The 144,179-nt window shown below is 38.2% G+C and overlaps 3 protein-coding genes across 6 annotated transcripts in view; all 3 read right to left on the bottom strand.

Moving 5' to 3' along the window:
• Smox (Smad on X) overlaps positions 1-327 on the bottom strand; it is a 12,788-nt gene extending 12,461 nt beyond the window's left edge. For all 4 annotated transcript variants that reach the window (XR_010952370.1, XR_010952372.1, XR_010952371.1 and 1 more), the window contains exon 1: positions 1-327. This exon is cut by the window's left edge and continues 403 nt beyond it. The gene's annotated coding sequence lies outside the window, so the exon portion shown is untranslated.
• Positions 328-64,661: 64,334 nt separating this feature from the next.
• On the bottom strand, positions 64,662-66,326 carry LOC137249433 (pharyngeal muscle protein 2-like; the record flags this gene model as incomplete). The annotated part of the gene is made up of 1 exon (XM_067780918.1): positions 64,662-66,326. A coding segment is annotated over exon 1 (909 nt), but the record flags the coding sequence as incomplete, so codon positions are not given.
• An 11,509-nt stretch (positions 66,327-77,835) lies between these two features.
• On the bottom strand, positions 77,836-116,445 carry LOC137249420 (uncharacterized). Its single transcript, XM_067780903.1, has 2 exons — positions 115,708-116,445; positions 77,836-92,484 (listed from the first exon to the last, which is right to left on the bottom strand). Exons 1-2 carry the CDS (start codon positions 116,269-116,271, stop codon positions 90,841-90,843), a joined length of 2,208 nt encoding a protein of 735 aa, XP_067637004.1. The 5' UTR covers positions 116,272-116,445; the 3' UTR covers positions 77,836-90,840.
• Between the last annotated feature and the right edge of the window lie 27,734 nt (positions 116,446-144,179).

Below are 144,179 nucleotides of genomic sequence, written 5' to 3'. Positions count from 1 at the left end.
TGGCCGTCTGATCCAAATGTACACGTAAATGTTCTTATTGTTCCATTACTTTGATTGCATTTATTTTCACTGAGCCGCCCTCTGTCTCCTTCAAAACCACTTTTCAATCGCTTTTGCTTTTGACCAGACAACCAGTGATAGCAATTTAGCGATGGCTTATCCAATTTTGACGGGCAAATACAATTCTTTATTGTTTTACTTCACATGCACTTACTAAAGTCAACTTTAATTTGCAATTTAAAAAGCACAAAAAATTGTTAAAATATGGAAAATGAAAAGGAAAATAAACTCGACTTCACACAAAGCAAAATTGACATTGTTCCATGCATTGTTCATTCATTTCGTAGTCTTTCGGAAAAAGTGCTACCAGATCTAATGATTATCGTTGTTTTTTTTTTTTAAAGAGGATAAATTAGCTTGGTTTTTTTCATCTATAGATGTTTACGCTTAAACTTTATATGGGCTGCTCCTGTTTCGTAGCGAAAGGGCTAATTAAACTTCCTTAACCCTAACGCCATAATCGTAACCACACCCATATCCATAACTATCAATGTTATAAATTAATGGTGCCTTACCCTAAAAAGGACGTGTGGCACTCGGGGACTGCCGCGGTAAAGCTATTGCTTATTATCAACTTATGCAATTATAATATTTATGCAACATTTTGTTTTCTTTGATATTAATTCAAGTTTTGTCTTTGATATTAATTCAAGTTAACCTTTTTAAGCGTGGTGACCGATTAGTAAACAAATTTTTTACTTTTATTGAATAAATGAGAAGTTAATATTTAACTTTAACTTTCACTTTAAGTTTAACATTCATTTTAACTTTAACTTTATTTTTAACTTTAACTTTAACTTTAACATTCACTTTAACTTTAACTTTAACTGTAACTTTAACTTTAACTATAACCTTAACTTTAACTTTAACTTTAACTATAATTTTAACTTTAACTTTAACTTTACCTCTATCCTTAACTTTAACTTTAAGTTTAACTTTAAATTTAACCTTAACTTTAAATTTGACTTTAACTTTAACTTTAACATTATTTTTAACTTTAACTTTCGCTTTAACTTTAACATTCACTTTAACTTTAACCTTAACTTTAACTTTAACCTTAACTTTAACTTTAACTTTAATTTTAACTTTAACTTTAACTTCAACTCTAACTTTAACCTTAACTTTAACTTTAAGTTTAACTTTAACCTTAACTTTAACTTTGACTTTGGCTTTAACTTTAACTCGCGCGCGCGGCAGGCCTGAGGCTCTAGAAAAGTCGGAAGCGTACAAAGGAGCGAAGAAAGCTCTTAGTGCTGCCATTAAGCAAAGCAAGCTTAAGTGCTGGAAAGCGCTTTGCGAGGAAGTGGATCGAGACCCATGGGGGCAGGGATATAAGATAGTAATGAAGAAGTTCCGTCCGCCAAACCAGCTGATGGACGAGAACCAAATAAGGAACATTGTGGATGGCCTGTTTCCCACCCAACTGCCTAGGGAGGGCGGGTACGTTACCCATGAAGATCGCAACGTGGAACCATTCCAAGAAGAAGAGCTTAAAACTGCCGTGCGAACTATGAAACCTAGGAAAGCATCTGGGCCCGACGGAATACCCGCAGAGGCAATTAGACTAGCTGCAAACGACTGCCCAGAACTTATGTTGCACATGTACAACAAATGTCTCGAAGAAAGAATTTTCCCCACCATATGGAAGACAGCACGACTGGTTCTCATTCCAAAAGGGAAAGGAGATCCCAGCTCTCCATCATCCTACCGTCCCCTATGTATGTTGGACACAGCAGGAAAATTGATGGAGAGTCTCCTGAAGCAACGCCTCACCAGAGCGTTACAGGACGCCGGAGGACTGTCGCCCAGACAGCATGGTTTTCGGAGGGGGCACTCTACAATAGATGCCATAGCAGAAGTTATAGACGCAGTCAAGAAAGCCGAGACAGCGTGCCACAGAGCAAGACCTATAGTGTTGCTGGTCACGCTGGACGTCAAAAACGCTTTTAACTCAGCTAGGTGGGAGGACATGCTTGAGGCACTAGAAAGCACTTTCAAAGTACCGCAATATTTGTTAGAAATTTTAAGGGACTACCTAAGAGAGAGGTATCTAATATATGAAAGTACTCACGGTCAAAAAAAGGTAAAAATAACAGGTGGAGCAGCCCAGGGTTCGGTACTAGGTCCCGATCTCTGGAATATAACTTACGACAGTCTTCTTCGATTAGACATGCCAGAAAGCACCTTCCTCGTTGCATTTGCAGACGACGTGGCAGCTGTGATAACAGCACCAAGCTGCGAGCTGGCACAGCTAAAATTAAACCAGGTCATGCGTAATGTAAATAGGTGGATGGCTGAGCACGGTCTTCAGTTAGCAACAGCCAAAACGGAGATCGTCATCCTCACAAAGAGACGTATTCCCACTACCAGGAACATGATGGTTGGGGACCAGCCAATAGAAACACTCGCTTCAACGAAATATCTGGGAGTGAGGTTAGACAGCAAACTCAACTTCTCGGATCACATACGAGGGACCTGCGAAAGAGCTGCGCGCATAATAGCGCAGTTGAGTAGATTAATGGCAAACACAGGTGGCCCAAAGCCATGCACAAGGAAGTTGCTTGCATCAGCCTCGGATTCTATACTCTTATATGGTGCAGAAATCTGGGCGGACGCAATGAAATACCGGAAGAACCGAGTCGCCCTCACCTCGGTCCAACGCAGAGGGGCGCTGCGAATATCTTCGGCTTACCGCACGGTATCAGCTGAAGCTGTCCTGGTCGTTGCGGGAACCATACCGATATATCTTCTCGTTGAGGAAAGAAAAACAATATATGACAACGGATCGCAAGCAAGTACAGCTGCTGTTGCAATGCAGGCGCGAGAAGAATCGATCCGACGTTGGCAAGATCAGTGGAGCAACAGCATCGTAGGAAAGTGGACTAGGGAACTAATCCCTGAACTTGATCCATGGTTGAAGCGACCGCACGGAGAGGTAGACTTTTACCTGACCCAGTTTCTAACGGGACATGGTTACTTCCGCAAATACCTACACAGAATGGGTAAGGTTGATAGCCCGAGCTGTCTGTACTGTGGGGAAATAGACGATGTACGCCACACCTTCTTCGAATGCAGGCACTTCTCCCATCAGCGAAGGAGGGTAGAAGAGGTACTTGGCGACCTATCCCCGGGCAGTGTCATCAATAACATGACCTGTCGAAGAGACAGATGGGATACGGTCAGCACATATGTGAGGCATATACTTACCAGTAAACGAGAAGACGGATGCCTAGCCCATTAGCGTGAGAGTAGCCATAGAGCTCACGTAGCGCGCACCCGTACCCGAAGTAATGCTAAACGCGGTCCCAGGTACGGGGATTTGCGCGGGCCGTGGGAGGTTAGGTTTTAGTGGGTAGGCCTTCATGGAAGAAGGGAGTCCTACACTCGGAGAGTCTCGCAGTGAGGCTTAAATATCCCGGTCAGTGCATAAAGCATTTCCTCCTTCCACGAAACACAAAAAAAAAAAAAAAACTTTAACTTTAACTTCAACTTTAACTTTAATTTTAACTTTAACTTTGACTTTAACTTTAACTTTAACCGTAACTTTAACTTTGACTTTGACTTTAACTTAAACTTTGATTTTAACTTTAACTTTAGCTTTAACTTTATTTTTAACTTTAACTTTAACTTTCGCTTTAACTTTAACATTCACTTAACTTTAACTTTAACTTTAACTTTAACTTTAACTTTGACTTAAACTTTAACTTTAACCTTAACTTTAACTTTCACTTTAACTTTAACTTTATTTTTAACTTTAACTTTCGCTTTAACTTTAACATTCACTTTAACTTTAACTTCAAGTTTAACTTTAACTTTAACCTTAACTTTCACTTTAACTTTATTTTTAACTTTAACTTTCGCTTTAACTTTAACTTTAACTTCAAGTTTAACTTTAACTTTAACTTTAACCTTAACTTTAACTTTCACTTTAACTTTAACTTTATTTTTAACTTTAACTTTCGCTTTAACTTTAACATTCACTTTAACTTTAACTTTAACCTTAACTTTAACTTTAACCTTAATTTTAACTTCAAGTTTAACTTTAATTTTAACTTTAACTTTAACCTTAACTTTAACTTTAACTTTCACTTTCACTTTAACTTTATTTTTAACTTTAACTTTCGCTTTAACTTTAACATTCACTTTAACTTTAACTTTAACTTCAAGTTTAACTTTAACTTTAACCTTAACTTTCACTTTAACTTTATTTTTAACTTTAACTTTCGCTTTAACTTTAACTTTAACTTTAACTTCAAGTTTAACTTTAACTTTAACTTTAACCTTAACTTTAACTTTCACTTTAACTTTAACTTTATTTTTAACTTTAACTTTCGCTTTAACTTTAACATTCACTTTAACTTTAACTTTAATTTTAACTTTAACTTTATGATCCGGGGTGGGCGTGAGCTTAGCACCTGCTAACAAGCCAACCTAAAGCCCCCATTACTGATACTTAGCATAGACTTGACTTGACTTGGCGTAAACTTGGCAACTTAGCCACGATTATACTCCACTTGGCGCATAAAATCTGGCATCATAATCAGTGTTGAAATTTATTTTTAAATAAATGTCAATTTGTATGACAAAATGTCAAAATGAAATGGAAACAAACAAATGGCATCTCAAATTTAAACGTCACTTAGAACTTACATAGAAAATCAAAATTCAACAGACTTCTAAAGGCTCCATTACTGATACTTAGCATAGACTTGACTTGACTTGACTTGAGAACTGTCACTTACAGTTCTGTTAAATGAACAGTGCATGTTACTGATTACTCAAAACTTGGCAACACTTAACTTGACTTAGAAGTCTCTTGAATTTTGATTTTCTATGTAAGTTCTAAGTGACGTTTACATTTTGAGATGCCATTTGTTTGTTTCCATTTCATTTTGACATTTTGTCATACAAATTGACATTTATTTAAAAGAAAATCTCAAACCTGATTATGATGCCAGATTGTATGCGCTAAGTGGAGTATAATCGTGGCTAAGTTGCCAAGTTTACACCAAGTCAAGTCAAGTCTATGCTAAGTATCAGTAATGGAGCCTTTAGTCAGGTTAAGTTTTGAGTAATCAGTAACATGCAATGTTCATTTAACAGAACTGTAAGTGACAGTTCGCAAGCCAAGTCAAGTCTATGCTATGTATCAGTAATGGAGCCTTAATATAAACGCACGCAAGTCATTTTCTGTCAAAAATGTCATATGCACATACAACTTGTATGAGAGCAACTAAAATTGAATTTGCTGCGTGGAAACCTAACCCGATTTCTAATTTTTGTTCTGCGTGACATTTAGATTTGACGTTTGCACACATGCCAAAGATTATCGAAAATAAAGATGTTGCAGGCGCAAACTTCGGTGGAAAGCAGCGGAGCGTAACAAAATTCTAGTAGGTCACTTTCACCACACCAAAAACTTTAACACAATTTTTAACATAATTTAAGCACAGAAATACGCTGATTGGAGTTTTAGAGAGTAAAAGTTAAAATTCTGAACACATTACCTGAATAAAAAGTGTACAAATAATTATTAAATAACAAATACAGACAGTGGTAGTTAACAAATTCTGCTGTGGTAAGTGGTGAATGTGACCTACTAGAAGTTTTGTGAAGCTTGCTTCACACGATTTTTCGTCGTGTAACATCTTTATTTTCGATAATCTTTGCACATGCTTTACATTGTCGCAACGCATGCTTATTTGGGTTTGGGCAAAAAACGCCGGTTGTTTGCGTGCGCTAAAAAAACGCAGTGGGGTTTTATTAGGTTGGGTTGTAAGCGACCATATATGTATACGATAAGCGATAACACAATGGCTACTTCGTGAAAATCAACGACAGCTCTTTTAGTTTGATTTCGATGGTCGTACGGTGAGGAAGTGTCGCACGCACGCTTAAAACAGAGTACCAAAGAGTGCGCGTGACACGTGTTTACTGTTCAAGCATTGAAATCATTGTAAATCATTGTAAATTTTACCAAGTAGCGCAACTAACAGCTGATCGGTGAAAATTCGCACATTCACACGAACAGTTCTCGACTCAGTTTCAAAACAAAACTTTAGATTATTTAACTCAAATTTTAAAGTGAGATAATCTTTACGAGTTGATGTACATAGAATATAAAAGGCGTTTTTGTTGTTATTAAAACAGTAGTTTTATTTTTATTAAAGCTTTCATCAATTTTTTTTTTTAATTTTGAAAAAACTCCGAACACCATTCCTTCATTTTATGACATTCGACTGCCTAGTCCACTGCCTTCCACTCTATTCGCAACAAAACCTCTGTTTAAGTTGCCAAACTATATAGTAAACAATGTTGTAAATTTTACCAAGTAGCGCAACTAACAGCTGATCGGTGAAAATTCGCACATTCACACGCACAGTTCTCGACTCAGTTTCAAAAAAAAACTTTAGATTATTTAACTCAAATTTTAAAGTGAGATAATCCTTACGAATTTATGTATATAGAATATATAAGGCGTTTTTGTTGTTATTAAAACAATAGTTTTATTTTTATTAAAGCTTTTATCATTTTTTTTTTAGTTTTGAAAAAACTCCGAACACCATTCCTTCATTATAGCCGTGTTTTTTAACACGCGCGTATACGTTTCGTTTGCGCGTGTTAAAAAACTCCTATCTTCGCTTAGATAATGCTTAGGAGACCCATCTAGCGGCTGTGGTAAAACAACTAGCTACAGCAACAGGGTGTACCGAAAAGCGGAGACGCAACGCTCTGATGGCCATAGGGTATAACATATAGCTGAATCAGTTGCGATGAATTGTGGACACACATATATACATAGAATTAGTGTACAGGGTGAAACAAAGACACATATTTCAGTTACATCTGAGTATAATGCGTATTGAAATTTAGTAGGACAAAATTTATGCGCAGCAATTTCAGAGGTGTATTTATAGTTTGTCTCTTAGCAGTCAATATAAAGTTTAAGCGTAAACGGATATACGCGTGTTAAAAAACACGGCTTATATGACATTCGACTGCCTAGTCCACTGCCTTCCACTCAATTCGCAACATAACCTCTATTTAAGTTGCCAAACTATATAGTAAACAATGGTTCAAGCTTTGAAATCAAACTAAATAAATAATTGAGTTTGCTTTCGTGCTCGCTACGCGTTCGTGTTTACTAACACATTCTCAATTTGGTAACCGTGTAAATGTAGTGGTGCCCACCGCTGTTTATGATAGAGATCCAATTTTATGTATTTGGCCTGTTGCTAACACCGAACCTTTACGAATCTTTTCGAACCTTTTCGGATCTTTTTTGACAAATATCCGTTACGGTTTTTTTTTGATTTAGTCGCCAAGCCCGCGATAAAATCTATGCAATAGCTTAAAAATCGTGAAAATTTCATAAAAATGAGGAAAACTCAAAAAATTACAAACATATTTCACAAACAATAAGTCTCTTAGTGATAACGTATCCAAAACAATGAATAAAATCTACAAAAAGTTATTAAATTCACCAACTCAAATATTTTTGGGTTATGGATATGGCGAGAAACCAAAAACCAATGGGTTGGTTATGGTGTGGTTATGGCGTAAGCGTTATGGTATGGCACCATTAATCGATTACATTGATTTCCATAAGGTAGGTTCGGCCAGCTGTTTTATCTGGTTATGGTTTTATGGTTATAAGTCACTATGAATTGGCCCTTATGGTGTGGTTATGGCGTTAGCGTTATGGTATAGCAGCATTAATCGATTACATTGATGTCCATAAGGTAGGTTCGATCAGCTGTTTTAGCTGGTTATGGTTTTATGGTTATAAGTCACCATTAATTGGCCCTTAAGCATTATCTAAGCGAGGATAAGCGTTTTTTTTACGCGCAAACGTAAACGTTTACGCATGTAAAAAAGAACAAGGCTATTATTACTCAATGTAAGTATGGTTGTTAATAAAATCGCTTAACAAAATTTTTTATTTTACTCAGATTTGGCCATAAAAACCTTAACTTGGAAATCTTCAACATCTGTCATACATGAATTTAAAAACTGCTCCTACCTTCTAATATTTTCCTATAAAAAAATTACACATATGAATTGTAGGTTGCCATACCTGAAATATTTGTAATGATTGAAGAAATGATTGAAATTTAACTTAAATCTTCTGGCGCATATAGTCAAAATAAAATAGGTGTTAAATTTAGTTGCAGCTTTTTGACACAACTTTCTATGATCTATCTGCAAAAGGTGCAACTAAATATAAAACCTATTTTACTTTGACTATGACTATGCGCCTCTGCGTTTTGAGATTTTAAAATTGATGCCTTATGTTTTCTAAGAGGAACATTTTTACATTGTCTCGCATTTATCCATCCAGGCACCTTATGCAAATGTGATTTTTGGAAACAGAATTAATTAATTAATTAATACAGTCGGAAAAATAAACACAAATACCCCACGAAAATGTATAGAAGACATTTATGCACATCTCGCCCAAAAAAAAAACCTACGACTTGCGTTACGAATGCGTTTATTTTTCCGACTGTATTTAAATAACTAATTATTTCTTTCCAAAAATCACAGTTGCACAAGGTGCCTACACCGCATGGATGCGAGACAATTCAAAAATGTCCCTCTTAGAAAACATTCGACATCAATTTTTTGATTTCCAGCGAGTTATTCGCCACTCGCAGCAGACTGGTGGCTCTTATTATATTTATCCTGTTTGGATTAACAAGTTTAGAATTTTATTGTCAAACGTGTGTAAAATAAAAAAAATGTTTTTGCTTTGTAGAACATTTGAAAATGTATGTTTGTATGTGCTTAATTCGAAAATGTAAATTTTTTGTGTGACTGAAAAAATGCTTACCTTCTGAGAGTTTTTTTTCGTGTTTTTTTTTTTCATACTAGGCACATTGCTAGACATAACCGCTAGCATGGTGGATAAGTTTTATCCACAATGACCGCTAGTGCTTAAACGTATTTCGCGTACTTGTGGCTTATACTAGGGGGACTCATGTAACCTTATAAATGCCTTATAAAGTGTGTAAACGTATAAATTTATCTAGTGCGTAAACGAGCTGTCAAATTTTGTATGAAAAACCATTTACACAATTTGTGGAAATTTACGCGCACATTTCATTGTGTAAACGCGGTAAACTCAAAGGAATGCAACCTTGCAGACATTACAGCAGGCATTTTCATCACAAATCTGCAACATCAGTAAGTCATTTACAAAATATCTTAGTAAAGGCGTTTTAGTTTTGATTTTTCACTTACTTTTGGCATTTTTAAATTTGTATAACATTCGAAAAAATTATTTTTGGCAATAATACAGGTGATAAAGGATTAAGTTTATCAAGAATATTACTAGGTGCGTTCATATAACAGCGTGTGTAAATGGATATAATTTTACACCTTATAAATTTATATGCTTTCATGAGTCCCCCTACTATGTACAAACACACACCAAATTGGCAATTTATACCATTTGGGCTATTTATTACGTAATTTATCATACAATAAATTGTAATAATAAACTGCCAATAAAAAAAATTGCGTAATAAATTGCTTCAAACCGCAAATGCAACCTTGTAAAGTTTATTGAGTAGATTTAAACGTCAGTTACGTATGGCTCAACTAATGGTTGGCTTATCTCATCAGTTGATTTTACATTTTTCATTTCACTGGAGTCGGGATTGTCAAAAGAACATGGCAAACCCAAAATGAAACCAAAACATTGAACACATTTTCGTACAACAAACAAAAATTTCAAAGTTTTATGTTTTCATTTCATTCCATTCGCCTAATACCAACACGCACATTTTGACAGCTTGAACAAAGGTATGTTGTTGCTGTAGAGATGAGCCAACCAGCTATCAAATTACTATTGTGTAAGGTAAATTAAGTTGTATGAACACCACTCAATTTAAATCGAAATCGCCTCAATTTATTTCTCTGTTTGAACATAGTATTAGAAGTACGGTTTTTTTTTTTTTCAATTTTCTCTTTATTAATTTTCAATGGTGCAGGGAGGAAGAATTTAAAATTAGTATCATCTTAAGAAAAAAACAAGTTAAAAAAATGTTATAGTTATTTTTTAGTTTTTCTAAATTTGAAAAATATTATTTTGTTTTTGGAAAAAAATTTGCCAGTCAAACAAACCACCGCTGTATAACTAAATGGTTAGCGCAGCATGCCTAACGCGTACTGATGATGAAGGCTTAACACCCTTCGAAATGGATCTATCTGCGCAGCTATGGCAGGTTGTCTGAAAAATTTTCTACTTACTATTCCAAAAACAAAATAAAATTTTTCAAATTTAGAAAAATTGAAAAATAACAATAATTATCATTAGAAAAAAGTTATTGTTCTGGCCTTGAGCTCGAATCGAACCTTGAATCATTTATCAATAGGTCGATAAAAACAAAAACAATTGTTAATAAACCATAAGGACTTGGGAATGTCAAACAAAGTAATTGACAATAAACAAAAATCCAGCATTATCAGTGATTTGCACCAGATGGCGCAAGACTGAATAAATATAGTTGGTAACAAGTAAGAACGGGACTGTCTTCGGCTGTGCCGAAGACTTCATACCTTTCATGAATGGGGCTGAACAATAATCTTATCCCGTTCGTAATCTCCAAATAATCGGATGTATAAGATAAGAAATATATAGTGAACAGATCTGCATACCTTAACGATTTTTAAGATAAATATAAAATAAAAAACAGGTAGGCACTTTGTGTGAGGATGCAAAGTTTCTGGTTTTTTGTGGTCTGCGTGTAAAAACTATGACTACGAATCACGTATTTCAACAATATATGACGTAAACGTAACTATTTGATTAAATTTGATGAATTTTGAAGCTTCTAGCCGTAAAAAGGGGGCAATAATTAGAGTTTATATGGGGTATATAATATATATACCACCGATCTCTATGATTTTTTCAGACAACAATATATGCTATATACGTAAGCATATGGTGAAATTTGAAGCGTCTAGCTGTTAAAAAGGGGCAGAAATTGCGCAAAGTTTCTTAACTGAACAATCGGTTGTATGAGATATATACTATATATACCACCGGTATCTATGATTTTCTCAGACAACAATATATGCTATACACGTAAGCATTTAGTGAAATTTGAACATATCTAAACGATTTTTAAGATAAATATAAAATAAAAAATAGGTAGGTAATCTGTGTGAGGATGCAAAGCTTCACGTTTTTTGTGGTCTGCATGTAAAAACTATGACTACGAATCACGTATTTCAAAAATATATGACGTAAACGTAACTATTTGATGAAATTTGATGAATTTTGAAGCTTCTAGCCGTAAAAAAGGGGCAAAAATGACAGTTTATATGAAGTATATAATATATATACCACCGATCTCTATGATTTTTTCAGACAACAATATATGCTATATATGTAAGCATATGGTGAAATTGAAGCGTCTAGCTGTTAAAAAGGGGCAGAAATTGCGCAAAGTTTCTTAACTGAACAATCGGTTGTATGAGATATATACTATATATACCATCGATCTCAATGATTTTTTTCAGACAACAATATAATCTATACACGTAAGCATTTAGTGAAAGTTGAAGCTTCTAGCTGTTAAAACGGGGAAGAAATTGCGCAAAGTTTCTTATCTGAACAATCGGTTGTATGGGATATATACTATATATACCACCGGTATCTATGATTTTCTCAGACAACAATATATGCTATACACGTAAGCATTTAGTGAAATTTGAACATATCTAAACGATTTTTAAGATAAATATAAAATAAAAAATAGGTAGGTAATCTGTGTGAGGATGCAAAGCTTCACGTTTTTTGTGGTCTGCATGTAAAAACTATGACTACGAATCACGTATTTCAAAATATATGACGTAAACGTAACTATTTGATGAAATTAGATGAATTTTGAAGCTTCTAGCCGTAAAAAGGGGCAAAAATGACAGTTTGTATGAAGTGTATAATATATATACCACCGATCTCTATAATTTTTTCAGACAACAATATATGCTATATCCGTAAGCATTTTGTGAAATTTGAAGCTTCTAGCTGTTAAAACGGGGCAGAAATTGCGCAAAGTTTCTTATCTGAACAATCGGTTGTATGAGATATATACTATATATACCACCGATCTCTATGATTTTTTCAGACAACAATTTATGCAATATACGTAAGCATTTGGTGAAATTTGAAGCTTCTAGCTGTTAAAATGGGGTAGAAATTGCGAAAAGTTTCTTATCTGAACAATCGGTTGTATGAGATATATACTATATATACAACCGATCTCTATGATTTTTTCAGACAACAATATATGCTATATACGTAAGCAATCGGTGAAATTTGAAGCTTATAGCTGTTAAAATAGGGTAGAAATTGCGAAAAGTTTCTTATCTGAACAATCGGTTGTATGAGATATATACTATATATACAATCGATCTCTATGATTTTTTCAGACAACAATATATGCTATATACGTAAGCAATCGGTGAAATTTGAAGCTTATAGCTGTTAAAATGGGGTAGAAATTGCGAAAAGTTTCTTATCTGAACAATCGGTTGTATGAGATATATACTATATATACAACCAATCTCTATGATTTTTTCAGACAACAATATATGCTATATACGTAAGTATTCGGTGAAATTTGAAGCTTCTAGCTGTTAAAATGGGGGCTAAAATTTTCCAAAAATATATATATATATATACTATATATATATACTATATATACCACCATATATATACTATATATACCACCGATTTTTTATGATTTTTTCAGACAACAATATATGCTATATACCTAAGCATTCGTTGAAATTTGAAGCCTCTAGCTCTTAAAATGGGGCAGTAATTACGAAAAGTTCCTTATCTGAACAATCGGTTGTGGGGGATATATACTATATATACGACCGATCTCATCAATTTTTTCAGGCAAAAATATGTGCAATATACGAAAGTATATGGTGAAGTTTGAAGCTTCAATCTGTTAAATTGGGTAAGATATTACAAAAATCCTCTTTTTCTGAAAAATCGGTTGTATGGAGGATATATGCTATAGTGGTCCGATCCGGTCGGTTCCGACAAATGTCTAATCGGACACCCAAATACACCCGCTCACCAAATTTTATCAAGATATCTCAAAAATTGAGGGACTAGTTTGCATACAAACAGACAGACGTACAGACGGACAGACGGACATGGCTAAATCAACTCAGCTCTTCAACCTGATTATTTCGGTATACTTAATGGTGGGTCTATCTATTTTCCTTTAAGGACTTAAAATTTTCGGTTTCGTGACGAAATTAATATACCATTTCATTTTCATGAAAGGTATAAAAATAGGTAGGTAATCTGTGTGAGGATGCAAAGCTTCACGTTTTTTGTGGTCTGCATGTAAAAACTATGACTACGAATCACGTATTTCAAAAATATATGACGTAAGCGTAACTATTTGATGAAATTTGATGAATTTTGAAGCTTCTAGCCGTAAAAAAGGGGCAAAAATGACAGTTTGTATGAAGTGTATAATATATATACCACCGGTCTCTATAATTTTTTCAGACAACAATATATGCTATATCCGTAAGCATTTTGTGAAATTTGAAGCTTCTAGCTGTTAAAACGGGGCAGAAATTGCGCAAAGTTTCTTATCTGAACAATCGGTTGTATGAGATATATACTATATATACCACCGATCTCTATGATTTTTTCAGACAACAATATATGCTATATACGTAAGCATTTGGTGAAATTTGAAGCTTCTAGCTGTTAAAATGGGGTAGAAATTGCGAAAAGTTTCTTATCTGAACAATCGGTTGTATGAGATATATACTATATATACAACCGATCTCTATGATTTTTTCAGACAACAATATATGCTATATATGTAAGCAATCGGTGAAATTTGAAGCTTATAGCTGTTAAAATGGGGTAGAAATTGCGAAAAGTTTCTTATCTGAACAATCGGTTGTATGAGATATATACTATATATACAACCGATCTCTATGATTTTTTCAGACAACAATATATGCTATATACGCAAGCAATCGGTGAAATTTGAAGCTTATAGCTGTTAAAATGGGGTAGAAATTGAGAAAAGTTTCTTATCTGAACAATCGGTTGTATGAGATATATACTATATATACAACCGATCTCTATGATTTTTTCAGACAACAATATATGCTATATACGTAAGTATTCGGTGAAATTTGAAGCTTCTAGCTGTTAAAATGGGGCTAAAATTTGCCAAATATATATATATATATACTATATATACCACCGATCTTTATGATTTTTTCAGACAACAATATATGCTATATACCTAAGCATTCGTTGAAATTTGAAGCCTCTAGCTCTTAAAATGGGGCAGTAATTACGAAAAGTTCCTTATCTGAACAATCGGTTGTGGGGGATATATACTATATATACGACCGATCTCATCAATTTTTTTCAGGCAACAATATGTGCAATATACGAAAGTATATGGTGAAGTTTGAAGCTTCAATCTGTTAAATTGGGTAAGATATTACAAAAATCCTCTTTTTCTGAAAAATCGGTTGTATGGAGGATATATGCTATAGTGGTCCGATCCGGTCGGTTCCCACAAATGTCTAATCGGACACCCAAATACACCCGCTCACCAAATTTTATCAAGATATCTCAAAAATTGAGGGACTAGTTTGCATACAAACAGACAGACGGACAGACGGACATGGCTAAATCAACTCAGCTCTTCAACCTGATTATTTCGGTATACTTAATGGTGGGTCTATCTATTTTCCTTTAAGGACTTACAATTTTCGGTTTCGTGACGAAATTAATATACCATTTCATTTTCATGAAAGGTATAAAAAGGAATAGAAATAGCAAATTTGCCAGTCAAACAAACCACCGCTGTATAGCTAAATGGTTAGCGCAGCATGCCTAACGCGTACTGATGATGAAGGCTTAGCATCCTTCGAAATGCATCTATCTGCGCAGCTATGGCAGCTTGTCTGAAAAATTTTCTACTTACTATTCCAAAAACAAAATACAATTTTTCAAATTTAGAAAAATTAAAAAATAACAATAAATATCATTAGAAAAAAATTATTGTTCTGGCCTTGAACCCGGAAAAAAAACTACAAAATTAAAAACTGTATCCCCTTTTTCCACAATTTTTTCAAAACTTCTCGAAGTTATATTCATAATATTCGCCAAATTTAAATTTAATTACCTTTCCAATGTTGTTTATAACGTTTTCATCGTTTACCTAGTTCTGAAAAAAAAGGTATAGGATTTGAACATAAAACTTCTGACCCTTATATCTATCTTATTCTTCGTTTCCGCAAACAATGTTTAGTGAAGTTGTAATCAAGGAAAAAGGCTCTATCGAACACAATTTTTCGTGTTTTTTTTTACCGAAACGATGCGTGTTCTTTACTTGTTACCTAAATAATTTATTTCGTCTGAAAATGCTTGTACTTTACAGTTGCAGCTGTATTGAGTGACAGCATTTTCTATAGGGCAAGTCACTGATCCGAAAAATGATCGCCGGAGATATCGCCGTTGTTCCTATTAATTTCGATACGATACGAAAGCGAAACAGGATTTAGGAACTACTTTGATACGAATGAAGTACCAAGGCGTTAAGATGTTAAGTGTCGAAGATGATAGATAACTACTATTTTTGCATCGCGAATGTAATTTTTTCGATAAAATATTTTAAGAAGTAGGGTTTTTTTACAGAAGATTCAGACTGATATGAGAAGTTCTTTCCAAAGAGAGGAATAAATAACTATGAAGCCATTTGGGAGGCGGATACAAAAACCGCCGCCAATGTCTTGCAAAAGCTGAGTCGAATGAAAGTGCGAAGTCAAATAGCTCAAAAGTTTAATGAATTCGGCAACTATGGAAGTTGAATGTTTCAATTATTCATTATCTAAATATCTGCTAGGAAAAAAATATTTTTTAAAGTTTTTTTGTTGCCAACTACTTGCAGGGCTCTTACATTTATTCATATTTTTTTGAGCTGCATTGCTAGGGGTGTATATTAGGGTGGGCCAAGATTATTGCTGAAAAGGCACATCCAGTTTCTGAATCTATGGATCATACTGAATAATATTGTCCATGGGACCATAGGTCTGAAATAAATTCCGAGCCTCCCTAATTTTGTTAGAAAATTTTATATCCCAATCCGAATCCGAATTTGATATTTATTTACATGTATTTTATTTGTGAAAGCCGTTATTCGGATTGGGATATAAAATTTTCTAACCAAATTAGGGAGGCTCGAAATTCATTTCAGACCTATGGTCCCATGGACAATATTACTCAGTATGACCCATAGATTCAGAAACTGGATGTGCACCTGAAGTTTTTCCCCCCTTTTTCTCCATAAAATTCGACCCGCCCTAGTGTATATGGTTACAGTTAACTTCGTTGGCAGGTCACTTACCTTTAGATGCCTAATTTTAGTAACTACACCAAACTATAACACCAAATCAACAATTTGAGCCAACAAACATTTACTTTCGTGGGTATTCGTCTAAAAACGCAAACGCCGTGTTATCGTGTAAACCTCACAAGTATACCGACAAACTGTACAAAATTATAAGGTTTGTATGCTTCGCCGGGTTTACCAGGGCAATTATGCATTTCGTTGAATGCCCTAATAAATAGGCAAAGTTTCGTGATGATATTAAGCAAATTATATTCAATCGTTATTACAATAGTTACTAAGAATTTAAACAAACTCTTACATAACCGTTTTTATTATGACAACATTCGCCTAAGCCGAGCAAGTTTAGACATGTAAGCGATTGCAAATTGTAAATATTGCTATATTGATATTCATAAAAAAATAAATTTAAAAAAAAACTAAATAATTTTTTTTGTATTAAAACAAAAACAAATGTAACTAATAATTACGCGGGCGTAGGTATTAGAGGTTTACGCCGATCACTTTATCGGCGGCGGCGGCGTAGGCTCTATTATATACCGGCGGCGGCGGCGTGGGCGGCGCGCCGACATACGCCGGTTTTCTTACTTTAAAAAGTTTGATTTTTCTATTTAAAAAAAAGTATTTAGAAAAGGTTTTATTTGTATGTATTTAAGGAAATCAAAGTTTTGGGCATTTCGGAAAGATCCGGGGTTTTTGCTCGCACTCGTTCAAAAATTCTCAGGAGTAGCTCGTTCCTCGTTCACTTACTCCAGACAGGCTTCGAACCTAACTCCGGTCTTTGGAATTGGTACTGCTGCGTCTGCTGAAAAGAAATAGAGATACATAAAATGGTCACACTTTTGTCTGTATATCTCGTGCAAAGCGTAGTTTCACCTGGGGTTAACTCCTAATAATCGTCGCGAACACAATTTCTTTAAATCATTTGTGGCTCCTTGGCGGTCACGCACAAAGTCGACTTACGGTTGCTATTCATGGTCTATTAATACTCATGACTCTCGTGGTACAGGGCGCATCCAGTTTTTTCGAGCTACAATTCCCGATGATTAGGAGCTACAATTCCCGATGTGCGAACAGTAGCAATCCCGACCACCAGTCGCTACGACGCCTCCTGGCCCTCACAATATGCCAGCACAGAAGCTATAGGACTGCGACTTCGAACTCATATGTACCTTCGTCGACGTCACTTTCCTAGAAGCTCTAGGTGTAGTTCCGAAGACTTTCTAACGGATGTTTTTGTCGCGCTATGCTGCCGAGATATACCAGAGAAACACCTTGAAACGTTAGGGTGTAACTATTCGGCCAAGGATGCCGCCCTCGAAATCATAAGCAGTCTAAGTGGATGTCATTGCGTAACTCATGGGTGAAAGTCGTATAATCCTCGGCGCATCTACATAATTAAAATTTTACAAGGACCCTGGATACAATTTTTAAATTGTAGCTCAAATTTTGCAGACGTCTGTGTTCACAACATTGATTTCAATAGTATTCGTTAATTGAAAACGATATTTTAGAATGGATGACCGCGTATCTTCAGTTTTCAGACTAGTTCGACTGTCCACTACGTTAGGGTAGTAGCACACACGGTCATTGGTCCGACTGTCTTGGGAAAGCTTTTGCTTCACCATTTTGAGTGTTCTTGCGAAGAACAAAGCCTCACCTGGTTAATATATGTGCCTACGTATTCACATTTGTAAAAGGAGCCGTAACGCGTAGGTTGTATTGAAACTTGGTTGGTAGGCTATAAACAATGTTATTCACTCCAAGGGACTAGTTTCGCATAAGGGCCGCCAACTTTAAGAAATATCAAACCGGGAGACTTGGGTATTGAAGGATGAAGTGTGAAAATCAAAATAAACATTTGAGGCGCTATTGTATAGTTTCGCAAATAAACAACAGGCGTTTAAATGTAAGCCCAAGTTATTTTTCAAATCCTTCTCATACGTACATATATCCTCAACTTAAGTATGAGGTAAAAATCATTTCAAAGGAGCGTGTATGCCCCTAGAACCTACTAAAGGACTTTGCATCACTGATTTAGCTTATTCTTTCAACCAGTCGCAATATAATTTTTTTTTTTTAAATCGGCACCTTTTTTGTGGATTTTGGTTTTTTTAACAACTTGAGGACAATTTGAAAAATGTTCGCCTTGAGTCCTTTTATTTGAATTAATTATTAATTTTTTGAAAAAAATATGCAAAGTGAGCATATTAATTTATTATAAAACTTTTCTTTTAGTGTTTTGTTTTAATAACTTGGTGAATTGGGTGATGCAAAGTCCGTGTTAAGCTGACATCGAAAGCGCCTGTTTTTTTTAATAACTTATGAACAGTTAGAAAGAGTTAAATTTCGCAATTAGTCTCTTATAACTGGCAGTGATGCGCATCCGTTGATACCACTTTCGGCCATATCCAACCAATTTTCGACATGAACAATAAATGGCCTAAACAGTCTTAAATGAGTAGAGAATATAGTACCGCGCCGATATTTTTGATATTCGGCTGCAGCGTGCGAAAAACGAATAAAATCGGCGTCGGCGGCGGCGTTTATCGGCAGCGTATATCTCTAGTAGGTATTCACTCGATACTATAAATACCAGCATACTGCAGTAACCTGCTTTGGTCAATAATAATGGTAAAGGTTCCAATGCCGACGCTAATTAGAATTTACCTAGAAAATCAAGAGTCAACAGAGATCTTCGACTTTTGCGTCGTTTTGACGCTTACGTTGCGTCAACAGTTTACTTCATTGTCAATTCATACAAGTGAAAAATCTTTCTATTCCTCCATTGCCATACCTACCTTCAAATAATAGCTGACAGGGAGAACGGCTGTCGCGAATGGCCAAAGAATGGAAGTAAGATTTGTTTTTTGCTCGCGGTTATTAAATTGAAGTGCCATGAATCGCCCATTTGTGTTTCAAATCAGCTTTTCTTTTAAAAGTCCGTGCACACAAGGCGACGCGACACGTACCGACAAAATATTTTTTGCATGTATTCTTATGGAACCATGCACACTTAGCGACAGTCGGGCGACACGACACGACCAAGTTGGCCAATTAAGCGCCAAATACACGACACGAACATTTCCGCGAACATTTCGCAATCGTGTTCGCAGCTTTGGCCATACACCATACGAACTTTTGGCCGAACATTAGTTCTCTTTCAGACAGCGATGAATACGGACAACAATTGTGCTGCAGCAATATTGCTCGCTGTGGCAATTAAGCGTAAAAAAAGAGAGAAGATCGCAAAAAAAGAATATTCTTTTTAATTCTATTACAATAAACTTTGCTTTTTACTTGCCACAATGATGGTAAAGATTTATACATTTCAATAAATTCACTCAGAAATTTTTTATTGTCCATTTTACTTTTCCGCGCACGTCTGTTCCGTTCAGAAATTACTACGATTATGAGCTATTTCGCCATACACGCACGAACAATTCGCGCAAATGTTCGCCAAAAATTAAAATATTTTGATTTTTGGCGAACAGTTGCGCGAACTGGCAAACACCACCATACACGAGAGAAAAGGTCGCAGAAACATGACATAACGGGAATGTTCGCGGAAATGTTCGTGTCGTGTATTTGGCGCTTTAGGCAAAAATGCCGCGAATATTTTGTGGAACGTGTCTGTACGTGTCGCGTCGCCTAGTGTGCACAGACTTTAAATGTGCATTCTATCTTTTTCTCAGTCCCCTTCTCTCTTTTCTCTTCTCTCAAGTTTTTCTCATTCTTCTTCATATGTTATTGCCAGTCCCAGAGGGTGGTATGTATCTTTTTCCAGTCCCATTCCGAGTCTCAGTCCCAGTCACACTCCGAGTCTCAGTCTCAGCCCAGTCCTAGTCCTAATCCCAGTCCGTCTCTGGTCTACTTCCCGGATAACAGCATCGTAAATACTAATATAGGCAAATTTATATACCAAATTTCAGGCAAATCGAATAGGACGTATATAAAAAGGTATGTGGTATTTTTAATTCATGTCTTTATTTCGGCTTCGCATGCATATTTATCAGTTTTCCAGGTTGATGCGACTAAATCGAATATCACAATGAAAATTACTTTAAAGCTCTCAGCAACAGCTTTCATTTGATATTTGTTATTTCGCAATATACATACATACTCATTTTAATTGCTTTTTAAGTGCCATGTAACCCCACACATTAGATTTAATAATTTATGTAGTTATAGCATTCAACACTATTATATCATATTTTACAGAATGGTTTACCTTTTTTTCTTATATTTCAATCTGAATGATGTTAACTTAAGTTACTATGTTACGATGGAGGAAAAAATGAATAAACCATAACCATAATACACACACGTTCTAGGGGTATCCGGATCCATGTTTTGGCCTATATCTCGAGAACCTAGTCACCCAGCGGCATAAAACTTACTCTGTACTAAAGCACACATCAACAGCTTCAATTTCTTCAATTTCATATCCATAATGTAAAAACACATCCTAGTGTTACCTTGATCCACGTTTTGGCCTATATCTCGAGACTCTTAGTCACCAATAGGTATGAAAACTACCCTGTACTAAAGCACTCATCAACAGCTTCAATTTGATACCCATAATGTAAAAACACTATCTAGGCGTTCACGGGCCCACGTTTTGGCCTATATATCGAGACCCTAGTCACCAATAGGTATGAAAACTACCCTGTACTAAAGCACTCATCAACAGCTTAAATTTGATACCAGTAATGTAAAAACACTATTTAGGCGTTCACGGACCCACGTTTTGGCCTATATTTTGAGATCCTAGTCACCCAGGGGTATGAAAATTACCCTCTACTAAAGCACTCATCAACAGCTTTCATTTGATGTCCATATCCTATAAACACATTCTAGGGGTACCCGGGTCCACGTTTTGGCCTATATCTCGAGACCCTAGTCACCCAGGGGTATGAAAATTACCCTCTACTGAAGCACTAATCAACAGCTTTCATTTGATATCCATCTCTATATATATAAAAAGAAGTGTACATTTTGATTGTCACTCCATAACTCGAGAACGGCTCGACAGATTGCCATGAAATTTTTAGGAAAGATACAGGAAGGAGAGATGATGGTTAGTTGATTTTGAAATCCCAAATTTAGCCATATATATATAAAAATCAAATTCTGTGTGTGTGTGTTCGCTATGGAAACGTATTTCCCACACATCAATCATCACCAAATTTTGGTTATGGGTTCTTTCGATCAACGGGAAGGTCTTAGGCTAAAAATAATTTCGATATATAAAAGGGGCGTGGCACCTCCCATACAAATGGAATCTTTGGTACTGCATACCTTTGAAGGTATACATGCCAGAACATTGAAATTCAATGAGGAGTTATATGAGGTCAATCCCTAGCACCACCAAGAAAATGCGGAATTTGGAGAAAGGGGGCGTGGCACCTCCCATACAAATGGAATCTTTAGTAATGCATAACTTTGAAGGTATACATGCCAGAACATTGAAATTCAGTAAGGAGTTATATGAGGTCAATCCCTAACACCACCAAGAAAAGGCGGAATTGGGAAAAAGGGGGCGTGGAACCTCCCATTCAAATGGAATCTTTGATACTGCATAACTTTGAAGGTATACATGCCCGAACATTGAAATTCAGTAAGGAGTTATATGACGTCAATCCCTAACACCACCAAGAAAATGCGGAATTGGTAAAAAGGGGGCCTGGAACCTCCCATTCAAATGGAATCTTTGGTACTGCATAACTTTGAAGGTATACATGCCAGAACATTGAAATTCAGTAAGGAGTTATTTGAGGTCAATCATTAACACCACCAAGAAAATATGGAATTGGGAAAAAGGGTGCGTAGCACCTCCCATACAAAAGGGAATATATTATACTGCATATATCTGGATGTCGTAATGGTAGGATAATTAAAATTGGTAAGGAGCTATGTGACGTTAAGTCCTAAAACCTCCAGTAAAATGTGGAATGGGGAAAAACTATGGCTGCTGTACAAACTCAAGTTATTTTAACACCTAAAGTTTGACTGCATTGTTGAGTTTAGCTGTTATGCCTTTTGGACGTTTAGTAATCTGCCGCTGTTAAAAAAATTGTTTAGCTTCAGTCTATCTACATCTTCTATAAAAATCAAATTCTGTGTGTGTGTTCCCTATGAAAATCGGGAAACTTTGAACGTGCGTTATTTCAAAGAGACGCCATCGCCAAAACCACAAAAGTCGCATGTGTTTGGGCCTTAAGTCAAGTCGACTATTTCTAAAGGCTCCATTACTGATACTTAGCATAGACTTGACTTGGCTTGCGAACTGTCACTTATAGTTCTGTTAAATTAACATTGCATGTTACTGATTACTCAAAACTTAACTTGACTTAGAAGTCTGTTGAATTTTGATTTTCTATGTAAGTTCTAAGTGACGTTTACATTTTGAGATGCCATTTGTTTGTTTCCATTTCATTTTGACATTTTGTCATACAAATTGACATTTATTTAAAAATAAATTTCAACGCTGATTATGATGCCAGATTTTATGCACCAAGTGGAGTATAATCGTGGCTAAGTTGCCAAGTTTACGCCAAGTCAAGTCAAGTCTATGCTAAGTATCAGTAATGGAGCCTTAAGGTCCGGTTTTTCAGCGGGAGTTTAAACTTCAGGGGTGGCTTTCCATAATTCGATAGTCGACACTCGTTAGCTCGATACTTTAATCGATATCGAACGCTGACGACACAGTTTTGGTTTATGTATTTCCATTTGAGTACAGTATATGATAACATTATGCGCCGACAAAAGATATAACAAAAACCTCACAGCAACTTGCAAATGACATTACATTAAAAGATAATTAGCTTGATGAATAAAAAATAAGCAATTGCTAGTAAGCAATTTCTTATTAGCAAACACAATTGCTGAAAAGGGTATTGCTTAAACTAATAAGCAATTGTGGATTATTATATGAATAAGAATTTAAGGCACTACTGCTTTTGCTATAAAGTTTAAGCTTTTACTTGAAGCAACACATATATGTTGAAAAATTTTGGTAGATATCATTTACATCAGAAAGTGGCATGGAGCAGGTGTGACCATACGTGAAATCAATCATGTCGGACATTACCGAACTTTCGGAAAATGAGGAAGTCGATAAGCAACTCAATTTTGTAAGAACATTAAAAGAACATAAGGTAATTTTTAATAAGTTACAAGTGCCGCAAAAAAAAAAAAATTAAAAGGAGTCTGCTTTACAAGCGCTAACAGAAAAATATGAAGTAATTTTCCATAACTCATTAACAACAAATGTCAACAATGCCAATTTGTAGGGAAAATCAAGAGGAGCACGACGCAAATTGGAAGAGAAGCTCGGCCTTAGATCTCTTCGGAGGTTATCGCGCCTTACATTTATTTTTTATTTTTATTAACAACAAAGCAAGTAATGAAAAAAATTTCAAACATAAAAACAGAAGTGAAAAAAATTTTATTTATCACGCACTGGTAGCAAAAGAATTTCTTACAAGCCTTGGGAAAAAATGCTCATCTATCTTTTGGATACAGAAAAGAACCCAGTGTTTGCGAAAGTTCCAGGTATTAAACAAAAATTGGGAATTTTGAAATTTTGCTTTTATTAACTTTATGGTTCCGTTTTTAGGTGCAAAATCCGCAGGAATTTGCGAATTGCCATTACCTGAAAATCCTACTACCTCAAGTTCTTTGACGTCAAAAACAATATTGAAGCGTAAATCTTGCTCCTTGCCAGAAACAGATGAGACCATAAATTTGAACCATTCCGAGTTGCAACGTTTAGTACTCCTTGAGCAATTGGAGCTGAAAAAAGAACTAGAAAAGGCTGAAGAACAGAAAATTAAAGAGAAAAAGACTACGAAGAATTTTTTTTAACACTTTAAGTAACAATTGTTTATTTAAATGAATTAATTTTTTGTTTGTACAAAGACTTTACTCGCCTGTATCTAAGAAAGAGATATGAAAAACAAGTAAGGAAGGCTAAGTTCGGGTGTAACCGAACATTACATCACTCAGTTGAGAACTGTGGAGACAAAGTAAGGGAAATCACCATGTTGTAAAAGGAACCTAGGGTAACCCTGGAATGTGTTTGTATGACATGTGTATCAAATGGAAGGTATTAAAGAGTATTTTAAGAGGAAGTGGGCCATAGATCTATAGATGGACGCCATTTAGGGATATCGCCATAAAGGTGGACCAGGTCTGACTCGAGAATTTGTTTTTACGATATGGGTATCAAATTAAATGTGTTAATGATAATTTTAAAACGGAGTGGGCCTAAGTTCTATAGGTGGACGTCTTTTTGAGATATCGCCATAAAGGTGGACCAGGGGTGACTCTAGAATTTATTTTGTACGATATGAGTGTCAAATGAAAGGTGTTAATGAGTATTTTAAGAGGGCGTGGGCCTTAGTTCTATATGTGGACGCCTTTTCGAGATATCGCCATAAACGTGGACCAGGGGTGACTCTAAAATTTGTTTGTACTATATGGGTATCAAATGAAAGGTGTTAATGAGTATTTTAAAAGGGAGTGGGCCTAAGTTCTATAGGTGGACGCATTTCGGAATATCGTTATAAAAGTGGACCTGGGTTGACTCTAGAATGCGTTTGTACGATATGGGTATCAAATGAAAGGTGTTAATGAGTATTTTAAAAGGGCGTGGGCCTTAGTTCTATAGGTGGACGCCTTTTCGGGATATCGCCATAAACGTGGACCAGGGGTGACTCTAGAATGCGTTTGTACAATATGGGTATCAAATGAAAGGTGCTAATGAGTATTTTAAAAGGGTTTGGGCCTTAGTTCTATAGGTGGACGCCTTTTCGAGATATCGCCATAAAGGTGGACCAGGGATTACTCTAGAATTTGTTTGTACGATATGGGTATCAAATGAAAGGTGTTAATGAGTATTTTAAAAGTCGTGGGTCTTAATTCTATAGGTGGACGCCTTTTCGAGATATCTCCATAAAGGTAGACCAGGGGTGACTCTAGAATTTGTTTGTACGATATGGGTATCAAATGAAAGGCGTTAATGAGTATTTTAAAAGGGAGTGGGCCTTAGTTCTATAGGTGGATGCCCTTTCGAGATATCGCCATAAAGGTGGGCCAGGGGTGACTCTAGAATTTTTGTGTACGATATGGGTATCAAATGAAAGGTGTTAATGAGTATTTTAAAAGGGTGTGGGCCTTAGTTCTATAGGTGGACGCCTTTTCTAGATATCGCCATAAAGGTGGACCAGGGGTGACTCTAGAATTTGTTTGTACGATATGGGTATCAAATGAAAGGTGTTAATGAGTATTTTAAAATGGCGTGGGCCTTAGTTCTATAGGTGGACGCCTTTTCGAGATATCGACATAAAAGTGGACCAGGAGTGACTCTAGAATTTGTTTATACGATATGGGTATCAAATGAAAGGCGTTAATGAGTATTTTAAAAGGGAGTGGGCCTTAGTTCTATAGGTGGATGCCTTTTCGAGATATCGCCATAAAGGTGGGCCAGGGGTGACTCTAGAATTTTTTTGTACGATATGGGTATCAAATGAAAAGTGTTAATGAGTATTTTAAAAAGGCGTGGGCCTTAGTTCTATAGGTGGACGCCTTTTCGAGATATCGAAAGGTAGACCAGGGGTGACTCTAGAATTTGTTTGTACGATATGGGTATCAAATGAAAGGTGTTAATGAGTATTTTAAAAAGGAGTGGGCCTTAGTTCTATATGTGGACGCCTTTTCGAGATATCGCCATAAACGTGGACCAGGGGTGACTCTAGAAAGTGTTTGTACGATATGGGTATCAAATTAAAGGTATTAATGAGGGTTTTAAAAGGGAGTGGCCCTTAGTTGTATATGTGAAGGCGTTTTCGAGATATCTACCAAAATGTGGACCAGGGTGATCCAGAACATCATCTGTCGGGTACCGCTTATTTATTTATATATGTAATACCACGTACAGTATTCCTTCCAAGATTCCAAGGGCTTTTGATTTCGCCTTGCAAAACTTTTTCATTTCGTCTACTTAATATGGTAGGTGTCACACCCATTTTACCAAGTTTTTTTCTAAAGTTATATTTTGCGTCAATAGACCAATACAATTACCATGTTTCATTCCTTTTTTCGTATTTGGTATATAATTATGGCATTTTTTTCATTTTTCGTAATTTTCGATATCGAAAAAGTGGGAGTGGTCATAGTCGGATTTCGGCCATTTTTTACACCAATACAAAGTGAGTTGAGATAAGTACGTGAACTGTGTTTAGTAAAGATATATCGATTTTTGCTCAAGTTATCGTGTTAACGGCCGAGCGGAAGGACAGACGGTCGACTGTGTATAAAAACTGGGCGTGGCTTCAACCGATTTTGCCCTTTTTCACAGAAAACAGTTATCGTCCTAGGAGCTAAGCCTCTACCAAATTTCACAAGGATTGGTTAATTTTTGTTCGACTTATGGCATTAAAAGCATCCTAGACAAATTAAATGAAAAAGGGCGGAGCCACGCCCATTTCGAAATTTTCTTTTATTTTTGTATTTTGTTGTACCATATCCTTACTGGAGTTGAATGTTGGCATAATTTACTTATATGCGTAAAGATATTAACTTTTCTTTTAAAATTTGAATTAAAAAAAAAAAAATTTAAAAAGTGGGCGTGGTCGTTCTCCGATTTTGCTAATTTTTATTAAGCAGACATAAAGTAATAAGAGTAACGTTCCTGCCAAATTTCATCATGATATCTTCAACGACTGCCAAATTACAGCTTGCAAAACTTCTAAATTACCTTCATTTAAAAGTGGGCGGTGCCACGCCCATTGTCCAAAATTTTACTAGTTTTCTATTCTGCGTCATAAGCTCAACTCACCTACCAAGTTTCATCGCTTAATGCGTATTTGGTAATGAATTATCGCACTTTTTCGATTTTTCGAAATTTTCGATATCGAAAAAGTGGGTGTGGTTATTTTCCGATATCGTTCATTTTAAATAGCGATCTGAGATGAGTGCCCAGGAACCTACATACCAAATTTCATCAAGATACCTCAAAATTTACTCAAGTTATCGTGTTAACGGACAAACGGACGGACATGGCTGAATCGAATTTTTTTCGATACTGATGATTTTGATATATGGAAGTCTATATCTATCTCGATTCCTTTATACCTGTACAACCAACCGTTATGCAATCAAAGTTAATATACTCTGTGAGCTCTGCTCAACTGAGTATAATGAATAAAAGTTTATTTAGTTATAAATATTAAATTATTTATTTAATATATTTATATTAATTTTCATTTAACATTTTTGGTATACAGTTTTGTAGCCCAAGCAATAATTAAATATTAGTAAATATTTCAAATTCGATCACAAACAAAAAAATGTAAGGCGCCATAACCTCCAAAGAGATTTTAGGCCGAGCTTCTCTTCCAATTTGCGTCGTGCTCCTCTTGATTTTCCCTACAAATTGGCCGGACGGGACCTACATGTTTTATGCCAACTCCGAACGGTATCTGCAAGGCAGATGAGTTTTCACTGAGAGCTTTTCACGGCAGAAATACACTCGGAGCGCTTGCCAAAGACTGCCGAGGGGCGACCCCACTTAGAAAATTTTTCTTCTAATTGAAAAACCTTATTTCTAAAATTTTGATGTTGCTTGGTGTGAACCCAGGGCATACGGTGTGGTAGGCGGAGCACGCTACCATCACACCACGGTGGCCACCGTTCGATCACAAAGCTGATACGTTAAAAGTTCTCGCTTTTGCAGGCCCAATTGCCTCATCGCGTTGTTATTCATAGGTTCGGCTGGAGCCTGTTCGAAGTAGTGGAGCTCTTCCGGCAGTTCAAAGGGTTCATCTTTTAAAAACTTTGCAATAATGTGAAAAACATAGCAACAAATTATTATTGAAGGGATTTTTTCAATCTTACTGCGAACTTTGTATTGTAAAATCCGAAACCCTCCTTTCAATTGTCCAAAACATCGTTCAATTACAACTCGTTCTCTGCAAAATAATTTATTGTAGTGCCGCTGTTGAAGAGTTATTGGATTCCTCCAAAGTGTCATCAAAAAGGTAGATATACCATAACCATCATCTCCAAGAAGTAGCACGTTTTCTGATGAGTTTTGAAGTACATCATAAATGTCCGAACTTTTAAAAATCCTGCTGTCATGTACGGAGCCTGGCCACTGGCAATCTGCACTTGTAAATATTTCTTTTTCATTACAAGTTGCCTGCACATTTATGCTCGTAAAGCCCTTTCTGTTGACGTACTCGTTACCGAATGCTTGTGATTTCGGAACTCGAACATGTGTGCAGTCTATCACTTGTACACAATTTGGAAAATAGTACACTTCCCTGCATCCATTTTTAGCAGCAATCATTTCCCCGCCAGACTTTGGAAATTTAATCCACACATGTGCCTTTTTTAAAACTTCACTCATTACCAAATTTAAAGTTTTGGAAACTGTAGTTTGATGAGCTCCAACCTCTTCTGGCTAATTTGATAGCCCGAAATTGTGCGCAGAAATATTTTCATCTTTTCAAATGCTGATAACACACCTCCTCGTTTTTCGCAAGTTTCGTCCAAAAAATATGTGCTCAACCACTCTACGTTCTCACGATTGAACCGATATAGCTTCCGAAAGTCTTCATTTTTACATTCCCTTCGCACATCAATACAAGTTATTGATAAAATTATTAAATATATACAAAAATTTAATTAATTTTTCTAAATTATAGTTTCATTAAGTACATTTTAATTATGTACACTCCTTCTCCAGTTTAAGTATTTATTATCTTCCACATAAGAAATTTTACAACAAATACATACAAACTCCACAATACGAATAAATTCATATTTAAGTAGCCTCATTTTCAATTCGAAAATAACACAAAACACTAGAAAAAAAAAGAAATAACTTTGAGTTTTAAAAATAAAATCAAACAAATTTGTGCAATTTTAAAAATTCTCTAAAGATTTTTTTTTTATAAATTTTAATGAAATATTTTCCTAATTTTCAATATTTCACATTGAAATGTAAATCATATTAAAAACTCAACAATATACCTATTAACATGACGCAATCAATGATAAATTCATACCACCCTCAAACGAATAAAAGATTAAAATTTTCATTCTCTATCAACAACTTGGACATACATTATGCAGAGTACAATTATATATTGAACATATATTCAGCATAATACAAGTTTTTAATTTTTGAGTAATTGTGCACACAAAGTTGCCATCTACTATTATTCAACCTCATTCTAGATTCTTCAATCACATCATGATAAATAACAATATTTATGCACCAAGTGGAGTATAATCGTGGCTAAGTTGCCAAGTTTACGCCAAGTCAAGTCAAGTCTATGCTAAGTATCAGTAATGGAGCCTTAAGGTCCGGTTTTTCAGCGGGAGTTTAAACTTCAGGGGTGGCTTTCCATAATTCGATAGTCGACACTCGTTAGCTCGATACTTTAATCGATATCGAACGCTGACGACACAGTTTTGGTTTATGTATTTCCATTTGAGTACAGTATATGATAACATTATGCGCCGACAAAAGATATAACAAAAACCTCACAGCAACTTGCAAATGACATTACATTAAAAGATAATTAGCTTGATGAATAAAAAATAAGCAATTGCTAGTAAGCAATTTCTTATTAGCAAACACAATTGCTGAAAAGGGTATTGCTTAAACTAATAAGCAATTGTGGATTATTATATGAATAAGAATTTAAGGCACTACTGCTTTTGCTATAAAGTTTAAGCTTTTACTTGAAGCAACACATATATGTTGAAAAATTTTGGTAGATATCATTTACATCAGAAAGTGGCATGGAGCAGGTGTGACCATACGTGAAATCAATCATGTCGGACATTACCGAACTTTCGGAAAATGAGGAAGTCGATAAGCAACTCAATTTTGTAAGAACATTAAAAGAACATAAGGTAATTTTTAATAAGTTACAAGTGCCGCAAAAAAAAAAAATTAAAAGGAGTCTGCTTTACAAGCGCTAACAGAAAAATATGAAGTAATTTTCCATAACTCATTAACAACAAATGTCAACAATGCCAATTTGTAGGGAAAATCAAGAGGAGCACGACGCAAATTGGAAGAGAAGCTCGGCCTTAGATCTCTTCGGAGGTTATCGCGCCTTACATTTATTTTTTATTTTTATTAACAACAAAGCAAGTAATGAAAAAAATTTCAAACATAAAAACAGAAGTGAAAAAAATTTTATTTATCACGCACTGGTAGCAAAAGAATTTCTTACAAGCCTTGGGAAAAAATGCTCATCTATCTTTTGGATACAGAAAAGAACCCAGTGTTTGCGAAAGTTCCAGGTATTAAACAAAAATTGGGAATTTTGAAATTTTGCTTTTATTAACTTTATGGTTCCGTTTTTAGGTGCAAAATCCGCAGGAATTTGCGAATTGCCATTACCTGAAAATCCTACTACCTCAAGTTCTTTGACGTCAAAAACAATATTGAAGCGTAAATCTTGCTCCTTGCCAGAAACAGATGAGACCATAAATTTGAACCATTCCGAGTTGCAACATTTAGTACTCCTTGAGCAATTGGAGCTGAAAAAAGAACTAGAAAAGGCTGAAGAACAGAAAATTAAAGAGAAAAAGACTACGAAGAATTTTTTTTAACACTTTAAGTAACAATTGTTTATTTAAATGAATTAATTTTTTGTTTGTACAAAGACTTTACTCGCCTGTATCTAAGAAAGAGATATGAAAAACAAGTAAGGAAGGCTAAGTTCGGGTGTAACCGAACATTACATCACTCAGTTGAGAACTGTGGAGACAAAGTAAGGGAAATCACCATGTTGTAAAAGGAACCTAGGGTAACCCTGGAATGTGTTTGTATGACATGTGTATCAAATGGAAGGTATTAAAGAGTATTTTAAGAGGAAGTGGGCCATAGATCTATAGATGGACGCCATTTAGGGATATCGCCATAAAGGTGGACCAGGTCTGACTCGAGAATTTGTTTTTACGATATGGGTATCAAATTAAATGTGTTAATGATAATTTTAAAACGGAGTGGGCCTAAGTTCTATAGGTGGACGTCTTTTTGAGATATCGCCATAAAGGTGGACCAGGGGTGACTCTAGAATTTATTTTGTACGATATGAGTGTCAAATGAAAGGTGTTAATGAGTATTTTAAGAGGGCGTGGGCCTTAGTTCTATATGTGGACGCCTTTTCGAGATATCGCCATAAACGTGGACCAGGGGTGACTCTAAAATTTGTTTGTACTATATGGGTATCAAATGAAAGGTGTTAATGAGTATTTTAAAAGGGAGTGGGCCTAAGTTCTATAGGTGGACGCATTTCGGAATATCGTTATAAAAGTGGACCTGGGTTGACTCTAGAATGCGTTTGTACGATATGGGTATCAAATGAAAGGTGTTAATGAGTATTTTAAAAGGGCGTGGGCCTTAGTTCTATAGGTGGACGCCTTTTCGGGATATCGCCATAAACGTGGACCAGGGGTGACTCTAGAATGCGTTTGTACAATATGGGTATCAAATGAAAGGTGCTAATGAGTATCTTAAAAGGGTTTGGGCCTTAGTTCTATAGGTGGACGCCTTTTCGAGATATCGCCATAAAGGTGGACCAGGGATTACTCTAGAATTTGTTTGTACGATATGGGTATCAAATGAAAGGTGTTAATGAGTATTTTAAAAGTCGTGGGTCTTAATTCTATAGGTGGACGCCTTTTCGAGATATCTCCATAAAGGTAGACCAGGGGTGACTCTAGAATTTGTTTGTACGATATGGGTATCAAATGAAAGGCGTTAATGAGTATTTTAAAAGGGAGTGGGCCTTAGTTCTATAGGTGGATGCCCTTTCGAGATATCGCCATAAAGGTGGGCCAGGGGTGACTCTAGAATTTTTGTGTACGATATGGGTATCAAATGAAAGGTGTTAATGAGTATTTTAAAAGGGTGTGGGCCTTAGTTCTATAGGTGGACGCCTTTTCTAGATATCGCCATAAAGGTGGACCAGGGGTGACTCTAGAATTTGTTTGTACGATATGGGTATCAAATGAAAGGTGTTAATGAGTATTTTAAAATGGCGTGGGCCTTAGTTCTATAGGTGGACGCCTTTTCGAGATATCGACATAAAAGTGGACCAGGAGTGACTCTAGAATTTGTTAATACGATATGGGTATCAAATGAAAGGTGTTAATGAGTATTTTAAAAGGGAGTGGGCCTTAGTTCTATAGGTGGATGCCTTTTCGAGATATCGCCATAAAGGTGGGCCAGGGGTGACTCTAGAATTTTTTTGTACGATATGGGTATCAAATGAAAAGTGTTAATGAGTATTTTAAAAAGGCGTGGGCCTTAGTTCTATAGGTGGACGCCTTTTCGAGATATCGAAAGGTAGACCAGGGGTGACTCTAGAATTTGTTTGTACGATATGGGTATCAAATGAAAGGTGTTAATGAGTATTTTAAAAAGGAGTGGGCCTTAGTTCTATATGTGGACGCCTTTTCGAGATATCGCCATAAACGTGGACCAGGGGTGACTCTAGAAAGTGTTTGTACGATATGGGTATCAAATTAAAGGTATTAATGAGGGTTTTAAAAGGGAGTGGCCCTTAGTTGTATATGTGAAGGCGTTTTCGAGATATCTACCAAAATGTGGACCAGGGTGATCCAGAACATCATCTGTCGGGTACCGCTTATTTATTTATATATGTAATACCACGTACAGTATTCCTTCCAAGATTCCAAGGGCTTTTGATTTCGCCTTGCAAAACTTTTTCATTTCGTCTACTTAATATGGTAGGTGTCACACCCATTTTACCAAGTTTTTTTCTAAAGTTATATTTTGCGTCAATAGACCAATACAATTACCATGTTTCATTCCTTTTTTCGTATTTGGTATATAATTATGGCATTTTTTTCATTTTTCGTAATTTTCGATATCGAAAAAGTGGGAGTGGTCATAGTCGGATTTCGGCCATTTTTTACACCAATACAAAGTGAGTTGAGATAAGTACGTGAACTGTGTTTAGTAAAGATATATCGATTTTTGCTCAAGTTATCGTGTTAACGGCCGAGCGGAAGGACAGACGGTCGACTGTGTATAAAAACTGGGCGTGGCTTCAACCGATTTTGCCCTTTTTCACAGAAAACAGTTATCGTCCTAGGAGCTAAGCCTCTACCATTTCACAAGGATTGGTTAATTTTTGTTCGACTTATGGCATTAAAAGCATCCTAGACAAATTAAATGAAAAAGGGCGGAGCCACGCCCATTTCGAAATTTTCTTTTATTTTTGTATTTTGTTGTACCATATCCTTACTGGAGTTGAATGTTGGCATAATTTACTTATATGCTGTAAAGATATTAACTTTTCTTTTAAAATTTGAATTAAAAAAAAAAAAATTTAAAAAGTGGGCGTGGTCGTTCTCCGATTTTGCTAATTTTTATTAAGCAGACATAAAGTAATAAGAGTAACGTTCCTGCCAAATTTCATCATGATATCTTCAACGACTGCCAAATTACAGCTTGCAAAACTTCTAAATTACCTTCATTTAAAAGTGGGCGGTGCCACGCCCATTGTCCAAAATTTTACTAGTTTTCTATTCTGCGTCATAAGCTCAACTCACCTACCAAGTTTCATCGCTTAATGCGTATTTGGTAATGAATTATCGCACTTTTTCGATTTTTCGAAATTTTCGATATCGAAAAAGTGGGTGTGGTTATTTTCCGATATCGTTCATTTTAAATAGCGATCTGAGATGAGTGCCCAGGAACCTACATACCAAATTTCATCAAGATACCTCAAAATTTACTCAAGTTATCGTGTTAACGGACAGACGGACGGACATGGCTGAATCGAATTTTTTTCGATACTGATGATTTTGATATATGGAAGTCTATATCTATCTCGATTCCTTTATACCTGTACAACCAACCGTTATGCAATCAAAGTTAATATACTCTGTGAGCTCTGCTCAACTGAGTATAATGAATAAAAGTTTATTTAGTTATAAATATTAAATTATTTATTTAATATATTTATATTAATTTTCATTTAACATTTTTGGTATACAGTTTTGTAGCCCAAGCAATAATTAAATATTAGTAAATATTTCAAATTCGATCACAAACAAAAAAATGTAAGGCGCCATAACCTCCAAAGAGATTTTAGGCCGAGCTTCTCTTCCAATTTGCGTCGTGCTCCTCTTGATTTTCCCTACAAATTGGCCGGACGGGACCTACATGTTTTATGCCAACTCCGAACGGTATCTGTAAGGCAGATGAGTTTTCACTGAGAGCTTTTCACGGCAGAAATACACTCGGAGCGCTTGCCAAAGACTGCCGAGGGGCGACCCCACTTAGAAAATTTTTCTTCTAATTGAAAAACCTTATTTCTAAAATTTTGATGTTGCTTGGTGTGAACCCAGGGCATACGGTGTGGTAGGCGGAGCACGCTACCATCACACCACGGTGGCCACCGTTCGATCACAAAGCTGATACGTTAAAAGTTCTCGCTTTTGCAGGCCCAATTGCCTCATCGCGTTGTTATTCATAGGTTCGGCTGGAGCCTGTTCGAAGTAGTGGAGCTCTTCCGGCAGTTCAAAGGGTTCATCTTTTAAAAACTTTGCAATAATGTGAAAAACATAGCAACAAATTATTATTGAAGGGATTTTTTCAATCTTACTGCGAACTTTGTATTGTAAAATCCGAAACCCTCCTTTCAATTGTCCAAAACATCGTTCAATTACAACTCGTTCTCTGCAAAATAATTTATTGTAGTGCCGCTGTTGAAGAGTTATTGGATTCCTCCAAGGTGTCATCAAAAAGGTAGATATACCATAACCATCATCTCCAAGAAGTAGCACGTTTTCTGATGAGTTTTGAAGTACATCATAAATGTCCGAACTTTTAAAAATCCTGCTGTCATGTACGGAGCCTGGCCACTGGCAATCTGCACTTGTAAATATTTCTTTTTCATTACAAGTTGCCTGCACATTTATGCTCGTAAAGCCCTTTCTGTTGACGTACTCGTTACCGAATGCTTGTGATTTCGGAACTCGAACATGTGTGCAGTCTATCACTTGTACACAATTTGGAAAATAGTACACTTCCCTGCATCCATTTTTAGCAGCAATCATTTCCCCGCCAGACTTTGGAAATTTAATCCACACATGTGCCTTTTTTAAAACTTCACTCATTACCAAATTTAAAGTTTTGGAAACTGTAGTTTGATGAGCTCCAACCTCTTCTGGCTAATTTGATAGCCCGAAATTGTGCGCAGAAATATTTTCATCTTTTCAAATGCTGATAACACACCTCCTCGTTTTTCGCAAGTTTCGTCCAAAAAATATGTGCTCAACCACTCTACGTTCTCACGATTGAACCGATATAGCTTCCGAAAGTCTTCATTTTTACATTCCCTTCGCACATCAATACAAGTTATTGATAAAATTATTAAATATATACAAAAATTTAATTAATTTTTCTAAATTATAGTTTCATTAAGTACATTTTAATTATGTACACTCCTTCTCCAGTTTAAGTATTTATTATCTTCCACATAAGAAATTTTACAACAAATACATACAAACTCCACAATACGAATAAATTCATATTTAAGTAGCCTCATTTTCAATTCGAAAATAACACAAAACACTAGAAAAAAAAAGAAATAACTTTGAGTTTTAAAAATAAAATCAAACAAATTTGTGCAATTTTAAAAATTCTCTAAAGATTTTTTTTTTATAAATTTTAATGAAATATTTTCCTAATTTTCAATATTTCACATTGAAATGTAAATCATATTAAAAACTCAACAATATACCTATTAACATGACGCAATCAATGATAAATTCATACCACCCTCAAACGAATAAAAGATTAAAATTTTCATTCTCTATCAACAACTTGGACATACATTATGCAGAGTACAATTATATATTGAACATATATTCAGCATAATACAAGTTTTTAATTTTTGAGTAATTGTGCACACAAAGTTGCCATCTACTATTATTCAACCTCATTCTAGATTCTTCAATCACATCATGATAAATAACAATATTTAGCAAACAACATAGCAATAACACAACCAAATATTAATATACATAAAATATTAATACAAAAAGTAAACAATAACACCTAACAAGTAAGGAAGGCTAAGTTCGGGTGTAACCGAACATAACATACTCAGTTGAGAGCTGTGGAGACAAAGTAAGGGAAAATCACCATGTTGTAAAAAGAACCTAGGGTAACCCTGGAATGTGTTTGTATGACATGTGTATCAAATGGAAAGTATTAAAGAGTATTTTAAGAGGAAGTGGGCCATAGTTCTATAGATGGACGCCATTTAGGGATATCGCCATAAAGGTGGACCAGACCTGACTCTAGAATTTGTTTGTACGATATGGGTATCAAATGAAATGTGTTAATGATAATTTTATAAGGGAGTGGGCCTAAGCTCTATAGGTGGACGCCTTTTCGAGATATCGCCATAAAGGTGGACCAGGGGTGACTCTAGAATTTATTTTGTACGATATGGGTATCAAATGAAAGGTATTAATGAGTATTTTAAAAGGGCGTGGGCCTAAGTTCTATAGATGGACGCCGTTTCGAGATATCGCCATAAAGATGGACCAGGGGTGACTCTAGAATTTGTTTGTACTATATGGGCATCAAATGAAAGGTGTTAATGAGTATTTTGAAAGGGAGTTGGCCTTAGTTCTATAGGTGGACGCCTTTTCGGAATATCGTTATAAAAGTGGACCAGGGTTGACTCTAGAATGCGCTTGTACAATATGGGTATCAAACGAAAGGTGTTAATAAGTGGTTTAAAAGGGAGTGGGCCTTAGTTCTATAGGTGGACGCCTTTTCGGAATATCGTTATAAAAGTGGACCAGGGGTGACTCTAGAATGCGTTTGTACAATATGGGTTTCAACTGAAAGGTGTTAATGAGTATTTTAAAAGGGCGTGGGCCTTAGTTCTATAGGCGGACGCCTTTTCGAGATATGGCCATAAAGGTGGACCAGGGGTGACTCTAGAATTTGTTTGTACGATATGGGTATTAAATGAAACGTGTTAATAAGTATTTTAAAAGGGCGTGGGCCTTAGTTCTATAGGCGGACGCCTTTTCGAAATATCGCCATAAAGGTGGACCAGGGGTGACTCTAGAATTTGTTTGTACGATATGGGTATCAAATGAAAGGTGTTAATGAGTATTTTAAAAAGGAGTGGGCCTTGGTTCTATATGTGGACTCCTTTTCGAGATATCGCCATAAACCTGGACCAGGGGTGACTCTAGAATTTGTTTGTACTATATGGGTATCAAATGAAAGGTGTTAATGAGTTTTTTAAAAGGGCGTGGGCCTTATTTCTATAGGTGGATGCCTTTTCGAGATATCGCCATAAACGTGGACCAGGGGTGACTCTAGAATTTGTTTGTACGATACGGGTATCAAATGAAAGGTGTTAGTGAGTATTTTAAAAGCGTGTGGGCCTTAGTTCTATAGGTGGACGCCTTTTCAAAATATCGCCATAAAGGTGGACCAGGGGCGACTCTAGAATTTGTTTGTACGATATGGGTATCAAATGAAAGGTGTTAATGAGTATTTTAAAAAGGAGTGGGCCTTAGTTCTATGTGTGGACGCCTCTTCGAGATATCGCCATAAACGTGGACCAAGGGTGACTCTGGAATTTGTTTGTACTATATGGGTATCAAATGAAAGGTGTTAATGAGTATTTTAAAAGGGAGTGGGCCTTACTTCTATAGGTGGACGCCTTTTCGGAATATCGTTATAAAAGTGGACCAGGGTTGACTTTAGAATGCGTTTGTACAATATGGGTATCAAACGAAAGGTGTTAATAAGTGTTTTAAAAGGGAGTGGGCTTTAGTTCTATAGGTGGACGCCTTTTCGGAATATCGTTATAAAAGTGGACCAGGGGTGACTCTAGAATGCTTTTGTACAATATGGGTATCAAATGAAAGATGTTAATGAGTATTTTAAAAGGGCGTGGGCCTTAGTTCTATAGGTGGACGCCTTTTCGAAATATCGACATAAACGTGGACCACGTGTTTGTACGATATGGGTATCAAATGAAAGGTGTTAATGAGTATTTTAAAAGGGCGTGGGCCTTAGTTCTATAGGTGGACGCCTTTTCGAGATATCGCCATAAACGTGGACCAGGGGTGACTCTAGAATTTGTTTGTACGATATGGGTATCAAAAGAAAGGTGTTGATGAGTATTTTAAAAGGGCGTGGGCCTTAGTTCTATAGGTGGACGCCTTTTCGAAATATCGCCATAAAGGTGGACCAGGGGCGACTCTAGAATTTGTTTGTACGATATGGGTATCAAATGAAAGGTGTTAATGAGTATTTTAAAAAGGAGTGGGCCTTAGTTCTATGTGTGGACGCCTTTTCGAGATATCGCCATAAACGTGGACCAGGGGTGACTCTAGAATTTGTTTGTACTATATGGGTATCAAATGAAAGGTGCTAATGAGTATTTTAAAAGGGCGTGGGCCTTAGTTCTATAGGTGGATGCCTTTTCGAGATATCGCCATAAACGTGGACCAGGGGTGACTCTAGAATTTGTTTGTACGATATGGGTATCAAATGAAAGGTGTTAATGAGTATTTTAAAAAGGAGTGGGCCTTAGTTCTATATGTGGAAGCCTTTTCGAGATATCGCCATAAACGTGGACCAGGGGTGACTCTAGAATTTGTTTGTACTATATGGGTATCAAATTAAAGGTGTTAATGAGTATTTTAAAAGGGCATGGGCCTTAGTTCTATAGGTGGACGCCTTTTCGAAATATCGCCATAAAGGTGGACCAGGGGTGACTCTAGAATTTGTTTGTACGATATGGATATCAAATGAAAGGTGTTAATGAGTATTTTAAAAGGGCGTGGACCTTAGTTCTATATGTGGACGCCTTTTCGAAATATCGCCATAAACGTGGACCAGGGGGACTCTAGAATTTGTTTGTACTATATGGGTATCAAATGAAAGGTGTTAATGAGTATTTTAAAAGGGAGTGGGCCTTAGTTCTATAGGTGGACGCCTTTTCGAAATATCGCCATAAACGTGGACCAGGGGTGACTCTAGAATTTGTTTGTACTATATGGGTATCAAATGAAAGGTGTTAATGGTATTTTAAAAGGGAGTGGGCCTTAGTTTTATAGGTGGATGCCTTTTCGAGATATCGCCATAAACGTGGACCAGGGGTGACTCTAGAATTTGTTTGTACGATATGGGTATCAAATGAAAGGTGTTAATGAGTATTTTAAAAGGGCGTGGGCCTTAGTTCTATAGGTGGACGCCTTTTCGAAATATCGCCATAAACGTGGACCAGGGGTGACTCTAGAATTTGTTTGTACTATATGGGTATCAAATGAAAGGTGTTAATGAGTATTTTAAAAGGGAGTGGGCCTTAGTTCTATAGGTGGATGCCTTTTCGAGATATCGCCATAAACGTGGACCAGGGGTGACTCTAGAATTGTTTGTACGATATGGGTATCAAATGAAAGGTGTTAATGAGTATTTTAAAAGGGCGTGGGCCTTAGTTCTATAGGTGGACGCCTTTTCGAAATATCGCCATAAACGTGGACCAGGGGTGACTCTAGAATTTGTTTGTACTATATGGGTATCAAATGAAAGGTGTTAATGAGTATTTTAAAAGGGAGTGGGCCTTAGTTTTATAGGTGGATGCCTTTTCGAGATATCGCCATAAACGTGGACCAGGGGTGACTCTAGAATTTGTTTGTACGATATGGGTATCAAATGAAAGGTGTTAATGAGTATTTTAAAAGGGCGTGGGCCTTAGTTTTATAGGTGGACGCCTTTTCGAAATATCGCCATAAATGTGGACCAGGGATGACTCTAGAATTTGTTTGTACGATATGGGTATCAAATGAAAGGTTTTAATGAGTATTTTAAAAGGGCGTGGGCCTTAGTTCTATAGGTGGATGCCTTTTCGAGATATCGCCATAAACGTGGACCAGGGGTGACTCTAGAATTGTTTGTACGATATGGGTATCAAATGAAAGGTGTTAATGAGTATTTTAAAAGGGCGTGGGCCTTAGTTCTATAGGTGGACGCCTTTTCGAAATGTCGCCATAAACGTGGACCAGGGGTGACTCTAGAATTTGTTTGTACTATATGGGTATCAAATGAAAGGTGTTAATGAGTATTTTAAAAGGGAGTGGGCCTTAGTTCTATAGGTGGATGCCTTTTCGAGATATCGCCATAAACGTGGACCAGGGGTGACTCTACAATTTGTTTGTACGATATGGGTATCAAATGAAAGGTGTTAATGAGTATTTTAAAAGGGCGTGGGCCTTAGTTCTATAGGTGGACGCCTTTTCGAAATATCGCCATAAAGGTGGGCCAGGGGTGACTCTAGAATTTTTTTGTACGATATAGGTATCAAATGAAAGGTGTTAATGAGTATTTTAAAAAGGAGTGGGCCTTAGTTCTATATGTGGACGCCTTTTCGAGATATCGCCATAAACGTGGACCAGGGTGGCTCTAGAATGTGTTTGTACGATATGGGTATCAAATTAAAGGTATTAATGTGGGTTTTAAAAGGGAGTGGCCCTTAGTTGTATATGTGAAGGCGTTTTCGAGATATCGACCAAAATATGGACCAGGGTGATCCAGAACATCATCTGTCGGGTACCGCTAATTTATTTATATATGTAATACCACGAACAGTATTCCTTCCAAGATTCCAAGGGCTTTTGATTTCGCCCTGCAAAACTTTTTCATTTTCTTCTACTTAATATGGTAGGTGTCACACCCATTTTACCAAGTTTTTTTCTAAAGTTTTATTTTGCGTCAATAGACCAATACAATTACCATGTTTCATCCCTTTATTCGTATTTGGTATATAATTATGGCATTTTTTTCATTTTTCGTAATTTTCGATATTGAAAAAGTGGGCGTGGTCATAGTCGGATTTCGGCCATTTTTTACACCAATACAAAGTGAGTTCAGATAAGTACGTGAACTGAGTTTAGTAAAGATATATCGATTTTTGCTCAAGTTATCGTGTTAACGGCCGAGCGGAAGGACAGACGGTCGACTGTGTATAAAAACTGGGCGTGGCTTCAACCGATTTCGCCCTTTTTCACAGAAAACAGTTATCGTTCTAGAATCTAAGCCTTTACCAAATTTCACAAGGATTGGTAAATTTTTGTTCGACTTATGGCATTAAAAGTATCCTAGACAAATTAAATTAAAAAGGGCGGAGCCACGCCCATTTTGAAATTTTCTTTTATTTTTGTATTTTGTTGCAGCATATCATTACTGGAGTTGAATGTTGACATAATTTACTTATATACTGTAAAGATATTAACTTTCCTTTTAAAATTTGAATTAAAAATTTTTTTTTTTAAAAAGTGGGCGTGGCCGTTCTCCGATTTTGCTAATTTTTATTAAGCAGACATAAAGTAATAAGAGTAACGTTCCTGCCAAATTTCATCATGATATCTTCAACGACTGCCAAATTACAGCTTGCAAAACTTCTAAATTACCTTCTTTTAAAAGTGGGCGGTGTCACGCCCATTGTCCAAAATTTTACTATTTTTCTATTCTGCGTCATAAGTTCAACTCACCTACGAAGTTTCATCGCTTAATACATATTTGATAATGAATTATCGCACTTTTACGATTTTTAGAAATTTTCGATATCGAAAAAGTGGGCGTGGTTATTGTCCGATATCGTTCATTTTAAATAGCGATCTGAGATGAGTGCCCAGGAACCTACATACCAAATTTTATCAAGATACCTCAAAATTTACTCAAGTTATCGTGTTAACGGCAGACGGACGGACGGACGGACATGGCTCAATCGAATTTTTTTTCGATACTGATGATTTTGATATATGGAAGTCTATATCTATCTCGATTCCTTTATACCTGTACAACCAACCGTTATCCAATCAAAGTTAATATACTCTGTGAGCTCTGCTCAACTGAGTATAAAAATAAGCTATCAAGTCCATCGAATCATCAAAAGATTGGGTACTTATATCAATACCAACATACACTTTTAACCCAATTAACACAAAAATTAAAATTTTTTTTTTCAAACTACAACACAAAATTCTTACAGTAATCAATATACACTGTAAATTAAGTTTAAAAAAATAAATTTTTCGCTTCACTGGAGAGGGAGTAAATGTAGGTTATCTTTAAATATACTTTATTTTTGTAAATAATTTTTGAATATATTTTTTTTTTTGTATATTATTTCAAAATGAACATTTTATTGATAGTTAATTTTAAATTTTCAATGTTTATTTTTTTTATTAAATATATAAATAAAATTTTATTTAAAAATATAATTTACACTATAGCAATCAACCGATTTTGTGATTATTGTCTAGGGCAATTCTATTTTGAAAACAGAAGATGGTTATAAATAATATCACAACGTCTTCAACCGTTTTTGAAGTCGATGCAAAGATTTTCAAAGGATTCGAGCGGCCTTAGTAGGCGACGACGTTTTTTTTTTCAAGACAGTCTATACAGTGTTTAAGTCAACCTTTTGAAGTTGATCATATAAAATTTTAGAAGTGTAGCCGTGCAAATTTCTAAAAATTTTATCCAGGGTCCTATAGAGTTTGAGCATAAAGTACAGCGCCCAGTTGTAGAATTGAAATTAAGATATCTACTTAGACAGCTTATGACGGTTTAGAGGACGGCACTTGGCCGAATAGTTACTCCTTAACGTTTCAAGGTGTTCTCTGGTGATTCGAATAGTATATTGAGGGCTATGTAGCTCAGAATGATGGAGCGACAAAAATATCTGCCAGAAAGCATTCGTAGCTACACTTAGATCTTCTAGGATGCGTCGATGAAGATATGAACTCCATGTCGCAGTCCTATAGGTTCTGTTCTGGCACACAGTGTGAGGGCCAGGTGGTGGAGTAGCGACTGGAATTGATACTGTTCGAACTTCGGAAACTGTAGCTCTTAAAACAGCCGAAAAAACTGGAGGCACTCTTTAGCGCGATGAACAACATGCCAGCATGTATGCTAAAAGTTAAAGCTGTGCCACAGGAAACATGACTATCAATAACCATTAACAGCTGCCGTAATTCGCCTTTGAGAGAACAAGGAGACACAAATGATTTAAAGAAATTGCGTCGACGACGAGTACTAGGAGTTAACCCAGAACATCTCCTTCGGTGAAACTACGCTTTGCAGGAGACATGCAGATTATTTTACGTACGTATTTGTATTTTTTTCAGCAGACCCTGGAGTAAGTGAATGAAGGACAGTCCCTATGAAAGGAGCTACTCCTTGGATTAAATATTTGAACGATGTGCGAGAAATCGAGCCGCGTTATATTCAGACCTGTTAAATTTGAATTAGCATTAGTAATCAATTAATTAGATGCCTATTTTAATGGCCAATGATTATTTCAATTGTTTTCCGCAAAAAGCAATTACTAATTGATTACCATTAGAAAAAAATCAAAAAAAAAAATCATGATTTTTTTCGATTATTAAAAAAATCAAAAATAATCAAAGGTAATCAAAAAAGGCGTTTTTGATTACTTTTGATTTTTCGATTATTTTTTATTTTTTATTTATAAAACTCTGGATTTTTCCCTCTCGGTGTATTCCACGGGTGCGTCCGCATTTGCGATATGAGCCAATCTTTCAACATCGGAGGCAAACTCCTGCAAGGTCTCATTCGCTCTTTGGTGACGGGTTTGCAACTCAATTTGGTATATCTGTTTTCTATGCTCGCTTCCGTATCGCCTCTCTAGAGCACTCATCAAAGTTTCGTAGTTGTTTCGTTCTCCCTCTGGAATGGTCTGTAAGATTTCCAAAGCCGTCAAAAGATGGAGTTTTTACCTTCGTATAGCTTGCTGAAACAGCTGGGCGATTTAATTGCAACTCCTGTATACGACCTCTCAAAGCATCCACCTCGGCTTCTTTTTTTTCCTCAAACTGCGTTATTATCTCTTTCATACGCGCTTCGAGTTTTGAAGATATGCGCACCTCTTGTGCTTCTAGTTGTACTGTTATGCGTGCCTCTTGTTCTTTCAGTTGTGTTTCCATTTTTGATGTAATCTGTGTCGACATTTCTGAAATACGTGTTTCTTGTGCTTCAATCTTTGATGTTATTCGTGTCTCTTGGGATTCCATCTTGGATGTTATACGGTTCTCCTGGGATTCTAGTTGAGATGCCATATGGGCAAATCCCAAAAACTTTTACTTTTATGGAGACTCGGGTTTTACACACGGACAAAAAACTTAAGGTCAGAAAAAAGGACAAGGACATTAAGTTTGACCTTTTGACTATCCGATCTGATGATTTTAAAAATCAAGAAAGTGGATAGTAAGTTTTTGCAGAACTTCGAAACGTAAAAAACGTCGATTTTTACACTTTTTCAAGCGATACCCTTGATTTTTTTTTGAATTTTTCGATAAAATTTTGCGGCATCGCTGAAACGCTATGAAATTTAAACTGAATGTTGTTTTTGAGACGGAGATTCTAAAAGTATGAGCAAAATTAATGTGCCCCTCCAATACTCAAAACTATCATCAATCAAAGAAGCGATACTTTTTCTTTTGTCTTTTTCAATATTGACAGTTTTTTGCTTATAGCTTTTTGAGGCAACTGAGTATTGAAATTTGGACTATGCACGATAATAGCCTATCAGAGACTAAAAATACCTGGGACTTCAAATTCGATGTGCCGCTTTCAGTTTTGAAGGTAGAGGCAGAAAAGTGGAGGCGAAAATTTCGTATATTTGCCCCATGTACAAACATCAATAACTTTCCTTGCGTGAATATTCCAAGATGAGGCAATTGATGGTTTACTACTTTGGTGTAGAGAAAAAATTAACAAACCGGTATGAAATATTTGACGGTTACCCGGTTTCATATTTTTGCCGATATCTACAAAACCGGGTCTCGTGTATCAAACAAATTTTACATAGCTAATGGCTGCATATATCTCCATATTTTGTTAAAATTTCTATATAATCGGTACAGAAGTGTTGAAATAAATGTATATTTAACAGTGCGACCTCAATATATATATTTTTTGCTCGGTCTTTTGACTATATCTTTTTGAGGCATTATGTAAGACGAGTAACGGCGATGCACTATAGCTCCAATTTACCCCTCAACGTTCCTAACAAAAAGATATTTGCGTGATACAATGTTTAAAAAAAAATGTGTTTCTCCAAAAAAACCAAAGTTTGGCGGATTTCCCCATATATGTCTTCTGTTCTTCCAGTTGAGATGACATTTGCGACGACATTGATGTTACTGTCGATGTTTGTGCAGATATTGCAGCCAATATCATGTTCAAGTCTGTGCTGGTAACTGTCTGCGATGTTTCGTTTTTCTCTTCAATTTTTGTTGTTGATTCTTCCACATCAGGATAAAAGACATACTCGTCCACATTAATTTTTCCAATTCCATAGCCTCTCGTAGTCGTGCACGAAGTTCGAGTTTATTGCCGCTTGTGTTCAATCCACGGCTCTCCAACTCCTTCTTCAGTTGCTGGATCTTCAATTCACTCTACTTCGCCATGTCCTTGTTGTATTCAACATCTTCGGAATTTATTCAACAATCCCAATTCTGACACCGATTGTAACGAATTTTGGGAAATTCCGCTTATTTGCAACCTTCTGCTAACGTTCGAATCGCTAAACTGTTGAATAAATAACTCCAATATTCAATAATGCAAAATGGTCTTTATTAGACTACTTTCAAAATAAGACTTCTACTTCTCAACAGATAGCGTGCTTAAATCAAACTGATTACTGATTCTCAACTTTACCTCCTTTTATACTCTGTGATTTCCTCGTTCGCATACTTCTAGGCGTTTCTAGAATTTAACTTAGTTACCAGCTATAACTACAGATGCACGTTATAGCTTCTCATATGCGCGTGTATATGTACTTGCACAAATGACTGCCTACTTTTGTGAGCATCTCAGACGATATACGCATGTGTTTGTGCGTTTCTCTCCGCTGTGTGTACCTACATATGTGTAGACATAATGATTGATTCGTTTATGTAGATACAAGTGACTGCTTGCTTTATTGTTGTTGTGGCTTTATTTACTTAGTATTAGATTAGTGATGTGAGTATCACTTAGTGTCACTAATGTTCGTCACAATAGTATCCCTTAGTGTTGCTAATATTCGTCACAATATGAAACCAATATTACTAAAATAAAGCGAACAATATGATACACTTTGATTACAAAACAATCAGTGCATAGCCATAACGTAATCCAAAATAGTGGATATATTAACTTTGTATACAAAACAAAATTGGCTTGACTTAAGGATGAACCATAGAGGATCTTTATTATTTTATATAATGAGTGTAGCAAATTATGCACGTGTATATACTTACCGGAGAATATGTTTAGATCAACGCTCATATACCATTCGCCTTATATGTTGCACGTATATATTTGCCTCGATAAGCGGTTACGATTTAATATTGCATCCTAAAATGTACTTGTATGTAGAAATTATTCCGTGCATGCAACAAACAAGAACTTTTCTTTCAACAAAGCGGAAAAATAGTCAAAAAAAATCAAAAAAAAAAAAATCAAAAAAAAAAAATCAAAAGTAATCAAAAAGGCCTTTTTTCATTACTTTTGATTATTTTAGATTTTTTTTCAATAATCGGAAAAAAACATATTTTTTTTTTGATTAATTTTTTAATTAATTGAAAAGTAATCATTAAAAATAGAAAATAATGGCAAGTAATCATTAAATGGCGTTTAAAGAAAATTATCAATGGAACGGTTAATCATTACCATTAGTAATCATTATTTAACAGGTTTGGTTATATTGAAATATCAGCCACTGGTCCTGTAAAAACCTTCGATTTCTCCAGTATATAGAATGGATGCCGTGGGAGGTTGTCGCTGCCGGTATACTATGGATCCTACGCCGCCGCCGTTGATAAAGTGATGAGAGCAATCAGTACGATCTATAGTGGAACTGGCATGTCAACTAGAAAAATTTGGTGCCACATTTTTGACATTACATGGACGAAATATGTGGCAGAAGGTATCAGATCATCTTAATATTAACGCTATGTCTGAATTAAAGAAATTCATCAAAAACCCACTTATTAGCCGTGTTTTTTATACACGCGTATAAGTGTACGTTTGCGCGTGAAAAAACGCCTATCCTCGCTTAGATAACATATATGTAATACTTCTATATCACTACTACTGAACTGTGGTGCAGTCTGTTAAACATTACAGTACATATATTCAACGAGAGAAGGAGACAAAATCTCAAGGCTGTCGTTAAATTTTTGTAAAAAAAGGGGCTTAAATATATGTATATTTCAACAAGTCGTCTATCACCGATGTACTCAATTGCAAAAATTATTTTTCTACGCATGAATTCAGACGACCTTTGACGGATGAGTCATATTGCAACTTAAAAACGCACGCGCAGGGATTCAAGGATTATATCTCTTCATTACGAGATGCTAATGGCACCCTTCTGGTTCAATCTGGCCGGAAAACAGGATTAGTTGGTATGATCGTTGCTTTGCTAATTTAACAGCAGCTTCCCAGAGCCCACCGAAATACGGCGATTGCGGTGGGATAAAATGAAATTCGAAACCTGTGATGGACGAAAAGTCGGAAATTTCCTTTCGCCTTTGATCGCACAAGTAAAAAAAAAAATAAATGTAAGGCGCGATAACCTCCGAAGAGATCTAAGGCCGAGCTTCTCTTCCAATTTGCGTCGTGCTCCTCTTGATTTTTCCCTACAAATTGGCCGGACGGGACCTACATGTTTTATGCCGACTCCGAACGGCATCTGCAAGGCAGATAAGTTTTCACTGAGAGCTTTTCATGGCAGAAATACAATCGGAGCGCTTGCCAGACACTGCCAAGGGGCGACCCCGCTTAGAAAAATTTTCTTCTAATTGAAAAATCTTATTTCTAAAATTTTGATGTTGCTTTGCCCGGGAGTTGAACCCGGGGAATACGGTGTGATAGGCGGAGCACGCTACCATCACACCACGGTGGCCGCCAAAATCGCACAAGTAGCGCTGGTAAAAATCCTGCAATTTGTTGTGACTCCCACGAAATTTGTTGCTTTAAGAAATATTTTTCCACTATTTGAGAAGCTTAAACATTTTGGCATGACATACCTTTTAACTTATAAGCTTCCACAAGACTTCCTGGAAACCTCTTTTGGTGCAGTTGGGGCAGCGCAGTTCAATTTAAAAGTGCATATAGACGGCTCTTAGTAAGGTACGAGTTAAGTGCGATTGAAAGTGGGAATTGTACCTTCGACGGCGTATCCATTCTAGAGGCGTCATCAGCGTCTACTAGTATCCTTAAAAAAATTATCGTGGTAATAGATTTCGAGTTAGCAAATGTTTATGTTAATACGATGTGGGGATTGTCTATATATGTATGTGGACAATGTTGTTCGTTATATTGCTGGCTATGTTGCTTGGAAGGTACAAAAGAAAATAAAATTTTCCACATGTCAAGGGAAATTGATAGGTGAATAAATGCCTTTACTTTCAGCGCACAAAAATAAAGGTCCGCTTATTATATATGTAACATATATGTAAACGCATGCCCAATTGGAAAGGCAAAATTAAGTTTTGTAAATAAAATTTTTCAAAATACAAGTGATGCATTCTCCAATAGTATCATGGACGATCACATAGCCATCGAAAATTTATTTAGCAATGACACATTTAATAATCACCGGACGCAGCTGTGTAAGGAAGTAATAAGTTTTTATTTGGATATTCGTTTGTTTTTTGAAACGAAAAAAAGCACGGACGAAAAAAGTATGTTAGAAAAAATTTACAAAATTGATATTATTTCAACACCAATATCAGCCAGCCCAGTACTCATATTTTGTTTACTTTATCAAAAATTTACTTCATTAAAAAACTCAAAATAAGTAAAAGTTTGAAAGCGTTTATATATCGTTTGTTCAAGCTAATTCACTTTAAATTATTTTTAAAAACGTTTAAATAAATGCTTGTTGGGATGTATGTATAAGTATATTTTTATTCATGTATATTTTAATTTTTTTTTCATTTCAAAAATATGAATTCTTTGCCTTTTTTTTAAAACGTTTAAATAAATGCTTGTTGGGATGTATGTATAAGTATATTTTTATTCATGTATATTTTAATTTTTTTTTTCATTTAAAAAATATGAATTCTTTGCCTTGTTTTTTTTACTATTTATGTAAATAATGTACTTTGTATGGCTGCAGCCCATGTTTAAATAATGAATACATGAAGCCTTGTATTGTGTTTGTTGGCCTTTTCATTGTTTAATCGACTAAACTGAGATTTTGTAACAATTAGTATGCAGAAGTTGGGTAAGGGGATAGTGACTCGTTGTCTCCCCTTTAATACTTTTTTTACACACGCTACTACAATTCACTAACACTAATAAAGCCCGCGCATGCGCAGAACATACATTTGCACAGTTTCAGCAAATAATGATTGACAGAAAGTTTGCACATTAGGAAGATAGGAAGGTATTGATATAGAAGTATTATATATATGTTAGATAATGCTTAAGAGACCCATCTAGCAGCAGTGGTTTAATAACTAGCTACTACCACAGGGTGTACCGAAAAGCGGATACACAACCCTCTGATGACCATAGGGTATAACATATAGCTAAATCAGTTGCGATGAATTGTGGACACACATAGAATACATAGAATTAGTGGAGGGTGAAACAAAAACACATATTTCAGTTACATCTGAGTATAATACGTATAGAAATTTATTAGTATACATTTTATGCGCAGCAATTTCAGAGGTGTATTTAAACTTTGACGCTTAGCAGTCCATATAAAGTTTAAGCGTGTAGACGTTTACGTGTAAAAAAACACGGCTATTATTAATGGCAGTGTTCGCACCTGGAAAGACGCTAAAAATTTGCATGCACAAACACAGGCTGATGGCGTAATGGCAGCACGAGGTTTACTTTCAAATTCTGCACTTTCTAATGAACACTGCGGGGAAGCCGAAACATCGATGGAATGTGTGCACCAATGGTTGGATATTGCCACACGTGCTGGTGATCACATACATATTCAATGTTTTCATCACCATCATTATGTGGAGCAGTCATATGAAAAGGAAGCTGAGCTTGGTGTTCAACAATTTTACGAGCAAGCAACAAATATTTGAATTTTTTGAGGAACTTTATGGCTTAAGAGCGAATTAATGGTGACTTATAACCATAAAGCCATAACCAGATAAAACAGCTGATCGAGCCTACCTTATGGAAATCAATGTAATCGAGTTAGCGTTATGGTATGGCACCATTTAAAGCCGCGCACAGAATCGTATAGTAGTCCCTTGGATGTATATATCCTCAACTAAAATATGACGGGGTGCATCAATAAATCATCAGATGCGCTCACTTGGAATGAGAATCGGATGGTAAATTTTTCAATGAATTCAAAGATAAGGTGTCGGCACCTAATGACGAAAATGATTTTGAATTAGAAGGCAGCTTTCTCACACTACTATACTGATAATTACATAATGAATTGGGCTAAACTTAAAAGAGGTGCTAAACTTATGTAAATAATAAATATCGAGTAAATAAAGTTTTTTACAGAACCTGTGTTAAATTTAAAGACTCAGCATTACGTTTGGTTTAGCTGATGGTATCAATTGTGTTAAAAACGTTTATTCTAATCTGAAAAATCCCCTTAAAAATTTTGACCTATATTATTGGCACCTAAGGAGTAGAAGGTTCAACGTGGTAGTTGTTGTTGTTGTAGCAGTGCTTCGTGGTATTCTGGGGACGTAGCGGCTCTGAGCGAAGTATTTTGGCAGGCCTGTATTTTCTTCCAGTGAGTAACCTTTAGGCTTGGCGACCATATCGGGGACGCGTAGAATGCAATCTGCCGGCCAATTTCTTTGTAAGTGGTAATGAGCGTTTCTGTGTCTTCACCCGTAGTGCTGCGGGCAAGAGATTAGAGAATTTTATTACGGCTCTGGATTTTAGGTACAATTGCGTGCCGCCTGCAGATTCTGATCGAACGTCACATCCAGTATTTTTGGTTTTAAGACAGTAGCGTAATGCCATCGACTTGGATGTTCAATATCGTCGACATTTGCCGTGTCCATGTTGTAAATAAGGTCGCCGTTGATTTGGTGAGTGACGTTGAAGAGATCAGGGAGTTAGTTGATTATTTTATTACCTAGCTCATTGTTGGGTGGGCCGGGACCGGTGGCCATTATCGTGCAGTCATCGGCGTAGGATACTATGGTGACTCATTCTGATGGTGAAGACATATAATTTGCGGTCCACCCTTTGAGATATGAAGGATGGGAAGACCCTTCCAAATCTTGAAGTAGCGTGCCATGGTTGACTGTATCAAAAGCTTTTCATAAGTCTAGCGCTATGAGTACTGTTCTATGGTGGGGTTTTTGATTCAATCCGCAATTCATCCGCGTGTTGATGGCTTTTATCGCGGTGGTTGTGCTATGTAGTTTTCGAAGACCATGCTGATGATGGGCAAGACGCAAGTTTACAGTTATATGGGGGCGGGGGGCAGAATGGCTTCAAGTGTCTTGGATACCGGCGATAGGAGAGATATCGGACGATTAGAAACTCCTATGTTAGCTGGTTTCCCAGGCCGTATGCCGTCGGGGCCTACTTCTTTAGATGGTGTAGCATGAACGATGGCATCTTCAACCTCTTTGGTTGAGATGGTAATTGGGGACACCCTGGGTTTATGCTTGTGTACGCGTCTGTTGGCTCGCCGTCTGACTTTGTCAACCATAAAATGCATTACTTATTGTCGTCAGAAAGCACTCGCTCATTTTTTCGAAACTAACAGCACTTCATATCCGAATGCGATGGATATTTTGTCGTTGTGCTTAGTTGGGTTCAATAGGGACTTTACGGTAGACCATAGCTCCTCCCATCTCGTCGGCTTGTGTTTATTTGCAAGCTGTCTGATGCCTTGGTTAATATCCCTTATTTGGGGGCCGCCAGAGTCGTGCTATCTTATAAGCCCACGATCTCTCACTAGATTTGCGGCATCCGCTCGATTCTTCCGGCGGGAACGAGTCGACGCGGATTCGATGACCTTGCGGAATGCATGCTCACCTTGATGAGCATCAGTCGGGATTGGGAGGGTAGCGAAGCGATTGTCTGTGAAAGTTTTGTAATCTTCCCATTTTCCCCTTTCCCTTTTTGAAGTAGATGAAAGCATATAATTTATATATAATTTTAATATATATGAAAGAAGTATAATTTTAACAAGTATGAAATGCATTATTTTGCCAAGAGAGGTAAAATGAAAAGATTAAGAAAGTTAATTCAAAAATTACTCCAATGCGCGCAAGGGTTGTAAATATATTTTGTTCTATTCTAAAAAGCAGGTAAGTCTTTACGGGGTATTTCGTTCTTTTGTGAAAATTGTTGCCTGCGAAAATAAACATCAGCTGACTTTTGTTTACAAATACGCCATCTTGCATCATTGATTGTGGCGCTTTTACTGTCACGCATAAGCTTGTGTTAAACGCATCTATATGAAAAATGGCATTGTGTCACGGCCTTAAACCTCATCAATAGAAATAGCGCCTCTAATTTTGGTATGTTTGTATGTATATATGTACATGCTTATACACTAATGTTTGTGCACTAAAAGCCCCGTCACATAAGCAGCTTTCAATCTTATTGCACGTATTTTTATAGAGAACAGCAGATTGAGCGAAACTGGAGCCAACTGATATGAAAAAGTAGCCAACTTCCAACTATGCAAGCAAAGCATAAGAAGAAGAATTAAAAATTTGCTTTTCTTGTACAGTGAGAATGTTTATACCAGTGATTCGCGAAATTGTGTATTTGAATGGGCAAGGCGAAAAAAGCTTCAATTGCGAGGTCTGAAGTTCCTTTATATTCACAAATGCAACATCTTAGTTGATTGTGGCGATGTTACTGGAATGCATAAGATTGCGTTGAACCCATCTATATGGAAAACTTCATTGCGCCGCTGCCTTAAAGAGATTTAATATATCTTATATACATATGTAGATTATTCTTCTGTGCATGTGTTAGTCACTGAACTCCTAAACGACTGGAACGATTTTGGTAAAATTGTGTGTGTTCAAGAGGGTTTGAGGATGATTGAAATTCACAATTTGGTCCGAGAAAGTGACTAAGGCCGACCTATTGCACATAATCTTATTTATGATGCTATTAGCTTGAAATTCGGTACAGGGGTATCTCTTTGACAAAGATAAAATTTGAGAACCTTTCCATTCCGTGAAGTCGACCAAGGGCCGACCTAGAAGGAGAAAGGCAGTAGGAGTGAATAAAAGGATAAAGATGAGGGGGGTGGGAGAACAATAGGTAAAAACTTCTTAAAACTTATTAAAAACTCTTAATGAAGGTAAGAATCAGTAAAAATGTATTTTGTCTGAGGCAGTAAATTGTCATTTTCGCACTACTCGATAAATTTCCAGTTTCTTATATGGAACTCCATTAAGGAACCTCTTTCAATTCTATTTCTAGCATGAATCTAGAAATAGCTCATAAACTGTTAGATTGAAAAACATTATATGGCGAAATGTTAAGGCGCAAGATCTTTAATGGGATGAAAATCGTTTTGGAAAAGCCATACAAAAAACTGGAGATTTTTTGAATAGTACGAAAGTGACGTTTTCTTGTTTTTCCAGAGTCTATAACTTCGCGAAATCTCAGATACAATACACTTATACAGATTTTTACCATTTATGGTTATGGTTTTTTTGTATTTTTATCAGTTCGTCTCAATCTTTGATATATGGGTCACGGTTAGAATTTTGAACCTCAATTTCAAACCGGTTATCGGTTTAAACGATTTTTTAAAGTTTCGACCTAAATGTGAAACCTCTAAAGTTACTACTAAGTTTTGTAGTTTGATTCGGTTTAAATCGATATAAACTTAGCAGAACAATAAGTATAAATTCTCAAAACTGTTTTAAAACAAAACCAAAAATATTGTTTTTTTTTTTTGCGATCAATTGAATTATGTTTCTTAAAATTGGATTTGGTAGGCTAGTCTGATCTTGTTTTTTTTTTTTGTGCAAATAACTTATTTTCCCTTACGCCCCCCGTCTCGCTGAATATTTCAGTATCTTCAAGGGCTTTCCAATGACCTTAGCGCCCGAAGTGGCAGGGTCAAACTCTAGGCAACTTTAACTGGGGTGGCTTTCCGTAATTCGATATCGAACAAAAACGAGTATCAAATAATCGTTTTTGCGTTCCGTAACACAAAACTCGTCGCGTCGTATCGAACGTTCGATACAACCTGCTCGATAGCACCTTAGGTGTCGAATTGCTTTTCGTAAGCTAGAGTTTTTAATGCTTTTGCGATTATTTGAGGAATAATTTTAAGCTAAGGAGTCAGCAAACAAACGATTTTCCCTATTGAAATTATTATGATGATTCCAATATACTTTCGAAACACTTTTTGATGCACGAGAAAAATGTACTCAAATGGAAATACTTAAACCAAAACTATGTTGTCAGCGTTCGATATCGAATTAAAGTATCGAGCTAACGAGTGTCGACTATCGCATTATGGAAACCCACCCCTGATGTTTAAACTCCCGCTGAAAAACCGGACCTTAGAAATAGTCGACTTGACTTAAGGCCCAAACACATGCGACTTTTGTGGTTTTGGCGATGGCGTCTCTTTGAAATAACGCACGTTCAAAGTTTCCCGAGACAATGGACGGAAAATAAATCAAATTTAGATTTTTCGCCATGATGAAAAATTAAAAACAACCATTTTTTTAACAGAATACAAAATTATATCTAATATATAAAATTTTTGAGTCACGGTGCTAGAGGCTTAACTCCTCCGAAACGGCTGAACCGATTCTCATGACATTTTGTGTGCATATTGGGGTAGGTCTGAGAATCGGCCAACGTCTACCTTTTTTTCGCTACGTGCCTAGGGTCTTGAGATCAAAACGTGGACCCGGGTACCCCTAGAATGTGTTTATATAATATGGATATCAAATGAAAGCTGTTGATGAGTGCTATAGTACAGGATAATTTCCATACAACTGGGAGGCTAGGTTCTCGAGATATAGCCCAAAACGTGGACCCGAGTACCCCTAGAATGTGTTTATACAATACTAGCTTTACCAGGCGCACGTTGTAACGCCTGAGATCGAATGGATGTTGCGTTATTTTTTCTGTTTTGTTTGTTGATAATTTAATTTATTGTTCTGTAAATTGAATTGAATTTTGTACGCATATTTGGTGAAATTTTCTGTTAAAACATTTTTTATTCTTGTATGTTATTGTATCTTATTTTATATTATTGTATTGCTTTTACCGCTCATGATTGTTGCTTTGATTACATTCCGAAGAAGCATGACTGGTGAGCCAATTTTCAAAGTTGATATATGCGCAGGCATTCCTTTTGGTTCTAAGGAGTATAGAAATTCATTTGGATAATTCACAATTTTATCTTCATCTGTAACTGTGTCGATCGATTTATATTTCGTCAATTCACCAGGAAATTGATTTTGAAAGCGATCATTGATTTTGTTAACATGATCATTTTTGGGAGCATTTAAATTTAAAATTCTTAATTCTGAAATATGAAAAACTTTCGTCTTGATCGAAGGAACCTCGAGCCAAAACTTGGTGATGATCGAAGTATAGCAAATACGTTTTCATAGGGAACACACACACAGAATTTGATTTTTATAGAATATGTAGATAGACTGAAGCTAAACAATTTTTTTAACAGCGGCAGATTACTAAACGTCCAAAAGGCATAACAGCTAAACTCAACAATGCAGTCAAACTTTAGGTGTTAAAATAACTTGAGTTTGTACGGCAGCCATAGTTTTTCCCCATTCCACATTTTACTGGAGGTTTTAGGACTTAACGTCACATAGCTCCTTACCAATTTTAATTATCCTACCATTACGACATCCAGATATATGCAGTATAATATATTCCCTTTTGTATGGGAGGTGCTACGCCCCCTTTTTCCCAATTTCATATTTTCTTGGTGGTGTTAAGGATTGACCTCAAATAACTCCTTACTGAATTTCAATGTTCTGGCATGTATACCTTCAAAGTTATGCAGTACCAAAGATTCCATTTGAATGGGAGGTTCCAGGCCCCTTTTTTCCCAATTCCGCATTTTCTTGGTGGTGTTAGGGATTGACGTCATATAACTCCTTACTGAATTTCAATGTTCGGGCATGTATACCTTCAAAGTTATGCAGTACCAAAGATTCCATTTGAATGGGAGGTTCCACGCCCCCTTTTTCCCAATTCCGCCTTTTCTTGGTGGTGTTAGGGATTGACCTCATATAACTCCTTACTGAATTTCAATATTCTGGCATGTATACCTTCAAAGTTATGCATTACTAAAGATTCCATTTGTATGGGAGGTGCCACGCCCCCTTTCTCCAAATTCCGCATTTTCTTGGTGGTGTTAGGGATTGACCTCATATAACTCCTCATTGAATTTCAATGTTCTGGCATGTATACCTTCAAAGGTATGCAGTACCAAAGATTCCATTTGTATGGGAGGTGCCACGCCCCTTTTATATATCGAAATTATTTTTAGCCTAAACCTTCCCGTTGATCGAAAGAACCCATAACCAAAATTTTGTGATGATTGATGTGTGGGAAATACGTTTCCATAGCGAACACACACACACACAGAATTTGATTTTTATATATATATGGCTAAATTTGGGATTTCAAAATCAACTAACCATCATCTCTCCTTCCTGTATCTTTCCTAAAAATTTCATGCCAATCTGTCGAGCCGTTCTCGAGTTATGGAGTGACAATCAAAATGTACACTTCTTTTTATATATATAGAGATGGATATCAAATGAAAGCTGTTGATTAGTGCTTCAGTAGAGGGTAATTTTCATACCCCTGGATGACTAGGGTCTCGAGATATAGGCCAAAACGTGGACCCGGGTACCCCTAGAATGTGTTTATAGGATATGGACATCAAATGAAAGCTGTTGATGAGTGCTTTAGTAGAGGGTAATTTTCATACCCCTGGATGAGGAGGATCTCAAGATATAGGCCAAAACGTGGGTCCGTGAACGCCTAGATAGTGTTTTTACATTACTGGTATCAAATTTGAAATTGAAGCTGTTGATGAGTGCTTTAGTACAGGGTAGTTTTCATACCTATTGGTGACTAAGAGTCTCGAGATATAGGCCAAAACGTGGATCAAGGTAACACTAGGATGTGTTTTTACATTATGGATATGAAATTGAAGAAATTGAAGCTGTTGATGTGTGCTTTAGTACAGAGTAAGTTTTATGCCGCTGGGTGACTAGGTTCTCGAGATATAGGCCAAAACATGGATCCGGATACCCCTAGAATGTGTGTGTATTATGGTTATGGTTTATTCATTTTTTCTTCCATCGTAACATAGTAACTTAAGTTAACATCATTCAGATTGAAATATAAGAAAAAAAGGCAAACCATTCTGTAAAATATGATATAATAGTGTTGAATGCTATAACTACATGAATTATTAAATCTTATGTGTGGGGTTACATGGCACTTAAAAAGCAATTAAAATGAGTATGTATGTATATTGCGAAATAACAAATATCAAATGAAAGCTGTTGCTGAGAGCTTTAAAGTAATTTTCATTGTGATATTCGATTTAGTCGCATCAACCTGGAAAACTGCTAAATATGCATGCGAAGCCGAAATAAAGACATGAATTAAAAATACCCACATACCTTTTTACATACGTCCTATTCGATTTGCCTGAAATTTGGTATATAAATTTGCCTATATTAGTATTTACGATGCTGTTTTCCGGGAAGTAGACCAGAGACGGACTGGGATTAGGACTAGGACTGGGCTGAGACTGAGACTCGGAGTGTGACTGGGACTGAGACTCGGAATGGGACTGGAACAAGATACATACCACCCTCTGGGACTGGCAATAACATATGAAGAAGAATGAGAAAAACTTGAGAGAAGAGAAAATAGAGAAGGAGACTGAGAAAGAGATAGAATGCACATTTAAAGTCTGTGCACACTAGGCGACGCGACACGTACAGACACGTTCCACAAAATATTCGCGGCATTTTTGCCTAAAGCGCCAAATACACGACACGAACATTTCCGCGAACATTCCCGTTATGTCATGTTTCTGCGACCTTTTTTGTCGTGTATGGTGGTGTTTGCCAGTTCGCGCAAATGTTCGTGCGTGTATGGCGAAATAGCTCATAATCATAGTAATTTCTGAACGGAACAGACGCAGGCATTCCTTTTGGTTCTAAGGAGTATAGAAATTCATTTGGATAATTCACAATTTTGTCTTCATCTGTAACTGTGTCGATCGATTTATATTTCGTCAATTCACCAGGAAATTGATTTTGAAAGCGATCATTGATTTTGTTAACATGATCTTTTTTGGGAGCATTTAAATTTAAAATTCTTAATTCTGAAATATGAAAAACTTTCGTCTTGATCGAAGGAACCTCGAGCCAAAATTTGGTGATGATCGAAGTTATGCATTACTAAAGACTCCATTTGTATGGGAGGTGCCACGCCCCCTTTCTCCAAATTCCGCATTTTCTTGGTGGTGTTAGGGATTGACCTCATATAACTCCTCATTGAATTTCAATGTTCTGGCATGTATACCTTCAAAGGTATGCAGTACCAAAGATTCCATTTGTATGGGAGGTGCCACGCCCCTTTTATATATCGAAATTATTTTTAGCCTAAAACCTTCCCGTTGATCGAAAGAACCCATAACCAAAATTTGGTGATGATTGATGTGTGGGAAATACGTTTCCATAGCGAACACACACACACAGAATTTGATTTTTATATATATATGGCTAAATTTGGGATTTCAAAATCAACTAACCATCATCTCTCCTTCCTGTATCTTTCCTAAAAATTTCATGGCAATCTGTCGAGCTGTTCTCGAGTTATGGAGTGACAATCAAAATGTACACTTCTTTTTATATATATAGAGATGGATATCAAATGAAAGCTGTTGATTAGTGCTTCAGTAGAGGGTAATTTTCATACCCCTGGGTGAGTAGGGTCTCGAGATATAGGCCAAAACGTGGACCCGGGTACCCCTAGAATGTGTTTATAGGATATGGACATCAAATGAAAGTTGTTGATGAGTGCTTTAGTAGAGGGTAATTTTCATACCCCTGGGTGACTAGGATCTCAAGATATAGGCCAAAACGTGGGTCCGTGAACGCCTAGATAGTGTTTTTACATTACTGGTATCAAATTTAAGCTGTTGATGAGAGCTTTAGTACAGAGTAGTTTTCGTACCTATTGGTGACTAGGGTCTCGAGATATAGGCCAAAACGTGGGCCCGTGAACGCCTAGATAGTGTTTTTACATTATTGGTATTGTAACGAATTTACTTGCAAATCCTCTTATTTGCAATCCTCTGCTAAGTTCGAATCACTAAACTGTTGAATAAATAACTCCAATATTGAATAATGGAAAAATGGCCTTTATTAAAATACTTCACAATAACACTCAAATTGTGCAACGAATAGCTTAATAACCAAACTGATAGCTTAAAGGAAACTGACTTTCAAAATAATAGTGCTATTGCTCGCTAGATATCGTCTTACTCGTAACTGCTTGACAATTCAAATCAAACTGAATTACTTCTTACTCGCCTGCACTGCTTTTATAGTTTACGCTGCATACTTCTAGGCTCTTCGATTTCCAGAAGTTACTAGTTGTTTCGGCTACAAAATCGCCAGCCACAACTACGTGCACAAATTATTGCCCTCTCTTGTGACCACTGAGATAAGATATATGCATGTGTTTGTGCATTGCCGCTCCGCTGCTCGTATACGTACATATGTGTAGATGCAATTATTTATTCGTTTATGTAGATACATAAAGATTGAATTATTGATGTGAATGTTTGTAGTTAACAGTCTCTCGCGCGCACATAGCCGTATAAGTAAATGCATCTGTGTGTGACATCTCTCTGGGCTGCCTTATATATGTGTATACTTGATTTGATTATTAACGTAAATACTGCTTGGCATGGCCTTAGCATCGCCTTAGTGATGGGATAACTTAGGGGTGGTAATATCCGTGACACTGCCCTCCACCTAAGTCTGATCGTCCCGATCAGACAAATCTCTCGATCTAAACGTTGCCAGCCTTTCTAAATGGACCACTTTCATTTTGGTTCGTGGTTTACCGATGGTTTGTATGCGGTACACTACATCGTTGATCCGTTTTACAACTTTGTATGGGCCTTCCCAATTACACTGCAATTTCGGGGACAAACCTTTTTTACGTTGTGGGTTGTATAACAGCACCAAATCTCCTTCCTGAAAACCTTCGGAATTAATTGCTTTATCGTATCTGGCTTTCATCTTGTCACTCATAATCTTTGTTCGTTGCCTTATCAGATCATGTATTTCTCTTAGCTCTTCTTCCAAATCACTAGTGGATTTCCTGATATTTCTCTCCGCATTGGCATCTATCCCAAACTTCAAATCAGCTGGCAGTCTAAGGTCATTGCCAAAAATTACTTTTGCAGGGGTTTGGCCCGTTGTCTCATGCACTGCTGATCGATAAGCCATCAAGAATAATGGTATGCGGGTATCCCATTCTTTATGGTACTTGTCTACTACTTTCCTTAAGTGCTCCTCCAATGTTCTATTGAATCGTTCTACCATACCATCGGATTGAGGATGCAATGCAGTTGTCCGTGTTTTTCGAATGCCCAATGACTTACACATTTCCTGGAACACAGCTGATTCGAAATTCCTGCCTTGGTCAGAATGTAACTCCATTGGTACACCATACCTTGCAACCCATTCGTTTTTAACCACTTCTGCTACTGTTTCTGCTTCTTGGTTTGGGATTGGGTATACCTCTGGCCATTTACTGAAATAATCCATAACCACCAGTACGTATTTGTTTCCGCGGTTACTAGTAGGAAATGGACCTGCGACATCCATGGCGATCCTTTCAAATGGCGCACCTGAGTTATATTGCTTCATCTGGCCATGACTTCGTGTTCTGGGCCCTTTCGCTCTGCTGCAAACCTCGCAGTTCGCAATCCACTCAGTGACCGACTGACGGCAACCAACCCAATAGAATCTCTGTTTAATCTTCTCGAGCGTCTTCGTGATTCCAAGATGACCTCCGCTTGGACCATTATGCAGCTCGCTGAGCACGTCAGGAATCCTCTTTCTGGGAACAACTATCAGTTTATTCTTGTATTTACCATCCTCACTCTCCCATACTCGATGAAGGCAACCGGATATCAATTCTAGACTGTTCCACTGTGCCCAATATGACTTCGCAATGGGACTCTCTGCTGACATCTCTTCTCTGTTTGGTCTTTCATTTCGTTCGAGCCCTTGCATAACACGTGACAGATCTGCATCTTCTAGCTGGCACTTTCTTAGCTGTTCCTTGTCCCATTCATCTGTACATGTTATATTCATTAGCCGGACATCTATAATGTCTTCTTTAGCCTCGGCTTTTGAACAGTGCTTGCATTCCAAACTACATGGTCTTCGTGACATTGCATCAGCATTTCCATGGGTACTACCTTTTCGATGCTCAATGGAAAAGTCGTAGCTTTGTAGTCGCTCGATCCACCGTGCCAATTGTCCTTCCGGATTACGGAACTGCAGAAGCCATTTCAACGCTGCGTGATCTGTCCTGACACGGAATCGCTGGCCGTAGAGGTATTTGTGAAAATGTTTGACGCACTCTACCAATGCCAACAGCTCTCTCCGCGTAACGCAGTAGTTCCTCTCTGGTTTTCCAATCGAACGGCTGTAATATGCAACTACCTTCTCCTGTCCATCGGCCAGTTGTGATAAAACGCCTCCTATAGCATATCCACTCGCATCTGTATCTAGAATAAATGTTGCTCCTGGAATCGGATATGCTAACATTGGGGCAGTGCACAAACGCTCCTTCAATGTTTGGAAAGCCACTTCTTGCTCCTTCTTCCATTCAAAAGCTTTGTTTTTTCTTGTAAGCTCATGGAGGCTATGGGCTACGCTGGAAAAATTTGGTACAAATCGGCGGTAATATGTGCACAGCCCAAGAAAACTTCTCAATTCATGTAGGTTCTGTGGTCTTGGCCAATCCTTTACAGCCTCTATTTTTTCGTTCGCAGTGCAGATGCCCTCTGTCGTTACCTTGTGACCCAAATAATTGACTTCCTTTTTAAACAGCGCACACTTTTTGGGACTTAACTTCAGACCAGCGCCAGCTATTCTCTGGAAAACTTCCTCCAAGTTCTTAAGATGTTCATCAAAGTTCTTGCCCAATACGATGATGTCGTCCAGGTACACCAAGCATGTTTTCCAATGTAGTCCTTTCAGTACCTGGTCCATGAGTCTCTCAAAAGTAGCTGGTGCATTACATAGTCCAAAGGGCATTACTGTAAATTGCCAAAGACCATCTCCGACGCTGAAGGCTGTTTTCTCTTTGTCTTCTTCCTTTACCTCCACTTGCCAGTAGCCGCTTTTCAAGTCCAGTGTGGAAAACCATTTCGTACCAGAGAGCGAGTCCAGAGTGTCGTCAATTCTTGGCAATGGGTAGCTATCCTTTTTCGTAACGTCATTCAACTTCCGGTAGTCCACGCAAAACCTCATTTTTCCATCCTTCTTCTTTACAAGTACTACCGGTGAGCTCCAGGGACTAGCTGATGGTTCGATGACGCCGCTGTCGCTCATTCCTTGTATAATTTGACTCACAACTTGCCGCTTCGCCAGTGGAACACTACGTGGAGCTTGACGGATCGGCCTCGCATCTCCAGTGTCAATTTGATGTTTCACAACGTTGGTGCGGCCTGGTTTAGAACCATCCTGGTCAAATATGTTCGCGTACTTTAGGAGCAGTTGTTTTGCCTTACTCTGATATGCTTCCTCTAGCCCCTGCGTCCATGCCGTGATGTCATTTGAAAGATTAGTATTACTGGCTGAAACGTGTTCCTGGAGCTGTTCACAGTTAATAATTACTTCAGCCTCTTGGCATTTTCCCAAAATAGCTCCTTTAGTCAGTTTGAGTGGTGAATTGAACTCATTGAGTACTCTTACCGGAACACGTCCATCTTGTTTTGTCATAGCCAGGGTTTTTCCTACAAGTATGTTCAGTGTTGATCTGTTTGCTGCTTCGACAACCCACAATTTGTTTGTCCCACAATCTCCATCAACCTTTGCCCAGATGACTGCTTCGGATTTTGGTGGTATTCGCTGACTCTCTTCCACCAGCACTCGTTTACTGCTGAACCCTTTTTCCAAACTGAAGTTAAGTGGCACATCTTGGTTCTCATAATGCATCACCCTTCTCTGCATATCGATCTTGATGTCATGGTCAACCAAGAAATCCACTCCCAATATAACTTCATCAACGATCTCCGCCACAACGAATTTGTGTAGAACCATGACCTTCCCAATTAGGACTTCACATATTACTTCTCCCTGAACTTGGTTATATTCGCCTGTGACCGTACGCAACCTCGCTCCAGGTAATGACTTTATTCCCCTGTAGACCAAATCAGATCGAATCAAGGAATGAGATGCCCCCGTATCTACAGTCAGTACACGCTCTTTACCATCCACATTCCCTCTGATGGTAAGACTGCTTGATTTCCTTCCAATCTGCGACACAGATATCACAGGACATTCAACAGCCGGGGCAAGTTTTCGTTCTTTACTTTCGACACGCTCTTGCTCATTTCCGCCAGCTTTGCGTTTACGGCCACCCACATTGTTGGAACTATTAGGACCAAGATCGCAATGACGTGCAATGTGACCTGGGTTGCCGCACTTGAAACATTTAATAACTCCGGCATTCTTCTGTTGAGATCCCCTTAGTGCTTCCAAAATTGTGTCTACCCACTCCGGCCTTTCTACTTCCACACGATGAGCTTTGTACGCTGGCTTACTCAAAAGTGAGGCTGTTTCCTGAGTCAGTGCATGCGATACCGTTTCAGCAAACGTTAGTTTTGGATTCGCATATGTAGCCCGCTTCGTTTCCACATCTCGTATGCCATTTATGAAGCTCTGGATTTTTACCCTTTCAGTGTATTCCACGGGTGCGTCTGCATTTGCAAGATGAGCCAATCTTTCAATATCTGAAGCAAACTCCTGCAATGTCTCATTTGCTTTTTGGTAGCGGTTTTGCAACTCAATTTGGAATATCTGTTTCCTATGCTCGCTTCCGTAACGTCTCTCTAAAGCGCTCATCAATGTTTCGTAGTGGTTCCGCTCGTACTCTGGGATGGTCTGTAAGATTTCCGCGGCAGGCCCTTTCAGTGCCACGAACAGAGCTGCAACTTTATCTTCAGCATTCCATTGGTTCACTGCTGTGGTCTTCTCAAACTGTAGCTTAAAGACCTGAAAAGGAACAGAACCGTCAAAGGATGGTGTCTTTACCTTTGGATTACTCGCTGAAACAGCTGGGCGGTTTAGTTGTAACTGATCCATACGACCTTTTAACGCTTCTATTTCGGCATCAATTTTGTCCTCGAGTTGTAAAATTTTTGCATCCTGTTCTTCCAGTTTCACAAAGAGCTGTGATGATACCTGTTCCGAAATTTGTGCCGACATTTCAGATATACGTGCCTCTTGCGCTTCCAGTTGAGATGCCAAATGTGTCTTCTGTTCTTCCAATTGTGATGTTATACGGGTTTCCTGCGATTCCAGTTGGGATACCATATACGTCTTCTGTTCTTCTAGTTGAGATGACATATACTTTTTCTGTTCTTCTAGTTGAGATGCCAGTTGAGATGTTATATCTGTCTTTTGCGATTCCAGTTGAGAAGCCACTGTCGATGTTTGAGCAGATATTGCAGCCAAAATCATGTTCAAATCTGTGCTGGTAACCGTCTGCGATGTTTCGTTTTTCTCTTCAATTTTTGTTGTCTCCTCCCCATCAAGGTGAAAGACATACTCTTCCACATCAATTCCTTCTGCTTCCATTGCCTCTCGTAGCCGTGCCTGAAGTTCAAGTTTAACGCCGCTTGTATTCAATCCACGGGTTTCCAACTCCTTCTTTAGTTGCTGGATCTTCAATTCACCGAACTTTGCCATGTCCTTGTTGTCCTTTGGAATTTATTCAACAATTCCTCTTCTGACACCAATTGTAACGAATTTACTTGCAAATCCTCTTATTTGCAATCCTCTGCTAAGTTCGAATCACTAAACTGTTGAATAAATAACTCCAATATTGAATAATGGAAAAATGGCCTTTATTAAAATACTTCACAATAACACTCAAATTGTGCAACGAATAGCTTAATAACCAAACTGATAGCTTAAAGGAAACTGACTTTCAAAATAATAGTGCTATTGCTCGCTAGATATCGTCTTACTCGTAACTGCTTGACAATTCAAATCAAACTGAATTACTTCTTACTCGCCTGCACTGCTTTTATAGTTTACGCTGCATACTTCTAGGCTCTTCGATTTCCAGAAGTTACTAGTTGTTTCGGCTACAAAATCGCCAGCCACAACTACGTGCACAAATTATTGCCCTCTCTTGTGACCACTGAGATAAGATATATGCATGTGTTTGTGCATTGCCGCTCCGCTGCTCGTATACGTACATATGTGTAGATGCAATTATTTATTCGTTTATGTAGATACATAAAGATTGAATTATTGATGTGAATGTTTGTAGTTAACAGTCTCTCGCGCGCACATAGCCGTATAAGTAAATGCATCTGTGTGTGACATCTCTCTGGGCTGCCTTATATATGTGTATACTTGATTTGATTATTAACGTAAATACTGCTTGGCATGGCCTTAGCATCGCCTTAGTGATGGGATAACTTAGGGGTGGTAATATCCGTGACAGTATCAAATTGAAGCTGTTGATGAGTGCTTTAGTACAGGGTAGGTTTCATACCTATTGGTGACTAAGAATCTCGAGATATAGGCCAAAACGTGGATCAAGGTAACACTAGGATGTGTTTTTACATTATGGATATGAAATTGAAGAAATTGAAGCTGTTGATGTGTGCTTTAGTACAGAGTAAGTTTTATGCCGCTGGGTGACTAGGTTCTCGAGATATAGGCCAAAACATGTATCCGGATACCCCTAGAATGTGTGTGTATTATGGTTATGGTTTATTCATTTTTCTTCTTTTTTCGTAAGATAGTAACTTAAGTTAACATCATTCAGATTGAAATATAAGAAAAAAAGGTAAACCATTCTGTAAAATATGATATAATAGTGTTGAATGCTATAACTACATAAATTATTAAATCTAATGTGTGGGGTTACATGGCACTTAAAAAGCAATTAAAATTAGTATGTATGTATATTGCGAAATAACAAATATCAAATGAAAGCTGTTGCTGAGAGCTTTAAAGTAATTTTCATTGTTATATTCGATTTAGTCGCATCAACCTGGAAAACTGATAAATATGCATGCGAAGCCGAAATAAAGACATGAATTAAAAATACCCACATACCTTTTTATATACGTCCTATTCGATTTGCCTATATTAGTATTTACGATGCTGTTTTCCGGGAAGTAGACCAGAGACGGACTGGGATTAGGACTAGGACTGGGCTGAGACTGGGACTCGGAGTGTGACTGGGACTGAGACTCGGAATGGGACTGGAAAAAGATGCATACCACCCTCTGGGGCTGGCAATAACATACGAAGAAGAATGAGAAAAACTTGAGAGAAGAGAAAAGAGAGAAGGAGACTGAGAAAGAGACAGAATGCACATTTAAAGTCTGTGCACACTAGGCGACGCGACACGTACAGACACGTTCCACAAAATATTCGCGGCATTTTTGCCTAAAGCGCCAAATACACGACACGAACATTTCCGCGAACATTCCCGTTATGTCATGTTTCTGCGACCTTTTCTGTCGTGTATGGTGGTGTTTGCAAGTTCGCGCAAATGTTCGCCAAAAATCAAAATATTTTAATTTTTGGCGAACATTTGCGCGAACTGTTCGTGCGTGTATGGCGAAATAGCTCATAATCGTAGTAATTTCTGAACGGAACAGACGTGCGCGGATAAGTAAAATGGACAATAAAAAATTTCTGAGTGAATTTATTGAAATGTATAAATCTTTACCATCATTGTGGCAAGTAAAAAGCAAAGATTATTGTAATAGAATTAAAAAGAATATTCTTTTTTTGCGATCTTCTCTCTTTTTTTACGCTTAATTGCCACAGCGAGGCGAGCAATATTGCTGCAGCACAATTGTTGTCCGTATTCATCGCTGTCTGAAAGAGAACTAATGTTCGGCCAAAAAATCGTATGGTGTATGGCCAAAGCTGTGAACAAGATTGCGGAATGTTCGCGGAAATGTTCGTGTCGTGTATTTGGCGCTTATTTGGCCAACTTGGTCGTGTCGTGTCGCCCGACTGTCGCTAAGTGTGCATGGTTCCATAAGAATACATGCAAAAAATATTTTGTCGGTACGTGTCGCGTCGCCTTGTGTGCACGGACTTTTAAAAGAAAAGCTGATTTGAAACACAAATGGGCGATTCATGGCACTTCAATTTAATAACCGCGAGCAAAAAACAAACCTTCCATTCTCTGGCCATTCGCGACAGCCGTTCTCCCTGTCAGCTATTATTTGAAGGTAGGTATGGCAATGGAGGAATAGAAAGATTTTTCACTTGTATGAATTGTATATGTTTATGTTTATTAAGTCTATGAAAGAATCTTACGGACTAGATACAAATGAATAGAAAGATATAAAAACTATATAGTCAAACTTATATATTAATTACCGTGTAAATAATAAAAAAGAAAAAGGATAACAATGAGATGAATAAATAATAAAAATAAATTACAGCCACAAATCCAGAGAAGACTTGAACGTACTTCTCGACAAAAAGAAATCAAGAAGGAAACTCCCTGAGAGTCTATTAAATACGGTAAGTGCGCGGAAAATCGGGTCAAACATGCAATAGTTAGCTCTACCGACACGCACTAGGTACATTAAAATTAACTTTAACTAGAAGAGCTGAACAATCCAAAGAGCCAGTGATGAGATCATAAACAAACATTAGTAGATGCGCAGCTCTCCGGATTTCAAGAGACTGGAGATTGATAAGCATGCATCGCGAGTAATAGGATGGGGTTGGATCGTCAAAGTTAATAGAAGTTAAGCAAAATGTAATGAATTTCTCTATTCTGGCAGAGTGGCCACTATAGATGGGATTCCAGACATTTGAGGCGTATTCTAATTTTGAGCGAACTAAAGAGATAAAAAGTGCCTTCCTGGTATAGGGATCTTTGAAGTCTTTTGCATATCTGCGAAGGAAGGCAGGGTTTCTGTAAGCCTTCGGAAGGACATAACAGATATGACTAACGAAGGAGAAAGAGGTTTCGAAGACAACACCTAGATCAATAACTTCTCTGACAGAAGCCAGTGGAACACCTGAAATACCGTAGGGCGTGGTATGCAGGGTAGAGGACTTGGAAAAAGACATTTGAAAGCATTTTTTGACATTTAAGTAGAGACTATTGGCATTACACCAAGCAACAAGATTATTTAGATCATTTTGTAGGAGCACTGCATCTGGCGGGCCATTAATTCTACGAAAAATCTTAAGATCGTCTGCATATAAAAGGAAATCAGACGAATTAAAGCAGGAACCAATGTCATTAATAAAGAGCACAAATAAAAAGAGGACCAAGAATGCTACCCTGAGGTACCCCGGATGTTGCCAAGAAGGGTTGGGACTTACAGTCTTCAATTTCGACGCACAAGGACCTATTCGACAAATAATATTTTAACCATGATAGGAAAACAGAGTGAAATCCAATGGATTCCAGTTTAAATAATAAGATTTTATGCGATACTTTATCGAAAGCCTTCGTGAAATCGGTGTATACAGTATCTACCTGGCAACCGTCCTGAAATGCAGAGATGCAGAAATCAGAAAACGACACTAGGTTCGTAACAGTCGAGCGACCGGCCACAAACCCATGTTGGCACGGCTCAATGACGCTTTTGATGACAAAAGTTAGCTTCTCTTTTATAATTTTCTCAAAAAGCTTCGAGCAAACTGTTAGTTTGGCGATAGGCCTATAATTAGAGACGTCATTTTTATTGCCAGCTTTAAAGATTGGACAAATGGAACTTTTTTTCCACCTATCGATAAAAGTTCCGGAAGACAGGGATAAATTGAATATATGCCGAAGAGGTATGCACAAAGATAAACTACAGAACTTCAGGACAAAGGCACAGAGGCCGTCACTGTCACATTTTAACGAGGGTTTAAGGGAGGACATAGCATTGCTGACGTCATCGCCGGAGATCACGAGTGAGCCAAAATCTAGACGATCATAGAGCCCGGATCGCGAATAAGAGTCATTCAGATCTACAGTAGCATCATGAAAGTTTGATTTAAAGAAATCAGCAAACAGCTCAACTGTTTCTGGTAGGGACTGGGAGCGTACACCATTAAAGCTCATGCAGATCTGTATATTCGTCGAACCACGTTTGGATCGGATAAAGTTCCAAAAGGCTTTGGGATTTTCTTTAAGCTCATTTTCGAGCCTACCCATATAGCGATTGTAAAGGAATTTGTCAAGGACATTAAATTGACGCACACTGGTAGTGAACTGTTCTCTGAGAAGGATATTATCTGAATCTGCCTTGAATAAGTTATTGAGTTTGTTACGCTTATTTTTCAACCTCTTAAGAGTTTTATTATACCATGGTAATTTATGAAGCCTGGGCCCAAAACGAGGCACAATACTTTGAAATGTTTCAGTCAAATTCGATAAGAAAATATCATAACAAACACTGACGTCATTAGAGGGAAATATGTTTTCCCAGTTAATTTCAAATAATACATTGTTCAGCTCGCCGAAATCAGTAGATCGAAAGTTGAAAGGGGAATTATCTAAACCAGGTGATGTAGGGATAGCATCAAAGTTATGTAGATGAATAGCTATTGGTATATGATGCCTATCAGATAGACATACAGGAAAAGTACTCTCAGAGAGTTGATATATTAAATTCTCGTCGACGAATATAAGATCAAGTAACCTCGAGAGAGTATTAAATAAATTATTGATTTGAATCAAATTACAACTGAAGGTATTATCTATGAGGCTAATTTCATTAGAACGCGTGACATTGGTAGGTGTCAAAATTCCATTATATTGAAAATCTGACCAGACAATATCTGGTAGATTGAAGTCTCCAAGTATACAGAAGTTGGCATCAGTATGAGTTTCGCATAAATTAACAATGTTCTCCACATGACCATTATATAAGCAATCACCACTATTGGGCGGTATATACGAGCAACAAATGAAAGTAGAGCCAGAACTGGAAACACAGACACACAGCTGATCGAGCAGCGTATCCTGATTATGTAGTTGAAACTTTAATGAATGCAGGCTTCTGTTAACTGCAATTAGGACACCACCACCTTTCCTTTGACCGGTGTTCGCGAAGTCTCTGTCTTTACGGAAAGTTAGGAATAACTTAGGGTCAAAGTACTCATCATCAAAGAAGTCTTCGTTGAGCCACGTTTCAACGATGACATATACGTCGTAGTCCAAACGAGACGTAGCTAAAAGAAAGTCTTTAGATTTGGTGCGCATGCCGCCAACATTTTGAAAGTAGACTCTCAGAGATGCACCCAAGATGAAGTTTGGGATGTCATAAGTGTTGCAATACATATCACTAGGTAATCCTACGACACAATTTGGTTTCCTCCGTTTTTTGGAAAAAAACGAAAAGGCTTTACAGTGACGTTAGAGGGCCACAAAGCAGCGTCGAATAGCTTGTTATAATCAGCTGATAGCACACGCACTTTAAAAGAAACCCTGACCAAGGAGTTGATGTCAGCATCCCGCCTCACCAACTTAAAACAAGCCAAAGCAGAGGCATCGATTTTAATGTGTTCAGATATGTATTTGACAATTTTTTCCTCTGTAACTGAAGGCTTGAATGAAGATAAATGAATCCACTTGTATGGTACAAAGACATCTAACTCAGCATTCTTGTTATTGCCACTAACTACTGATGAATACACGACTTTTTCTTTTGGTGCATTTATGCTAGGCTTCACTGTAATGTGGGCATTTGATGGCAGAGGTGATTTATTAAGAGCGCTGGCAGCAGCATTGGCGTATGATGTAGCGGAAGAAGAAGAGGGCACGGTGCTAGTATTTGATAACTCACTGTTAGTGGCAATCGACGGATTGCTTGAATTTTTCATATTTCTTCTCTGCTTGGAATTGGCAATAGACTTTACCTTAGTTGCTGCTGATGTATTTGTAGGAGTATTATCGTTATTGATAGTGAGAGTATTTGACACGAGTGATTGCGTATTAAATGCAAGTGTAGAAGTAGAAATTGTAGATGCCAATGCACAGGTAGAAGTAGAAATGTTATTAGTGAGAGACTTTGATAATTGTGTTTGTTCATTTGTATGTGTAGGTGTGGATGGATGTTGAGAGATTAAAACAGTAGATTGATTACTTGAGAAAGCGTTTAGCATATCTGATTCGTTAGAATAAGTAGATGTAGACGAAGAAGAAAATGTAGGCAGAGCACGACTATTGTTGGAAGAAAGACCGTTTGATATTTGCACAGGATTTGATTGCAAACTGGCGAAACATGAGTTGTTGTTGTGTATGATAGGATTAGACGGGAAAGTTGACGCATTGTTTTTGTTGTTGACATTCGGAGAATTGACAATGAAGTAAACTGTTGACGCAACGTAAGCGTCAAAACGACGCAAAAGTCGAAGATGTCTGTTGACTCTTGATTTTCTAGGTAAATTCTAATTAGCGTCGGCATTGGAACCTTTACCATTATTATTGACCAAAGCAGGTTACTGCAGTATGCTGGTATTTATAGTATCGAGTGGATACCTACTAGAGATATACGCCGCCGATAAACGCCGCCGCCGACGCCGATTTTATTCGTTTTTCGCACGCCGCCGCCGAATGTCAAAAATATCGGCGCGGTACTATATTCTCTACTCATTTAAGACTGTTTAGGCCATTTATTGTTCATGTCGAAAATTGGTTGGATATGGCCGAAAGTGGTATCAACGGATGCGCATCACTGCCAGTTATAAGAGACTGTTCATAAGTTATTAAAAAAAAACAGGCGCTTTCGATGTCAGCTTAACACGGACTTTGCATCAACCAATTCACCAAGTTATTAAAACAAAACACTAAAAGAAAAGTTTTATAATAAATTAATATGCTCACTTTGCATATTTTTTTCAAAAAATTAATAATTAATAATTAATTCTAATAAAAGGACCCAAGGCGAACAATTTTCAAATTGTCCTCATGTTGTTAAAAAAAACCAAAATACACAAAAAAGGTGCCGATTTAAAAAAAAAAAATTATATTGCGACTGGTTGAAAGAATAAGCTAAATCAGTGATGCAAAGTCCTTTAGTAGGTTCTAGGCGCATAAACGCTCCTTTGAAATGATTTTTACCTCATACTTAAGTTGAGGATATATGTACGTATGAGAAGGATTTGAAAGATAACTTGGCTTACATTTAAACACCTGTTGTTTATTTGCGAAACTATACAATAGCGTCTCAAATGTTTATTTTGATTTTCACTCTTCATCCTTCAACACCCAAGTCTCCCGGTTTGACATTTCTTAAAGTTGGCGGCCCTTATGCAAAACTAGTCCCTTGGAGTGAATAACATTGTTTATAGCCTACCAACCAAGTTTCAATACAACCTACGCGTTACGGCTCCTTTTACAAATGTGAATACGTAGGCACATATATTAACCAGGTGAGGCTTTGTCCTTCGCAAGAACACTCAAAGTGGTGAAGCAAGAGCTTTCCCAAGACAGTCGGACTAATGACCGTGTGTGCTACTACCCTAACGTAGTGGACAGTCGAACTAGTCTGAAACTTGAAGCTACGCGGTCATCCATTCTAAAATATCGTTTTCAATTAACGAATACTATTGAAATCAATGTTGTGAACACAGACGTCTGCAAAATTTGAGCTACAATTTAAAAGTTGTATACAGGGTCCTTGTAAAATTTTAATTTGTAGATGCGCCGAGGATTATACGACTTTCAGCCATGAGTTACGCAATGACATCCACTTAGACTGCTTATGATTTCGAGGGCGGCATCCTTGGCCGAATAGTTACACCCTAACGTTTCAAGGTGTTTCTCTGGTATATCTCGGCAGCATAGCGCGACAAAAACATCCATTAGAAAGTCTTCGGAACTACACCTAGAGCTTCTAGGAAAGTGACGTCGACGAAGGTACATATGAGTTCGAAGTCGCAGTCCTATAGCTTCTGTGCTGGCATATTGTGAGGGTCAGGAGGCGTCGTAGCGACTGGTGGTCGGGATTGCTACTGTTCGCACATCGGGAATTGTAGCTCCTAATCATCGGGAATTGTAGCTCGAAAAAACTGGATGCGCCCTGTACCACGAGAGTCATGAGTATTAATAGACCATGAATAGCAACCGTAAGTCGCCTTTGTGCGTGACCGCCAAGGAGCCACTAATGATTATGTCGGCGCGCCGCCCACGCCGCCGCCGCCGGTTATAATAGAGCCTACGCCGCCGCCGCCGATAAAGTGATCGGTGTAAACCTCTAATACCTACGGCCGCGTAATTATTAGTTCCATTTGTTTTTGTTTTAATACAAAAAAAAAATTATTTAGTTTTTTTTTTTAATTTATTTTTTTATGAATATCAATATAGCAATATTTACAATTTGCAATCGCTTACATGTCTAAACTTGCTCGGCTTAGGCGAATGTTGTCATAATAAAATACGGTTATGTAAGAGTTTGTTTAAATTCTTAGTAACTATTGTAATAACGATTGAATATAATTTGCTTAATATCATCACGAAACTTTGCCTATTTATTAGGGCATTCAACGAAATGCATAATTGCCCTGGTAAACCCGGCGAAGCATACAAACCTTATAATTTTGTACAGTTTGTCGGTATACTTGTGAGGTTTACACGATAACACGGCGTTTGCGTTTTTAGACGAATACCCACGAAAGTAAATGTTTGTTGGCTCAAATTGTTGATTTGGTGTTATAGTTTGGTGTAGTTACTAAAATTAGGCAACTAAAGGTAAGTGACCTGCCAACGAAGTTAACTGTAATCATATACACTAGGGCGGGTCGAATTTTATGGAGAAAAAGGGGGGAAAAACTTGAGGTGCACATCCAGTTTCTGAATCTATGGGTCATACTGAGTAATATTGTGCATGGGACCATAGGTCTGAAATGAATTTCGAGCCTCCCTAATTTGGTTAGAAAATTTTATATCCCAATCCGAATAACAGCTTTCACAAATAAAATACATGAAAATAAATATCAAATTCGGATTCGGATTGGGATATAAAATTTTCTAACAAAATTAGGGAGGCTCGGAATTTATTTCAGACCTATGGTCCCATGGACAATATTATTCAGTGTGATCCATAGATTCAGAAACTGGATGTGCCTTTTCAGCAATAAACTTGGCCCACCCTAATATACACCCTAGCAATGCAGCTCAAAAAAATATGAATAAATGTAAGAGCCCTGCAAGTAGTTGGCAACAAAAAAACTTTAAAAAATATTTTTTTCCAAGCAGATATTTAGATAATGAATAATTGAAACATTCAACTTCCATAGTTGCCGAATTCATTAAACTTTTGAGCTATTTGACTTCGCACTTTCATTTGACTCAGCTTTTGCAAGACATTGGCGGCGGTTTTTGTATCCGCCTCCCAAATGGCTTCCTAGTTATTTATTCCTCTCTTTGGAAAGAACTTCTCATATTAATTATTATTATTATTATTATTATTATTATTAAGACACAAGTAAGACAGAGTCTTTTAACGTGCCACATTTCATTTGATACAATACTTTCTTAAGATTAAGGATTAGGGATTAAGGATTAGGAGTCTGAATCTTCTGTAAAAAAAAACCTACTTCTTAAAATATCTTATCGAAAAAATTACATTCGCGATGCAAAAATAGTAGTTATCTATCATCTTCGACACTTAACATCTTATCGCCTTGGTACTTCATTCCTATCAAAGTAGTTCCTAAATCCTGTTTCGCTTTCGTATCGTATCGAAATTAATAGGAACAACGGCGATATCTCCGGCGATCATTTTTCGGATCAGTGACTTGCCCTATAGAAAATGCTGGCACTCAATACAGCTGCAACTGTAAAGTACAAGCATTTTCAGTCGAAATAAATTATTTAGGTAACAAGTAAAGAACACGCATCGTTTCGGTAAAAAAAACACCAAAAATTGTGTTCGATAGAGGCTTTTTCCTTGATTACAACTTCACTAAACATTGTTTGCGGAACGAAGAATAAGATAGATATAAGGGTCAGAAGTTTTATGTTCAAATCCCATACCATTTTTTTTTTTCAGAACTAGGTAAACGATGAAAACGTTATAAACAACATTGGAAAGGTAATTAAATTTAAATTTGGCGAATATTATGAATATAACTTCGAGAAGTTTTGAAAAAATTGTGGAAAAAGGGGATACAGTTTTTAATTTTGTAGTTTTTTTTCCGGGTTCAAGGGAACAATAATTTTTTCTAATGCTATTTATTGTTATTTTTTAATTTTTCTAAATTTGAAAAATTGTATTTTGTTTTTGGAATAGTAAGTAGAAAATTTTTCAGACAACCTGCCATAGCTGCGCAGATAGATGCATTTCGAAGGATGCTAAGCCTTCATCATCAGTACGCGTTAGGCATGCTGCGCTAACCATTTAGCTATACAGCGGTGGTTTGTTTGACTGGCAAATTTGCTATTTCTATTCCTTTTTACCAACTATATTTATTCAGTCTTGCGCCATCTGGTGCAAATCACTGATAATGCTGGATTTTTGTTTATTGTCAATTACTTTATTTGACATTCCCAAGTGCTCATGGTTAATTATTGATAAATGATTCAAGGTTCGATTCGAGCCGATAAAAACAAGAACAATTGTATATTTTTTTCTCAAATGCCTTACTAACATTGTTGTTAAATTTGATATATATATGTTTTATACTTGGAAACACACCTCTTTCAAAATAACCGTTTTTGAGATTTAGCATTCGGCCGCGCTTTAAAAAAAATAGCCCTTAGCCGATCCAACACCCGCTACTCTGTCCACAGTATTTCTGCGTAGAAGACCTTCTACGTACGCGGCTTTTGGTTGCGCTCTATAAAAATAACCCTTAACCGATCCAACGCCGGCTAAGCTATTAAATCTACGTAGAAAGTGCTAGCCCGACCATCTCGGGAACGATTTATATGGCCACATTAAACCTTCAGGCCATCCCTCCCTCCCCACCCCAAAGTTCCATGAGGAGCTTGGGGTCGCCAGAGCCTCGTCTGTTAGTGAAACAGGATTCGCCGAGGATAGGTGAGGTTGACAATTGGGTTTGGAGAAGCTATATATTGCGCTGGCAACTTGAATTTGGTATTTTAGTCGCGGTAGGTACGACAGGCATACCTACCGCGGGTATATTCTGACCCGCTGGGTTCATAGCATCGCAGCGGAGCACTTGCCAAACACCGCCGAGGGGCGACCCCGCTTAGAAAAATTTTCTTCTAATTGAAAAATCTTATTTCTAAAAATTTGATGTTGCTTTGCCCGGGGTGTGAACCCAGTGTGATGGTAGCGTGCTCCGCCTACCACACCGTATGCCCTGGGTTCACACCCCGGGCAAAGCAACATCAAATTTTTAGAAATAAGATTTTTCAATTAGAAGAAAATTTTTCTAAGCGGGGTCGCCCCTCGGCGGTGTTTGGCAAGTGCTCCGGGTGTATTTCTGCCATGAAAAGCTCTCAGTGAAAACTCATCTGCGTTGCAGAAGCCGGACTGGCGGGATAGGATCTACATTTTTTATGCCGACTCCGAACGGCATCTGCAAAGCAGATGAGTTTTCACTGTCGATATTTTCATGTCAGAAATACACTCAGAGTACTTGCGAAATCAATGCCGACGAGCGACCTCGATTAAGAAAAAATATCATTCTAATTTAAACAACTTTTTTCTTAACTTTCGAAGTTGCTTTGCACGAACTTGAACGCAGGACGCAATCACACTCGGCTCTCGACACAGTAACAATTCGCTGCGATGCTATGAACCCAGCGGGTTAGGGGGTCAGAATATACCCGCGGTAGGTATGCCTGTCGTACCTACCGCGACTAAAATACCAAATTCAAGTTGCCAGCGCAATATATAGCTTCTCCAAACCCAATTGTCAACCTCACCTATCCTCGGCGAATCCTGTTTCACTAACAGACGAGGCTCTGGCGACCCCAAGCTCCTCATGGAACTTGGGGGTGGGGAGGGAGGGATGGCCTGAAGGTTTAATGTGGCCATATAAATCGTTCCCGAGATGGTCGGGCTAGCACTTTAATGGTGCTGTGTTACCGGAGCGTACCGGATCTGTATCCAGCAAAGGACCATCGATAACACTCCCCAAAGCCTTCGGGGAGTAACCTTATCGCTACAACAACAACAACAACAACAACATGCTATGAACCAATGACTATCTTACTTATGGCGTGACTAAATCTGTGGCTACAAGCCATAACAACCAAAGTAATACATATTTCACAGGTTTGCAGAAAAGCGTGTTGAATGTTCAAATTGTTACCAGAAATCAAGGCATTGCGTTGAGCTGGAAATTTTAACGTTAAATGGAAATAAATAACTTTTATTTTATTGATATTCAAATAGTCAAGTGAAAGGTGATTCAACTTTGCATTCCACCGACCAATAATTTTGGTTTGCCGTGCGATAAAACTCATTTACGTTAGCTTAAGTTTTTCAGTTTTCGGAGCTAGATCTTGTTATATGAGTATATCTCGTGAAATAAATGGAATATTAAAGTCTTGTGAAACTAGTTTTCTATACAATGGTGGTATATACATAAAAGACAAAAGAATCACCGTTGTGATAGCTGAATGGTTAAAGCAGGGGGCCCAAAACAGTGCCGGTGAAGGAGTTTGACAGCTCCAGAAAAGGCGATAAAGCACAAATTTTTTTTTATATAATACTTAAAAAGTAATGCATGAAATTAACCTAAAAATTTAGCGGTGTATTCCTTGAAAATGCAATAACTTTCTTTTGTTGACTTCAAAAACAAAACTTTAGATCTTGCAAAAAAAATTTTGACATTCGTATGTTTTGTTTATAATTTGAGGTGTTTCGAACCTCAAAGCGAAGCAAGAGCAAGTTAAATATTTATTTTATCGGTGTATAAATTTCTTTTTATCTATGCCGTTCATCCCGTGCAGCTGGCTTAAATAAGTTTAAAAAAAATCCAAAAACGCTTTGCAAACAAATCCAAACAATCTTTTTTCTATTATTTTATTATTTAATATCACGTAGTGAACTAAAGACCAACTTATTTACCCACTTACGTATAGCGTAAAACTTCTAAGTTAATCTCAATAGGGCTGATCACATTCAACACGGCGTCTACAGACCACAACCACAATAAAGCAAAGCTTGACGACAACCGTATTGGCTCCTTGATTACTTTGAAAGCGGCAGCCACCAATATAAATTACAGCAAATAGTAGCGAAAAAAAAAAAAAAAAATATTAGTTATGTTTTAAAAACGCCCAAAAGAATAATTTTAGCTAACCCCCAGCGGGTTAGGGGGTTAGAATATACCCGCGGTGGGTATGCCTGTCGTAAGAGCGACTAAAATACCAGATTCAAGGGGCTGTGTAACGCAACCCTTCAGGTTGGCAGCGCAATATACAGCTTCTCCAAACCCAATTGTCAACCTTACCTATCCGCGGCGAATCCTGTTTCACTAACAGACGAGGCTCTGGCGACCCCAAGCTCCTCATGCAACTTGGGGGTGGGGAGGGAGGGATGGCCTGAAGGTTTAATGTGGCCATATAAATCGTTCCCGAGATGGTCGGGCTAGCACCTTAATGGAACTTGGGGGTGGGGAGGGAGGAATGGCCTGAAGGTTTAATGCGGCCATATAAATCGTTCCCGAGATGGTCGGGCTAGCACCTTAATGGTGCTGTACTACCGGAGCGTACCGGATCTGTATCCGACAAAGGACCATCACATCGATAACACTACCCAAAGCCTTCGGGAAGCAACCTTATCGCTACAACAACAACAACATTTTATTATCTGTTATTTACTTCTATATTAGTTTTTATTGACAAAATAAAAAGGACGCCACTCAGTGTCGCTTCCAAAAAATAGAATTAGGTTTAATCTGGCTACAACATATTTCGTGATTGATTGTCGTGCTGCTCTGTCGCGCCGAAAATAACGACGCTCATAAGAACATATGTAAAAATAATATGACAGATGTGGCGGCTATACCGCCGTCGTGAATGTAATCAGCCCTAATTTCCTGATTTCAAGTAACGATTTAAACAATTGAAACGCTCTCCTGAAAACCTATGAAAAATTACTTTGTTATGTTCAAGTTATGCGACATCGAACAATGGATAGTGAGAAGTGGGATTTGTATCAGGGCACGTATTACGCTTTACGCTCAGTGACTGAAAACCATTTTCACTCAAACGATAACTATGAAACTGTCAAACTACTTCTAAAAATTGCAAAAAATTATGGATTGAAGGAATACTATTTGTCGTTAGTTCGCTAATTAATAGTCATTTATCTGATCCACCATTTCGGAACTATTGTTAATTAAAAAATTAGTTTCGATCACGGATCGTAAAACGTAATACGGGTGCAGATTGCTATTCGATCATTATTCAGTCACAATCAAGCGTACAAACCTCTGTGCCTGAGAGGACCCAGTCATAGATAACGCTGTTCCTCAAAAATCACGGGATCTGCCAACTCTACTCCGCATTATGCGGCTGCAGTCAAATATGACTGATAGGACACCGTCATAGATTACGTTTTTCCTAAAAAATCACAGGGTCTGCCAACCCTACTCTGCATTACGCGGCTGCAGTCAAAAATGACTGATATGTCTTAACAGTCGAACGCGCGGTTTTCAAATAGGTTTTTTTGAGCTTTAACTAAGTTTTATATGGAACGAAATAAAAGGCGCGAGGTATTTTATATTTGCGTAATAAATGTAATAGACAAAGTTTGTATTGAAAAGGAAAAACAAACATTTTATAATAAATACCATAAATAAATATCTCAATAAAAATGTATTATTTACTTGTGTCTTTTAAAATGAAAGTTTGTTATGCTCTCTAAATTCTAGCTTAAAATGGTAAATATTTTGAGGAAAATAGCAAAATGTTACTTATGATGATGCTTTATTTTTTTTTGCTTAAATAAACTATAAACTTACAATAAGTTTTATTTCTAATAATTTCAAAACTGGACTTAACATTTTACAAATAATATTAGAAAATAAAATATTGATAATGATCAAATGTAGCATTTTATGTAATAAAACAGGATTTTAAAATTTTAGATACAAATTTAAAGACAAAAAATTATTCAAAAATGTTTAACAAATTAAGCATGCAAATACATTTAAAATTTCTTTAAATTAAAAAAAGTTTAATAACTTGACATGTTTACATTCTGGAATTTTACAATAGTGCACTTATATAATCAAATTTCGTACGTGGTTCAAAAATTTCGTAAACCACTCGAGGTTTACGCTGATATGAGGTCTTTACATACATATTTAGATTAATACCCTAAATAACAGAGGCAGTCAGTGATGATGAACTTTAGCAATAACTTCCCTAAAACTTCAATAATAATTGGTTACCTTTATTTGTTGTGTTTGCTTTTCTCTGCAACTCTATATAAAATTTAAGGCCTTTTCAAGGCTTTGTTGGTACATTTTACATAGACGCTATGTTCTTTTGGCAATACCAGATTACCCACAGTTGCCCAAAGCAGTATTTTCGTACTCGCTTCGATACAAGTACAATGTTTTATATGAGCAGGGGAAACCTCTAGCTATCAAAAAAATAAAATAATAATAATACGTGTGCACATGAGTATAAAGGACATATGTATGTTCATATACAAATGTATGCACTTCTAACAATTTTCAGTTCTTTTATATGTAATGATTTTGTTTGTAATATTTAATGTGATGGCTTATATGGAAGAATACTGTTTAATTTAGTATATCAAAAACGCTTTATCTCACAATTTTGTTCGAGAACGCCCTATCTCAGAACGCTTTTAATCACCTCAAAATTTATTGGGGCATATTCATAGCCAAAATTATGTATGTACTTAAAGTAAGGTACAGCTTTTTCACATAATTTCCTACGGGCTATCTGCCAAAAAAGCTGTCCTTAACATTTCGTACCTACTAAGGCGTTGAGTCCCGAATATCCTTTGGAACTCGAGATTTAAAAATGACAATTTCGGTATACTGGTCAGAGACAGTTACCTTTGAATTTTGATTCAAAAATAATTATGTAGCCTACACACATATGAGTAGTTTAACAAAAATATTTATTTCTGTCCAATTCAATATGAATTTTTTTACAAATAACAAATTTGTTTCGTTAAAAAAAAATAAATAATTTATGTTGTGTGTTGAGATTTGTAACGTACATATAAAAAAGGCTGTACTTTACTAGAAAGAGTATTTTCTGTGATTAGAGCTTACAAAAAAGAAAACAGTGGCATTCAATTAAAGTTTTTTAAATTTCCAACGAAAGATCCCGAAGAAATCCCGAGAACTGTAACAAATATAATCCTGGGGTTCCGGGATGGCAAAATGTACTCGTTGTCCTATACCTACTAAATTTCGACTATGAATATGCCTGTTTGAATTTATAGAGAGTTTTTGAATAAAATTCTGAGGATGCGCGTTTTTTAAACTTAGCAGTCGAATGTAGAGTATAACTAAAACGATGGTAAATGCAAAATGCATGTGCATGTAAGTACTTAAGAGGGAAACAATTTTTGCGCACTTTTTTTTTTGACAATCCCTAATCGGCCGGTTTTAAGTTCAAGACAAAAATTATTATGTTTATTTACATTCGATACATTTACAGTTTTGAACACGAACATCGAAGTGTCAATTTTTATCAAATTTCTTTTTTTTGTCTGGCGAAAACGAAAAACACGTAAAACTCCTTTTCGTCACTTAATATATTTTTTATTGTATTATAAAAACAATAATACTTTCCAATACAAAATTGTTTCGGCACTCGCGTGGTGCCATCCTCAGTTGGTAGTGTTCAACTAAACATTGTCTAATACATATATCGCAGAATAAGTCCATAAATATCAAAAATATGCAAACATAATTTACTAAATACAGTAGCTACATATAACAAAAGTAATGAGAAAATGTGCAATGACAAGAACAATAACAATAGCAAGCAAATCATAAGTTTACTGTATGGCTGAAAAAAGAGTAGAGTACAGTGGGCCAATATCCCGATTCACCGCGATATTTTTGTTTACATAAATATGTAATGATTCTAAGATATTTAATCTATTGATATTAGATTCCGATTTAATCACTTTACAGTCATCCTCACTCAATACGTGCTCGTTCAATAAAGCGTGCTCCGCAATTCCACTTTTCGGTTCAATATTTTTAATGTACTTCAAATGTTCGCTCATCCTGATACGTACAGTGCGAGTCGACTGGCCTATGTATTTTGCGCCACATACATCTCCGTCGTTATTGATTTGTGAGCATGTGACCGAATAAACCCCCGGCTTATCTAAACTGTCACTCTTGTCCTTCGTCGATTTAAGCAAAGATTTCAGCTTTGTCTTTGTTTTTGGAACAACCTTAAGGTGTGCTTTATTGAAAACTTTTTTAATATTGTTGAAATAATGTGGATCGTACGCGATACTACAAATAGCGTTGCCACCATTTTTGCCCACTGTATCGAAAAACGAGGTGCATTCTCTTCTTTCCTTTTTTATTTGGTGTCTCTTAATTAGCTGTATGATGATGTTAGGGCAGTACCCATTCGTTTCAGCTATACTTATTATCTTCTCTTTTTCTCTTTTAAATGCGCTGCAGCTGAGCGGTACATTTACAAGGCGATGAGCCATAGAATTAAAAGCTGCCAATTTGTGGCAGTAGTGGTGGTTTGATTCAATTGGAATGAAACGCTCAGTGGATGTGGGTTTTCGATAAATATCGAATTCGATAAATCCGTCGATATTGTGTATAAGTTTGAGATCAAGGAAAGGTAGTACATTATCATCTTCAGTTTCATATGTAATCTGTATAGCATTATCTATTAAATTAAACAAGTTAAGCGTGTTAGTTCAAATAAAGCACCAGCGACTCCGAGTCAACGATACGATAACGAGTTAGCCCTCGGAAGAATAGAACCTGATGAGGCCGAAAATGTACGATTTAGCCTAAAACAAGTTTTACTAGGAAAACCAGGCCCTAATAATTCTAAACAATCCAATAAGTTTCATAACGCTGTAAAATCTTTAAACCAAAAGAACATATTTATTACGAAATCCGACAAGGGAAACTGTGTTGTTGTGATGAATGAAGATGATTACAACAATGGTATGCGTGCTTTGATTGAGGAAGGTAAATACGTCAAAGAAAAAAATCCTCTCCCAAAAATGAAGAGAGAAGTTGTGGAGCATCGGAAAAAGTATGCCGAACTTTTCGGCCGTCAGTGGGACATGAAAATGCATAGATCGTATGTGCGGGTCCCCTGTTTATATGGACTATACAAGGCGCACAAACCGGGAAATACATTTCGACCAATAATTGCCGGTTATACTTCCCCTACATCTAATATAGCCAGATGGCTGAGCAATTATTTTAATAGTCTCAAAAGCTTTGATGAATTTTCCATAAAGGATTCTTTGGAATTAGTATCGAAAATAAAAGATGTACGCCTGAGCTCAAATGAATGCTTTGCGTCATTCGATATATCCTCGTATTTCTCCAGCGTGCCGAAGAAAGGAGCCTTGGATGCGCTACTTGCTTGGCTCGATAGGCAAAACATTAATCCCTCGGTCGCTGGTGCTTTATTTGAACTAACCGTTTTATGCGTGAACCAGTTATTTTTCCAGTTTAGAGGCGAATTCTTCGAGCAAACCGATGGCTTACCGATGGGATTAAATATAAGCCCCTTCTTATGCAACCTTTTTATGAACACTGTCGAAGAACAATTAATCCAGAGCTCACTTTTCCCACGGGTATATTTTCGATATGTAGATGATTGCGTGGTCATTATTGAGAAGGAACAAATAGAAAACACGCTTAACTTGTTTAATTCAATAGATAATGCTATACAGTTTACATATGAAACTGAAGATGATAATGTACTACCTTTCCTTGATCTCAAACTTAAACACAATATCGACGGATTTATCGAATTCGATATTTATCGAAAACCCACATCCACTGAGCGTTTCATTCCAATTGAATCAAACCACCACTACTGCCACAAATTGGCAGCTTTTAATTCTATGGCTCATCGCCTTGTAAATGTACCGCTCAGCTGCAGCGCATTTAAAAGAGAAAAAGAGAAGATAATAAGTATAGCTGAAACGAATGGGTACTGCCCTAACATCATCATACAGCTAATTAAGAGGAACCAAATAAAAAAGGAAAGAGAATGCACCTCGTTTTTCGATACAGTGGGCAAAAATGGTGGCAACGCTATTTGTAGTATCGCGTACGATCCACATTATTTCAACAATATTAAAAAAGTTTTCAATAAAGCACACCTTAAGGTTGTTCCAAAAACAAAGACAAAGCTGAAATCTTTGCTTAAATCGACGAAGGACAAGAGTGACAGTTTAGATAAGCCGGGGGTTTATTCGGTCACATGCTCACAAATCAATAACGACGGAGATGTATGTGACGCAAAATACATAGGCCAGTCGACTCGCACTGTACGTATCAGGATGAGCGAACATTTGAAGTACATTAAAAATATTGAACCGAAAAGTGGAATTGCGGAGCACGCTTTATTGAACGAGCACGTATTGAGTGAGGATGACTGTAAAGTGATTAAATCGGAATCTAATATCAATAGATTAAATATCTTAGAATCATTACATATTTATGTAAACAAAAATGTCGCGGTGAATCGGGATATTGGCCCACTGTACTCTACTCTTTTTTCAGCCATACAGTAAACTTATGATTTGCTTGCTATTGTTATTGTTCTTGTCATTGCACATTTTCTCATTACTTTTGTTATATGTAGCTACTGTATTTAGTAAATTATGTTTGCATATTTTTAATATTTATGGACTTATTCTGCGATATATGTATTAGACAATGTTTAGTTGAACACTACCAACTGAGGATGGCACCACGCGAGTGCCGAAACAATTTTGTATTGGAAAGTATTATTGTTTTTATAATACAATAAAAAATATATTAAGTGACGAAAAGGAGTTTTACGTGTTTTTCGTTTTCGCCAGATATTTGCGTCGCTTAGCACTCAAAACAAACATATAATTCTTTTTTTTAATTTTCGACAATTTTAGGAAAAACTTAAATGGATTTTATAACTGAACTGTGCAAACCAGTCTAAAAAAACGTTTTCGAAAAAATTTGCGAAAATTTCAAATATTTTATTTAATTTTCAATTTTCTTATGTGTGCAGTTTAGTAGGCCATAATTTTTTTCGTTAAATGCACATACATACACCCACACACACACAGTCGCGAAAATGAAAATAACATTTAATATAAGCTCGTTGTATAGATCCATTTCAGGAAATGCTAAAGGTTAATGACATTTTGAATAAACATATAAATATGATGTGGACCTCAAAAGTTGCGCCGGATTTCATAAAATTTTGGGTGCGAGATGAATTGCCCTGGCCCGTATTACGTGTTACGATCCGTGATCGAAACTCATTTTTAAATCATAATTGCTCTGAAATAGTGGATCGTAATAATGGCATATGCGAACTAGCGACAAATACTACTCGTTCGATCCATAACTTATTAAAATTCTTAGAAATAGTTTGGCAGTTCCATAGATCGTTACACGTAATACGGGCCCTAATTTCCATTTAAACTTAGAATTCAGGCCTGGAAAATATACTGAAGGAATGTTTCGAAAAAAGGCTGAGAAGTTCCCTCTAGATGTGAAACAGGATGGTAAAATAACAATCAATTGTATTTATATCAGGGATGTAGAATTTATAAATTTTTAATTCACCGAAACAAGCGCACCGTAATGCATTAACCCCTTACGGAAAAATTTTAATAAACGATTCTGCTATTTTCATGTTCACCACTGTACGCATAACTCTATAAAAGCGCCGCCACATAAGCAGTTTTTCATATAGATACGTTTAGCGCAATCTCATGCATTATGAGTAGATTGCACGTATTTTTATGGAGAATGGGAGATTAAGCGACACTGGCGCCATCTGATATGAAAAAGTAGCCAACTCCCAACTTTTGTTGCAAGGAAAGCATATGAAGAATTTGACATTTGCTTTGGGTAAAGGTGCTTTCACACTTTGCAAGTGAAATTATTTTCCCACACGTTGGTAACTTTTCTAACATATTGTTACGAATATTAGCAAAACTAAGGGGTGCTGCTATCTCTAAGCCGATGCTAAGCAGTGACGTGAATTCACATCAATAATTCAATCATTATGTATCTACATAAACGAAACAATAATTGCGTCTACACATATGTACCATGTACGTATACGAGCAGCGGAGAGTCAATGCACAAACACATGCATATATCTGAGATACTCCTGAAAGTATGCAATAAAATCGTGCAATTGTAGTTACAGCTGAGAACTTTGAGAGCTGATGGACTAGAAGATTCTGGAAATGGAAGCGCCTAGAAGATGCAACGTTGAAATCAGAGTATAAAAGGCAGCAATTGTAGAGGCGCTGGAATTCAGTTTTATTTGAGCTATCAATCAGTTTGGTTATTAAGCAAGCTATTCGTTGCACAGTTTGAGTGTTATTGTGAAGTACTTTAATAAAGGCCATTTTGCATTATTACATATTGGAGTTATTTATTCAACAGTTTAGTGATTCGAACTTAGCAGAGGGTTGTAAATAAGAGGATTTGCAAGTAAATTCGTTACAATATTTCACAGTTAAAAACTGCAATATAACAAATGAATACGACACAAAATATGTTAGCAAGTATTTTTGTTGTATAGAGAGAATGTTTATAAGAGTGCTTTGCGTTGAGTGTGAATGGGCAAGGCGAAATAAACTTCAATTTCCAAGTCTGAAGTTCCTTCATATTTACAAACGCAACATCTTGGTTGATTGTGGCGACGTTATTGGAATGCATAAGCTTGTGTTAAATGCATCTATATGAAAAATGTCATTGTGTCTCGGCCATAAATTAGATTTAGTTTGCGTTACATAAAATATTCACACGTGTAATACATGAAATATTCACACGTGTAAATGCGTTATAATGGTTTAAGGTTAGACTAGACATTTTTAGAAAACACTGTACTTCATATTAATTGTATCAGCATACTATGCTAGTTATAATCTGTAATTACCTGACAATAATAGGAAAACTAAGGTTATTAAATACATACATATTTACTTAAGCTAAAAATAAAATAATCTCCCTCGAATGACAAGCACAGAGCAAACATTATAAATATTATTGGCCAGTGCAAGGCGAATCTATACAAGGTGATGGCAAAGAAAATTCAACCCAATTCGCCGTGCAGAAGAATATCAAGTCAAAAGAAAATTAGCATTGATTTCAATTAACTGACATATTTTTGTACGATAGCGAAAGAGTTTTTATTTGTTAAGAGCCGTAACTCGATACTGTTGCAAATTACTCGATGCTTTCTCAAGGCAGTCGCTGTATTTTTTCTTTAATCAGATTCATTCATGAAAATGCGTTCAATACATTTTCTTGGCGTGTTTGCATTAAATTAATTAATTAATTCTCTTTCCGAAAATCGCAATTACGCTAAGTCACTACACATCATAAATATAAAGGATGCAGTTAACCAAAACTTGCCAAAACTTCCTTGAGAAAACAATCGGCATGGATTAATTTGCGAAACTAAATGGTCAGTAAAACGAATTGACGAAAAGTTTTGCGAAACAAAAAGTTTTGACGATCAGCAAAGATTGGTTTCCATTTCATAAATTACATTTTACTTCAGCCTCCTTGAAAATATAAACCGAAATCAGTATTTTGCAAGGCGAATTCAGTACCAGGTGTTATTATCCCAACAGCTTATTGCTTCTTCTTGATTATTTTCCATACAGCGTCTTGTACTTTAATATGTCAGTTAATCAAAATCAATGAAAATTTTATTTTGACTTGATATTCTTCTGTGCGGCGAATTGGTTGAATTCGCTTTGCCACCACCTGGTATGGATTCGCCTTGGTATCTTGCCTTGTTGTCACCTTTTTAAGGCGAATTTAGTATGAACACTTGACTGCTTGTATTTTTTCCTAGGGAATTCTCGTAATAAGAAACGTCATTAAAAGGTTAAGCACAGCCTATAAGTATTTCATTAGACTATCATGCTACCTTAATAGGAACAATAGGAAGAGCAAAACAACCTTTATCAGAATAAGGTTGAAGAACCCAGAAACATGGAAATCGGTTAATAATAACGTAACGTAACATTGTTAGCGTTCTTCAAAAGTGTACGGAGATACAGATTGTTCTAAAAGGCTAACAGATTAGCGCAATTTTCCACTTACAAATGAAATAAAAAGAGGGATAATTAAAAAAAAAGTTTTAGGAACATATTTGATCTCTTCTCACAAGTCAACCTAATAAATCCGCACTGCAACAACCGGCGCTTTTTGCCCTAAAAGCCCATAAGCACTTTTTCATATAGATGCGTTTAACACAAGCTTATGCATTATGAGTAGATTGCATGTATTTTTATGGATAATGGTAGAATGAGCGACACTAGCGCCATCTGATATTGAAAAGTAGCCAACTCCCCAATTTTGTTTCAAGCAAATCATAAGAAGAATTTGACATTTGTTTTGGCTAAGGGCGTTGGCACACTTTACAAGTGAAATTATTTTTCCCACCCTTTGGTAACTTTTCTAACATTTTTCACAATTAAAAACTGCAATATAACAATCGAATACGACACAAAATATGTTAGCAAGTATTTTTGTTGTATAGGGAGAATTTTTACAACAGTGTTTCGCGAAATTTTGTATGTGAATGGGCAAGGAGTAATAAACTTCAATTGCCAAGTCTGAAGTTCTTTTATATTTACAAACGCAGCACCTTGGTTGATTGTGGCGATGTTATTAGAATGCATAAGCTTGTGTTAAACCCATCTATATGAAAAATGTCATTGTGTCACCGCCTTAACCGAAACAGGCATGCGTTGCGACAATGTAAAACAAATGTGCAAACGTCAAACCGAATGTCATGCAGAACAAAAATTGGAAATCGAGTTACAGCTCCGACACATGAGCAGTTTTTCATATAGATGAGTTTAACACATGCTTATGCATTATGAGTAGATTGCATGTATTTTTATGGAGAATGGTAGAATGAGCGACACTAGCGCCATCTGATATTGAAAAGTAGCCAACTCCCTAATTTTGTTCTAAGCAAATCATAAGAAGAAGAATTTGACATTTGCTTTGGCTCAGGGTGTTGGCACATTTTGCAAGTGAAATTATTTTTCCCACTGGTTGGTAAATCTTCTAACATTTTTCACAATTAAAAACTGCAATATAACAGTCGAATACGACACAAAATATGTTATCAAGTATTTTTGTTGTATAGGGAGAATGTTTACAACAGTGCTTCGCGAAATTTTGTATGTGAATGGGCAAGGCGTAATAAACTACAATTGCCAAGTCTGAAGTTCTTTCATATTTACAAACGCAACATCTTGGTGGATTGTGGCGATGTTATTGGAATGCACAAGCTTGTGTTAAACGCATCTATATGAAAAATGTCATTGTGCCGCCGCCTGTAGGTTTTCACGCAGCAAATTCAATTTTGGTTGCTCTCATACAAGTTGTATGTGCATGAGACATTTTTGACAGAAATTACTTGCGTGCGTTTATATTAGGTTGGCATATCAATAATATTTGTCCCTTTTTGAATTTGAGATGCTATTTTCGAAAATATGATAGCTTTTTTGGTGAATTACATTTGAGCTTTTCTGAATTACCTCCCAGTAGGTTTCAAAATACATTTTTTTATGTTTAGATTTTTCTGAATTTCTTTCAATATTTCTGAAATACTCTTGGAAAAAATATAGCAATATTTGTCATTTTTACTCTGGGCTCGTCAGGTATACATAAACTGTAACTGCAGCCTTTTTGCGCTGCTCTAATGTAATACAAACTTTTTTCATTCTTACCTATGCCCAAATTATATTTAATTGGTAATGCAGCTAAGAGTTTTGCATATGATTTTAATGTGCTTGTCATACCTAAATATAAAGTGTTTTTCTTCTCTCATGCAGCTGCCATTTTACTTAAGATGTTTATGCTTCATATGATAGCTTAATCCGCTTGGATGTGTATAATTACTTGGACAATATTTGCACTTATATCGCTTCGTGTCCGCAAGTAATTGTGGTTTCCCACCAGCAGCATTAGCATACCCCTCTTCTTCATTTTCATCTTCATCATCATCATCATCATCATCGTCGTCGTTGTCATTATTATGTTTGCGCTTCATTACACCACTTGAATTTTCATCAATATCCTCGTCTGCTTGTTCATTACTATTACTGTCATCATCATCACCGGCATTTTCATCATCATTATCATCATCATCTACGACTTCGCCCTCTTCATCATCCTCTTCATTTTCTACCTCACCTTCGGAATCCGTTACCATTTGCGCATAATCATCGCCTGGTTGTGGTTCTTGTCCAGGTATAACAGCTTCAAAAATTTCCAATGGATTTATATTTTTGCTACCTTCCTTGCGCTTTGCATTATTCGAATTTGCTGCCGCATCTTTACGTGCGGCAGGCGTATTCTCGCAACCAGGACAAGCATATGGCTTACGCAAATATATAGCGCTGGTGAATATTTCTTTGCAGTAGTCACAGCGATATTTACGATGCATCTTCAAATGATTAGACAAATGATGACGTAAACGGAATAATTTAAAACAAAAGTCACAGCGAAATGGTCGCTCTTCTTTATGTTCGGCCATATGAATATCACGCTCCTTACTACTGCTCATCACCTGACCACATACCATGCATGGAAATGTTGTTGCATTTTCATGTGTCATAATATGTGCAATAAAATGATTCTCTGTACCATATGAAGCACTACAAATGGTACATTTGTGTTGTTTCTCTTTCTGATGCGTATTCATATGGTAACGTATGGCTTGTTTAGATTTGAAACCTTTTTTACAAATCGGACATTTAAACGGCGTTTCATTTGAATGTTTGATCATATGATTACGATATAAAGAATAATATTGAAAGGTTTTATTGCATAATGCACAATAGGCAGTCCCGCGTATTTGACGGCGTTTCGCCTTCATGCCATCGACACCGAGGCCACCGCCGCTGTAATCAGCTAAAGCGCTGCCCAATATGCTAGCATCCATTGAATCGTTGGGCGCAATAAGTAATTGGTTATCGTAATCATCGTCGTCGTCAATTTCGTACGGGCCACCAACGCCTCCGGTATCGAAATCTTCCTTTCCAAACGCATAATCGGAAGCGTCAAAATCTGCAGTGCTGCTGCCATTTTCGATTTTATTTTTTAATTTAACTTCTGGCGTGGAAGCGTTGTAGTCATACTTGTTAGAAGAGTATGATTGAAAATTGGCTGGATCAGCGCGCCATTGTGCTGCCGATTCTTTTTGGTTGGAAGTATTATCGAAACCACTAGAACCACCGCCCAATGTGCGCAGAGTTTCATCATCGTTCGTCTCATCTACGTCGACGCTATTCAATCTTTTTGGTTTGTTAACTTCCTTTTTACTCGCTCCACATGGTCTTGTAGCTCCTGGTACTGCTGCTACCTTTGCATGCCTTTGTGGTTGATGATCTCGGTATGTTGCTGGTTGTTCATGTCCATTTAAGTTGTAATCTTCAGCCTCTGTATGTACATTTACATCGAGATAGTTGCTGCAATCCATATACTAATATGAAGAATTATTTATATGCGTTAATAGGGTGTATTAGAATTCATTTATTATAATGTAGTATTCAATTATTGTAATGTAGTATTCATTTATTCTTTTCCTTGTCAGCAAATATAGTTGCAAAGATATTTTCACGTATGAATTTCTGGTAAATCTACTATCGACCAGATTTTCACTATGTGCTAAATCTTGAAAAAAAAAAACCGGGAGAAAAAAATTTACACACATCACCTCTTCGTCGACTTTAAAGCAGTCTTCGACAGTACGAAAAGGAGCTGCCTATATACCCCTATGTCTTGGTTTCCCCACAAAACTTATACGGCTCTGCAAAATGACGTCGAGCTCAGCTGGTGGTGTTGCTCAGTCAAAATTGGGAAGGACCTCTCTGAGCCGCTCGAAACTAACCGAGGTTACAGTCAGGGTGACTCCATTTTGTGCGACTCTTGATTATGCTTTAATTTTTGGAGAAAATTATACTAGCGGCAGAACTTAAAATTTCTGGAACCATATCTTATAACAGCATGCAGTTACTGGCGTATGCTGATGCCACTGTTATTATTGGCCTGAACACCCGTGCCGTAAGTTCTACTTACTCCTAACTGGAAAAAGAAGCGGAAAAGGTGGATTCGATGGTGTATGAGGACAACACGAAGTGCTTTCTGTCAACAAGGAAAGTCATCGCATTTTCTCCTTGGCAACCAAGCCACTGTTGGCAGCCATAATTTCGAAATAGTAAAAGACTTTGTTTATTTTGACCTAGCATTAACATAAAAATGATTCTTGGCTGGATTTCAGAGCCAACATCAGCAAGAATCACCTCTGCCAACAAATGTTACTTTGAACTAGATAGGCAATTGAAAAGTAAAGTATAGATAGGCAAACGAAAAGCATACTCTACAACTCACTTATCATACTCGTCTTGCTATATGCTGCATCTGACAACATCAGATGAGGCGGTGGTGGGTGGGTGGTGGGTGGTAGTATTGGAGAGAAAAGTTCGTCAAAAGTTCTATAGACCTCTACGCGTTGGCGACGCCGAACGCACCACAACCACAACAAATATCTTTTGATGCTCTATTTAAATAAAAAATGAATATTTTAGGCATTCAAAGTATTTGAAAAACTCCCGCGCACAGAAAATGTTTGCTTTTTACTTCCTTTATATTAGGTCGGTTGAATGTTTGTCCGCTTTTCATACAAATCTTGCAATCGATTTTTAAGTAACTTCTCATTGACCTACAAGCGTGAAACTTTACGCATAGGTTAGAACACCGTGCCAATGCAACAAAAGGAAAAAAATCCGTTAGGTGGCGCACGGATTGAAATAATTAGATAAGAATTTGAAAATTTTTAAACCAGCTTTTTTTATTTTGGGACTCATCCGGATTTTACTATTATTTGGTGTTGACTTTTTTGAAAAAGGTCCGAAAAAAATGATGCATGATTCGACATAAAAATACAATGGGGATCCACGAGATCCCATAAACTTTCACCTAGGAATATTTTTTTACCCGGCGGCCGCGGTGGTGTGATGGTAGCGTGCTCCGCCTACCACACCGAAGATCCCCGGCTCACACTCCGGGCAAGGCAACATCAACATTTTAGAAATAAGGTTTTTTTAGAAGAGAACTTTAAGAGGGGTCGCCCCTCGGCATTGTTTGGCACTCCGAGTGTATTTCTGCCATGATAAACTATCAATGAAAACTCATCTGCCTTGCAGATGCAAATGTAGGCATAAAACATGTAGGTCCCGTCCCGCAAATTTGTAGGAAAGATGAAAAAGGAGCACGACGCAAATTGGAAGGAAGCTCGACCTAAAATCTCTTCGAAGGTTATCACGCCTTACATTTATTTTCATTTATTTCGACTCAAAAAAAAAAAAACTAACTATAAAAATGGTTCCTGCTTTTGACATTAAAATTTAAATTTAATTAATTTATTTTTAATTTTCAATTGTAACAATCATGGCGGGACTATATATGGTGACATACAAACAAATATAAATACAAATTCTATGTACTTTGTTTTTGTAAATCGATGGACTAATGCCAAAATTGTACTGCGCCGGAAGTTGAAGTGTCAAATCATACTAAAAAAGTATGAATCAGCCGATTTCCGGCGCTCACCTGTTCCTGGTTCCTCCATGGTAACAATTAACAACAAAATGCCATACAAAATCCGAAAACCAAGCAAAGCTGATTACTTACTTACTTAAGGGCCAATTAAACTTCCTTAACCTTAACGCCATAATTATCCATATCAAATTGGCATCAATTATTGGTACCTTAACCTAAAAATCGTGAAAATTTCATAAAAATGAAGCAAACGCAAAAACTTGCAAACATATACCATAAAAAATAAGTATCTTAGCGTTTTGACTAAAACCAAACAATAAATAAAATCTACAAAAAGTTAATAAATTCTCAACTCAAATATTTTTAGGTTATGGATATGGCGAAAAACCAAAAACCAATTGGTTGGCTATGCTATGGGTATGGCTTTAGCGATGGCACCATTAATCGATTACATTGATTTCGATAAGGTTGGTTCTGTCAGCTGTTTTATCTGGTTATGGATAAGTCACCATTAAATGGCCCTTTAATTGGCGCTTACCCGTTTAAGCAAAGCTGATTAGGCATTAAATGAAGCAATAACGAAATATTTAATTATTTTAATTTATATGGAAAAATGAATTCAATAAGCCATTTAATTTAGAAAATTTTATTAATTATTTCTTTATTTCTCTGCTTGTAATTGGTATAAAGCTGTAAAATTGAAAAACGAAACGAAAAAAGGTTCTGAAAATGTGCTGCGATATTTGGGCTTTCGGATATTTACATCTTCTAATATATAAAATTTTTCTGTTACGGTGTTGGAGGCTTAACTCCTCCGAAACGGCTGAACCGATTCTCATGAAATTTTGTGAGCGTATTGGGTAGGTCTGAGAATCGGCCACCGTCTACCTTTTTTTCGCTACGTGCCTAGGGTCTTGAGATCAAAACGTGGACCCGGGTAAGCCTAGAATGTGTTTATACAATATGGATATCAAATGAAAGCTGTTGATGAGTGCTATAGTACAGGATAATTTTCATACAACTGGGAGGCTAGGGTCTCGAGATATAGCCCAAAACGTGGACCCGGGTACCCCTAGAATGTGTTTATACAATATGGATATCAAATGAAAGCGGTTGATGAGTGCTATAGTACAGGATAATTTTCATACAACTGGGAGGCTAGGGTCTCGAGATATAGCCCAAAACGTGGACCCGGGTACCCCTAGAATGTGTTTATACAATATGGATATCAAATGAAAGCTGTTGATGAGTGCTATAGTACAGGATAATTTTCATACCCCTGGGTGACTAGGGTCTCGAGATATAGGCCAAAACGTGGACCCGGATACACCTAGAATGTGTTTTTATATTATGGGTATCAAATTAAAGCTGTTAATGTGGGCTATAATACAGAGTAAGTTTTACACCGCTGAGTGACTAGGGTCTCGAGATATAGCCCAAAACGTGGGCCCGGTACCCCTAGAATGTGTTTATACAATATGGATATCAAATGAACGCTGTTGATGAGTGCTATAGTACAGGATAATTTTCATACCCCTGGGTGACTAGGGTCTCGAGATATAGGCCAAAACGTGGACCCGGGTACCCCTAGAATGTGTTTATACAATATGGATATCAAATGAGTTCTATAGTACAGGATAATTTTCATACAACTGGGAGGCTAGGGTCTGGAGATATAGCCCAAAACGTGGACCGGGGTACCCCTAGAATGTGTTTGTACAATATTTATTTATTTATTTATTTAGTCTAGTAACAAATGTTTAGTACAGACACTTATGACTAAATTACAGAAACCAGCTTATATTAAGCTATGGAAAACACTAGCAAAAAGAATTTATATTATTACTGATTAAGTAATTTTTTAGTCAATAAAGGTTCGAATCGAGCTCAAGGCCAGAACAATAATTTTTTTCTAATGATAATTATTGTTATTTTTTAATTTTTTTAAATTTTAAAAATTGTATTTTGTTTTTGGAATAGTAAGCAGAAAATTTTTCAGACAACCTGCCATAGCTGCGCAGATAGATCCATTTCGAAGGGTGCTAAGCCTTCATCATCAGTAATCATAAATTTGAAAAATTGTATTTTGTTTTTGGAATAGTAAGTAGAAAAATTTTCAGACAACCTGCCATAGCTGCGCAGATAGATCCATTTCGAAGGGTGCTAAGCCTTCATCATCAGTACGCTTTAGGCATGCGTACTGATGATGAAGGCTTAGCACCCTTCGAAATGGATCTATCTGCGCAGCTATGGCAGGTTGTCTGAAAAATTTTCTACTTACTATTCCAAAAACAAAATACAAATTTTCAAATTTAGAAAAATTAAAAAATAACAATAATTATCTGAAGGTATATTATTAGGCTTTTCCGGTCTAAGTTTTTGTTTTTAAGTGCGAAATAAAATTAAATTATTCCACTTTTCTAACCCAACGTTTCGCTAATAACTTTTTAGCATCATCAGGGGTATGTGTTTATTTGTTAAATCTGTTACAAACAACAAAATACAAAAATGTTAAATTACATACAATTCTATTGAGTTTGATAAATCCGTATGAAAAATCAACTAAAAACAGATAATAATACATGAAAAACCAACTTACAATATTGCACCTTGCCGAGGGGTTTTCCTCTTTTGAAATTATTTAAAACTATTGTCTTTGAACATACAACACTTTTGAAAAACATAAAAACATTGAACATTTATGGACAGTAAATCAATACCAACTTAACGCTATGGTAATCTCGTTAATACTAAAAACTATTTTCCTAAACACGTAATGTAAGCAGATGCTATATTGTCTGTATCTTCTTTCTTGTTAATCGTCTTTTCTCTTCTTTCCATGATTCTCAGGCTTTCTAAAGTGTATCTTGTTGTTTCTTTCCGTTCCCTGTCAATAATCTTCGCATTAGTAAAGTCAGCTGAGTGTCCACTTGATATTATGTGTTGTGATAACGCTGTACTGTTCTTTTGTTTTCTTATATCCGCTTCATGTTCGCCCAGTCTAACACCTAAGGGACGCTTTGTTGTGCCAATATATATTTTGGCGCATTCTTCGTTTGGTTTTCCTTTACAAGTAATTTCGTAAATGACGTTGTTTTGTTGATGGAGATCTACAGGACACTTTGTTCTTGTAAATATCGTTGACAAAGTGCGGTTTGACTTATAGGCAGGTGTTGTGTTAGTTGTTTTTATTATGCTGTGATCAATATTTTCGGTAAGCTTGGGTATGTATGTGACGCTGTAAAACTTTTTCGCTGCTTTCGTTTCTAAATTTGTTCTTATGTTAGGTTGGTTGCTGGATTTCATGATTTCTTGGTTATTATTAGGATAATTGTTGCTGCGTAAAATATTATAAATTTTTTGTATATTGGCATTATGAAAAGTTGTGTGGCTTAAGGTCAAAATTTTATGTATGAAATTTTTTGCTGTATTAATCTTATATTTGGTCGGCTGCGAGGAAAGGTAGTTTATTAGGCGTCCTGAAGAGGTAGGTTTTGAATACCAATCAAGAAAAAGGTTATGTTTCTCCCTATGGATGCAGACATCAAGAAAAGGTATTTTGGAGTTGGCTTCTATTTCCATTGTAAATTGCAGTTTATTCAGAATATCTAGAATAATGTTCGCGTCGTTACGTCACTAGGGTAGGCACCTTGTCGTTGGTGTGAGGGCTTAGCCGAACTCCATAGCGCCCGACTATGAGGCGGAGCTGTTTAGGACTGACATCTACGCCGTTTCGCCTCATAGGAGGGCGGCGGGATGTCGGTGACCAAGAACTGCCAACCCCCTAATCCAGGGTGTTATGCGGACCGTGCCTATTGGACGATTTGCAGCCAGGGGATAAATTCGGCTGTATTCGAACGGAGCCTTCCCGATACCGGGCCATCTCGGGAAGTATTTATGGCCTTACCGCAGTAAGGGGCGCTGCTGTGGCGGACGGTTCTTTCCCCGTATATAATACTGGACCGCTGAGCCCGCCTTGTCGGGCAGGTGGTCGTACGACCAAGATGAACAACTCATTACCTGAATGTAATAAGGAGGATGTAAAGAGGAGGACTGAGTCGCAATCCAAGGACGACAAATACGAATTAAGCGATGCGTCGGACTCGGGGAGCGAGAGTAGTGCTGATTCAATGAACTCCGTGTTGGAGAAGCACACAAATGAAAACGGAGTAGAAGAGTGGAGAAGGGTACGGAGCAGAGGAAGTAAAAGAGCTCTCTCGCAGTACCGTGCAGCACTAAGAATTGTACAACGCTTGGGAGCAGTGGTCGACCCAACAGAAGTGGAGATCGAGCGCTTGGAATGGGCCCATGAAGCGGTAGAAGTAGGTCGAAGGCAGTTCAAAAGGTTTGCTGCGAGAAACCCTAGGTTCTGCAACCGGTACGAGGAGGAAGAAGCGTCGAATGGCAGAATGAAGAGGCAACGTTCGGCAGAAGGCGACAAGCCTGCTTTCAAGAGGCAGAAAGGACCCAGTCCTAGAGCCGCGAGGCAGGGCAGTCGCATAGACAAGACAAGTAGGCCCAAAGCTGTAAGACAGATGGATTCCAATAGCGAGATAGCAACTACCTCGAAAGCTGCCAGTCAGAGGGAAGTTCCAACTACGGAAGTAGGAGATAAGCCAAAGGGAGATAACGCTAAGACTCCGGCTTTCTCGGAGGCGCTAAAGGGAGTTAACGCGAAGACTCCGGTGTTCTCGGAGGTTCTAAAGGGAGATAACACTAAGACTCCTGCTTTTCCCGAGAAGATGAGTGATGTGGCAAAGCAGTCACTGACTGTGGCGCTGGTTGATCGTAGCAGTCCGTTCGGACAAATGACTACTGAAAGGTGGAGATCTGTGGAAAGGGAGCTTATTAGCTTAATGCTTAAGATGATGCGGGAACAACCAAGTAAGCCCCTTCCAACCTTTGATTCGGGGGGATGGTATAATGGTGTGAAGATGATAGCGTGCGACAACATCGCGAGCTTGCGGTGGCTGGAGGAAGTCGTTCCAAACCTCCTAAGGCAAGGCACGAACGCGCGGTTTGAGGTGGTGGATAAAGCGCAAATCCCCACGGTACCAAAAGTTAAGGTATGGATACCATGCGTGATGAAGTCGGAGGATACACTGCGACTTCTGCAGAATCAGAATCCGAACATACCGACACAGGATTGGAAGGTACTTACTGTATCTCGGCCTACCGAGGATGGTCAGTTCTACATCTTCCAAATAAACAAGCAGGCGGAGGATATTTTGTACACGCAGCTTGGCAAAATGTCCTTTGGCACTGGCAAAATTTACATGCGACTCAGGAAAAGAAGTCCCGAGGATAAAAATCCTAACACGCTGGAAGTGGGCGAAGTCGAAAAGGACCTCAGAAGCCTAAGGGAAAAAGACAGGTGGAGGTCCCCGACGTCACCACGAACGTGCTAGAAGAGGACCAACCGCTAAATGGTGCTGTGACTCGCACAGAGGAACACACGGCACAACATTCACGAGGGGCTGAAGGGGGCCTCGAATACTCTAAACCAAAAGGGCAAGAGGAGGACGACGACGTCAAGACGAAGGTGCTGGAGGGGGACAAACAGCCCAATGGTGCTGCGAGTCCTACAGATAAACCTCCAACACAGTAAAGTGGCGTCGAGCGAACTCCTCCTAACCCTTGAGGAGGGTTCGTTTGACGTGGCGCTGATCCAGGAGCCGTGGCTCTCATCGGGAGGAAAGGTTTCTGGACTTAGCGCGCGCGGGTTTGGCGTTTACTACGCACAAACGGAAGGACGGGTGCGAGCTGTAGTAATGGTAAGGAAACAGCTGCATTCATATATGCTGCCTAATTACACCACCGAGGATCTCGTAGCGGTGGCCGTTGAGCAAAAGAATAAGCAGGCATTTATCCTGGCGTCCTGCTACATGGCCCATGCTGCGGAGGTTCCACCGATGGAGTGCAAAAGGCTAGTACAGGAGGAAGGGCGCAAAGGGCGGTTGGTCATAGGCGCAGATGCAAATGCGCACCACAATGCGTGGGGAGGAGCAGATACGAACGAGAGAGGCGAATCTCTATTTTGTTACATCCTGCAAACCAATTTGCAGATAGCCAACAGGGGAAATGTTCCTACATACATTGGTCCAACATCCAGCAATATTCTGGATATTACATTGAGCTCCGAGCGTGATATATCAAGGTATGATTGGATGGTTCTCGATAGACCATCCTTCTCCGACCATGGGTATATAAGCTTCAGCATCCCACTAAAGAGGGTAGAGAAGGGAGGAACCTTTAGAAACCCTAGGGCAACGAATTGGACTAAATTCCAGAAACATGTAGAAACGAAACTGGGACAACCCAAAGAGGTTGCTAATGTAGAGGAACTGGAGGAGTCGAATGAATTCCTAACAAGGACGCTTATGACTGCGTATAACAAAGCTTGCCCTCTAAGAAGATTCAGAGGAAAAGCAAAGCCGCCACGGTGGAGCAATGAGCTGAGTCTTCTAAGAAGACAGGTAAAAGAAATGTTTAAACTCGCAAAGACCGCGGAAAGCGAAGCGTGTCGGGACGAGTACAGGGATCTACTGAGGATCTACAAGCGTGAAATTACCAGGGCGAAGAGAAACTCATGGAAAAGTTTCTGTACGGACATAGAGTGCTCCAGTGAAACAGCACGGTTGAAAAAAGTCCTAGCAAAGGGAAACATAGTCCAGGGACTAATAAAGAAAGAGAACGGGGAATGGTCACGTGATAGTGAGGAATCCCTTGAGGTGCTTCTCGATACACATTTCCCATCGGGAGACGGTTTAGAAGAACCAGCAGACATCACTCACACTTCGATCACGGAGCTAGTGGTGCCGGGCTTGGTGACCGATACCAAGATCGAGTGGGCAGTGAAGACGTTTTCTAAGTTTAAATCGCCGGGCCCAGATGGTATATTCCCGGCCATGCTACAATTCGTGGGCGGTCGTGGAATGGCTTAAAATAATATTCGATGGGTGCATAAGACTGAATCATGTTCCGCACTCTTGGAGAACTGCTCGTGTAGCTTTTCTACCAAAGGCGGGGAAGATCGGTCACGTGTATCCCAAAGACTATAGACCCATTAGCTTAACATCATTTCTGCTCAAAACCTTTGAGAGGCTGATAGATGTGTACATAAAGTCCAACGTGGATGGAAAGCTGCTCTCCACAACACAGCATGCGTACACCAAAGGCAAGTCGGTAGACACCGCATTGCATAGGGTGGTAATAAGCATAGAGAAATCCCTGGAATATAAGGAGTATGCTCTAGGAGTATTCTTGGACATTGCCGGGGCTTTCAATAATGTTGCAAAATGGGCGATTATGGATGGTCTTAATTACATTAAAGTACATCCTGCCTTAATCAGATGGATCGGCTGCATGTTAAATTGCAGAAAGATTACATCACAATGGGGATTGTACGAGGCCACGAAATCAGTGGACAGGGGCACGCCGCAGGGAGGGGTGATATCACCTCTGCTGTGGACACTGGTCATCAACCAACTGCTCAGGCAATTCGATGAGGGACCCGTAAAACTTACGGCTTACGCAGATGACGTTGCAATTGTCATAAGTTGAAAATGCCTTCCAACGATTAGTTCTTTGATGGATCGGGCGCTTCGGGATATTCATACCTGGGCATCTAATGTCGGGCTGAAAGTCAATGCGGAGAAGACGGATATGGTCTTGTTTACAAAGAGGTACAAGGTCCCAAATTGGACCAGGCCTAAGTTAGGAGCGGTGACCTTACAGGAGAAACCTTGCACAAAATATCTAGGAATCATCCTAGACAGTAAGCTGTCATGGAAGCTCAACGTGGAGGAGAGGGTCAAGAAGGCCTCAACGGCACTCTATGCATGTAAAAGAATGCTGGGGTGTACGTGGGGCCTATCGCCCTCTCTTTCTCATTGGGTTTTTACAGCGATTGTAAGCCCTATTCTATACTATGGAGTTCTTGTTTGGTGGAAAGCCACACAAAAAACAACATACCTCAAAAAATTAGAGGGGGTATGCAGACTATCGATGCTTTGCATTACGGGAGCCCTGAAAACAACCCCGACGGCTGCACTGTATGCCATTCTGCACATTCCACCTGTAGACCTGGTAGCAAAGAACAAAGCATTAACGACCGCAACCAGGCTCGGTGCTTCGGGGCAGCTTGAGCGCCGACCATATGGCCATAGTAGTATAGCGTCCTCAGTCACAAGACGAACAGACTACATGATTCCCTACCTGCACTTTGAGGGAGATCTTAAGGCCACAATAGAGGTGGACGGTTGGCGCAAGGGTGCGCAAATGGCGGACGAGGCGATACATGTGTACACCGATGGTTCCAAAATAGTGGAAGGAGTAGGGTCTGCGGTATACTGCGCTGATCCGGAATTAAGCAGATCCTACAGGCTGCCGGATTACTGTAGCGTTTTCCAAGCGGAAATATTAGCCGTAACCAAAGCAGTAGAAACCCTGGAAGAGAATAGCTTAAGCTGCAACCGTGTTAACTTTTATATTGACAGTCAAGCAGCAATTAAGGCAATAATCTCGCATAGCACAGCATCTAAATGCGTGTTAGAGTGTAAGCAGTCTCTGGAGAGAATCGGGACAGGGAGAAGCATACATCTATATTGGGTCCCAGGGCATATGGGAATAGATGGGAATGAAAAAGCGGACGAATTAGCTAAAAAGGGCGCATCCCTTGAAGCTTGCTCCGTAGACGTCCCAATTAGATTGGGCGAGATTAAGCGAAGGCGAGAGGTGCACATGATCGACCAAGCAGAAAAGGCGTGGGTTCAAGCGCGGGGCTGTAAAGTGTCGAAGATTATGTGTAGGTCTTACAACCTTAGACTAACACAGTTGCTTCTATCATTAAAAAGAGAGGACTGTAGACTCATGACGGGTATTCTGACTGGACACTGCCTTCTGGCGTCACATGCCTTTAAATTAGGCTTGGTCAGTGATAGCAGGTGTAGGAAGTGCGGGTTGGAGGAGGAAACGATCGAGTACGTTCTGTGCTCGTGCCCTGCACTTGCCAGGCTAAGACTCCAGCTATTAGGAGTGATACAGCTGTCAGATCTAGAAGCAGCAAGTGGCTTAAGTCCTAGGAAGCTTCTAGTATTTGCCAAGAGGACGGAGTTATTTTATAACATAGGTCCTGGTTTTTGATAGGGTTTTTCAGTTTGGTCGTTAAAACAAACTTCTGGTAACACTACGGACTCAATCAGTCTATGTGAGGTCCTCATGGACCGGCCAGTTCAACCTACCTACCTACGTTTAATTATCGCCAAGAGATCGTCTACATATTTACATATAAATTTTATGTCTATATCAAATCGTTTCTTAAGTTCCAAAATAGCATTGTCAAGTAAGTCATCCATAACAATGTCAGCGATTGTAGGTGAAATTGGATTGCCCATAGGCATTCCAAACGTTTGCGTATAAAGCTTATTATCAAACATAAAATAATTATTATCTTTAAGGCAGAAATCTAGTATCTCCTGGAATTTCGGCTTTGGAATATTGGTTTTTTCTTTTATTTGGTTCCATTTTCCTAGAATTATTTTCGAGGCTAACATTGTTGGTATGTTAGTGAACAATGAAACGACATCAAAGGACACTAGAACTTCATCATCACATAACCTTATATTGGCTAATCTATCTTTTAGGTTGAACGAATTCTTAACATTGTATTTTTCCGATATTAAAGCTTGTAGAATATCTCCAACGTAATTTGACAATTTGTAGCAGGGGACCATAACTGAAGAAACAATCGGACGTAAAGGCATTTCAGGCTTATGTATTTTTGGCAATCCATATATTCTAGGTGCCAAAGCCGCAGAGCAAGTGAGTTGTTGTTTCTCTCTATAATTGATATGTTTGTTTTTGTAAAGCTCGTCCACTATTCTGTTGTTTTTCTTTTGTAAAGTATTTGTAGGGTCAGTTCTTGTTGCTTTATAAGTGCATTTGTCTTCGATTAGCTTACTCATTTTCTCTATATACTCAGTTTTATACATTGTTACTGTTTTCCTTCCCTTGTCAACCTCTGTTAAAACAATTTCGTTCTTGTATTTGCCGACGAACGCTTTCGCCTTATAAAATGCCGCTAATATAAATTTTTGGGCTTCATTATGCTTAATGTTACGCTTAAATTGAAGAATTCTATTGCTCACTTTGTTACGCGCGATTTCCTTATCCTTTTCGTTTTCTACTGATTGTATAATTTGTTCAATTTCAGCTATGATGTGTATAGGTGAAAAATTTGATTTTGTTGTTGGTACTGTGAATTTTTACCAAGTGACAATATCCATTTAACTTCGTTAGGGAAATCAATCGTTGTTTTATTTACGAACCAGTTATCGTTTGTTGTTATTTTAAGCTTCTTCATTTTTTCGTTCTTAAGTTTATTTATTTTCGACGTAAGTAGACAAAAGCACTTATAAAGCAACAAGAACTGACCCTACAAATACTTTACAAAAGAAAAACAACAGAATAGTGGACGAGCTTTACAAAAACAAACATATCAATTATAGAGAGAAACAACAACTCACTTGCTCTGCGGCTTTGGCACCTAGAATATATGGATTGCCAAAAATACATAAGCCTGAAATGCCTTTACGTCCGATTGTTTCTTCAGTTATGGTCCCCTGCTACAAATTGTCAAATTACGTTGGAGATATTCTACAAGCTTTAATATCGGAAAAATACAGTGTTAAGAATTTGTTCAACCTAAAAGATAGATTAGCCAATATAAGGTTATGTGATGATGAAGTTCTAGTGTCCTTTGATGTCGTTTCATTGTTCACTAACATACCAACAATGTTAGCCTCGAAAATAATTCTAGGAAAATGGAACCAAATAAAAGAAAAAACCAATATTCCAAAGCCGAAATTCCAGGAGATACTAGATTTCTGCCTTAAAGATAATAATTATTTTATGTTTGATAATAAGCTTTATACGCAAACGTTTGGAATGCCTATGGGCAATCCAATTTCACCTACAATCGCTGACATTGTTATGGATGACTTACTTGACAATGCTATTTTGGAACTTAAGAAACGATTTGATATAGACATAAAATTTATATGTAAATATGTAGACGATCTCTTGGCGATAATTAAACGTAACGACGCGAACATTATTCTAGATATTCTGAATAAATATCACAAAAAACTGCAATTTACAATGGAAATAGAAGCCAACTCCAAAATACCTTTTCTTGATGTCTGCATCCATAGGGAGAAACACAACCTTTTTCTTGACTGGTATTCAAAACCTACCTCTTCAGGACGCCTACTAAGCTACCTTTCCTCGCAGCCGACCAAATATAAGATTAATACAGCAAAACATTTCATACATAAAATTTTGACCTTAAGCCACACAACTTTTCATAATGCCAATATACAAAAAATTTATAATATTTTACGCAGCAACAATTATCCTAATAATTTAATACGAGAGCTAATAAACCAAGAAATCATGAAATCCAGCAACCAACCTAACATAAGAACAAATTTAGAAACGAAAGCAGCGAAAAAGTTTTACAGCGTCACATACATACCCAAGCTTACCGAAAATATTGATCACAGCATAATAAAAACAACTAACACAACACTTGCCTATAAGTCAAAACGCACTTTGTCAACGATATTTACAAGAACAAAGTGTCCTGTAGATCTCCATCAACAAAACAACGTCATTTACGAAATTACTTGTAAAGGAAAACCAAACGAAGAATGCGCCAAAATATATATTGGCACAACAAAGCGTCCCTTAGGTGTTAGACTGGGCGAACATGAAGCGGATATAAGAAAACAAAAGAACAGTACAGCGTTATCACAACACATAATATCAAGTGGACACTCAGCTGACTTTACTAATGCGAAGATTATTGACAGGGAACGGAAAGAAACAACAAGATACACTTTAGAAAGCCTGAGAATCATGGAAATAAGAGAAAAGACGATTAACAAGAAAGAAGATACAGACAATATAGCATCTGCTTACATTACGTGTTTAGGAAAATAGTTTTTAGTATTGACGAGATTACCATAGCGTTAAGTTGGTATTGATTTACTGTCCATAAATGTTCAATGTTTTTATGTTTTTCAAAAGTGTTGTATGTTCAAAGACAACAGTTTTAAATAATTTCTAAAGAGGAAAACCCCTCGGCAAGGTGCAATATTTTAAGTTGGTTTTTCATGTATTATTATCTGTTTTTAGTTGATTTTTCATACGGATTTATCAAACTCAATAGAATTGTATGTAATTTAACATTTTTGTATTTTGTTGTTTGTAACAGATTTAACAAATAAACACATACCCCTGATGATGCTAAAAAGTTATTAGCGAAACGTTGGGTTAGAAAAGTGGAATAATTTTATTTTATTTCGCACTTAAAAACAAAAATTTAGACACGAAAAGCCTAATAATATACCTTCAGATTCAATAAGAACTGGTCGGAAATACATAATACAATAATTATCATTAGAAAATAATTATTGTTCTGGCCTTGAGCTCGATTCGAACCTTGATTGATTTATCAATAGGCCGATAAAAACAAAAACAATTGTAATTTTTTAGTTTAAGTTGAAAAGCGTATTTTGAGTCGGAGAAATCAATATCCAAAACACTTGAGAAGCAATTCATTTCTGATAGGGCTCTGTTAATAGGCGCTTTTGAGTTATAAACAGTTTCAAAGTCGCGGAGGTTTCTACAGGGAGTATTTAAGCATAGTCTTTCAAGAAGCAATGCGCAGTCAATTTTGCCCGTCAAAAGATCGAAAATGAACAACGAGGCCAAAAGAATTCTGCGATTGTTTAGGGATAGCAAGGATATTAGTTGGCATCGAGACTCATAAGACGGGATCGGTTCAGAGAATCGTAATGAAATAAGCGCGAAGCGCATAAAGATTTTCTGAACCCGCTCCAGGCGGTTGATGTGAACTGCGTGGTAAAGCGGCCAAATGAAAGCCGCATACTCAATTTTGGACCGCACAAAGGACGTATATAAAACTTTGAGTGTGTAGGGGTCAGAGAAGTTTGCGGAATGGCGTCTGACAAAAGCAAGCATTGGAAGCGCCTTAGAAATTGTGAAGCTGACGTGAGTGTTAAAATTAAACTTTGAGTCGAAGTATACCCCCAAGTCTTTTACTTCAAGAGTCGTTCGAAGAAAAGTGTCTGCAATATGATAGGAGGTATTAAGTGGCCTCAGCAGTTTTACAGCGCTGAGTGACTAGGGTCTCGATATATAGGCCAAAACGTGGACCCGGGTACCCCTAGAATGTGTTTATACAACATGGATATCAAATGAAAACTATTAGTGAGTGCTATATCACAGGATAATTTTCATACAACTGGGAGGATAGGGTCTCGAGATATAGCCCAAAACGTGGACCCGGTACCCCTAGAATGTGTTTATACAATATGGATATCAAATGAAAGCTGTTGGTGAGTGCTATAGTACAGGATAATTTTCATACAACTGGGAGGCTAGGGTCTCGATATATAGCCCAAAACGTGGACCCGGGTACCCCTAGAATGTGTTTATACAATATGGATATCAAATAAAAACTATTGGTGAGTGCTATATCACAGGATAATTTTCATACCCCTGGGTGACTAGGGTCTCGATATATAGGCCAAAACGTGGACCCGGGTACCCTTAGAATGTGTTTATACAATATGGATAATAAATGAAAGCTGTTGATGAGTGATTTAGTACAGGATAATTTTCATACAACTGGGAGGCTAGAGTCTCGAGATATAGCCCAAAACGTGGACCCGGATACCCCTAGAATGTGTTTATAAAATATGGATATCAAAAGAAAGCTGTTGATGAGTGCTATAGTACAGGATAATTTTCATACAACTGGGAGGCTAGGGTCTCGAGATATAGCCCAAAACGTGGACCCGGGTACCCCCAGAATGTGTTTATTCAATATGGATATCAAATGAAAACTATTGGTGAGTGCTATATCACAGGATAATTTTCATACAACTGGGAGGATAGGGTCTCGAGATATAGCCCAAAACGTGGACCCGGTACCCCTAGAATGTGTTTATACAATATGGATATCAAATGAAAGCTGTTGATGAGTGCTATAGTACAGGATAATTTTCATACCCCTGGGTGACTAGGGTCTCGAGATATAGGCAAAAACGTGGACCCGGGTACCCCTAGAATGTGTTTATACAATATGGATAACAAATGAAAGCTGTTGATGAGTGATTTAGTAGAGGATAATTTTCATACCGCTGGGTGACTAGGGTCTGGAGATATAGGCCAAACGTGGGCCCGTGAACGCCTTGACAATGTTTTTAGATTGTGGATATCAAATTGAAACTGTTGATGAGTGCTTTAGTACATGGTAGTTTTCATACCTATTGGTGACTAGGGTCTCGATATATAGGCCAAAACGTGGATCCGGATAAACCTAGAATGTGTTTTTATATTATGGGTATCAAATTGAAGCTGTTGATGTGTTTTATAATACAGAGTAAGTTTTACACCGCTGAGTGACTATGGTCTCGAGATATAGGCCAAACATGGACCCGGATACCCCTAGAATGTGTGTGTATTATGGATATCAAATGAAAGCTGTTGCTGAGAGCTCTCTCTGTGATATTCGATTTAGTCCCATCAACCTGGCAAAACTGATGAATACGCATGCGAAGCCGAAATAAAGACAAGAATTAATAATACCCACATACCTATTTACATACATACGTCCTATTCGATTTGCCTGAAATTTCGTATATAAATTTGCCTATATTAGTATATACGATGCTTTTTTCCGGGAAGTATACCAGAGACGGACTGGGACTGGAATTAGGACTAGGATCGGGACTGAGACTGGGAGTGGGACTGGGGCTGTGACTCGGAATGGGACTGGAACAAAATACATACAACCCTCTGGGACTGGCAATAAGAGATGAAGAAGAAGGAGAAAAACTTGAGAGCAGAGAAAAGAGAGAAGGAGACTGAGAAAGAGATAGAATGAGACGAAGATGGAGATGAAGCGAAAAAGACGGAGGGAGGAGTGAATAAAAAATTAGGAAAAAGTGTAGAGGGGTAGGGCAGAGTTAGACGGAAAAAGCTTATTAAAATCTATGCAGATAGGCCAAATTTAGGGCAGAACAACGTCTGCTGGGTCTGCTAGTTTTACAGTATATACATATATATTTTTTTGTGGAGGAGAAATAACAAAATTTAAAATTTGTAATAAATTTACTGTAAATAGAAGTACAAAAATAAAAAGTTAGGCACAGAAATTTTGACTACGAGGTTATGTCATAACTTTCATATTTGAAAGTTGCTTCACTTGATTTGTAGATAACCAGTTTATGTACTTGGCTTTTACCTACATATGTATGTTTTGAATTGGGGTGAGAAATACCTGTTAAGTTTTCAGATTGCTTTTGCAGTGGTGGATAAAGCGACACCCTTAGCAAGCCATTTAATTAGCCACACTATTTTACACAATTATATTTTTGCGCCGGGTAACATAACCATGTCCATCTAAAAGCAGCATAAAAAAATGATATTTGGATTTCTATAAATGTATATGCCTAGGAGTTTCACTGTAAAATTCCAAACATAAATGGTCCAAGAGGAATCATAATAGATTAGGCGTGACACCGGCATGAGATCGAGGGAAAATAGAAGAGAAATAAAATAATTAAAGAAATGTTTAAGTTAAACGGTTTTATTGAAAACAATACTTGCATGAAGTAATAATAGTACTAAAAACTAGAAAATAATTAAGTAGGTCCTAGGTACTAGTCATCACACTCCTCATCAATCTAGGGCGTTGATCAGACAATTAAATAAAAGCGTTGGACGCGTGAAATTTCTATTGATAGTCATATATAAGACAAACTGAACCTTAATCAGGTTAAGCTACGCCTCACATTTTTAGAAATTTCACGCGCCCAATGCTTTTATTTAATTGTCTGATCAACGCCCTAGATTGATGAGGAGTGTGATGACTATTACCTAGGACCTACCTAATTATTTTCTAGCTTTTAGTATTATTATTATTTCATGTAAGTATTGTTTTCAATAAAACTGTTTAACTTAAACAATTTGTTTAATTATTTTATTTTAAAGTTTTTAGCCTTTATTTAATTGTCTATTATTTCTCATTCTATTTAGTTAATTTAGTGACTCATTATTACAAGGACTCTTTCCTGACAATTTGTTACAATCTAAGTCCTCATACATAATCCTTCCAAAGACTTTACTCGACTCTGCGCCACGTATTCTTGTCCCTACTCGAACTGCAAAATATTTTGATGTCACTTCTACCGGACTGTAGGTAATACATATGTATGTTCCAAATATGAGCCAAATCGGACATCATAGGTCGCTTTCTATTCATGTATGTGTTCCAAATATGGACCAAATCGGACCACAAATACGATTTTTTTGAATATCTCGACCCTCGCGCCACCTAGAGGTGATTTTTTCACAGGCCGTTTTCTATTCATGTATAGTTCCAAATATGAGCCAAATCGGACCACAAATACGATTTTTTGAAATATTTCGATCCATGCGCCACCTATCGGAGTTTTTTTCTTATTATTGCATTGCCATCGGGTTCTGAACTATACTCCAAGTTTCAAGCTTGTAGCTTATCGGGAAGTTACTTAAATTTTAATTACAAAATTCGTTCACAACGGCCGTGCTGTCAAGTCAACATAATTAAACCGTTTAAAAAGGGGAAGTAGGGAAGAAAAATAAAGGATGTTGGAGAAAAGACGGAAAAGTAAAGGGAAACGGAACAAGAGGAAGTGGGAGAGTGAGAGTAAATTATTATTTATAGCAATATTGGGATAAAATTAAGAGCAATAGTGAGAGTAAGACCGAGATAAGAACAAGAGAAAAAGATGAAGAAAAATTTACCGAAGAATGAAAAGGAAGGAGCATTTCATGCTGTTCATGGCGGAACGATACAAGGTGGCAGCATGGGCTGATTATAAACTTTTTTTTATTTGAGTTGATACATCAACTTCCGGCGCAGTACGATTTTAACATTGTATTTATGTTTGTAGGTATGTCACCATGCTGCCACCTTTTATCGTTCCGCCATGATGCTGTTTTACACGCTTTGAGGGTTTGCCAGTACTGTTCAAAACGAAGACTTTAAAAGCAAAAATAAGTCTTTTCTTCCGTAAGGTAAACCTATAAGTGATTTTATAAAGCATCAGTGGTGTACTCGTGTCGTACTCAAAAAAACAGTAAGCAGCCACAGTAACAGTTATGAAAATTAAACCGTTACTTACATATTAAGGCAACTCACCCAGAATCGCAATTGCCTCGGTACCGTGGGCACCAGGCAAATGAAACGATATTTCAAAAATAATTTTCGTGAATTATTCAATGAAGCAAATAAAGTGCGGAATTAACTGGTATTTTTTGAGTTAAACACAAATAGGAGATAGGAAACCAAAGTCAATAGTTAACATTTATTTTTATTTTTGACAGTTATTAAAAAGTCCATGGTAATTTTTTTCTAAAATTATTATATAAATTTTTTTGCCGAGAAATTTTTAAGGTTTTCCATTAAAGCCAGCCAAATAGCGGATAATCGGTAAATGCTCCATTAGGTTTTACCTTCGTTGTGGTTTCTTCTTCTAATATAAGCTTTCTGACGTAGGCATTCACATCTGCGGATTTCTAAAATTCCACATTTGCAACATCCCTAATGACCATATATGTATTTTTGATATTACTACCTATACTAAGCTGTACATCTCCTGAATTTCTTTCAGATAAATCACCTGTATCACACCCACACATACTAAAAATATGCTACGCTTTTATTGCTGTATACGCTGGAGTTCTTCAATAGCTCTTCAATGCTTTGATGTTTGATCCAAGACAACATTTCTCTAAGAACCAGTTTTAAAAATCAAGTTGTCAATAGGACTGCAGCAGAGTGCCTGAAATGCCATTTAAAATAAAAAGTCCTACACGAATTCGTAAAAAAGGGAGAGTTGTAAACAAAATATCTACTTTAGGAAAATAAAAACCGGTTCATTTCAACCCCCTCCACTGTGTGTGCATGCCGCCGATCTCTACTGAATAATGAATTTATCCGTTTTTTAAAACACACAACGTATATATATATATATATATATATGCATAGTGCATGATCTGAAAGAGTTATGGGTGCTGAACGAGTATAAAGGATGTTTGCTAATGTTCGTATGGTTATAGCTGTAAAAAGCCTGTTCTATTTTAAAGAAAAAAAAAATCGATAAGCACACATTTTTGTAATAAAAAATCAGCTCCTGTGCAGCCAATGTGCGATGAAGCTAATTTAGTAGATTAGTAGATGTAATGCAAATTTTATGATATTACGTACATAATAAAAATAAATGTAAGGCGCGATAACCTCCGAAGAGATCTAAGGCCGAGCTTCTCTTCCAATTTGCGTCGTGCTCCTCTTTATTTTGCCTACAAATTGGCCGGACGGGACCTACATGTTTCATGCCGACTCCGAACGGCATCTGCAAGGCAGATGAGTTTTCACTAAGAGCTTTTAATGGCAGAAATACACTCGGAGCGCTTGCCAAACACTGCCGAGGGGCGATGCCGCTTAGAATAATTTTCTTCTAATTGAAAAACCTTATTTCTAAAATTTTAAAGTTGCTTTGCCCGGGGTGTGAACCCAGGGCATACGGTGTGGTAGGCGGAGCACGCTACCATCACACCACGGTGGCCGCCGATATTACGTACATCACACATTATAAATAAATAAATGTAAGGCGCGATAACCTCCGAAGAGATCTAAGGCCGAGCTTCTCTACACATATTACGCTGTTCATAATTCTGTATGACATTTATTGTTTTCGAATCTTTTATGGAATTTATTTCCAATGGGAAATGTAATCAAATCTTTAGTAGTAGTACTCAAATAAATATTTAATACTACTTGGGCGTTTCGCAAAAAAAAAATCAAAACTTGTTTCGGCTTTGAAAATGAAGTGCAAAGAGCAGAGCCGTAGCATAGTAAAATTATAGCTTTACTTAGGCTCTGCCACGAGCTACGTCGTGTTTTAGAGCGGAGCAAATAGTAGAATAAAAACTAAGAACGAAATGACATTTTTAGTGGAGCGAAAACAAAAAAAAAAAAAACAAAATAATGCTATTTGCTCTGTTGGATTGTTACGCAAACCTTGCCAGCATGTGACGCCAGAAGGCAGTGTCCAGTTAGTATGCCCATCGTGAGCCTTAAGTTTCTGAGATATGAGCCACTTTGTGAGTTTAATATCGTAGGCTTTGCACATGATCTTAGCAACCTTCCCGCGCTTTTGTCGACGCCTTTCCTGCTTGATGGATTATATGCAACTCCTGCCTCCTTTTGGTTTCTCTCATAGGCCTTTTGTTGTTGTTGTAGCGAAAAGGTTTCTCCCCGAAGGCTTTGGGGAGTCTTATCGATGTGATGGTCCTTTGCCGGATACAGATTCGGTACGCCCCGGTAACACAGCACCATTAAGGTGCTAGCCCGACCATCTCGGGAGCGATTTATATGGCCACATTAAAACTTCAGGCCATCCCTCCCTCCCCATCCCTAAGTTCCATGAGGAGCTTGGGGTCGCCAGAGCCTCGTCTGTTAGTGAAACAGGATTCGCCGCGTATAGATGAGGTTGACAATTGCGTTTGGAGAAGCTGTATATTGCGCTGGCAACCAGAAAGGGTTGCGCTACTGCCCCTTGAATCTGGTATTTTAATCGCCTGTTACGAGAGGCATACCTACCGCGGGTATATTCTGACCCTCTATCCCGCTGGGGGATCATCGGTCTTTTCGTTACCTTCTATCCCTTTATGCCTGGGAACGCAGTATAGATTATCGATATATTAAAAAAAAAGTTGGTTTTAAAGCACAAATGGGCAATTCAACTTAAAAACCTTTCAAAAATGCTATGGTCCCACCCCCTGTTTCGGAGAGGCGCGGGGTTATTTTTGCTCATATCTTTTAAACGAGTTGAAATTTTTATTTTCCGCGTACAGACTTTTAATACTGATGTCAAGGCGCGTCGTTCTGAGCTAAAGTAAAGTTTTCTTATGACCTGCCCCTTGTGACCATAATGTACAAAATGTTGCATATTTATAAATAAATAAATGTAAGGCGCTATAACCTCCGAGCGGCATGTGAATGGCAGATGAGTTTTCACTCAGAGCGGCGCGACACCGCTAAGAAACATTTTCTTTGGATTGAAAAAAATTGTTTCTAAAATTTTGATGTTTCTTTGGCCGGGGCGTGAACACGGGATCTGCGGTGTGGTGGTTGGCGGAGCACGCTACCATCAGATCACGGCGGTTGCATATTGATACTGTTGCGAATATGATACTGCTTTAAGATTTTTGGCGATGTAGTTTGAGCGTAAGCAAAGGTTGGAATTTGGAGGCTGGATACCTGAATAAGCAATGAACTCCTTCATGTGCCAAAGTTATTTAGTTCCACAAAATGGGAGCACCCTTATGTCCATATGTACGACGATTAACGTGTATGAATTGTACGGGTGTGGGCACTTACGCTCATATATATTTACATATACATAATTTAATAGTGTGTTTAGCTAAATAAGTAAAAAATTACTTAAAAGGGCACTACCAAAAAATGCTCTCTACCCTCTTCTAATTGGATTTAATTTACTAATTATATACGACAGCATGACACTCTTAATGCACGTCCAAAAATATGGTCTTGGTCCCAGGATCTCGAATCCGAAAATGGAAAACAACAATTTTGAGTCGACTAAAAAGATATTAACGAAAAACCCACGTAAAGGACCCCGGATTCTTCTAAAATCGAAGTGCGATCCATAGAATTTCTGCGTTGGCGTCCTTCGGCCGCGCTTTAAGAAATTACCATGGCCGGTCCGCAAATGGGGTGGCATCAAAATTAAATCCGTGCAAAATGCCTTTGCACGCAAAGTTTTGTCCTGTGTGCAACAACGTTACATTAACGACATTAAATTTCCAATTTTTTTGTAAATATCTCTGGACAGACGCAAAAGTTTTAATTTCCTTTTTCGGATTTCCAATTCTGTACCCAAAAGGCGTCTTTTGTCACTCCTCTCGAATTTTTTGGACGTGTATTAAGTATCATGCTGTCGTATAGAATATGGAATATGGTCATATAAAATGTGTTGCTTACATCTTGATCCTGTTCATAGAAATTTGTTGGTTGATAGCCATCACAATCGCCGTCGTCTGTTTCGTCAGGATCGTCTGTAAAGCCTCCTAAATGTTTGATTTTTATGTGACATATAAATTCGCCAATATCGCGTGTACTTTTATTGCAATATGTGCAAATAAATGTCCATTGGCGTGCATTATTTGATACGAACACTTCGCCACAGCGTGATTTTGGTAATGCGGCTTTGCTGGTGCTATTGATCTCATGTTGATTGGAATTGATTTGACCGCTGTTCGTGTCTCCACCGCCACCAGCACCCTTACCTCCGCTATTCCCCTTTAATGCAGCAGTATACTGCGGTGAGTTTTGTTGTAACTGGCGCGTTGTAATATTTCGTCCCACTTCAAATTGCTTTTTACCTGCCCCAACTAAATTACTCATACTGGTGAGCGCTGTAGCACCTTTTCTATGCTCCTGCTGTCTACCGAAGCCACCTTCCTCTGCCACTGCCGTTCTACTTTCAATGCCAATCTCCTCCTGCTCAACATCCAGCTTCTCTGTTTTGATTGCAAGTCTCGACATTTTTTATTTTTCTACTTATTTACATGAAATGCAAACATTTTGTCATTGTTTCTGGTATGATGCGAACACTTTTGCTGAATTTTTCGCAGACGGTAATGCATAAAACTTTTCACTAGAATTCGGAAATTGTTTTTATTATTTTGTCGAATGCGTGTGAAAAAGGGAGAAAGAGAGCGCGTGTCAAACTATTGGGGGTTAAGAGCAAGAGAACGGGTGCGCGTTTGATGGAAAATCGACAGTTACTAGTGTTACCAGATGGATGGAGTAAAACTAAAGCCGGAGTCATTGGTGCCGTATGTCGTATCGCTGTATCCGTATCCCAGGGATACTATCCCTAACGTAATCAGCTGTTTATCGTTACGACGGTAAACCAAAACCCAATTGGTTGGCTACGATACGGTTACGACCTTAGCGGCACCAATAATCGATTGCATTGATTCTCATAAGGTTGGTCGAATCAGCTGTTAAAAGGTTACCGATACGGTTACCGATAAAGCACCAATGTCTCCAGCTTAAAGTATGAAAGTCGTACACGACCAAGTACCCTGCAGGAATCATTTGATAAAAAATACATTTGTAACGTCCCATTTGCGGGGTAATTTTAAATTGCTTCTACTCATTTTCTTGAGGTACTTTTGTTTGTTTTAAGGGATTGTATTAATTAAACAATGCATCCTCTTTCCAACAATCACAATATGTGTTAATATAAGCTTCTCAAAAATGTGTGGAAGGTGATTTTCTAATACGCGTTAAGTTGGTACTTACTAACTTAATAGGCGCTTAACGGTCTAAACGGTTATGGCCGTCCAACAAGGCGCGCCAGTCGCTCCTTCGCTCCGCCAACCGGCGCCAATTGGTCACACCAAGGGAGTTTAAATCGTTTTCCACCTGGTCCTTCCAACGGAGCGGGGGCCGCCCTCTACCTCTGCTTCCATAGGCGAGTTCCGATAGAAACACTTTCTTGGCCGGAGCATCATCATTCATTCGCATAACATGGCCTAGCCAGCGCAGCCGCTGCGTTTTAATTCGCTGGACTATGTTGATGTCTGCGTATAGCTCGTACAGCTCATCATTATATCTTCTTCGGTACTCGCCATCGCCAACGCGCAGAGGTCCATAAATCTTTGGAAGAACTTTTCTCTCGAACACACCCAAAGCCGCTTCATCTGCTGTTGTCATGGTCCATGCTTCTGCCCCATATAGCAGGACGGGTACGATAAGTGACTTGTAGAGGATGATTTTCGTTCGCCGAGAGAGGACTTTACTTTTCAATTGCCTACCTGGTCCAAAGTAACATTTATTGGCAAGATTGATTCTTCGCTGGATTTCAGTGCTGATATTGTTGCTAGTGTTAATGCTGGTTCCCAAATAAACGAAGTCTTTTACTATTTCGAAATTATGGCTGCCAACAGTAGCGTGGTTGCCAAGGCGCGTATGCGCTGACTCTTTGCTCAATGACAGCAGCGTTTTGTCCTCATTCACCATCAAACCCAGTTAAGTTGGTACATTACAAATAAATATCGAACTGACGCCGCTTGTTATTTCTATTCTCTTTTGTAAAACCCGGCCTAAGTGATGATAAGCGTTTTTTTTTTTACCCGCAAATACGTTAAAAAAACCACGGCTAATATCTAATAGTCATGTCAAGGGACCCAGCCGGTTAGGGGTACCTGCGGTAGGTATGCCTGTCGTAAGAGGCGACTAAATTACCGGATTCAAGGGGTTTTTGACCTCACCGAACTCCTCATGGATCTATGGGGTGGGAGGGCGGGGTGGCCTAGAAGGTCGCATGTGGTCATAACAAATCGTTCCGGAGATGTTGTTGTTGTTGTAGCAATGCTCGCCCCACCTAATAGCCGCGACCGATCACAAATTGTCATCAATATCCTCTAACGGGAGTCCAAGGAAACTTGCCGTTTCAACAGGGGTGGACCATAAGGGAAGGGGTGTTAGAGGCGTTGGTTCCACATTACAATTAAAGAGATGGTTGGTATCATGTGGGGACACATTGCAAGCGGGGCATACATTTTGTATGTCGGGGTTGATTCTGGATAGGTAAGAGTTTAACCTGTTACAGTATCCAGAACGAAGTTGAGCAAGAGTGACACGCGTTTCCCTGGGGAGTATGCGTTCCTCTTCCGCGAGCTCTGGATATTTTTCTTCAAGTACTGGATTCACCTGGCAATTCCCGACATAAAGGTCCGATGCCTGTCTATGGAGTTCACCAAGGACCTGCTTGTGTTTTTTCGCTTCATACGGCTGGGTTCTCAGGGGCCGTATTTCCTCAAAATGCTTACGGAGATGACTCCTTAGGCCCCTAGGCGGTGCTGGTTCGTCAATCAGATGTCTGTTGGGTTTCTGGGTATTCAACAGAAACTGTTTGGTCAGCATCTCATTTCTCTCCCTGATGGGGAGTATTCTCGCCTCATTATGCAGATGGTGTTCTGGGGACATAAGAAGACAGCCCGTGGCGATTCTGAGAGCAGTATTTTGGCAGGCCTGTAGTTTCTTCCAGTGGGTGGTTTTTAGGCTTGGCGACCATATGGGTGACGCGTAGCACGTAATCGGCTGGCTAATTGCTTTGTATGTGGTCAAGAGCGTTTCTTTATCTTTTCCCCAGGTACTGCCAGCAAGGGATTTGAGGATTTTATTACGGCTCTGAATTCTTGGAACAATTGCGGTTGCGTGCGCACCAAAATGTAGATCCTGATCAAACGTCACACCCAAGATTTTGGGGTGTAGGACAGTCGGTAGCGTAGTGCCATCGACGTGGATGTTCAATATGGTCGACATTTGGGGCGTCCATGTTGTAAATAAGGTCGCGGAAGATTTAGTCGGTGACAATGCCAGGTTTCGCGAGGCGAAAAAACTGGAGAGATCAGGGAGATAGCCGTTTATTTTATTGCATAGCTCATCGATCTCTGGGCCTGGGCCTGTGGCCATTATTGTGCAGTCATCGGCGTAGGAAACGATTGTGACTCCTTCCGGTGGTGAAGGTAGCTAATATATGTAGAAATTAAACAAAAGTGGGGATAGGACACCACCCTGTGGCACCCCTTGTTTAATTCTCCTTTGTTTTGATGTTTCGTTTCTGAATTACACCGATGCCTGCCGACCACCCAGATAATTTGCGGTCCACCTTTTAAGACATGGGGGAAGGGTAGACCCTTCCAGGTCTTGCAGTAACGAGCCATGGTTGACCGTATCAAAAGCTTTTGATAGGTCTAGCGCTACGAGTACTGTTCTATGGTGGGGTATTGATTCAAACCGCAATTTATCTGGGGGCTAATGACGTTTAGCGCGGAGGTAGTGCTATGGAGTTTTCTGAAGCCATGCTGATGAGGGGCTAGCTGCAAATGTGCTTGGAAATAAGGGAGCAAAATGGCTTCAAGCGTCTTTGCCACTGGCGATAGGAGAGATATCGGACGATATGACTCACCTACGTTAGCTGGTTTCCCAGGCTTTAGTAGCGGGACCACCTTGGCCATTTTCCATTTCTCGGGTATGAAAAAGGTGGAAAGAGACAGGTTGAAGACATGCGCTAAATATTTGAAACCCTCTTTCCCTAGGTTTTTAAGCATCGGCATGGCTATGCCGTCTGGGCCCACTGCTTTGGATGGTTTAGCGCGACCAATGGCGTCCTCAACCTCTCTAGCGGTGATGGTGATTGGTGACGCGCTGAATTTGTGTTTATGTGCGTGTCTATTGGCTCTCCGTCTATCTTTGTCGACCGTAGGATGCATTATATATTGTCGGCAGAAAGCGCTCGCGCATTTTTTCGCATCCGACAGCACTTTATCGCCAAAGGCGATGGAAACTTTGTCTTTGTGCTTAGTCGGATTCGATAGGGACTTTACGGTGGACCAAAGTTTACGTACACCGGTAGAGAGGTTACAACCTCTTAGGTGCTCTTCCCATTTCGCCCGCTTGTGTTCGTCCACAAGCAATCTGATGCGTTGGTTTATATCCCTTATTTGGGGGTCGCCTGGATCAAGCTGTCTTATAAGGTCGCGTTCCCTCGCTAAGCTCGCGGCCTCCGCCAGGAAGTGGGGCCGGATTTCGGGAATTCTCCCGGCGGGAATGAAATGTGCCGAGGCGGATTCAATGACCTTACGGAAGGCACGCTCCCCTTGGCGGGCATCAGTCGGGATAGGGAGGGCAGCAAAGCTGCTGTCTGTTGCAGATTTATATTCTTCCCACTTTCCTTTTTTGAAGTTTATGAAAGTGCATTTTTCGGTGACGATGAAGTCGGCGGTACGCTCGAACGAAATAAGTATGGGTAGGTGGTCGGATGCCAATGTTACCATCGGCTGCCAGTTGACGCAGTTTACGAGTTCTGCGCTCACGATTGAGATATCTGGCGAGCTATGACAGCTTCCTACCATACGTGTGGGGGCGTCTCCGTTTATTGTGCAGAACGTCGTTTCGTCTATTTGATCCGCCATCATCTCACCCCTACTGTCCGCCCGCAAGTTTGAATGCCATAGGTCGTGATGGGCATTGAAATCGCCTAAGATAATGCGATTGTTGCCAGTGAGTAAGGCCTCGATATTAGGGCGGTATCCACTGGGGCAACAGGTGACAGGAGGGATGTAGATGTTGATGATTTCTAGATTTGCATCGCCTGACCGGACAGATAGGCCTTGACGTTCTAAGACATTGTCCATGCGGTCGATGCCAGGATCAAATGTATAATATTGCACAGAGTGGTGTATAATAAACGCGAGGCCGCCTCCATTTCCGCTCTCGCGGTCTTTCCTGTGGACATTATAACCAGAGCAGGTCTGCAATGCAGATCTTGCTGTGAGTTTAGTCTCTTGAATCGCAGCAATGCGGATGTTGTGCCGCTTCATGAAATCGACTATCTCCGTAATCTTCCCAGTTAGTCCATTACAGTTTAACTGCAGAATTCTGAAGTGCATGAGGGGTGACGCCGCCACTCTAGGGGTAAGTGACGGGTGACTACGCCTAGGTTGTGGAAGGCCATGACGCAATTGCTGTTGTGGCCTTGGGACTGGGCGCCCTTGGGCAAGCATTGGGGTACCCGGATGATTTGGGTTTGCGACCTGGCAACATGGCGCGATGAAACCCGTCGAGGGGTTGCCGTCGCGGAGACCAGAACATCTAGGAAAGTGGCACCACACAAGACAGGAGCTGCATTGAGCGGATGTCGCAAACCTATATATTCTGTGCTGGCAGACGGTGCAAACGGAGGCAGGGACTAAGAGTCTGTTTCCCTGACCTGCACGATTGCTGCCAGAAAAGAGGGGGGGGGGGGGGGGGGGGGGGGGGAGAAGAAGACGGGGGCAGGGGCTGATGCTCAGAATTGCTACCAGCTCTACTACGAAGGTAGTAGTTATGAGTGGTATCAGCTGTTTGAGTTGTTGGCGCCGTGGGGCGCGAGCAGCAGCGGGTACTTGTTGTGGCTTGCTGAGCAGCGAGGCTGCTGGAAAGTAGTGGGGATACGCTTAGGCGTAGACTACGGGACGCCCTTGGGCGTGAGCAGCAAGGAGCCACAAAAGACTTATAAAAGTTACGTGGACGTCGGGCCTTTGGGATCAAGCCCAGAACAACCTGTCCGATGCAACCATCCCTTGCACGAGACACACTGAACAGAGTATGACCGTCCTAAAAAGATTCTTTTCTAGCAAATGCAGCAAAACCATTTCTCAGGACCGGGGTCAGGAGACGGACCCGGATTGGGTTCGATACCTAAGAGAATATGTAGCAGTCCTGCTGCAAGGAGCTGCTGGGAGGATGACAATTTGTGGGAGGGACGAAACAAATTAAATGGGGTCACACTGAAATGACAGTCCTTGGTCGGGAAAAATCCCGAGTCGCTCCGGTACATAGAACCGACTGCCTTGGGAAGCGTCGTTCCGGAGATGGTCGGGCTTGGTACCCGAACGTACCGGATATGCATCCGGCAAAGGACCCATCAACTCGATAACACACCCCAAGGCCTTCGGGGAGTGTCCTTATCGCTACAACATCAAGGACCGTGCGACACAAGTCGCCGGTCCACAACCGGGGGCAACAAAGCTGTGTAAGACAAGGCGAGAATACGCGCAGCCATAGACGCTTGAAGTACGGTGGTACAGGGGCAAGAGGCACAAGACACCTGGCAAGGTCATTTTCGATCTCTCATACCAAAACGCTGGGACGTCTGGGCATCGCACCATAGCGGGACGCACAGCCGCGGGAAACAACAAAGAAGCCAAAATGCAATGCAAAGAACTCCAGCTGACAACCAGAGGGGTGGTCAGACAAAGCCAAAAGTCACCTCAAGGTCCAGGGGCAGAGACCTCACCCCCAGTTGGAGCGCAATCTCTGGCATTCTGTGGAGTATACTTTAGGCCAGGGATACTCCTTGTAGACTGAAAGGACGATAATAGTATAATTGATCAAATATCCCAAAGGAATGCCAAAAGCGAACATTTCACTATTGCTGAAATATTGCCACAGTATTTTAACATTACATGTTTGCAACGCCGAAAAATATTGTGCAAAAATATTTTATAGATATTTTGACAATATTAGCCGTGTGGAGATGAAACAGGTGGATGGCTGACTAAGATTACACCAACACTATACGGTTAGGAGGGCCATGCCCTTATCACGAGGAAATGGGATGATATATAGCCGACGCATATCGTCACATTGTATTTTCCCGGAAGCACTGATCAAGGAATCACATTTTGAATGCTGTAGGCACAGAAAACCTTCTTAACCTTTGGGATTTGGCGAGTCATCAGCAGTAGCGCCGAGTAGGGTGGCTTACGGCTTAACGTTGCTATGGTTGGCATCATTCATACACCCACCACTGAATAAGCCCAGGAGTCAGGACATGTACAGGTCGATGGGGATATAATCGAGAAACGGCGTCAACAACAGCTGGTGCAACAACATCCACACAGTACCTAACCAGCAATTGGTAGCCGTAGACTCTACACCCCGGTTAATCACCGTAAGGAGCTTACACAAACTCCCCACGCAAAAGCTATTAGACAGTCTAAACCATGCAGACATAGAGTTGGAGCACCAGCGAGCTGTCCGAGGACTCGTCCCAGCAATGACCAGAAACCTTGGGTGTATAAGGATCAGGTGAGAGGCGTCAAAGGGAAAAAGAACGCATTTTCGGACCTTTCTCAGCTTTACACAGTTTATAAATCAGGGCTTGTAGCACTTCAGGCGGAGATACATTAGGAGCGACGCAAAAAGATTAAATGGGTATACACTCCAAAACACAGCCCTTATTCAGGAAAAATCCGGAGTCGCTCCGGTACATGGAACCGGCTGCCATTGGAAGCCGAGCATGCCTCCGCCTTATCACGAGGGCCGCCAAAAACCAGGTGTGTACATACGTATAAGATATTTAAGGCAGGCCATCTTAAGTAAACATTCCGTTAAATAAATAAGAAATTGTTATTACGACACAAACTCAAATTATCAAAAACAGTTTAATAATTCGTCTTAAATTTTAGATACTGATCATCCATCTTATCTCATTTAGTACATATGTATATAGATATAAAAATATTTAAGTCTTTTATACTAAATCATATATTTAACACAATTTTTGTACAGTATTTCAATGCTAAAATCATCAATTGCATTATGTAGCAAATGATGCGCTTCTAATCCAAATTACTCAACTAAAGGTCGCGTCCTTAGCACTTTGTCAATGTTGTCGATGATATTTATTCAATGAAGCTAATACAACATCATCTGGTGATTGAGTATCAAAGCGAAAGCGTTGTATTTTATGTTTTACCTTGAAAATATGTTTGATCTGTGGTAAGGGTTGAATACGTCTATAGTTGAGACAAATAATGCGTCCACATGATGAAGGTGTTGCTAAACTCTTGCAATTAAAATCTGCAGTAGATAGTGTCGAATTTAATTGGCAGTAATTGTCAATAGGTAACAAAATCGTAGGTTTTTCTTGACGATCGCATTCTATGAATGGTATTTGGAAATCTTCAACTGGTATGGCTTTGCGTAGTTTTGTATTCACGATAGTTCCCGTGACTGAACTCAATGCAGCAGTCAAATCAATGGCAGGTGTTGTTACTTCTACGTCTGCATTTTGTGTATTATTTATTTTGTCGTTTACCTGCAAATTCGTAATGCCACCACTAATTGCGCAAATATCATCACAAACAGCTTTCTTCTCTGCTTCCTTTTCTGGCCGTTGTCTTATTACGGGATCCACTGAGTTGAAGTTGCACAATGATGTGCCACAGCTTTTGGGAAATATTTTCAAAGCAGGAATTATAAAATTTGTACTTTTTGGACTGCCTACTTGCAGCTTGGGTAATACAAATCCATTACGCATAGCTATATCCCCGTTAATACATTGCCGCTCCTTTAATTGCCCCAAAATGAATTGGTTTAGCAATGAAGGACATGATGAACTGTTCTCGGTAACTATTTTTGGGTTACCCTCTCCATCGTTAACATCCATTTAAATGTGTAAGCACTTTTTGGAATGAAATTTACGCAATTAAAATTTGTTGATATTTTTGCAAATGTGTGCAGGAAGCAAATAACGAGAAAAATAATAAAAATAAATGCCAACTGGCTGACACCAACAGACGCGACATCTGTGGCCTGAAATACAAGACGCCTTAAGACCCGAACACATAAAAGTTTAGCGTCTGCCTAAGGCGTTATGGTACGGCATTTGATTTCAACATAGATTTTTAATTTAGTTGCAGCTTTTTGACATAATTTTCTATGAGCTATCTGTCAAAAAAACTGCAACTAAATTTAAAACCTGTTTTATTTTGACTACGACTATGCGCCTCTTAGTTTATGAAATATAAGCTTTTTAATTTCCAAATTTAGTAAAATTTCAACTTAAGTCCTGCACTTAAAATTCGGGTCGCACATGTCGAAAGCGGTATCAAAACACGCGTATTTGCGCAAGATTCAGAATCCGAAAGCAAAAACTAAATTTTTTATCTCGTTTAAAAGTTATTCGCGGAAAACCCATCGATACTATTGTCGCTTTTTTCGTTGGTTCAAATAAACAAAAGAAAACAAATGAAGGTGGTGAATAGTGTTACCAGCTCCGCAACAATATCTTTTTATCTTGGTAGAACATTATAAGGTGGTGGCACGTCAATGTATTTTCATTTTGTAATACTCTTTGACGGGTTTTTTTGGAGGTGAGTTTTTATGTTAGTTTTCTTGCTGCCGGTGTCGGATCGGTTAAGGGGAATTTTTTTAAAGGTGTTCTACGCAGAATTACTGTACATGGCGTAGCCGGTGTTAGGTTGGCTAAGGGATGTTTTTTAAAGTGTGACCGAAGGCCGCCTACGCAGAAGGGTGTACTACGCAAAGGGACATCTTCGTGGCGGTAGCCACGGTTATGCCACACCCTCGGACTTGGCATGATTACTGGCAGAATTACTGTGCATGGCCACCAAAAAAGAGCTTTTTCAAATTTTTGGTAAATAAAGACTAGAAAATTTAAAGATATATATACATCAGATAAAATGTATTGACTAGTTTCGGAGATATTTTGATTTGAAAAAATCATAATTTCGCCTTTTGACGTGGAATTACCCCCAAACCTTTCATTTGCACCAAAATAGAAATACACCGTTGGAATCAGTATAAAAATCTCTATAAAGTCCGATTTGTTATTTTTTTTTTTTTTTTTTTTTGACAATTGTATGTATTCTGCACTTAAGCCCCTTTTTCTAAATTCTTATCATAAAAACTTTTAATATTTACTTAAAAATCTTGCGTTACATTAAATTAAATACATTAATTTCAAATTATGCAGAGAATTTAAAAAAAAACAAAATACATTGATAGTGTATGTTTGTTTGCATTTATGTCGACGTGCCACCACCTTATAATGTTCTACCAAGATAAAAAGATATTGTTGCGGAGCTGGCAACACTATTCACCACCTTCATTTGCTTTCGTTTGTTTAATTGCAACAGCGAAAAAACCGACAATAGTATCGACGGGTTTTCCGCGAATAACTTTTAAACGAGATAAAAAATATAGTTTCTGCTTTCGGATTCTGAATCTTGACGCAAATACGCGTCTTTTGATACCGCTATCGACATGTGCGACCCGAATTTTAAGTGCAGGACTTAAGTTGAAATTTTACTAAATTTGGAAATTAAAAAGCTTATATTTCATAAACTAACAGTTTCCTAGAGTTGCGGACGATAATTTTGTGATTTTTAGGGCCCCTCCACCCCTCGAAAAAAAAGTTGGAAAATCGTGGCACCTTATTCAAAATATTCCCCCGACATATTAAACACAGTTTTCAGCCAAAATAAGCATGGACAGTAGACTGGGATTTGGGCTTAGGAAAAAAAGTTCCCTTACGCATACCTAATAAAATAATTTTCGAGCCTGCGAAATTTCATTTTACATACAAATACAAATTTTTTTTGCATACAAATACAATTTTTAAGGTCTTTTCATGACCTACTAAAAAAATTTTCATTTGATTGTAAAATTTTCATGTTAACCCTGTCCGACCCAAGAATGTACGCCAAAAACGTTGGAGATAGCAGTTTTTTGAAAAAACAAACAAACCACCGCTGTATAGCTAAATGGTTAGCGGAGCATGCCTAAAGCGTACTGATGATGAAGGCTTAGCACCCTTCGAAATGGATCTATCTATCTAATCCGAAAGCAAAAACTAAATTTTTTATCTCGTTTAAAAGTTATTCGCGGAAAACCCATCGATACTATTGTCGCTTTTTTCGTTGGTTCAAATAAACAAAAGAAAACAAATGAAGGTGGTGAATAATGTTACCAGCTCCGCAACAATATCTTTTTATCTTGGTAGAACATTATAAGGTGGTGGCACGTCGAGATAAATGCAAACAAACATACCCTATCAATGTATTTTCATTTTGTAATACTCTTTGACGGGTTTGTTTGGAGGTGAGTTTTTATGTTAGTTTTCTTGCTGCCGGTGTCGGATCGGTTAAGGGGAATTTTTTTAAAGGTGTTCTACGCAGAATTACTGTACATGGCGTAGCCGGTGTTAGGTTGGCTAAGGGATGTTTTTTAAAGTGCGACCGAAGGCCGCCTACGCAGAAGGGTGTACTACGCAAAGGGACATCTTCGTGGCGGTAGCCACGGTTATGCCACACACTCGGACTTGGCATGATTACTGGCAGAATTACTGTGCATGGCCACCAAAAAAGAGTTTAAACGGAGGCAGGGACTAAGAGTCTGTTTCCCTGACCTGCACGATTGCTGCCAGAAAAGAGGGGGGGGGGGGGGGGAGAAGAAGACGGGGGCAGGGGCTGATGCTCAGAATTGCTACCAGCTCTACTACGAAGGTAGTAGTTATGAGTGGTATCAGCTGTTTGAGTTGTTGGCGCCGTGGGGCGCGAGCAGCAGCGGGTACTTGTTGTGGCTTGCTGAGCAGCGAGGCTGCTGGAAGGTAGTGGGGATACGCTTAGGCGTAGACTACGGGACGCCCTTGGGCGTGAGCAGCAAGGAGCCACAAAAGACTTATAAAAGTTACGTGGACGTCGGGCCTTTGGGATCAAGCCCAGAACAACCTGTCCGATGCAACCATCCCTTGCACGAGACACACTGAACAGAGTATGACCGTCCTAAAAAGATTCTTTTCTAGCAAATGCAGCAAAACCATTTCTCAGGACCGGGGTCAGGAGACGGACCCGGATTGGGTTCGATACCTAAGAGAATATGTAGCAGTCCTGCTGCAAGGAGCTGCTGGGAGGATGACAATTTGTGGGAGGGACGAAACAAATTAAATGGGGTCACACTGAAATGACAGTCCTTGGTCGGGAAAAATCCCGAGTCGCTCCGGTACATAGAACCGACTGCCTTGGGAAGCGTCGTTCCGGAGATGGTCGGGCTTGGTACCCGAACGTACCGGATATGCATCCGGCAAAGGACCCATCAACTCGATAACACACCCCAAGGCCTTCGGGGAGTGTCCTTATCGCTACAACATCAAGGACCGTGCGACACAAGTCGCCGGTCCACAACCGGGGGCAACAAAGCTGTGTAAGACAAGGCGAGAATACGCGCAGCCATAGACGCTTGAAGTACGGTGGTACAGGGGCAAGAGGCACAAGACACCTGGCAAGGTCATTTTCGATCTCTCATACCAAAACGCTGGGACGTCTGGGCATCGCACCATAGCGGGACGCACAGCCGCGGGAAACAACAAAGAAGCCAAAATGCAATGCAAAGAACTCCAGCTGACAACCAGAGGGGTGGTCAGACAAAGCCAAAAGTCACCTCAAGGTCCAGGGGCAGAGACCTCACCCCCAGTTGGAGCGCAATCTCTGGCATTCTGTGGAGTATACTTTAGGCCAGGGATACTCCTTGTAGACTGAAAGGACGATAATAGTATAATTGATCAAATATCCCAAAGGAATGCCAAAAGCGAACATTTCACTATTGCTGAAATATTGCCACAGTATTTTAACATTACATGTTTGCAACGCCGAAAAATATTGTGCAAAAATATTTTATAGATATTTTGACAATATTAGCCGTGTGGAGATGAAACAGGTGGATGGCTGACTAAGATTACACCAACACTATACGGTTAGGAGGGCCATGCCCTTATCACGAGGAAATGGGATGATATATAGCCGACGCATATCGTCACATTGTATTTTCCCGGAAGCACTGATCAAGGAATCACATTTTGAATGCTGTAGGCACAGAAAACCTTCTTAACCTTTGGGATTTGGCGAGTCATCAGCAGTAGCGCCGAGTAGGGTGGCTTACGGCTTAACGTTGCTATGGTTGGCATCATTCATACACCCACCACTGAATAAGCCCAGGAGTCAGGACATGTACAGGTCGATGGGGATATAATCGAGAAACGGCGTCAACAACAGCTGGTGCAACAACATCCACACAGTACCTAACCAGCAATTGGTAGCCGTAGACTCTACACCCCGGTTAATCACCGTAAGGAGCTTACACAAACTCCCCACGCAAAAGCTATTAGACAGTCTAAACCATGCAGACATAGAGTTGGAGCACCAGCGAGCTGTCCGAGGACTCGTCCCAGCAATGACCAGAAACCTTGGGTGTATAAGGATCAGGTGAGAGGCGTCAAAGGGAAAAAGAACGCATTTTCGGACCTTTCTCAGCTTTACACAGTTTATAAATCAGGGCTTGTAGCACTTCAGGCGCTGATGGAGATACATTAGGAGCGACGCAAAAAGATTAAATGGGTATACACTCCAAAACACAGCCCTTATTCAGGAAAAATCCGGAGTCGCTCCGGTACATGGAACCGGCTGCCATTGGAAGCCGAGCATGCCTCCGCCTTATCACGAGGGCCGCCAAAAACCAGGTGTGTACATACGTATAAGATATTTAAGGCAGGCCATCTTAAGTAAACATTCCGTTAAATAAATAAGAAATTGTTATTACGACACAAACTCAAATTATCAAAAACAGTTTAATAATTCGTCTTAAATTTTAGATACTGATCATCCATCTTATCTCATTTAGTACATATGTATATAGATATAAAAATATTTAAGTCTTTTATACTAAATCATATATTTAACACAATTTTTGTACAGTATTTCAATGCTAAAATCATCAATTGCATTATGTAGCAAATGATGCGCTTCTAATCCAAATTACTCAACTAAAGGTCGCGTCCTTAGCACTTTGTCAATGTTGTCGATGATATTTATTCAATGAAGCTAATACAACATCATCTGGTGATTGAGTATCAAAGCGAAAGCGTTGTATTTTATGTTTTACCTTGAAAATATGTTTGATCTGTGGTAAGGGTTGAATACGTCTATAGTTGAGACAAATAATGCGTCCACATGATGAAGGTGTTGCTAAACTCTTGCAATTAAAATCTGCAGTAGATAGTGTCGAATTTAATTGGCAGTAATTGTCAATAGGTAACAAAATCGTAGGTTTTTCTTGACGATCGCATTCTATGAATGGTATTTGGAAATCTTCAACTGGTATGGCTTTGCGTAGTTTTGTATTCACGATAGTTCCCGTGACTGAACTCAATGCAGCAGTCAAATCAATGGCAGGTGTTGTTACTTCTACGTCTGCATTTTGTGTATTATTTATTTTGTCGTTTACCTGCAAATTCGTAATGCCACCACTAATTGCGCAAATATCATCACAAACAGCTTTCTTCTCTGCTTCCTTTTCTGGCCGTTGTCTTATTACGGGATCCACTGAGTTGAAGTTGCACAATGATGTGCCACAGCTTTTGGGAAATATTTTCAAAGCAGGAATTATAAAATTTGTACTTTTTGGACTGCCTACTTGCAGCTTGGGTAATACAAATCCATTACGCATAGCTATATCCCCGTTAATACATTGCCGCTCCTTTAATTGCCCCAAAATGAATTGGTTTAGCAATGAAGGACATGATGAACTGTTCTCGGTAACTATTTTTGGGTTACCCTCTCCATCGTTAACATCCATTTAAATGTGTAAGCACTTTTTGGAATGAAATTTACGCAATTAAAATTTGTTGATATTTTTGCAAATGTGTGCAGGAAGCAAATAACGAGAAAAATAATAAAAATAAATGCCAACTGGCTGACACCAACAGACGCGACATCTGTGGCCTGAAATACAAGACGCCTTAAGACCCGAACACATAAAAGTTTAGCGTCTGCCTAAGGCGTTATGGTACGGCATTTGATTTCAACATAGATTTTTAATTTAGTTGCAGCTTTTTGACATAATTTTCTATGAGCTATCTGTCAAAAAAACTGCAACTAAATTTAAAACCTGTTTTATTTTGACTACGACTATGCGCCTCTTAGTTTATGAAATATAAGCTTTTTAATTTCCAAATTTAGTAAAATTTCAACTTAAGTCCTGCACTTAAAATTCGGGTCGCACATGTCGAAAGCGGTATCAAAACACGCGTATTTGCGCAAGATTCAGAATCCGAAAGCAAAAACTAAATTTTTTATCTCGTTTAAAAGTTATTCGCGGAAAACCCATCGATACTATTGTCGCTTTTTTCGTTGGTTCAAATAAACAAAAGAAAACAAATGAAGGTGGTGAATAGTGTTACCAGCTCCGCAACAATATCTTTTTATCTTGGTAGAACATTATAAGGTGGTGGCACGTCAATGTATTTTCATTTTGTAATACTCTTTGACGGGTTTTTTTGGAGGTGAGTTTTTATGTTAGTTTTCTTGCTGCCGGTGTCGGATCGGTTAAGGGGAATTTTTTTAAAGGTGTTCTACGCAGAATTACTGTACATGGCGTAGCCGGTGTTAGGTTGGCTAAGGGATGTTTTTTAAAGTGTGACCGAAGGCCGCCTACGCAGAAGGGTGTACTACGCAAAGGGACATCTTCGTGGCGGTAGCCACGGTTATGCCACACCCTCGGACTTGGCATGATTACTGGCAGAATTACTGTGCATGGCCACCAAAAAAGAGCTTTTTCAAATTTTTGGTAAATAAAGACTAGAAAATTTAAAGATATATATACATCAGATAAAATGTATTGACTAGTTTCGGAGATATTTTGATTTGAAAAAATCATAATTTCGCCTTTCGACGTGGAATTACCCCCAAACCTTTCATTTGCACCAAAATAGAAATACACCGTTGGAATCAGTATAAAAATCTCTATAAAGTCCGATTTGTTATTTTTTTTTTTTTTTTTTTTTTGACAATTGTATGTATTCTGCACTTAAGCCCCTTTTTCTAAATTCTTATCATAAAAACTTTTAATATTTACTTAAAAATCTTGCGTTACATTAAATTAAATACATTAATTTCAAATTATGCAGAGAATTTAAAAAAAAACAAAATACATTGATAGTGTATGTTTGTTTGCATTTATGTCGACGTGCCACCACCTTATAATGTTCTACCAAGATAAAAAGATATTGTTGCGGAGCTGGCAACACTATTCACCACCTTCATTTGCTTTCGTTTGTTTAATTGCAACAGCGAAAAAACCGACAATAGTATCGACGGGTTTTCCGCGAATAACTTTTAAACGAGATAAAAAATATAGTTTCTGCTTTCGGATTCTGAATCTTGACGCAAATACGCGTCTTTTGATACCGCTATCGACATGTGCGACCCGAATTTTAAGTGCAGGACTTAAGTTGAAATTTTACTAAATTTGGAAATTAAAAAGCTTATATTTCATAAACTAACAGTTTCCTAGAGTTGCGGACGATAATTTTGTGATTTTTAGGGCCCCTCCACCCCTCGAAAAAAAAGTTGGAAAATCGTGGCACCTTATTCAAAATATTCCCCCGACATATTAAACACAGTTTTCAGCCAAAATAAGCATGGACAGTAGACTGGGATTTGGGCTTAGGAAAAAAAGTTCCCTTACGCATACCTAATAAAATAATTTTCGAGCCTGCGAAATTTCATTTTACATACAAATACAAATTTTTTTTGCATACAAATACAATTTTTAAGGTCTTTTCATGACCTACTAAAAAAATTTTCATTTGATTGTAAAATTTTCATGTTAACCCTGTCCGACCCAAGAATGTACGCCAAAAACGTTGGAGATAGCAGTTTTTTGAAAAAACAAACAAACCACCGCTGTATAGCTAAATGGTTAGCGGAGCATGCCTAAAGCGTACTGATGATGAAGGCTTAGCACCCTTCGAAATGGATCTATCTATCTAATCCGAAAGCAAAAACTAAATTTTTTATCTCGTTTAAAAGTTATTCGCGGAAAACCCATCGATACTATTGTCGCTTTTTTCGTTGGTTCAAATAAACAAAAGAAAACAAATGAAGGTGGTGAATAATGTTACCAGCTCCGCAACAATATCTTTTTATCTTGGTAGAACATTATAAGGTGGTGGCACGTCGAGATAAATGCAAACAAACATACCCTATCAATGTATTTTCATTTTGTAATACTCTTTGACGGGTTTGTTTGGAGGTGAGTTTTTATGTTAGTTTTCTTGCTGCCGGTGTCGGATCGGTTAAGGGGAATTTTTTTAAAGGTGTTCTACGCAGAATTACTGTACATGGCGTAGCCGGTGTTAGGTTGGCTAAGGGATGTTTTTTAAAGTGCGACCGAAGGCCGCCTACGCAGAAGGGTGTACTACGCAAAGGGACATCTTCGTGGCGGTAGCCACGGTTATGCCACACACTCGGACTTGGCATGATTACTGGCAGAATTACTGTGCATGGCCACCAAAAAAGAGTTTTTTCAAATTTTTGGTAAATAAAGACTAGAAAATTTAAAGATATATATACATCAGATAAAATGTATTGACTAGTTTCGGAGATATTTTGATTTGAAAAAATCATAATTTCGCCTTTTGACGTGGAATTACCCCCAAACCTTTCATTTGCACCAAAATAGAAATACACCGTTGGAATCAGTATAAAAATCTCTATAAAGTCCGATTTGTTATTTCTTTTTTTTTTTTTTTTTTTTGACAATTGTATGTATTCTGCACTTAAGCCCCTTTTTCTAAATTCTTATCATAAAAACTTTTAATATTTACTTAAAAATCTTGCGTTACATTAAATTAAATACATTAATTTCAAATTATGCAGAGAAAAAAAAAACAAAATACATTGATAGCGTATGTTTGTTTGCATTTATTGCCACCACCTTATAATGTTCTACCAAGATAAAAAGATATTGTTGCGGAGCTGGCAACACTATTCACCACCTTCATTTGCTTTCGTTTGTTTAATTGCAACAGCGAAAAAAGCGACAATAGTATCGACGGGTTTTCCGCGAATAACTTTTAAACGAGATAAAAAATATAGTTTCTGCTTTCGGATTCTGAATCTTGACGCAAATACGCGTCTTTTGATACCGCTATCGACATGTGCGACCCGAATTTTAAGTGCAGGACTTAAGTTGAAATTTTACTAAATTTGGAAATTAAAAAGCTTATATTTCATAAACTAACAGTTTCCTAGAGTTGCGGACGATAATTTTGTGATTTTTAGGGCCCCCTCCACCCCTCGAAAAAAAAGTTGGAAAATCGTGGCACCTTATTCAAAATATTCCCCCGACATATTAAACACAGTTTTCAGCCAAAATAAGCATGGACAGTAGACTGGGATTTGGGCTCAGGAAAAAAAGTTCCCTTAGGCATACCTAATAAAACAATTTTCGAGCCTGCGAAATTTCATTTTACATACAAATACAAATTTTTTTTGCATACAAATACAATTTTTAAGGTCTTTTCATGACCTACTAAAAAAATTTTCATTTGATTGTAAAATTTTCATGTTAACCCTGTCCGACCCAAAAATGTACGCCAAAAACGTTGGCGATAGCAGTTTTTTGAAAAAACAAACAAACCACCGCTGTATAGCTAAATGGTTAGCGGAGCATGCCTAAAGCGTACTGATGATGAAGGCTTAGCACCCTTCGAAATGGATCTATCTGCGCAGCTATGGCAGGTTGTCTGAAAAATTTTCTACTTCCAAAAACAAAATACAATTTTTCAAATTTAGAAAAATGAAAAAATAACAATAATTATAATTAGAAAAAAATTATTGTTCTGGCCTTGAGCTCGACTCGAACCTTGAATGATTTATCAATAGGCCGATAAAAACAAAAACAATTATTAATAAACCATGAGCACTTGGGAATGTCAAATAAAGTAATTGAACATAAACAAAAATCCAGCATTATCAGTGATTTGCACCAGATGGCGCAACACTGAATAAATATGGTTGGTAAAAAGGAATAGAAGTAGCAAATTTGCCAGTCAAACAAACCACCGCTGTATAGCTAAATGGTTAGCGCAGCATGCCTAAAGCGTACTGATGATGAAGGCTTAGCACCCTTCGAAATGGATCTATCTGCGCAGCTATGGCAGGTTGTCTGAAAAATTGTCTACTTACTATTCCAAAAACAAAATACAATTTTTCAAATTTAGAAAAATTAAAAAATAACAATAATTATCATTAGAAAAAAATTATTGTTCTGGCCTTGAGCTCGATTCGAACCTTGAATGATTTATCAATAGGCCGATAAAAACAAAAACAATTGTTAATAAACCATTAGCACTTGGGAATGTCAAACAAAGTAATTGACAATAAACAAAAACCCAGCATTATCAGTGATTTGCACCAGATGGCGCAACACTGAATAAATATAGTTGGTAAAAAGGAATAGAAGTAGCAAATTTGCCAGTCAAACAAACCACCGCTGTATAGCTAAATGGTTAGCGCAGCATGCCTAAAGCGTACTGATGAAGGCTTAGCACCCTTCGAAATGGATCTATCTGCGCAGCTATGGCAGGTTGTCTGAAAAATTTTCTACTTACTATTCCAAAAACAAAATACAATTTTTCAAATTTAGAAAAATTAAAAAATAACAATAATTATCATTAGAAAAAAATTATTGTTCTGGCCTTGAGCTCGATTCGAACCTTGAATGATTTATCAATAGGCCGATAAAAACAAAAACAATTGTTAAAAAAAAAAAATATTTTTGGGTCAGACAGGGTTGACATATGTAAATTTTTTAGTAGGTCATGAAAAAAAACCTTGAAAATCAAAGTCGAAAAAAAGTAAAAAAAAAATGAAATTTCGCAAGCTCGAAAATTATACCCAAAACCGTAGTGGCGCGATATCGGTTAACTTTCGTCCATACAAATTGACCTACCCTAATGGACAGGGTATCCGCATGAAAAAAGGCATGATTGGCGCTATGAAGAAATTTTTTAGAAGTTTTAAAAGTTCACCATGTTCCTTACAAACGTGGTTACTTGACTCCATGTATAAAAATGGTAATTTTTTACTTGACAATAACTCTTAAAATACCACAAAAATTGTCAAAGGAGGAACTGAAAACGCGTTTTGATCCCAGGAATCATAATTCGGTGGCGAATAATTATCATTACATTCTATTTAAAAGTTATTAGCAAACGTTTTGTAAAAAATCACTATTTTCTATCAGCCGTCAATTTAAAATTGAGAGCTCAATCTATTAATTGAACATGAACATACTTATTTAAGGAAAATTTACTTAATTTCGTTCTTAAAAATTATTAAAATCTCACAACATAAAGAAAAAGTTAGTTAAAACGGATTTCGCCTCCTTAAAGCAAAGGAAGCAACAAGGCGACTCACTCATACACTCCGTATTCAGTTGAATAGTTTTTCCTAATGCATCAATTCACAAAAGTGATATCTGCAAAATAGGGACGGAGACACAAAGCTCATTTTAAATTAAATTTGTACGCTTTTTAAAAATTGACGTACTTGTACATGACGCACGTTGAAAGTTTGGTTGCTACAGAAAATATAATAATCATTTACCGATTACAAAAATATTAAATTAAATATTTGAAGATGTTTTCAAATTGAGTAAAAAAGAAAGTGATAGATTTTTTATAAAATTTGACGTTGCCGTTGCGTTGTATATTAGACCGTTGTAAAGAAAATTTGTATGCATTAAGACAGCTGTGATGGCCAAAATGATGTAAACCATAGTATAGGTAGTTTTCCATAGGAAAGAAGTGACCTAGGATGTTGAGCCATTGTCATGGACCAGCAAAGTGTAAGTACCTTTTACATTGAACTCAAGTCAGTCATGACATAGACTAAGAGAGTGATAAAGGAGGAAACTAGTACAACAGCGCCCGCACCAAGCAGTTCTTAAAATTTTTGTTGCTAGTTCTTGTTGTATTCCTTGTTTTATTTCACGCTTTCTTTTAAGAAGAATTGACAAATGTAAAGGGGAATAGAAGACACAAAAGGAAATGTATATTCACAAAAAATTGAAAAATTACCCTCAAACGGCTGCGAACCTTGTGAAAATTTTATCCGCGCAAAATGCCTTTTTAGTTCATTCTTTTCTGTGTACAAAAATATCACCAAAATTACAACAAACAAACTTTTTTTGCAAAAATCTCTTGACAGGGTAAAAGTATTACTTTGCCGCATTCGGTTTATTGCTTCCGAAATTAAAACGCGTTATCTGACACCTCTCCCGAAATTTTTGCACATGTATTAAAAAACGACCATTGAATATTTATTTCTAAATTTAATGCCAAATTCAGTATAGGATGCTACTTTTTCCTCAAAAGATACTAAAATATTAAAACGCACAAATACTTATGACTGCGTAATAATCTTAATTAAAGATTTCGCATATGTGGAGCCAAATAACCATCGCACATTTTAAAATTGTGTAACTTTCGTCTCAAACATATTAATACCTATTCTAGCGATAATAAATTAGTTCCTGACATATATTTGCTTGTCGGTGAAGTCTTTTTTCACTTCCATTTAAGTTCATCGCGTTTAAATATCAAATTGTTTAATTACTCACAACTTTTGACAGCAGACCACCAACTTAAAACCTATTTTAATAAATTTGTTATGGTAATCGCATTTACAAGGGAGCAGTAAGGAAGGCGGTCGGCATGATGTGTTGGTGCACAGTGGCTAGTCCATTGTAAATTTTACCAAGTAGCGCAACTAACAGCTGATCGGTGAAAATTCGCACATTCACACGCACAGTTCTCGACTCAGTTTCAAAAACAAACTTTAGGTTATTTAACTCAAATTTTAAAGTGAGACAATCCTTACGAATTTTGTGTATATAGAATATATAAGGTGTTTTTATTGTTATTAAAACAATAGTCTTATTTTTATTAAAGCTTTTATCCTTTTTTTTTTTAACTTTGAAAAAACTCCGAACACCATTCTTTCATTATATGACATTCGACTGCCTAGTCCACTGCCTTCCACCCTATTCGCAACAAAACCTCTATTTAAGTTGCCAAACTATATAGTAAACAATGGGCTAGTCATTGTCGGCTGGGGCGGGTCCTTGCCAACCTTACTGTTCCTGCGCCATAAACAGAAAAAATGGTCATATCATGCCTATCAAAACTGAAAGCTGTCAAATTCAAAAAAAACCGACAGAAGCGCAGAGACCGACTCAAAACGCTTATTAATTCGAAAGAAAACGACATCCGGCCGAACCGGATGCCACGGACAAACCGTTAGACATTCCAAAATTTAAAAATTCAAATAAAAAAAAGACTGACGCAAGAAAATTTACCGAACCGGACATGGCCGGTTACTACTCTGAAATCAAAATACCCGCTGAAAATCAAACTCAAAAGAAAAAAACGGCTGAAAAATAAAAATAAAAATAAAAGGGCCGAATATATCTTGGGGGCGCCGCGGGTGTTGTTGCGACGCCCGGTGCATTTGTCCCACCCTCAAATAACCATGGCCACCGACGCACCTATAATTCGGTGGCCCCTTACCTGTATGCCCTAAGTGCCTTCTAAGTAAAGGGAGACGTCAGCATTCCCATTCTAATTACAATTTATTTATAACAATTCATTTTCCTTTTGTTTGATAACTTATTTCAACACTAATTTACCCTAGGCCTTACAGTACCTTTATGTTTTATAGGATTCGTTTAAATGTATGATTTGTTTTCTCTCTTGAGTGCATAAGTTACATCAACAACAAAAAGTTATATATATATTTTTTTTCTTTTAAAAATTACGTTCAGCTCAGGCAGTACCTAATAACATCATATTTAGAATAACTAACACTATTTTGTTTTGGGTAGATAATTATAAAGTTTCTGACCAACCTCAATTCGATCATATGTTTATTCGTACGTGCCTACAATCAGTAATAAAGCATCAAATATGCACGGTTATGTACGACCATGTTTATATACACATGTTTGTATATTTCGACTTCGAAAGACGGGGAAGGGATAGCATCAATCCTGTCCCAAATATGTCATTAGAAATCTTCCCAAATGTACGCATGCAGGCTGGTGATACTCTTTCAATGCCAATACGCAAGAAGCCAAAAGGAATTGGCATCCTGAACGCAAACTTAGTGACCGCCTATATACTACATATGTATACCCATATACATGTTAACCATATATATTTGCTGAACAGCATACATGCCCGGTTTAGGAAGAATGCTAAGAGCAAAAAAAAACTTTCATCCGTTTATACCTTAGTACTACGAAAAATTAATGGTAATCGGAAACGAACTTACGTTTTGAAGCAGCAATGTTGTCCTCCGTCGCGTAGAAGGCCTCCTCCGCACCCGTGGTACTTGTTTTCTCCCTGCTTAACGCGCTGTTAGAAACATTATTATTTATGGAACGATAAGGTAATATTCTTAGCGACTGTGCTAATAACTCCACCGCATTATTTCAGGAAGAAAAAAAACGGATTTATTCTTTTGGTTTTCTTTTGCAAAACTACACGCGTATCTTGACATATGACCTGCGCTGTTCCAACATAGCAAATTCGTCGCGGATTAAAATCACTGAGCATTCCATTAATAATAGCTTTTCGTAGCAAAAGCAAATATAGGTGTACACATGCACATATGTCTATGTATTGGATACGTTATTTGTAGGTGAATAAAAAAATATTCTCATTGAGGAGAGTCTGGCTTCTACTAAGTTACTGTGTTAATTCACGAAACATTTTCTTTGCTGTTTTACGCTAGTAGCGGTTTTTACATATAGATTTAGGTATGGATAAATGAAGGTATTTACACTAAGTGAAAGAAAAATGAGGTTACATTTCTTTTGCTTGTTTGCTTCGTACGCAAGATTTGTGCGTTTACAGGGAAACAATTAAGTCTAGTACATTTTCCTTTTTTGTTTCTTTTCTTCTAACTTCTAAGTTGCTAATTTCAAAATTTTATGATCAGTTTATTTATTTGGAACGAACTCACCCAAGTCAGGTTGCAGGCCATCGGTATAGGCTCTGCCGTTGTCGTTGTCGTTGCAGGTTGGTGTTGGTACTGTTGGTAGTTGTTGCGCTCTGGTCCGAGGTGATCGAGTGAACCTGGTGGCAATGAAACTTCGTGTTGACTTTTATGACCCGGATGACTTGGTGCTAATTTTGGCTTGCGTTGTATTATGCTGCAGCGTACTGCTGCCGTTTCTTAATTGTCCTTATGTTACTACGAAAAACACACAATTGCGTGGTTGCTGTTGACTAAGATTGGTCCTTTGGTGTGGATTAGTTGCTTTGCTTTATATATGAGTGTTTTTATGCTTGGTGACGATGATTTGATACTGTTACCGGAGACTGATCTTGAAATGAGTAGACGAACGGAATATTCCATTCAACTCAAAATACAATCTGAAATTTTACAGCAAAATTGTCTTTGTTGCCGCTGCACTTTAAGGAAACTTGATTGCACACGCCATTTTTCCATATTGTCCACTTCTTCTTGCTTTTGATTTAAGGAATTGGGTTTTTTTTTTTGTTTTATATCTTAATCAACTGGCGGCCACCGTGGTGTGATGGTAGCGTGCTCCGCCTATCACGCCGTACGCCCTGGGTTCAACTCCCGGGCAAAGCAACATCAAAATTTTAGAAATAAGATTTTTCAATTAGAAGAAAATTTTTCTAAGCGGGGTCGCCCCTCGGCAGTGTCTGGCAAGCGCTCCGATTGTATTTCTGCCATGAAAAGCTCTCAGTGAAAACTCATCTGCCTTGCAGATGCCGTTCGGAGTCGGCATAAAACATGTAGGTCCCGTCCGGCCAATTTGTAGGGAAAAATCAAGAGGAGCACGACGCAAATTGGAAGAGAAGCTCGGCCTTAGATCTCTTCGGAGGTTATCGCGCCTTACATTTTTTTTTTTATCTTAATCAACTGGCTCGAAACAATTAAAAATCTACCACCTTTCATGGCCGGAACCTCGTGCTAAAAGACAAGAAAAATTCTTCCTCCTAGTGATCGCAGGTCTATCTTTTTCTTCTTTCGATATTTTTTTTATCGCCACTTTCGCCACATCGCTAGGTGTGTTCGCGTGAACGCGCACCCAAGTGGGTCGTAGCCGTAGACCGTAGCAGCGGACCGTAACAAACCTGCTTCGCTTGAAGACCTGACGACGAAGCGAACAGGAAACCGGATCATCTGTGGGAAGGGATCTCCGACGACAAGCAACGTGGGGCACGACTCACCCCTGAGATAAGAGTCTCAAAGTCCTACTACGAAGCTAGCCGGGCAACATAGGTCTATCAAAAAAAATTAAGTCAAGTTGGGAATAATTTCTGTTTCCTAGTTAAAAGGCTTTGCGGCTATTAGACATTTGTTATGGAGAACTCGTCAAAACTCCGAAAGATGATTCTAGTGGGTATCGCTCCCACAGGAATGCAAAACAAAAGTGTAGACATTTTGATCTGGAGAACTCGTCCAAACTCCGAAAGGCTAGTCCGACCTAAGCGTGGACTGCCAGGATGTTCACGGTCCTCGGTGAGTACGCGTGTGAACATCCTATGAGGTCAGTGCTCGGGGAGAATACTGGGCGAGATGTCCCCGACCGCCAAAACGCCCAGACAAAAAAAAGTCTGATTGAGGGAAAAAAAATTCAATTATAAATTGTAAAAGAAACGCCCTGGTTGGTTCATTGCGGACGAATATCCGAAGCATGGAAGCGACCTATCAATTTCCCGTTTAGGTCCTCGAGATCATACAACGCATTGCCTACTTTTCGAAGCACGCGACACTTCAGGTATTTTGGTAAGAATTTGGCGTTAATGCCCTGTTTGAAGTTACTTAAGGCAAAGTTTTTTCGGAAAACTTCCTGACCTTTCTTGTAGTTGACCTGTCTAGAGCGCTTGTTATAGGTGGTTACTCCCCTATCCTTGGCCTGATCTAAATTTCTACGGATCTGCTCACGAATATTAGTCAACTTGTCAGCTCGGCTTACTACCGTAACTTGGTCTTCCCGAAGGCTGCCGAGTTTCCCTAAAATGTTGTACGTTGAGGCATGCTGGACCATGTTTTGGCCATATAACGCAAAGTATGGAGAACACTGAATCGCTGTATGAAAATCACTTCTCAAAACTGATAAAATCTCGGGTATATGCTTATCCCAATTAGTGTGGTCAGGTTTATCCTTCAGGAAAATCCTAATCTTAGAAACAATTTCTCTATTGACGCGTTCGGAAGCGTTCGCTTGGGGAGAATATAGCCCCGTCCTCACGTGCGTCACCCCGTAATTTACTAAAAATTGGTTCATTTCCTTCGAGATAAAGTGTTTACCATTGTCACTGTGAATAAACTCAGGGACCCCTACAGCCGGAAAAATTTCTGAAGCGAAGTAATTTATAACGTTTACAGTGGTGGCTCTCTGCATGGGCTTTTGCCAAACGTATTTTGAAAAATGGTCTAGTAATATGAAAAGAAATTGATTTCGCCGCTTAGATATCGGATACGGCCCTAGAAAGTCGCAATACAACCGCTGAAATGGCCTTTCGGATTCAAAGGTACTCCCTATAGGTGGTCTCGACTGCTGATTGGTGGGTTTTACCGTTTTGCAGGTGTCACAACGCTGGACGTAGTCCCTGACGTCCTTAGCCTGCTGCGGCCAGAAGTACTTCTGCCTAACACGTTCTAAGGTTTTCAGCCATCCGCCATGGTAACTCCGGTTAGCGTCATGTGCTAATCTCACTGCTTCCTCAGTCAACCCTTTCGGCAACCATAAACGCCACAGCGAGTCTTCTTCCCCTTCCATCCCCTTACGAAACTTAACTCTTTTGAAAATTACACCGTCCACAACTCGTAAATCCGGAAGTGATTCCTCGTTTTCGGCGACGGTCCGAATCAAGTCTAAATACTCATTGCTGGTAAATTCGGGAGAGACTAAGTCTATTTCTCGGGGTGTGGTAGTGAAAGTTAACTCGTCCACATCAAAGCGCGACAGCGCGTCTGGTACTACATTCAGGGTGCCCTTACGATGTTCCATTTTAAAGTCGTATCTTTGCAGTAAGAGTGACCATCTCGCCAACCTCCCGCTCAAGTCCTTTTGTGTCATCAACCACTTGAGACTGGAGTGGTCCGTAATAATCCGAAAAGGTAATCCTTCGACATAGGGTCGGAAACGCTTCACGCTGATTATGGCGGCGAGGCATTCCAGTTCGGTTACCGTATAATTGCGTTGGGCATTATTAAGTTTTTTCGACACAAACGCGATCGGATGCTCAGCGCCCTCTTCATCGACCTGGAACAACACTCCGCCAACACCTATTTTGGAAGCGTCACATTGTATCACGAATTCCCTTGAAAAGTCTGGTTGGGCCAAAACAGGGGCGGAACTCAAAGCTACTTTCAGCTTTTCGAAGGCCTCTATAGCTTCAGCGGTAAGCTTGAACGGGCCTGCTGACTTACGGAGACAGTCGGTCAAGGGACCTGCCAAGTCAGCAAAATTGGTAATAAACGCTCGGTACCAATTCGCCATGCCCACAAACCTACGCACTTGCCGAGGGGATTTAGGGATCGGGAAGTTTTGTATTGCTTCTACTTTTCCCGGATCCACTTTCAAACACCCGCTGCCTATCAGGTAACCTACGTAGCGTATTTCCTTCTGACAAAATTTACTTTTTTCCACGTTTATAGTCAGACCTGCGTCTCTCAAGCATTTGGCCACTTCCGCTAGCAATTCCAGGTGGTCTTCAAAATTAGTACTACACACCATTAGATCATCTAGGTAGACGAAGACATTCTCCCGCAGACGCGAAGGGATTGCCTTGTCCATCAGCCTACTCATAGTCTGCGGTCCATTGCACAGACCAAATGGCATCACCTTGAAGTGGTACAGAGGCCTCCCCGGAACTGCGAATGCTGTTTTTTCCTTAGACGACTCCGTCAATTGGATCTGGAAGAACGCGTCTTTCAGATCAATGCCACTAATAAAATGCGTATCTTTCAGTCTGCTCAATAAGCCGTTGATATGAGGCAGGGGGTACGAGTCTTTCTTAGTCACCGCGTTGACCTTCCTGGAATCTATGCACAGCCTAACTTTACCTGGTTTCCGGACCAGTACTACAGGACTACACCACGGGGAGTTGGATTCTTCTATAACTCCTAATTCGAGTAACCTGTCTAGTTCTCTAAAAGCTTCGGCTTGCCTCGGTGGCGAAAGAGGGAAATGTTTGCTTT

The sequence above is a fragment of the Eurosta solidaginis genome, chromosome 4 (assembly GCF_040869045.1).
Source record: "Eurosta solidaginis isolate ZX-2024a chromosome 4, ASM4086904v1, whole genome shotgun sequence".
NCBI lineage: Eukaryota > Metazoa > Arthropoda > Insecta > Diptera > Tephritidae > Eurosta > Eurosta solidaginis.
The sequence above is the reverse complement of the archived record's forward strand: the minus strand, read 5'-3'. Positions and strand labels throughout refer to the sequence as shown.

Excerpts from the sequence above, each read along its gene's own strand:
- LOC137249420 (XM_067780903.1), bottom strand. The coding sequence starts at position 116,271 with ATGTCGAGACTTGCAATCAAAACAGAGAAGCTGGATGTTGAGCAGGAG. Across the intron at positions 92,485-115,707 it reads TCTATGAACAGGATCAAGAT|TATATGGATTGCAGCAACTA; the intron begins GTAAGCAACACA and ends TCTTCATATTAG.